The sequence below is a fragment of the Bactrocera neohumeralis genome, chromosome 3, assembly GCF_024586455.1.
Source record: "Bactrocera neohumeralis isolate Rockhampton chromosome 3, APGP_CSIRO_Bneo_wtdbg2-racon-allhic-juicebox.fasta_v2, whole genome shotgun sequence".
In the NCBI taxonomy this organism is placed as follows: domain Eukaryota; kingdom Metazoa; phylum Arthropoda; class Insecta; order Diptera; family Tephritidae; genus Bactrocera; species Bactrocera neohumeralis.
In genome coordinates this window covers 53634128-53778306 of record NC_065920.1, presented here as the reverse complement: position 1 = coordinate 53778306, position 144179 = coordinate 53634128, and the positions used below count along the sequence as shown (strand labels likewise).

Below are 144179 nucleotides of genomic sequence, written 5' to 3'. Positions count from 1 at the left end.
CTGTCGTGCGATGAATGGTTAAGCTAAAAAGCCCATTTCCCCAATTTACGCCTCTTGCAGCGCCTGCAAGCATGTTACTGTCAAAAACATGAATCGCCTATAAATTTCATACATTCAAGCAACCAAGTTAAGTTAACAGCTTGTCATGTGCCTGCCTACCAGCTGAACATATTGTCACATTTGCTACAATTTAAATGTGTGATGTGTAGGAACGTGAAAGGCGCAAGTCAACAGTTCGATACAAAATGAGGTTTCAGACAAGGCTGAACTGCTGAAAAAAATAATTCGAGCTGCAGAACTGAATCGAGAAAGCACAATCTTTTATAAGAGTGTACCGCTGCTCGTATCTAATCATTTACGTCCTGTTATATGGAGCGGAAGCATGGAGATGATATCATTCTCAATAGTCGGTCATAGAAATGTTCGAGAGAAACATTTCGCGGAGGACTTAGGGTCCTCCAGCTTTTACGGTTTTCGATTCAATGCCTGCTGGTGGAATCAGAGGAAGAGTAAGGCCTCTACTTCCTTGGAGAGATCAGAAGGAGAAGGACTTTGTATCTCGAATTGGCGCCAATAGAGAGAAAAGAAGAAACGACTGGCATGCTATTATAAACTCGGCAATAACCGCGATAAAGAAAAAGAAGAAAAACATGTTTGACTTGAGATATCCAAATTTAGTCAATTATTATGAATTTAGTGTTGATCCATCCACTAAATGTTCACTTTTATTTTCCGTCTTTAAATTTTTCGATAATTGCATTCGGGATTCACCAGGATTCTTTTTACAGTCCCCAAGAAAATTATTTGGACTTTAAATTTTCACAAACTGTTTGGTTAGTGTAATTGTTCACAGATCCAGCATATGATATTTTGCATCTTACAATAGCAGGTCGGACGTTTCAGTAAAAACGATTTGAAATTATCATTTGGGCTTAAAAAAGTGAAAGCGTTCCAAAATCGCTCAATTTTTTTCTAAACACAGCGTCGCGTCCGTGAAACAATGTTTTTCGACTACCAGGATGCCATCAAATGTATTATTACTGGCAAAGAGTCTTGAATCTTTTCTTACAATCTCGAAACAGACGATCAATCAGTCGAATATAAAATGTTGGATCTTCCATAACTTTTCAAAGGTTTGAGTTGCTGCGAAAGTCGTCGTTAATACCCATGCCCATCTCTACCTTATATCCATTAATAAATCATAGCGTTTCTTCGGTACTTTCGTCGCGTGATTAGTATTTAGATAGCGAACCTACTGCCTGTTATTGTTGTTTTAACAACCATTCAGTTTGACTGCAACGGATGATTTATTCGATTATTTGTGGTTAATGCTTCACCATATGTCAGGTTGATAATGTATCTATTTGAGCATGTAAAGCAGATTATTGAAAGCATGTTCTTCGCAGATTGTTGAGTTTTGCGCAAAACTCATCTGCCATTAATTTCAAAAAGTAGGAGGCGTTGATAGACTAAATGATGTATAGTTAAGTAGATTAGTGAATAAAAGCAGTGGCAGGTATGAGCCAGATACAAATGAATTAGTGGAAGAAAAATCATCTTAGAATAATTTCTTAGCTGTGCTTAAGCTAAATTAAAATCATAAAAGCCAAAGAAAAATTTAGTTCTTTACCAACGAATAAGTGGACTGCATAGAGGTTAATGGCAGTTTCTGTTAGTTAAAACTTTTCAGCCAAATTGTTAATTATTTAAAATTTTTTATATTCTAATCAAAAATCAAACAATATGTACTTTACTCCAGTAAAAATCCTGGTTAATTTTGAATTCAGAAGTTTCCTTTTCAAAGTCAATCAGACATTAATAGCATAATAAAATTTATTTAAGGGCTCTGTAGGGTAATTTGGCCTGTTTTTTGACATTTTTTTTCATAGCAATTTTTATCCTTCAATAGAACTTTTTTCACATATCATGAGGTATATCGTGAAGTGTATAAACAAATATTTTCGGAATTTTATGATGACATCTGTCGGAGAAATGGCTGGGTGAATGAGATGCGTTTTTTCACTGGCGGACACGATTTCTCATCTTTGGATCATCTGAAACACAAGGACCCAATTTATTCTTAAGAGTACGTGAATGGTTATTGTCCCTACTAGAATCATGAAAAAATGATGATAAGTAAGAAAGTAATTACAATTTTTTTTTTTAATTTTTCTCCATGGTGTTTTACATAAATTTTGTCATAACATTGTCAATAAATTATAAAAAATTATGAATCTAATAGGGGCGATAGCCAGGTGTTTTGTGAATATTAAAAAAAAATTAAGCAAATCGGTTATGTAGTTCGACTGAAATCATGTCCGCCACTCTAAAAAGTGTGTTTTGAGAAAAACGTGTTTAAAGTTTGAGGTGTACACTACGAGCGCTCCGAACGTCGATTGGTATTATTACTTTTGGGCTTTTTGGAAACCTTCCAATGGTAAATTGGGTTTCTACATTAATTCTAAGGGTATAAGGGAACCGAAAATGCAAAAAAAAAATTGAAAAAAGATTACTCTTTTGACCCCTTAATAGTAGTTTTACTTCAATTAATCGAACTTTACATCTTAAAGTATTTCTCTGACTTTGTTTATTGTAAGTTGTAAGAGTAAAATGTTCATTTGCACTCGCACTTAACCCTTTCTTACTTGTTATTTATGCTGTGTTTAATGAAGTGAAAAGTTTCATATAAATTTTCAATAAAGTCATTTTTTCATATTCATATTTCCAATTTCTTAACACACGCACATACATGCGCATAAACACAAATATACTCCATGTAGCGGGAGGTGATAAGGAAAGAAATCTTCAAACCTGTTTTCAATGATGGAAATCTCTTTAAGCTACCGTTGAAAGAGTGACGACATAAGAAAAGTATTTGACAAGGTTCAGTACATAAAACAAAAGACTAAAATAAAAGATGTTAATTGGGTAAAACAAAAGCGCAAGTTTGAACGAGGATCAAAGTTTTGAAATGCTCTCTATACAGACTGAAAAGTACATTGACATACACATATACATGTAGATGTGTTGGGTGAATAAGCTTTTAAACTTAAATTGGGTTGGCCAAAAAGGTTTTGCCATTGTCATTCTTTTCTTCCTCTACTTCCGTTTCCAAGCTCTATAGTTTTGATTTTTGATTATTCGTTTGGTGTGGCAGGTGTTTAGTTAAGTGATTACTTCTGGGTAGCTGGCAACTTTTTCATGAAAGGCGAACAACTTTATGAGATTATGATTTCGCCTTTAATCACAAATTTGAAGTAGCAACAGTATTTAAAATACAATTAGTGGATTGCTAAAGAACTTTCGCTGGGAAGCCCCTAAGATAGTGGCATATGCGGACGACATTACCATCTTAATAACGGTTAGGTATCTATAGACCGTTAGCAATATTATTATATTCACAAGAAAGCATAAAATTTCTCTATGAACGTTCCCTTCGATAAAAAAAGACACAACTCCCTCCCAAGCACCCCACCACGTACCTACCGAAGGCAAATGGAAAGAGTTCGGCCAGAAGTGTCTTGGGAAGCAGGGCAGCAGTGGCAAGTGTTGCCAGAAGCAAGTAACTTCACTTCTACTGGGTGTCAGGCAACAAAGGCAGCGCGAGTAATGAAATATTGGACGAGATTGCCAAGTATGGTGTACGGCTAACACCCGAAAACGTGATCAACATGGAATGAGCTACCTAGATACAAACCTGCAAAAGTCATGTGTAAAACGGTAGATCGGAAGTACACAAAATTCCTATCGATAGAAGGGACTGTAGGAAAATTATGAGAATATTAACTGGTTACCATCTGGTGGCGACACATATCCGCAGGGTTGATAAATCGAGAATACTGCAGGAAATGCCTGGAAAACAGCAATAGGGAAATGAAACAATGGAGCATATCTTGTGCACTTGTCCCGCATTGGCAAGACTACGAGGTTTGACAATTAAATAATGAGACTGATTTTATTGCCGCGCTTGTGGTAAGCCTGTGACCTTGAAATTCCCTTTCTCTTTTTTCGGCATCCCTCCCCTCTCCATTGATATATGTACCATCGCTCTAGCTTGTTTAGTTCGCCTGCTGCGTCAAGTTGAGTAGACGTGTATTTGTAGTGCTCGTCACGAAAATGAAAAAACGAAATCAAGAGCAACGCGTCGTGATAAAATTTTGCACCAGATTGGGCGAAACAGCTTCGGAAACGTACGCTAAAATTGTAAGAGTGTATGGTGATAGTGCTCTTAGTCGTGCCCAGGTGTTTCGATAGCACAATGGTTGTCTCCGCGCGCCCCCCGCCCGAAAAAAGCTCGCATGAGCAAGTCGAATGTGAAAACGATGATTATTGCCTTTTTTGATAGCCGTGGAATCGTCCACAACGAATTCGTTCCACCGGCGAAAACTGTGAATCAAGTCAACTATTGCCAAGTACTCGAAAGGTTGCGAAAACGAGTCAACAGGGTGCGCCCAGACATCGCTCGTAACTGGATCCTTCATCACGACAACGCGCCGTGCCACACCGCCCTCAGTGTGTCCCAGTATTTGGCCTCTAAAGGAATCGCCGTGTTGCAACAGCCGCCTTATTCGCTCGACATGTCACCCTGTGACTTTTTTTGTTTTCTAAAACAAAATCGGTGGTCAAAGGAACCCATTTTGAGTCGATTGCGGATAGCCAGGCGGCCGCGACGAGGGTACTCGCGGACATCCCAGTCGAAGCGTACCAGAAATGTTACGAAGCATGGAAATATACGGTTTTTATGGAATCAGTCTCATTACTTAATTTTCATACCTCGTACGCTGTAAGCATCTGGGGTCGCCACGATATGATACATATGTAGATTAACCTAACCTAAACTAATATACAATTAAACACACGCGAAAATATAGCTTAAGTTGTGATTTTTACTCATTCTATGTGAATTTTAAAGAACCTCGGAATTCGGATGGGCTTTGTTAGGTGAATTATTTGAAAAAAAGATTCAAAGCTTTAATTTTACGCTCTCTTGAACATTTAATTTAAAAAAGCATATTTTACTAGAAAAAAAACATAAAATACTTGCCCCGAAAGAAAACTCACAGCAGCTACTCAGCATTGTTCAAACAGTTCAAACACAATAGAAAAGAGGAAAAAATAATTAAAAAAAGGCGTACAGTGCAGAAGAAAAAGCAACAAACTCAACGGTTTAAGGCACTAAAATTTTACTACAGTCGGCTCTTTTAACCACGAGGCAGCATAGTCAGCCAGCCAGCCAGAAAAACTGTGAAACCTCTGGCTCATACCATGCCAAATGTATGGTTGCAAAGTCAGACGTTAGATGCTTGCTCAATTTGCCATCAACTTAAGCATGTGGCAGCCAAGCTCGAGGAAAAACAATAACTCTAGGTCAATTGAAATTTCATAACGGCGTGAAATTTTAACGAGCTTACTTTCGAAAGTGACGCGGAAATCCGCCGATTTTGCTTGTCATGCCAACGCCATTAATGACACATCCAAGTTCATTTTTATGCAATATATGCATACATACATATGTATATATACATATACTCTTTGTCATTCTGTTGGTAGTTATTTCCGTAGCCTTGGCAACAACCCATTTATTGATACTATACTTAGTAATGCTTTCTTCGCTTATGCACCGAATAGACGTTTTCTGCTTAAGGTGGAATTTTTCATGGTGGTTAGATCAGACAATACTGCTGGAAGAACGCTTCGTAAACCAAATAGAAGTTTTGTAGACAATATCATCAAAAATTGATTAGTCGGTGCTCTGATATCATGTTGCAAGTATTGTCAACGGCGCAAGTGTTCGAACTTAATATGTGGCTACCACGGGGCTAGTATCAACAACCAATTGGATGTGACTTAAAATTAACAGATTCCTACAAATTATTGGTGGATGGATTGTATTTCTTCTCTCCACCCTACTCTAATCTAATTAGTATGCACTTTTCGCTTGATGTGAAATTCGCTAACTAAAAAGTAAGAAATTACTTAAAAAAAATATAATAAAAAAAATCAAAATTTAAATATTTTTAGTTGCAAAAACTTGATCTAATGTAAACAAGCTCTTAATTTTCTATTTAAAAAAACCAACGTCTCTTGCAATACAGTTTCCATGTGCAATGCTAATATTATAACATTGAAAAAAATAAAAATGAAAAAAAAACTCTTTATATTGCCTTTTCATAAAAAAATTTCTTTAAAAATTATACGCAAGTATATTTATACATCAAATGTACTGCACTCATATAGTACACCAAGTTGTATGAGCAACACAGAAGGTATGAATGCTCAGGTCATTTGATGCGCAACTTGAATTGCATATAACTTTTTAAAGTTGTAGATTAAATTGAGTTTTTTTGTTGCTAAAGAATCACTACAACATTTTATATACTTATACAATATCGTAAAATTTCAGTCATCCACTCTCAGATACAACCAATATATGTATAACTAATTTGCATTAGAAAGTAGTGATCCATTTCTAGGGATTGAAAAGAGCTCAGAACTCGATATTATAATCTCCGCATAAAATTGTTCAGATCAGATTACTATAGCATATAGCTTCCATACAAACTGAACACATAGTTACTTAAAAAAATGCACCTGTGAAGGGTATATTAGCTTCGGTACAGCCAAAGTTGACGTTTTTCCTTGTTTTTATATAGTTAGAAATAATTTGCACATGTGTGATGTATTTTTCATAAAAATTATGTTTTTTCGAATTTGGTAAGGGAGAGAAAAATCAGAAGCAATAACTCAGAAGAATTAGTAATTTGTGTGCCGAAAGGCAGAAAGAGTGTTACTAAAAGTAGAAAAAGTATTAATTTCCGTTGCACCGAAGCTATAATAGCCTTCATAATTACTAAAGATTTCTTACAATAATTCTATAGGGTTTCTGACGATTCTTTCTCGCTGTTACAAACTTCGTGGCAAACTTAGGATGCCCTCTTTAGAATATAAAAACAGACAATTATATTTACTAAAGCTTCAGTTGCAACACCTCAATGATATTTTAATTGAAGACAACGTTTTTTTATGTATTTAATTCCTATCGTGCTTCTATTTCAAAATTTTTGGTACGGCCTTTTTGTCTTAATGAGGCATATCAAAAATTAGCGCACGAATGTGCTAACTGCAGTGATGTAATAAAAGCCCAAAAAAGGTAAGAAAAGAAATTTACAAAAAAGCAAGTTTGTTTAATCACTGCTAAAAGCAAAATTTAAATAAAATTTTATTAAGTTTGCATAGGGCTTATTAAATTTTTTATCCATTTGAAAATGATTTCAATCTAAAATGCTGATTAAAAGATTGCTTAATTTCAGTCTTCGTACCACAAATTTAAAAAAATTTCACAAGGCACCCATTCGTCCGTCCATAATCTCCTTTTAACTTAACTTTCATCTTTCGAAGATTTTAATGTGATTCTGAGGCTTGCCGTCTCAGTGAATTCTGTATGCAATCCGTTTCTGAAATCCTTTGATGATCCTTTGTTAATTCTGTTGGCTTTATTAATGGTCTCATACCACAAAGTTTAATTATATAACGCTCAGTGGCTATGAATATAAATATAAATGCTTTACAAAAGAAATAATAGAATTTGCTTTAAGTTGCGAAATAAAAAAGTAAAAAACTTTGCTTTTGTTATTTTTATATTTTAAAGCTTCACCATGAAATGCATACTTTTAGTGGTGACGATAATTAGCTCCTGAAAATGTCTAAATATTTTTATTCAAGGAAGGGAAACGCGTTGACGATGACACTTAATGTTGCAGTCGATATATAATCGACATTTATCGAATAGTCTTTTCTATATAGGCTTGACCACCGACCTCCGAGTTTGGCACAGATGAATTTTATTAGAAGTATGTGTGATATATTCAACAAATGATTGAAAAATATACTTTTTTTGATGCTAGTGATTGCTATTACTCTCATAAATGAAATGCTGTAGAAAACTAAACTCAGTCCAACAGCGCCTTCGACAGGCGTTGCAACCCGCTGTCAATTAATACTTTCATGAGAACTTTTCAAAGAGCAGGAAGGCGTTATGACGCAAACCGCTAAATTTAACTTTTTTACATTCCAAGGATGAGTACTTTTGCAAAGACTTAAAAATGCACTAATGTGTAAGAACTTGTAGTGGAGGAACTTGTACTTTTATAACTTTAAGTGTATTAAATTTAGCGCCAACAGAGTAAATGTATGGTACACGCGTTCGCACTTTTTGTTGTTATAATCTTTACACATACATATGTATGTGTCAACTAGTGTACTTTGGCTCTACTTCTTTGCATAATTTGTTTTTAAATACCAGTTTTTATTCGCATTGCCGAACAGCTGTAGCTATATTGATGCAGCAATCTATTAAAATTGCCAAGTAATAAAAAAAATTCCAAATCGGCTTAAAGGAAGACGGAGTGCGAAAAAAAATAGTTGAAAATATAAATACCTACGTTGGATGTTGGGTAAAGTTAATTTCACTATTTTATAATTTTTTTCATTTTAAATTGAGACTTATTCTTTGCTTAATATTTGGACAAACAGCGAGAATACTATGTCCACTTTTCAAACTGATTTTTAGCAGTTTGTCATAAAGCAGCAATGGAAAATTTAACGAAATATTATTATATATAGGGAAGAAAGCTTCTACTATGTCTGGTGATTGGATAACGACATCGCAGCTAGGCCCATAAACTTTATAAAATTTATTGAATATTTTTAAGGAGAATTTCAAAGAACGCTAAAGAATTTATCGTAGCGCTGAATGAAGGAAATAGTCTGTGAGACAAATGGTAATCCAGATTTGAAAAAAACTCGTGTACGCACAGGTGAGTCCAGTTAGGGAAAAATGTTGTGTGCTGCAACTATAACTTTTTACTTGAAATGCGCCAGTGGGTTAATATTATAGCGGCCTTGAATACTTAACTACTAAGGTTATTCACTTTAAGTACCTGCGATGGGCAATGACCAACAGAACTTTTCGTTGATACCTATTTCAAACACCATTTTAAACTCACGCGAAATCTGTCAAAACAAAACTATTGAAAAAAGTACGACTACTTGGATCACCCGTTAAAAGATACACATCCACATTTCATCCTTTAAGGGGGGAGCCTTCTTTAGAAACTTCAAAAAATGGATTAATTTTTTTTTTGCTTAAATCTCTTTGGAAATAATCTGAGTATATGTCTCCAAAGGGAAATAGTGACCGAGCGTCTAGCAGATATATGAGCGATTGGGCAGAAAGTGAAAATTTTGACGCGCGATTTTTCGGTTTTTCATTTATATGATTTTTCTTAATTGGCGGGCAGGATAGAAAAAAACTAAACGCCGTATGGAATTGGGGCAAAGTTCATTATCTTTGGCATTAAATTATTTTCTATTTAAAGGGGTATTCTGGTCTAGAAGCATGAATTTTAGGTAATTTTTAAAGTGTCGTAAAAAAAGGCAATTAATATTTTTACTATCCATTTTTTTATTAGTTATTTGCTAATTTTAGAAGAGTACAGAAAAAATTAAAAACTAAAAAAAGTAAAAAATTTCAAAAATTATGAGCTGACGAAGTGGGGGTCTCCAAAAATTTCCACGTGACCATACCCATGATTTCAACCCTCCTAGTTATCTGAAACCAAAAAAAAAAGATTAGTAATCTAGAATAATGTCGCAATGGCCGGAACTACGGAAAAGTGGAAAAAAAATTTTTCACAAAATGACGACTGCCTGAAAAAAAAGTTTTTTTGGATCACTTTTTCTGACTATTTCGAATTTTTTAAAAATAAAAATTTGGGGATGGGGCTAGTTCCAACCATAGACAAGCCTATAAAGAAGACTCTATAAAATTTCATGTAAATCGGTCGAGTAGAACCTGAGAAGTCGTGGGTAAAAGTCAGTTTTGAGAAAAACGCGTTTAAAGTTTCGCGTAATGTCTTTTGTTCGATTAGTTCCGGCGGAACCAGTTTGGATGCCGGGTCAGAAAAATGCCTATATCTCTGGAATAATTTGAATTTTGAAAAATCCTCTTGTACACATATTCTTGAATACTTAAACTTTGGAAATATAAAAAAAATTTCGATTTTTTTTAATTCTAGACCAGAATACCCCCTTAAGCTAAAAAAAAAATAAGAAAAGTCAAGTTTGAACATATTTTTAAACAACATAAAGTAAATTTTTTTTTGGTCAAAAACCACTTTTTTTAATTTTTAAAAAATTTATAAAATTTTACACTTTTTTTTGGAATTTTTTTAGTTTAACTAGAAGATAAATTATTAGAAAATATGAATCTCTTTGAATTTTTTGTTTCCGATAGAAATTGCGACCTGCATCCTGCCCGCCGTCCGACAAATGCACATGCGAGATGCATCTGGCAATTGCTTCCCAAAACCGGAATATCAAAGATTTCGTATCCAAAAATTTGTGCATGATGTTAAAATATATAACTATAAACCCTAGAAATTTCGCTTTAATCATTTATTTCTTGCCCTCCCGAAAAAATCCTCAAAAACATCAATTTTTTGAAGCCTCTAAAGCAGGCTCCCCCTTAAAACCCGTGACTTCTAAGTAAGCTCTCCCTCACTCGCAATGCGAAACTTTTCCACTTAAACGATTTGCATACCTTGAGTTGTTTTTCCAACTACGCTGCTGTGGAGAGGACGAGCGTTTGACATTTTAATACGGCTCGGAAGTTTTATTTTGCATGAATTAGCTTATTCGGTTTAGTGGTAGTGTTGATTGCTCTGTTGAATGTAATACATCCAACAGTTGTATGACCGCATTGTATAAAATCACTTTGTTGTCTAGGTTAAGTTTAGAGTGTTGATTTAAAAGCCAATATAAATTTGCAGCTCTTGTCTTTATGCAAGTTATTTTACTCGCAATATGTTTTTGCCACGTGAGCCTTCTTTCTTCGTGAATACTAAGATAAGTTACTTCGTTCCCTTTGGGTATTAAAATATTGTTCATTTTTCTGCTGGGAACATTTTTAGTCTTAGCGAGAATCTAACATCCTTACACTTTTTTCATTAACCTTTATACGCCAGTTGGCTAGCCATTCTTCGACAAAACTTAAGTGCTCTATAAATATTCTTCATGCTATAAGTAGCATTTGTTACGGCTCACTAATGCTGTATCGTCAGCAAAAGTTGGACGCAATATATTATTAGAAGATCTGCTGTAAGAGTTCTGCCGAGATTGGCAGCCATATGCTAAATAAAATACCATTTTCGCTCCTAAAACTTTAGCTCACTGCTATAGTTCTTTTACACGTTAGTTGGATATCGTCCTTTCCATAGAAAAAGTCAAAATCTTTTTCATTAATTTTGGGATATATTTGACTGCAAAAGTCATTAAATAAAAAAATTATTTAATTGCAAATAAAAATACGTTTAACAACTTTTATGGATTTAATATATGTTTAAATTGTTTTTTATATTTTTGCTATGTCCCTGAGGTTATGTTTGTGGCTGGCATTCGCTGTAACGTGAGACATTGCGGCAAGTCATTAAACTTTCCCTTTCTTTATTTCTATTAAAAATTTTACGAAAATAAGTGCAACACAAACCACCAACGAATTAAGAAAGGAAATTAAGGAAAGGACTTGATTTAAATTAGAAAAGTTTCTTGAACAATTGTTGCCATTGCGCAGAAAGTAGTCCTCGTTGCTTTTGCAGTTGCAGAAAATATCAAATATTGTAACAAGAATGCGTAGTAATGTGAGGCGTCGAGCAGTGAGGGAAGTGAAAGTCACCAGTTTTATCTAAAAACTTAATTTTCTATTTTTTGTTTTTTTTTGCATCTTATGTTAAACTTCCTTGAGATTTAAGCGCAATTAAATAGCACGTAGTCACAAATACTTAGGCGTACGTATACTTGAACGAAAATAACCATCCAATTCTTCTGAAATTTAAGGGGTCAGTAGGGTAATCTGGCCTGTTTTTTTTTGACATTTTTTCATAGAAATTTTTATCCTACAATAAAACTTTTTTCACATATCATGAGGTATATCGTGGAGTATATAAACACATTTTTCGGAGTTTTTTGATGACATCTATCGGAGAAATGGCTGGATGAATGAGATAGGTTTTTTCACTGGCTGACATGATTTCTCATGTTGATCATTTGAAACATAAAAACCCAATTTATTCTTAAAAAGTACGTGAATGGTTATCGTCCCTACTAGAATCATAAAAAAATGTTGATAAATAAAAAAGTAATTAATTTTTTTTTTTAATTTTTCCTCATGGTTTTTTACATGAATTTTGTCATAACATTGTCAATAAATTATAAAAAATTATGAATCTAATAGGGACGATAGGCGTTTTTTGAATATTAAAAAAAAAATTAAGCAAATCGGTTAAGGAGTTCGACTGGAATCATGTCTGCCATCCTAAAAAAGTGTGTTTTTAGAAAAACGCGTTTAAAGTTTGAAGTGTGCACTTGGAGCGCTCCGAACATCGAGCGGTATTATTACTTTTGGGCTTTTTGGAAACCTTCCAGTGATAAAGTGGGTTTCTACATTAATTCTAAGGGTATAAGGGAACAGAAAATGCAAAAAAAAAAAAAAATTTTAAACATTGCCCTACTAACCCCTTAAAATTAAGCAACACGTTTTAGCACAAAAACTGGAATTGTTGCAAACAAAGGTGGTCTAAGCACAAGAGAACTTAATAATACTATAGAGGCCAACGCAAGGCACCTACCCTTAAGATCCCTACTTGCGAAAATGGGAAAAGAGTATTCGGCAGTTTGCAGTACATGCGCGGATTATTATGAAACGCTAGAGCATTATTTATGCTGATGCCCAGCTTTCAGCCAAATGAGACAAGATATCTTCCACGGTTCTCAGTGCTCCAACTTGGGACTAATGGTTTAGTTGGGGTGGAAAGAGTTTATGTTTTTAGCACGTTTTGTGGAGGAAATTTTTAATCGTAAATATTTCGCCGTCTATCTTATCTTTTTTACATTAATACGCACCTATTTAAGGGAGGGGTTAGGGATTCAAGGTAAAAAATTAAGTGCTTACCCAAAACATAAAAAACAAGTAAGGAAGGGCTAATTTCGGGTGTCACCGAACATTTTATACTCTCGCATGATAAAGTGATAATCGAGATTTCATTATACGTCATTTACATATTTTTCAAATACCGTATTTTTGTAAAGTTTTATTCCGCTATCATCATTGGTTCCTAATGTATATACTCGTATTATACATAAAAGGCATCAGATGGAATTCAAAATAGCGTTATATTGGAAGAAGGCGTGGTTGTGAACCGATTTCACCATATTTCGTACATGTCATCAGGGTGTTAAGGCAATATTATATACCGAATTTCATTGAAATCGGTTGAGTAGTTCCTGAGATATGGTTTTTGGTCCAGAAGTGGGCGAGGCCACGCCCATTTTCAATTTTTAAAGAAAGCCTGGGTGCAGCTTTTTTTTGCCATTTCTTCCGTAAAATTTAGTGTTTCTGACGTTTTTTGTTAGTCGGTTAACGCACTTTTAGTGATTTTCAACATTGCCTTTGTATGGGAGGTGGGCGTGGTTATTATCCGATTTCTTCCATTTTTGAACTGTATATGGAAATGCCCAAACGAAACGACTCTGTAGAGTTTGGTTGACATAGCTATAGTAGTTTCCGAGATATGTACAAAAAACTTAGTAGAGGGCGGGGCCACGCCTACTTTTCCAAAAAAATTACGTCCAAATATGCCCCTCCCTAATGCGATCCTTTGTGCCAAATTTCACTTTAATATCTTTATTTATGGCTTAGTCATGACACTTTATAGGTTTTCGGTTTCCGCCATTTTGTGGGCGTGGCAGTTGGCCGATTTTGCCCATCTTCGAACTTAATCTTCTTATGGAGCCAAGAAATACGTGTACCAAGTTTCATCATGATATCTCAATTTTTACTCAAGTTACAGCTTGCACGGACGGACGGACAGACGGACAGACAGACATCTGGATTTCAACTCTACTCGTCACCCTGATCACTTTGGTATATATAACCCTATACCTAACTCTTTTAGTTTTAGGACTTACAAACAACCGTTATGAGAACAAAACTATAATTTGCAACTTTGTTGCGAGAGTATAAAAATATCAGAGAACGTTGGGAAGACTTTATTATAATTTGGCTAATTTTTTTTGTTTTTTTTTTATTTTCGGACAATTTCCAGACGAGTTATGGTCAACACCGCAAATTGTTTTTTTTTTTTAAGACGTTCTGGGGGAAGCCAGTAACAGGCTTTTGCTTCAATATTTCTGCTTGAAAAAATTACCGTATATTATCAACAGTATGCTCAACAATGTACAAAAGGTCCGAATAAAATTACTCAATCCATTTTTAAGAATTAAATTCGTAAAAAGGCTATTTTCCTTGAAACCCTAACCCCTCTCTTAAATAACTCTAAAGTCCATACAACATAAACTTGTTTATTTTCAATGTTCCCAGAAGTGAGCGTAGCGGCATCCGTGCCGTTGCCAGCGTGTGACATTTTTAATTATCTGCAATGTGGCAGCTGTTAAAATTCGCTTCTGCAACACGATAAAAAGACGAATGAATGTGCGCTTTCATTGCACTTCCTGTGTGAACCTTAGCACACCTTTGTGGAAACAAGGGCACAATGGTTAAATTATAAATATAAAAGAAAGTATAATATAATTTAATGCAAAAACGATCCACATATTAGCTCGGCTTCCATACATTACATATTATTATTTTCATTAGTCTAGACCGAAATTGGAGTTTCCCTTCCTTTGGATGATGTTTTTTTATAGACTCGTTTATGAAATTTAGACTTGAATTTAGAATTGAACTTAAGTACATACATTTTATTGGAGTTAATTCGGTTGCATTACAATCTGTAATGTAAAGTGAAATCCAAGGCCTTCAAAGCAATGAATATTTCTTGAAATTCCACATGCGCATTCACCTTTAAAGTAGCTTGCAATGTTGGTTGAATTTAAAATTTGCTGTCATTCTATCCTAATATGAATTATAAATCGCTTGTATCATTATGCTCTAATGGTTTGTAGCAAGCACCGAGGAATGGAACCAGGAATTTATATTAGCCTATTACTTGACGGTAGAATTAAACAAGGTAAAGTGAATATATGCGTATTTGCGGAGTTTTTTCGGAAAGGCCAATGCGGTCCATATAAAAAAAATGCAACGATTTTCCGAACGATAACTGTTAAATCCAAATCTGTGGTATTTTTTGCTTTGATATGATATTGGCATATGATGTGATGTCATGAGAGGTGATGAAATATGTTGAAAAGTGTTATCAAGCTATATGATGTCGTATGTTCTATCATAACATCATCATGTGCGTGTGATGTGACGTCATACATATAATGTATTGTAATTTTTGGCGTAAAAATGAAAAATTCATGTGAAATTAATTGCAGTCTGCTGATATTATGCCTACATGAAAGTAGAAGTCATGTCATTCACGTGATTCGAATATATATTTTTACGAATTGTTATTATGGGTCGTGAAATATTTGAGATTCGATCGGCTAAAATTACTAAGTTGTTTGATATTTATGTACTACATTTATATAGGTTTTCGCTTACATCACACTTATAAATATAACAGAGGAAAAGTCTTGATAGAAATATTAGTATCTCGCAGCACTAAAAGGTAAATGGAAACAGCTTTAACTGAAGAATATTGCAATCCATATTGGTAATACAAAGAAAATTGTAAAATGTTATTGCTGAAACAGCAAAGAAGAGAATGAAGAAAAACTTGCAAAGAAATCCGCCATGTAGCTTTTGCTTACTCTTAGCTTTGGTTGACTTAGTATTTCTATGAACACATGAACGTAGCCATATCTGAATAAAGGTAAACCATAATAGCCACAAAAGTGATTCAAACCACAAAATCTACCACACTGTTACCTGAAGTTGCATGAAGCTCTTTGTTTATACTACAGCAAATCGAAGAAGATGCTCTTGCCGCTCTATGGTAGCTAACCAATTCTTGTTATTCTACTTTAAACACTCGTTTGCACTCTTTTAGTTTTTCGTGAGCTTGACTACTGCAATTTTATCTAGCTATTTGCATTGTTATTCTACCAAGAAAATTCCAAACACTGTTCAGATGTATTTAACAGCTTCTACGAATCTACATACTATATAATGCATGTACTATATAATGTGTATATGGGTGAATTTTGAAAAAGGTTCCCTTTTTGCTACAGTTTATGTGAACAACAAAAGGTCAAAGAGGAGGAAAGAAAATTTGGGAAAAGGAAAAGCAAATGATAGCATTGCAATCACAATATATTGAACTATAGTTACTCGAGGGAAAACGCATTTCGTATGCGGATATTTCAGAAAAATCACGTTTACTACGCCTGAGCTTGACGCGCACGTAAAATGCTAGTGTATTGGTTGCACGGAATGCAAGAAGCTTGATATTCAGTTTAGCACATATAAAGTGCGCGAAGACTTTTGCGTGACTTCAGAGTTATGGCGAAAAATGAGAGCGGTAAAGACTGATATACTAAAATCTCTATCTCTCTGTTCTACTGATTGTTTTACGCTATTTAAAACGATATTCCATCTGACTTTAGCGTAGAAATTTACTCGTTTCTTTTAAGTTGCAATAAGTGTTCAACGGAGTTTTTGAACTTAATTATCTTTATCGTCACTTTCATTTTCGCAGAAGGCTATTTAGTAAAGAAGAGGAAGGATGTATAGAAGTTCCCGCAATTGAGGAAATACACTTGGGAGTGGCAACGATTATTTTACATATGGCTCAAGCAGCACCCGACTTTCGGTCTTAGATCAAGTATCCCCTTGGTAGCCAAAAAACATCCGTTTGAAGGCGAGCTAAAGTGAAAAGATAAATAATCTCCTTCCCAGGGTAGTGCGCTGGAAGAGAGAGATCCCTTTTGATGACGACCTTGCCAAACGTATTAAGGATTACGGATACGGGTAAAAAAGCAGAAGTAAGAAAATAATTTGAATGTAAAAGTGTAGAAAATAAGAAGTGCTGAAAATGAATTGCCAAACTGCTGCAGCGAGACTCCCACCAATATTAGAGTTTGAAGATTGGGATACAGATAGATGTAAGATTCATAATACAATGAGTAGTAGAGTTTGTGATAAGTAGGTTATTATTGTCATTAGGCACATCTAAGAAAAGTTATTTAAAATTTCAAACAAGTGAGGAAAGTTCTCTCAACGCCATTCTCTAATATATGGCTAAAGCAGCTCACAACTTTCGGCCTAAGACCAAGTATCTTTTGGATAGAACATCCGTTTGAAGGCGAGCTAAAGTAAGAAGACGAACCATTCCCTCCACAGGGTTGTGCGCTGGATTTGGAACCTGCCACGGTAAAAAACGCTCCCCATGAAAACTAAACAGCAGTCTCGGACGAGAGAACCCTCTTTTTATGACAACCACGGCAAACGCATTCAGGATTCAATATAAAGGCATGCAGGGCCTGTTCTTTTAATTGGGAAGATGCCGCTCATCAGCTGGTTGATGTAAAAGCACAGGCTGACATCACCACCGCCCAAGAACTGTGTTGGACGGGAAAAGGACTGAGACGAGTAGGTCCTTAAAAATTTACTACAGTGGCTATATAAAGGAGACAAAATTGATGAGTTGGCGCTATGAGTTTTCGAGAGAAAGATTCTGCAGAAGATTTTTGTTATTTTCCGCATTGGCATCGGGTAACAGAGGAAGAAGAAGACCTCAACTCCTTTGGAAAGACCACGTAAGATGGACATATCTAAACTTGGAATATTCGACTGGTGCCAAACAGCGAAAAAGTATAACGACGCGTTGTTGTAAACTTCGATAGCCACATTTCTAAATTAGTATTAAATAAATTTAAATGTTATCCAAACAAACATGTTATAAAAATAACCGCGTTTTATACATATAGCCACGTCTCGGTGGATTCACTACTTTCTTGCTCAACAAGCAGGCAGGCGCATTGCCGTCTGTTAAAATTTAGAGGTAATGATAATAAGAGCTGCAGTAGGAGTGAGTGCTAATACTATTGTAGAAGCTGTCAAGAGGTAGAAAACCACAAAACATCTTCTATGCGTATACAAGACTTTGAAAAAGAATACCATCGCTACTATCTGTTTCTTCACGATATCTCGGAGGATAAAATTTTCATACTGCTGAGCTTCATCCACGGGGCGGTTCACAGAAGAGACAATAGAGTGAGTGATCCTGACTCCCAGTCGATTCATAATGGGCCTCCTCAATACCTAAGTGCATCATTGGACTGGTAACTTTTACCTATCAATATACATACCCATACATTTCCTAGTAGATATCATTTAATACTTTTGGGTAAGCAATATGCATAAATATACCTTATGGGGAAAAATAAAGTTAAGTTTATTTTTACACCTTTTGACCTTTTGATTCAATTTATATTTTTACAACCCTCATTTTTTATTTCTCTCATATTGTTTTTACTTCCAACTTTTATGTCAACTATGCATATACATACATATACACATATCCTTAACAAGGTGTCCCTTGATAGTACTTCAAATAAAACGACAAGCATAAGGGAGTGGAGAAGAACATATTATGCTATATAATACAGGAAGAAACAAAAACGTATTGTTATGTATGAATACAAAAACAAGAAAAAACGTTAACGTCGGCTGCACCGAAGCTAATATACCCTTCACAGGTGCATTTCTTTTAGTAACTATGTGTTCAGTTTATATGGAAGCTATATGCTATAGTACTCCGATCTGAACAATTTTTTCGCAGATTACATTGTTGCCTTAGAAAGTAATCTATACCAAATTTTGTGAATATATCTTGTCAAATGCAAAAGTTTTCCATACAAGAACTTTTTCCGATCGTTCAGTTTGTATGGCAGCTATATGCTATAGTTAACCAATCTGAACAATTTCTTCGGAGATTACATTGTTGCCTTAGAAAATAATATATACCAAATTTCGTGAATATATCTTGTCAAATGAGAAAGTTGTCCATACAAGAAATTGATTCCGATCGTTCAGTTTGTATGGCAGCTATATGATATAGTGGTCCGATATCGGCAGTTCCGACAAATGAGCAGCTTCTTGAGAAAATGACGTCTACAAAATTTCAAAACGATATCTTAAAAACTGAGGGACTAGTTCGTATATATACAGACAGACAGACAGACGGACATGGCTAAATCGACTCAGCTCGATATAGGATCATTTATATATATACTTTATTGGATCTGTGATAGTACGATAATTCCTTGAAAACGTCTTTATATACATTAAAGTAATAGTAATAAGCAAAGTAAGCACTAAAATTTCAATTTTTAAAGAAAGAATACAAATCGTAAATTAAAGGTAAAAGTGAAACAAAAGTTTAAGGTAACAAAAAATGCCTTTAAGGGAAAAGCTTTCATACTTATATGCCAAGCAGTAAAAGCATTAAAACGTTCGATATTTTCACAGAGTACATAAGAGGAAACATAGTTGACCCTTCAGTCAAAGTATTTGAGCTCATGGATATAAAAATCTGAAAGCTGTTCAAGTTTGTTCATACATTTGTATAAAGATACTTCTAAGTATTGGTTGATCCCTAACAGCACAAACGATCCCCTTAATAGATTGAGTTTGCGTATCCTTCCTTAACCATGTAAGCTGTGAAATTCAAATTCATTTACTTATTTGAAAATACTTACGCTGGGTAAGGTCATAGTGTCAGATGCCTAAGAAAGCAATAAAATTTCAATTTTTCACAAAAGAAAGTAGGCAAAAGGTACACATGGCGGATTAAACAAAGTGTAAGTTTTAAGACAGGAAAAAGCCATCAAAACGTTTGATTTTTTACAAAAGCAAATAAAAGAGTACTCACACACAAATACAGCTAGGCAAATTTTTGAACTAAAGAAAATATATGTATGTGTATGTGTATGTGCCGAGACCGGCATAAATAGTAGTATGTGTTGAAATCGTTAAAAGCCCCACGGAAGCAAAGAGTAAAACTTATAGTCAAGCACTTGTCCTCAATCGCTGTTATTAATGCCCTCCCTTAAGTGACATATTTTTTATTTGTTCCAAGTACATCATAATCGTATGAGTGCAGCAAAATACATATTTCCGCACATTTATGTGTATGTTTCTTTGCTGTTTGCCTTTTGAATTCTTCTCCTGGGATTTTTGCTCTAAAAGCAAAAATTTATTATAATAGCATTCGATATTAAAAAGTAGATTAAGTTTCAACTGCTTTAAATTCACTTAGTAGTAAAAAGTGTTCGATTTTCTTGTAAGGTAAGTAATACGTGCAGCACTAGTTAGCTTTCATCCGGCACTCGAAGAGTAACTAACTTCTGACCGTTCGCGCAGCTCGCGCATTGGAATCAGCTTTTTATAAATTTTCTGAATACAGTTCGGAGTATTCTTCACAAGTCACAAGAACTGAAAGTCTCCGACCTCGGATGCTGCGAATATTGAAAAATGAGTTCAAGGTCAAGCCTTACAAATTCCAAAAGGCTCATGACCACACACCACACCGAAGCAGCTGAAGCTTGGCCGAAAGTGGTCAAAATTGTGTTTTCCAGGGTTTACTTGACCGACTGTTCATACGAGAATCTAAGTCATCGGTTGGCCACAAGGAGGCAGCACCCGCCACAGATAATGGTTTGGGCAGCTGTCACCGCAAATGGGCGCTCTCCAATTGTTTTCATCGAGCCTGGCGTCAAAGTAAATGCGACATATTATCGGGAAAGTGTTCTGGAGGCTGATTTGAGGCCATGGGCAAACAAACATTTCGGTGACAAACCATGGACGTTTCAACAAGACACCAAGAATGGCTGAAAAACAACGTTCCGAACTTCATTACGACCACACAATGGATGGCTCTCGAATTCTTGGCCATTTTGGAGAGCAAGGTCCGAAGTAAAAAATACACCAGTCTCGAGATGCTGAAGAAAGCCATTGTCCGTGAGTGGGCCAAAATACCGGCAAGTCACATTCGGGCTGCTTGCGATTCGTTTTTGACCGTCTCATGGCCATAGTTAAGGCAAGGTCATATCGAGCGAAAGTGAATTGGTCCTGAATTTATGATTATTTTCACACATTTTGTACTTTAAAATAAATAAAAATAATTTTTCAAACCGAATTTGTGTTTAATTGGTTACCCTTCGAGTGTCGGACCCTGTAAATACGCTCCATATACATTGCCTGAGATGTGGGGCATGGGGAAAATTATCTGTGAATTATATAATTCTTTAGGATACGGTCTTATTATATCTATATATATATGTGTATATATAAATGCTAATATATACTTATGAAAAACTCATCTTATTATTCTATCAAAGATTATGCAAATTTATTTCAGGTCTCGAATGGTGGAAGTAGAATTAATTAAATATTGATTAATTTTAAAAATTCACCAACTTTTAATTTCGTTAAAAGAAACTGCTATTATAGCAACCACGACAAAATAAATGAAAGCTATTACGATATCTAGCGATTGATGGTAGAAAATCCAACAACGTTTATGTTTACGGAAGAACTATGCTTATAAAAGGTAATCCACTTCGAGGTTCCCCTACACAGAAACTTAAAATTTAATGGAGAATGTTTATTATCTTTCGAAAGAACATTTTTTGGAACTTATTTTTTGTAGATTATCTCGTTCAAATGTTTTCAAATCTCTCTCAAATGGTTACGTCGCAAATGATTCATCCCTTGAGTTCAGTTTTCGATGACTCGATCGAGCATTTCGACTGGTAACTGGCGAATGACACAAGTAATGTTTTGCTCTAAGATCTGAATCGAGGCGGGACTATCTGCATAGACTTTAGACTTCATATATCCCCACAGGAAAACGTCCAACGGTGTGATATCACACATCTTGGTCATTAATCGACCGACCCAAAACGTGAAATAATCTGCTAACCGAAGTGTGCTCTCAGTAATTCCATTGATTGATGCGATGTGTTCAAATAGCGCTGTCTTGTTGAAACCAAATGTTGCCGAGACTACGAGCTTTCATTACAGATATCAAATAGTCGGTCGCCATTGACGGTTACGTTTTCATCGGCATCATTTTTGAAGAAATTTCCTTTCCAATGAAATTGTTTGAAATGTTAAAACTGAACTGAACAAAAACAACATGACAGCTTGACACGATTCGCGCGTGATGTGTCAGAAAAAAGCTATTGAAAAAAGTAAAGTTGCATCACCCGTTATTATAAATATGTGTTAAACCATTATAAGTTTTCCAGTAAGATGGTGTATTCGGAGTCAATCATTCATAACGATGAGCAAGAGCACTCTTAGACAAAAAATACACAGTATACCACATTGAACTTAGATTTGAGTTGTAATCAAAAGTGAATTTCTTAAACATTTTTATTCTAATATTGAAAAAAAAACGAACACACAATTTTTTATATTTTATTTAAACTGGCAATCTAAAAACCCTCTTTATGATCGTAAAGAGACAGAAGTCTTTGAAGTAAATGCAGCATTTATTTGAATGCGGGTAGGCTGAATATACATTTTCTACAAAAAAACATCAATATGGCATATCAGCCGTTATTTTCCTGTTACGGGAAAGGTTTAAGTTAGTAAATATTTTAAAGCTTCACTTTAATTAGATTGCTCTCTATCTCTACGTAAAACGTCATCTTAATAAGGTCCTCTATACATATAATGGCGGTTTCTGGCTTTCTCACATGAAAGGCTTCTTCCTTTAAGAAATTTGAAACTTTGCTGATATATACATAGATATAAGTATATAAATTAAAGAGTTAAGTATTACTAATATGCAATATTATATTATTTTATCAATTAAATCAAAAATACCTGCAAATAAAAATGTAACTAAATATGTTAATGAAAGTATAGTGATTTCATATGACGTAGATTAGTGATATGAAATTGATTTAAAAGTAATTTAAGCGAAAACTAAAAATAAGCGTGCCATGTTGTTGAAAAGGACTAATGTATAAAGGATCAGAATCGTTGGATACTAGAAAGTGAAATTAATTTTTCAACCGCAATTGAAATATAGTATTTTGTACACTTGTTCTGTAAGCTAACCCAATATATCGCTGAGCAAGCAAGCAAGCTACCATTTTCACTTGCTTAATCTACCCACTTTGTTTCATAGTATCCTACTAACTCTGAAGTTTGCCTCATAAACAATATGGTTAAACATTTATACAGTTGCTAGGACAAAAAGCGCATAATGGCTAAAAAGGTTAATCTTTTATATGGTTGTCCTATTTGTGAATGGTCCGCCAACTGCCGTTACATATTGGCGTGCTCATGCACACTAAGCTTAACCAAGTCAATCAGTATGGAGACGTTGAAGGCGCATCAAAGCAACTGGTCGACCACATGCTGCACAAAGGAATACCGGACAATTCAATGAGACGGTAATACATTTAAACCATTTCTTGCTATATAAAATATAATAGGATATTTATGCACTTAAGCTTTGTATATACGCTACAAACTGCTCTTGGAAATTTACAATTCCTACAGACAGACATACATACTATATAAATTTAAATATATTTTTAGTTCTTGCCTGTTTAACAACTTTTTGCTGTATTAAAATGCATTATAACAACACAGCAAGTCTTTACAAAGTTCAATAATTTTTAAGCATTTGCACCTTTCTACTAAATCAAGCGTTATTACTTGAAACATATAAGTTAGTCTCATTAATTTTTTATGGCCAGCCGTTATTTGCTTTTTGGCACTGGCTTTCAGTATGATAATGCAAACCTTACAAATAATTATTTTTATTATATACTATGTTCAGACCGACAACGAAAACATGTTTTCGTGGAAAAACCTGGTTTTCGCACGAAAACTTGTGTTTTCGTCCATGTAAAATCTGTCAAACGAAAACACAGTTTTCGTTGAAAACTACTTGAAAACTTACATTCCACTCATTATAATCGGTGCCTGCTCTAGTTTAATCGATGTGTTTGGTAGACATATTTTGCCGGCCCTAAATTGTCACTTGATATTTGTTTACATTCCATATACAAAAACAGCTGTCGCTTGATATTTTCATATTAGGGGGATTATCTTGCTCTTGCAAAACCTTGCACGATCCAGAAATTGCAGAATTTTCCCCTTGGTACAACGGCACAACAACAAACACACGCAGAAAATTATTTGCAATGGCTATAAATATGTCAGACCAAAACCCACGTTTATTTTCGTGCCGTCATATATCACTAGATTCTGCAATGGGAGCTCTCTTGGCCTTGCATACCATATTTCGGTATAGGATTTTTGCATTTTGTGTCATGTCACTCAACGAAAACACACATTCTCGGTCCGAACGACTTAGATTCCACAGCATACAAATGCGTTTTCAAAACGTTTTCAATGTCGGTCCGAACATAGTAATAGCTAGTACTTGGTCAGGAGTCATGTGTAGAAGTTCACGCAAGTGAGGAAAGTTCTCTGATCACTTGGGAGTGGCCAGAAACGATTCCTTACACACGGCTCAAGCAGCTCACCAATTCCGGTCTTTGACCAAGTATCCTCTGAGTAGCCTAAGAACATCCAATAGAAGGCGAGCTAAAGTGAGAGGGCGAAACATCCCCAACATAGGGTTGTGCGCTGGCTGTTTGGGACTTGGGAACAGCATCGGAAGAGCTGATACGACGAGGAGTGCCGTGTCGCAGCGGAGAGAAAACAGGCTGCCCACCTCGCAACGTTACGATCGACCACAACACGTGTAGAGGGAAGCGAAACGCATTTGCAGACAGAAAGAGGCCGAAATGCGTGAGTATGAAGAGCTTGATAAGCCGGCCGACAGGGATAATGCTCGAAAATTCAACGAAAAGATGCGGCGGCTAACTGAATGTTTCAAGACCGGAGCATACTCTTGTAGAACCCCCAAAGGTGATCTAGTGACCGATGCTCAGAGCATACTTAAATTATTAAGGGCACACTTCTCCAGCCTGCTGAATGGCAGTGAACGCACAACACCAGGAGAAGGAGAACCCGATTCCCCAATCGATGACGATGGAGCAGACGTTCCATTACCCGACCAAGAAGAAGTTCGAATAGCAATTACCCGCCTGAAGAACAACAAAGCGGCGGGGGCCGATGGATTGCCGGCCGAGCTATTCAAACACGGCGGCGAAGAACTGATAAGGATCATGCATCAGCTTCTTTGTAAAATATGGTCGGACGAAAGCATGCCCAACGAACCGTCAATAAATTGATTGGACCTTATCAGTGCGGCTTTGGACCTGGCAAATCAACAACCGACCAGATATTCACCATACGCCAAATCTTGGAAAAGACCCGTGACAGAAGAATCGACACACACCACCTCCTCTTCGATTTCAAAGCTGCTTTCGACAGCACTAAAAGGAGCTGCCTTTATGCCGCGATGTCTGAATTTGGTATCCCCGCAAAACTAATACGGCTGTGTAAACTGACGTTGAGTAACACCAAAAGCTCCGTCAGGATCGGGAAGGACCTCTCCGAGCCGTTCTATATTAAACGAGGTTTCATACAAGGCGACTCCCTGTTGTGCGACTTCTTCAACCTGCTGCTGGAGAAAATAATTCGAGCTGCAGAACTTAGTCGAGCAGGTACAATCTTTTATAAGAGTGTACAGCTGCTGGCGTTTGCCGATGATATTGATATCATCGGCCTCAACACCCGCGCCGTTAGTTCTGCTTTCTCCAGACTGAACAAGGAAGCAAAGAAAATGTCATCAAACAAACAGTCGCCGCACACGCGTCTTGGCTCTTACGTCACTGTTGACAGTCATAACTTTGAAGTCGTAGATATTTCGTCTATATTGGAACCAGCGTAAACACCACCAACAATGTCAGCCTAGAAATCCAACGCAGGATAACTCTTGCCAACAGTGCCGGAAGAGAGCAGAGGACTTTGCTCGACGAACCAAAACAAACTCTATTCAGATAACTGAGTCCTGCTATATGGTGCAGAGGCCTGGACGATGACAACAACTGAAAGTCGACTGCTGAGAGAAAAAAGTTCTGCGAAAGAACTTTGCGCGTTGGCCATGGCGAGCATTCGATGGAATATTTTATAAGACATTGATATAGTTCTGGAGAATTGCCGATGGAGGTCATGTTGTCCGGATGGACAAAACCTTCACGATGACAACAACTGATGAGTCGACGTTGGGAAGCAGAGGAAGAAAAAGTTGGAAGGACCAAGTGGAGAAAGCTTTATGGAATATTCAATTGCCGCCACGTTGGCTGTCGCGCTGAATCGGCTATAATCGCATACGCCGATGGAACGATGAGTGGCTGAAATACAAAGAGACATATACGACGACAAAATTGACATAGTTCAGCGAATTAATCTTAAACTACGCTGCTACGCTGGTTTTGTGATACGGTCATGTTGTCCGGATGGACGTAAAACACCAGATCTGAATAGTATTCGACTTCTAGTACCCGCCGGTCTTTATGGAAGCAGAGGAAGAGTGAAGACCTCCATTTTTGATTGGAAGGATCAATATTGGTTGCACAGGTCGTGGTTGAAGGACCTGGCTTTTGGCATTATATCAATTGGCGCTAAGTTTCGAAAGAAGAAAACATGGCGAGATATGTTTTCTCCACGTGAGCCTTCTATCTAGTGAATACCAAGCTGTTCGTTAACTGGCTATAATTGTTTATTTTTACTGCCGGGTTTCTTACGCCAATTAAGAGAAGAAGATAAAGGTTTCGTGATGCTGAAATGTATGTAGGTCTATCACCTGAAGTGGCACTTTATGTCCGTATAAATACAAAGACACATATAGAATCGTTATAGTAAATAATCTAGAACGAGAATTTCATTAAAAGAAATTTAACTTTTTCAAGGAAACAAATTAATTTCCTGTTTCGTATTTCGAAGGCGCCATGACAAGCAAACAAAAAGCAGACAAAGAGATGTTTAAAAGAACAAGTCACTGCATAACTTACTTGCGAACAGTTGTAGACCAAAAATTTTGCAGCCCAAGCAAAAAAATATTGCACCGGCGAAATACATACATAAAAGTTCAACCGTACGGCTACAATGGTGCTATTAATAAAGCTAAATGTTGATATTTCAATTTTTTTAATCAAATGAACTCCACTCTTCTGTAGCAATGGTGCACGCGATAGAACTGAACAAATTACTCAAAACGAAGCTTCAGAGTATAGCGAGTTGTAGCCACCAAAAGGTATGAATACAAAATTTTTTGCACTTGCAAAGTCCAGCTGTAGTGCTTTCTAAATAACATTGTAATTATAGATAGTGTGAATTCCCTTGATAATCACTTGATACAATGTATGTGTGGACGTGCAGCACTCTTCTAGGCTCTGCAACTAAACGAATGATCATCTGAATGCATTCTGGCATTGATTTATGCACGTTTAAATAAACAGAAAAGCCATCGTATGCTACGTGTGCATAGGTGAAACGGACTTGGTGGTACAAAGCCTGGAACTAGAATTGGCTGGCGTAAGTCCATGTCTAGTAGGCGTGGTGTACACATTTCACTCATATACTAGGCCACAGTGTTTACAGTAATTATACTATGTATAATTTGTTAGTGCAATGCATATGTATTTTCTGCGCAGACGTATGATGTTATCTATCTGTTTCAATTGACCCCCCTTGTTTGCGTGCTTGTGTTTCGCATTCGCGTTACTTCCGCTTCTGCGCAAATTAGAGGCGCAGATGTAGGCGATCCTATGTAAATATAATGCCAGTGTTTTTGTAAAATATATATTTTTTTAAGAGCTGAGTTTTATACTTATAAATGCATAAATATTATATATATAAATTCTGAAATATAATTTTTATACTCTTGTCCTCAACAGAAGTCCAATGACATAAAAACCGTTCAGCAAAAAATGAAAACGTTCATTACTATTATTATTGCATTGGCTTTTGCCCATAAAGCCGTGCGATAAATCAAATTTTATTAGGCGCCAACAAACTAACAATTGCACTCAATTGACGGGCACTCAGCGGCTTTGCATATTGCAAGCGCGCTTTACACATCATCAAATTTAATCCACAGTTACATATTTTTTCGGGCTCACTCGATTGTTTCTTTTTTCAGAAAAACTTTTTGTCCGCTCTTTTGCCAAATTTATACGATATAGCTTATTACTTATCACATTCGACCGCACAAGCAGCGGAAGTGCCGTTGCCTTTTGACCCCGAATCAGTATTAAATCAGTGGTCGGCATGAGAGGAACAGCAACTGTGTAGGAGAGCACAAAAATAAAGACACCCAGTGAGAACTCTGTTACCTTAAATTTTGTGGATATTTTTTTCATTTTTTGGTCACTTAAGTGTTGAACTGTTAAATCGAAGAGATCAGAAGCCATATCATCATCTTTTTCTGACTCTGAGGTCTGAGGGCTGGTCTCTTTTATACATTGTACGATAAAAATAATTATATTAGAACCTAAAAACATTAATTTTATAAGTTACGTAAAATACAAAATGTAATTCATATTATGATACATAAGGCATTCATAATGACAAAAAATTTAGTGTAGGGCACATTTTCTTTAGCGGCACAACCATACTTGATGTTGTTTACGGGTAAGCTTAAGTGTAACTGTGTACATGCATGTGTAGTGAATTAAGATGGAAAGAATTAAAAAAGGTAAAACATAAACAAACTTTCAACATTTCGTGAACAACAAGTTAATGGGCAATACATACAATAGGGCTATATCACCATATATAATTTTTATATGACAAAGTTATGGTTTTTGTTTATCAACAAAGTTTTTACCAACGTCAATATAAAGAGTAATAATATTTTTATTAAGTTTTGAATTTAGAAGAAGAAAAGTTCTTAAGTTGTTTCGGATTTGAAATAAAATAAATTGTGTTGATGACAATGCCTTTACTAATATAGAAAATGGTTTTAGTAAGAAAAGCCACCTGGCTTTTTTTATGCAATTCCACCTCCTCTGCTTCCCACTGGCAAGTCACTCCGTCGAGTACTCTTTTGACCGTTCTCATCCCAATGATATCGATGTCATTGGCGCATTTCAGCTCTTCCAGAAGATTGTTTCTTCGCTGTTCTGTTCTGCAGCTCGAACTATTTTCTCCAGCAGTGGATTAAAGAAGTCCCACAATAGGTAGTCGACTTACCCCGACCCTGACAGAACTTTTGAGACACCATATTCAGACATAGCGTCCTGCTGTTTCAACGAAGCAGTGGTACGGGTATTTTTCAAAATTTAGCATATAGTGAATATCTGGTCGGTTATTGATTTTCCAGGCCTGAAGCTATACTGATAATGTCCAATCAGTTTGTTGATGGCGGAAATGTTTCTTTCACACAATAAGCTCGATAGAACCTTATATGCGATGTTGCGGAGGCTTATACCACGGTAGTTGGCGCAAATTGAGGGGTCCCCTTTTTGTGGACTGGGCAGAGCTTACTGAAATTCGAATCGTCAGGCATGCTTTCGTCTGACAATATTCCACAAAGAAGCGGATGCATGCTTCTTATTTCAGGTCTCAGCTAAGTCATAATACGCTTCAACCCATTTGGGAATGTTTCATCATGGAGGATGCATTTACCGACCGTTGTGCCAAAGATACCTTCTTTGTCCACCCTGGCGTAAAATTCGCCATAGTTGCGATTCAGCCGCTCATAGAAGACATCTTTGATCATATCGTCCTTCTCTTTCGTCGGGGGGTGGACGCAAATCTGCGATATGTTTTACAACTTCGTTTTGATGGGGATTGTATGTAGTCGTTCATCCACTGGGGTGAATGCCAGGCCTCGACGACGGAGTCTCTATCCCACCACGAATTCCACATCGAATTTGTGGTCTTTTATATGGCCGCTGTAATAAATTCCACAAGGATCTACTTAACCCAGTCCTTGTCCCATCCATCGCACTTCTTGGTCGGCATTGATGTCAGCCTTTACTTTTACGAGAACATCAACCAACTGGGCAGCGGCATCTTCCCAATTAAAGGACCCTACATTCCAGGTGTATGCCCTTAAATCGTAAACGTTAATACGTCGTTGTCAAAAGGAGGGGTATCTTCCGAGGCTTTTGTTTTTTTTTTTCATTTGGTAGTGTTTTTTATGTGGCAGATCCCAAACCCAGCGCACAACCCTGGGGAGGGATTTCCTTCCTTCTTTCTCACTTTAGCTCGCTCTAAAACGGATATGTTTTGGCTAGACAGAGGAAGCGGAACTCGTGTGCTGCTTAAGCCATATGTGTAAAATAATCAATCCTGGCCACTTATTTGCGTGAACTTCTACAGATCTCTGTTATCCAGATAAAAAGGTAAAAGAAATATTTGATTTTAATATTTTCCAAAAATCTTTTTACTTATCCCTAATTTAGTTGTTAAAGAAATCTTAAATGAAAAACCAAAATAATGGCCTTGATTTTGTATTGTAAGACACAGAAGTGTTGATTTCTTCGCCTTCCAAACTGTGGTAGTGGAAAGAACTGAAATAACTTCTTTCCTCATTTGTTAGTAGAATAAAATGAACACCATTAGCGGATATTATTTTGCTAATGATAATAAAGTTTTCAAACTTATTATGCTATGTTAACAAAACAGGTTGTTATCAAAAACATTGATATGAACTGACATACATTTTTTGTTAATTTTTTCAGAAATCTTTAAGCCCATGTCATAAGAATTTAAGAATGAAGTAAAGTGTCACATTACGATTTGTGAAAGTAACACAACTGTTTGCCATCTTAATTAAAAGAGCTGCATGCAAAGCCTCATATGGTAAACAGTCCCAACTTAACAACTCACTTACTAAAGTACAAAACGTACATATAACCTGTGCAAGTCTTGTACATTTTCAAGTTATATACATCTTTTCTGCTATAGCTATAAGGAATGGGAAGTCTGGTGTAAATTATTCGCATAGTTCAGCAAACTAAGCAAACAATTAATATTAGTATGCTCTATTATGTATTTGCTACAACATTTCATGAGAAATAAATTTCTGTCCTAAGCCAAAAGCGAAACTGGCACTGTGAGTAGTAGGAAACTGGGTTGATATATGGTAAGCAGCTGAGCCGACATGGAAGTGAGAATTTGTATCGTCGTGCATGAATAGATTTGCTTAAGGAAATAAACTAAAATACGGGTACGTATGTAAATAGCTTGCACTTGCATGCTTATAACATAACACACACATACACATAACTGCTCCTTTAGAATCGTTTCGAAAACTATTTAAACAAAGGCAATGCGCCTGCGCATATGCTAAGTACAAAAGAGCAAGCCCACATTTGATATTAGAATTTGTATGGCAAAGCAACAAAATTTATAAATAATTTATATTTAATTAAATCCAACTCCTTACAAACAAGTTCGTCTGAATAGAAACTTTTCGGTTACATTATTTATTAATTTCAGTTGTATTGATTTTGGGGTATATTATTTCATATTACTGTGCAAATATTTCGCAATTTAATTTTTCGTAAAATGAAATTCTATTATGTGGCATACGGATGGTAAATAGAAAGAAATTTATTCCTACTTGCTTTCAGAAATTTAAAGTTTTACTTAAGGGGGAGCCTGCTTTAGAAGCTTCAGAAAATCAATTGTTTTTTGCTTAATTCTACTTAAAAATAATATGAGAATATGTCCGCAAAGTTATAGATGGGAATTCGAAATATTTTCGAAGCTAGAAGGGAAATAGTGACCGAGCGTCTAGCAAATATATTAGCGCTTGGGCAGAAAGCGAAAACTTTGACGCGCGATTTCTCGGTTTTTAATTTTTACGATTTTTCTTAAGTGGCGGGCAGGATAGAAAAAAAACTAAACGTCGCACATAGGAGCATTTGGTCTCAAAAACCGGACAAAATTATTTAAAGTGATTTTATAAATGAAAATTTAAAAAAATGCATAATTGAATATAATAATGCAATATATTAAAATAAAACAAGTAAGGAAGGGCTAATTTCGGGTGCAACCGAATATTTTATATTGAATATATTTGATTAGGAGGTAGTGCCGACCATATTTGATCTATTTTTGCTCATCCCACATACTACTAATATGCCACATACTCAAAAAAGGTAATTCGGTTTCATTTAGGCACCTTACATACAATCACCAATCATATGGAGCCAGGTCAAGTGGATGTCCGAAAATCTTGGTAATAGTTATATGTGGGGGGTTTAAGCTTTCGTGCAATTGTATCTATTTTAGGCGCGAATAAACACTGTTATGAATAAAACTTGTTCTGCAATTTTTATTGAGTTGGCCCAAATATTGATGGTTATATCCAGCATAAAGTCACCTATAAGTTCTAAAATCTTTATATTAGGTATATGGGGGCTAAGTATTGACCCGATTCGACCCATTTTCGATAGAATGAAATACTATTGCCAGAAAAGGATTCTGTGCGAATTTTAATTTCATATCTCACACATTGAACGATATTTTCAGTCAAAAGTCAACTATTGGTACAGTTTTGGTTGGATTTGGTGGCTTACTTTAAGGGAATTATTACCGCAAAATTTTATTCCGTTATATAATTTAATTCTTTATTTGTGTACTGGAAAGTAAAAGAATTAAACGGAATTTTAAATTATGTTATATGGGAAGAAGGCGTGGTTGTAGTCTGATTTCGCTCATTTTCACAGAGTAACATAGGAATATGAAAAGAATTTTATGTTCCAAATTTTGTCGAAATCGGTCAGTCCGGTCCCGAGATATGGGATTTCACCACAAAGTGGGCGGTGCCACGTTCATTGACCAATTTTCACACCGGCTCCGATAGAGCCCCCCTATACCGTCTACATACCACCCATATATAATAATTTAGCAGGATTTTAGTATTTAATTAAAAAGAAATAAATAAAGCAGTACTCATTTTATGCAAGTGACCAACCTAATTCAACGCGCTTTTTTCAAAGGTGGGGAAAGACGGGGAAAATGTATAAGCTTATAAGTTAACTAGAAACCTTGTAGTTTACTAAGAAACAAAATTCAAAGCTCAACCTCGCCCAACGCTATAACAAAAACACTAATTTCTAAAAATAAAAAAAAAAATTAGTTTTTTAATGATTCATTGTTTTCCGGAAGAAAAACAAAATAATACATTAACTAAATTAATCTTTATATCACCAATATTAAATTCATACCATGTTGTCCAGAATCCATAAAAAATATATTCCAGAATTCACTTCCGCAACACAAAAAACCACTTGCAATTTCGAGAACAATAGAGAGTTTCGCGAATAAGCACGTGCGTTCTGAACAAAATCTAGGTTCCGACTACTTGTGTGGCAAAATAGCAGGCTGAAGGTCATTCCTTTAATCGGTTCATTGTAGAACGTTTGCTTAGGTACTAAAAAAATCAATTTTGAGTAGCATAGCTGAAGTTTGTAATTTTCATTTTTGTCCAGTTTTTGAAGGAAAATGCTACTATGAGCATCGTATGGAATGAGGCAAAGTTTATTATCTTTGGCATTAAATTATCTTCTATTTTTTTTAGTTTAACTAGAAAATAAATTATTAAAAAATATAAATTTCTTTGAATTTTTTGCTTTCGACAGAAATTGCGACCTGCATCCTGCCCGCCGTCCGACAAATGCACATGCGAGATGCATCTGGCAATTGCTTCCCAAAGGCAGAATATCACAGATTTCATATCTAAAAAATTTGCGAATGATGTTTAAATATATAACTATAAACCCTAAAAATTTCGCTTTAATCAATTATTTTTTTCCTCCCAAAAAAATTCTCAAAAAAATCGATTTTTTGAAGCCTCTAAAGCAGACTCCCCCCTTAATAGTAGCACATAGTGTAGTTGAACGGGACGTATGAGTGACATCGCAGATAATACGTTCTATAGCAGATGGTAATATATAGAGCAGTCGAAAAAATCTTTTCGTGCTTCTAATCAAGCTTCAACTTATTTTTTTATAATGAACTTTAATGAGCCAAATCTGTACCATTTTGGCCAACCACTTTTTGCCATTTTTCTGCTAGAGATATTATTCCATCAGTGTAAAAGTTTTCTGGTTTCTCGTCGAAAAACTACGACAAGTAATTTTCACAGTCTTCTTTTGAAGCCAACTTTACTCCATTAAGGGAGTTCTGCATTGACCGAAACAAATGGTAGTCCGATGGGCTATATGGTGGATGCATCAAAACTTTCCTGCCAAGTTCTCCCAGTTTTTGTCGAGTCATCAAAGATGTGCGTGGTCTAGCATTGTACCTTTCTGTTGATCAGTTCTGACCGTTTTTTCGATTGCTTGCTTCAATCTCATCAGCTGTTGGCAGTAAAATGTAGAATCAATCGTTTGACCAAGCTGGAGCAGCTCTTAGTGAATGACTCCATTCCAATCCCACCAAACACTCCGCATAACTTTTCGAGGCTTCAATCGTGGCTTTAAGACCATTTTTTGAGCCTCATCATGTTTGTACCATAACCTTTTTCGCACATTATTGTCGTATTTGATCCACTTTTTACCACCATTCGCTTTAGAAATGGTTCGATTTCATTTCGTTTCAACAAAAAATCGCCGTTGTTAATTCGGTCTATTAAATTTTTCACAGACAATTCATGTGGTACCCAAACATCGATCGTTTTTTGTAGCCAGAATTTTTTAAATGGTTCAAAACCGTTTGACGATGCATGTTAAAATCCTTAGCGATATCATGGCTGCTTATGTGGCGGTTCTGATCAATATGTTCGAAAAACTCATCGACTTTTTCAACTATAGGTCGACCAGAGCGAGATGCAACGGAAGCGAGTGAACCATTTTTATGCTACACGAACTGATACAGCATCGTCTCCGTAAACTTTACAAATTTCATTGGTGCCTGCGTTGTATTCTTCTCTTTTTTATATCAAAATTTCAAAATATAGCGAATTCTTTCATTATTTTCAATAATTTTTGAACAGCTGTAACATTTTTCGCCTTCCCCGAATTTAATTTTTTGTGTAAATAAAACTTAAAATCTCATCTTTCCAACATTATATGATATGACACAATGTGATTGGTAGCACTGGAGATATGCGACTGCAACGACATCTATTGACAAAATACGAAAAAACTTTTTTGACTACCTAATATTAAATCATATTGGACATATTTACAAATCTCCTATTAGACTGACTTGATTCAGAGACAGAAACATGATGCTTTTTTAAAACAAAAAATAATATACCTTATAAAACATATGATACTTGTTAATCAAGTTTTATAAATTTTTTGAAAAATACAGCAATCCGAAATGATTGTATTTAAATGAGTAATTGTGTCTTTGTAAAGATATAAAAAATCTTACTTTGAAGTTTAGCTTTCTTGATTGTCGTATCTTTTCAAAATTGGACGTTTTCAGAGGAAGCCTTCGGCATTCTACCTGTAACTTATTTTAACATAAATTATTTGATCAAGTTACATTCCTTTTGCATTTTATTTCGAAACTTTAAATTAAAAAAGTTGTTTTACTTTCATGTCTATGTAAATACTTATGCATCACACACATATTAATATAAGGTCATAAAAAGCCCAATGCCTCCGACATTTAAGACATTTAATTCAATTCTACTGTGTTAGCAAAACTTCCAAGTTTGAAATATGCGTCCTCAATAAAACTATCGTTGAAATTCGCGCACATACAGATGCGTACGCTTGCATGGCGGATGAGCACACATATTCAGCCAAAATATCAGCCCGCAGCATTTGCTTTGTGCCACTTGATTTGCTCGTTAAAATTTGACATATTGGCGAGAGAAATGTAACGTTGGCGCTGCCGTCGATGTTATTGGTGGATGTAGTATTGGCAAAGAGGACACCGGTGGCGGTGACAATTATATGTTCGTTTAATTTTGCAAACATAATACATGTCTGTTGAATTAGATTGTGGTGCTTACATTTTGGCGTTCCACCATGCTTTATAAGCCATGGCGCACACCAACCATTATAAGTAATTAAATCTTCGCTGTTATTGTGCCGAAATAAGTGCTGAATTCTCTGGCTTGCAATTAATGAATCTATCGCAATTTTCAGGAACAACAGCGAATGGCACAATTCAAATTTTGAACATTTCAAAAATTGTTTTAATAAGGATAAATGCATAGCCATCCTGATGATTAGACCTGCAATATATGTGCGTGCACGTACGTACGATTACAGAATCAGGCACTGATTGCAATCAAACAATACTATCAATAATAAGCTGGGAATTAAGCAAGCGCGTTTTTGGTTGTATGCAAAAACTATTTACTCAAACGAGCATGAAATTATATTTGCAGCTTTGAAACATTATCGTAAGCCCAGAAAATTGTGTTAACTTTCGTCCAACATAAACACCTACATTTAGGCAACATTTCGAATATGATATTTTCTGCTTTTACTACAAGCTATATCGGCGGTCAATAATGCAAAGTGGATACAATTAAACAGTGCATATTTAGTTTCAGATCTAATCAGTGGGTATTTTGCTTACATTTATGTAAATAAGTTCATTTCCTATTTTAGCGATTTTAACGTCCTCATTTTATTTTGGGCTTAGTGGTTGAGGTCGGATAAAGTTTGCTTGAAAAATTATTGTAGTCTAAAATATGCATGAGTATGTAATGTTAAAATCGGGAAAACAATGGATATGAGGAAGCCTTCTGTTTAGCAAATATCCGAAAATCTGTAGAAAAGAGCACGAAATATTTTTATCAGGAACAATTTTTTATCGAACTAAATGACACAGCTGTCATGCGCTTTTGTTACAATTCAATTTGCTGTTAGTGTTAACATAATGGGTTTCAAACAAAAAAGATGTTAGCTTTTTTAATGAATTTTTTCAATACAATGAAATGAATTTTTGATCCCTTTCTTTTAGTTTGTATGACAGCTATGTATATTCTATAGTATACCGAAAATTTATCAACCTCTGGGTGACCGAAAAACGAGTGCGAACCATCGTTGTGCGGTGGAAATCAGAAACTGTATCGGGTCCATAAACTGCACAAATTTTATAGAGATCGTAGTAGTACTGTAAAATATGGACTGACGGGCAGACGAACGTGAAATGAGCTTTCCAAAAAAGGTATAGAAAACATGACTCGATGAAATACGAGACGACAAGAAATCGATTTAGGTCGTCATACTGACCACTTATATATATACAGCCGTTGACAGCTAATTAGAAACGCGACTTATTTTGAAGTAAATGAAATTATTTTCGAATAAATTATTTATTTTTATGTTTTTTTCACTCATTTTATTGAAACTTACATTAAACTTAAACTCTACGAGGGCTGCTATATATATTCTGGCCTAGGCAACACTAAGTGTTGCCAGGTGCAATCTGACATTTCCATTGGAAAGTTTGACATTTTTTAGCATAACATCACTCAGAACGTTTTGTCATTTAATCGTGAATTGTTTTATTTACAGGGAATTAAAAAATTCATCTCGGCCAAAAAATGGAATTAACTCGTGAACATTTTCGTGCGATCATTTTTCACAATTTTCGACGTGGATTATCACGACAAGAGTGCATCGATGAACTAAAATCTTTGTATGGCTATGAAGCACCATCCTATAGCACTGTGAAAAACTGGTACAACGAATTCAATCGTGGCCGACGCTCGCTCAAAGACGAATTCCGTGAAGGTCGTCCAAAAACAGCCGTTGTGCCAGAAAACATCGATGCCGTACGTGAACTGATAATGCAAGACCGTCATGTAACCTACCTTCAGATAGAGGCATGCCTATGCATTTCTACCACCAGCATACATTCGATATTGCATGAACACCTGGCCGTAAAAAAGGTTTGTTCTCGTTGGATCCCGCACAATTTGACAATCGCTCAAAAAAAGGCTCGTGTGGATTGGTGTAAAGAAAAAATAATGAAAAAATACGATCGCGGTGCTTCAAAAGACGTTTATAAGATCGTCACAGATGACGAATCATGGATCTATGCGTATGAGCCCGAAACAAAACAGCAATCGACAAAAAAAAAAAAAAAAAAAAAAAAAAAAAAAAAAAAAAAACATTTTCGTTGATAAATATGCCTATTTACATTATTAGGCCAGAAATATATATAGCAACCTACGTATTAGTAAAAATTTTTATTAAAAATCAGTTTTTTTTTTTTTAGATTTTAACAAAAATATGTGGAATCTACGATTTGAGTGCGACAACTAATTAGAAACGAAAACTTTTTATCAACAAAAAATACTGCTATTTAAAAATATTGCTTACTTTCAGTTAACATTTTATTGCTTAACCCTTTTACTTTAATACTGCTTCACATCCACTGCGAATTGACGTTATAAGACTCTGACAGCACACCACATGTGTTGCTTGCCATGCCGTCCTAATTTCATCAAAAAGGACATCCATATTTGTGATATTTTTGGTACCTACATCTTTTTGTACATCAACAGAGATGTGTTCTTTTCAGGCCACTTCAAAACATTCATGGAGTTTGCTACAAAAAACGTTTGTGTTAACTTTGCCATGTGATTTGGATTGTTATTTTTTTGGAATTTCCATATAACAGGCAAATTGTCCTTAGTCCATGGCAGAATGACATTTTTTTAGGATGTCGACGTATTTCTCCTTATTTAAAATTCCATCAATCATATGGAGCGGACATACACCACACCAGGAAAAAAATTCCCACACCATGATTGATCCGCCACCATGCCTCACTACGCGTGAAACATAGCGAGGATCAAATTCTTGTTAGATTGGTCGGCAAACATACCTTCGATCATCAGGATCTATGCTATTTATTTTGTTACATCGCTCCAAACAACATACTTCCATTTATTTGTTGTCCACAATCAATAAGCGTTGGAAAAGTTGATACATTCTTTCCTTTGAATCTTAGTTAGAAGTGGTTTCATGCGTGCTGTTCTGCCGTGAAATCCAAATTCGACTAAACGCCGGGCAATTGTTTTCTTGGATATTTGGGCATTATATTCGTCTTGAGTTTTATGTAGAATGTCAGTGGAACTCTTTTTTTGGGTTTCCTCGGGAGATGGTAGTAATTCTGCGGTATATTTCTATTGAAGTTTTTCGGGTTTTTTCTTCGCGTGCAACGTTGCAAATAGTTATATGCTTAAGGGCATTGAAAACAACTTCTTTTGAGCATTTGAACTGATTCGAAATTTGTTTGTACGTATCTCCAGACTGACGAAGTTCAAAAATGTAACTACGTAAGGCGGGGAGCGTTTACTCATTAAAAATCTTGAATAATACATTTTAATATATTTTAAACCACAATTTTGAATTTTTTTAATAAAAATTAATACCTTGAGGAATATTAATTCTTTAAACAACTGTTTCTAATTAGCTGTCGCACTTAATTCACCTTCTATATCGGAACGCATTTACTATTTGGGGAAAAAAATAAAAGAATTTTAACTTCAGAACTACAAAACAGAGTGAATTTAGTAGTAAATAGAAGAACACGAACAATGCAAGACTTTTAGGAATATAAATAACGGTATATTAAAATTTTTTATGATTATACTCATTAGTCACCTACAAAAAAGGGAGCGTTTTTAATTAGCTGTGAAGCGCTGTAGGACGTCATAAGGTATCTAACGTTTTCTTATACAATTGCTTTCAATATTGGATACAATAACATTAATAATAATATTATTTATTTAGCAAATAATATTGTCAAATAAATATGAATTTGTATGAACTATACATTAACTGCGCACGAAATATATTTATGAAAAAACTCAAAATACCTTACTTACATATGTATGTGCTTTTGTGCTGAAATATTTCATAGAAAGCCTACTAATATGAATTATTTTTCTTTATAGATATATATATATATATATATATATATATATATATATATATATACTGCAAACAAATTTCAGTTGAAATTTTTAAGAAAAATAATAATTATATGTAAATTTTTCGATGTTAGTAGATTATAATAATATGCCGTTTTCAACACTATATGGATAAATGTTCCAAATGCTGTAATAGTTCTGAATCCATACGTTAGAGTTAAGAATTTCTAATAGCAGAATATAAAATTTTAAAATTTCTATCAAATAACGCCAACTTTCATTGAACATTTCTCACTTCTGCGATACTACCGAAAATTTCCAACAAACTAGTATTCAATCAGCACCATTCAACCAAATATATTCAATTGGTCGTGAGGGAAAGTAAATTTGGCAGCTAGTCAACCAAGTCACAATCCTTCCGCTCAACCAAAATAACGAACAGTTTTTGCAACAAAATCGAAAAATAACAATAAGAGCATGCATAAAATAAAATTTAAACTCTATTCACGTAGCTTTACTGACAAGTTGTGCACCGAATTTTTTATTATTCGCACAAATGCCAATACATGCAAATATGTTTGTGAATCGGAGATAACAATTATTGTTGTTCGCTGCTAGTTATTGTTATTCTTTTGCAACATGTTGCTGCAGAGTATAATAGTTTTATTCACCTAACGGTTATATGTATCACCTAAAACTAAGCGCAATAGATATAATAGATATAATATAGATATATATATATATTGATATAAGGTTATATATTTATATGCATATATATATATATGTACTATATATGATCAGGATTACGAAATGGCTTGAAAAGAGAAGGTTAAGATAAAGGCCAAAGTATAAAATGTTCGGTTGCACCCGAACTTAGTCCTTGCATACTTGTTTTTAGTATAAAATTCCGCAGTCACACTCATTTTTCTACTATGAATTTAACAGCAGTTATTGTTGTATTTTCTTGGATAATTTGTACTGTCAGTTTTAATGTTAATAACAGTAAAAATATAGGGTTCAAAAAAAAGTAATAGGACTATATATATTATATATCAGGATTTATTCAAAAAGAATCAAATTTGACATAAATAAAATAAAGAAAAAAATTTAGCAAAAAAAAGCAACAATTATAAAAACCGTGTTTGGAATGAAAATTTATGCGAAATCTGTGAAGAGAAAAAGTGGGTTCGCGAAACGTTTAAAAAAATTTTACAAAATGATGGTTTGAAAAAAATTTCATCGTTTTGGTTAGAGTTTTTAAAAATAAAAAAAATGGCTCATTTGCAAATATCTCGGGATCATAAAGACTTTTTTGAAAAGTAGTTATAAGAAAAACTCAGTTTGATTACGTTATTCTCATATTTGGGGACTTTCACACAAAATGAGCTGTACCTCGGAAAATAATGATCTAACGAGTTGAAAAAAATCTTCTTAGGACATATTTTTTGAAAGTTATACCTATAAAAATATAAATCGTATATAGTTCGGTCTAAACCAGAGTTAGGAATGAATGTTTTTAAAAAAAAAAAAAAGGTGTTTTAAAGCAATCGTTACAATTTTTTAAAAACTTTCAATATAGGCTCATTCTGCGTCGATACAGCGCTGCCAGTGCGATTTCCAAACATTGAAGGCATTCTCCGGAATAGCCTTGCAAGCCGAAGTGCATGCTGTCGTCTCAAAATGCTAGGAAGATTGCCTCTTTATCTCGGGATCAACCTCCGCGCAATTAAACGAATACTTAGTTGACGGTCAAAACTTTGCGCACACAAGCCACATTGTGGGTGTTTGTCGAAATCGCAGGTCTCCCAGCACGGTCTTCATCAGCGACCTCTTCTCGGCCCTCCAAAAAGACCCGGTGTCACCGAAACACACCACTTCTTGCTAAAGCAAAAACCTGTGTAAGCCCGCTTGATCATACCAAACGTCTCTGTCACAGATTTACTGACTTTCACACAAAATTTAATCGCGTACCTCTGCTCTAACGAACGCTGCATTTTCGGCTTACACCACTCACAAAAACAGTGTCGCTCGAAAATGTTTCTCCTGACTCTCCAGGTGCGCGGAGACAACTAACCCGCCGGTCATTTTTCAGCTAGGAATGCCCTCTACCGAATCCAATCGGTTTGGCGCTCCGAAATACAATCGCGGTGGAAGAAAATCAATCCTATTACTTTCCGGACAAACCTTGTACATATTTTCTAACAGCGCACAGACACAAATAACTAAAGATTTGCGGAAAATAGAAAGGTTAGCGGAAAACTGTTAGCACCTGAACTGTTATAAAATTCAACAAAATTTTTGATTCATTGATGTTGCAGTATATGTTCGTTTTTATTTCGCTATAACGTCTATTGGTGGCTGTCAATGTTGTAAAATGCATCGCAGTATTGCGAAAGATGAGAATTGCAACAAAAACTATAGTACTATTGAAAATCATGTCAGTGGTAATGGCATGCCACTATTGCGTGAAAAATATATTATGATTTGCATTACAGAGCTTTTTACATAACTAAAACATATCTCAGCATACATTTCGACGAAATTATTCGCAATTCAACCGACAGAGAATAAGAAGGTTAGTAAACACTAGAGCGGATCGATTTTTTTATAAAATCGTGTATGCGGGAAACGTTTTACGGATAATCCTGAACCACTTTGTCGGAGAGACTATGAATACATATAACTCTTTCTCAAGCCAGCATTTGTTTTATGGAGAAGTTCAAAAAATCTGAAAAATCTACTATATGAGAGATAAATGATATAATTTTTCGATTTGACCGATTCCAACAAATGATCAATATAATATCAAAATGCAGCTATGTATTAAATTTCATTCAGATATCTTAAAAACTAAGGAAAAAATGTATTAGATCCCTAAATAACTTCGCCTTAAAAATCGCTGACTCGAAACCATTTGTACGTTTGTCTAGTCCGCTGTAAATCGATCCATTCTAGTAAGCACACATCCGTGAATGAACGTCGGCGTTCACGAAAGGAGAAAGAAAATGTCTGACGTGAAAATTGTTGTCACTAAGTGACGTCGATAAATGATTGGGATTTGAAATTCAATTTGAAAATTGTGCATGCAATGCGAATAAATATGATTATTTAAGTGAAAAACTATTCATATTACGCTTTTAGGAATTGCTAGCAATTTATTTCTTTAAATATTATTAATATTTATGGTTTGCTATAAGTTGGCTCTCTCTCAAAAGAAATTTTCAAATTGTTAACTCATTTCGTTAATAGCGTAGAGGGCGTATGAGTAACTTTTGTGAGTAAATAAAAGTATTTTGTCTAATTGTAGACAAACAATATTCATTAAATTTTTGACTCAAAATAAATTCACTTATGTTATTTGATTATGCTTACTAAAAATATTTTTTTGTGCTTAGGAATGCATTTTTGCAAAATTGGAAATTCATTGACGTGAGCTGTCGGTTATATAAAGAAAATGACATTGAATGAAAAAATTCAAAAATACTCTGTCAACATGTAGTAATACCAAAGCTCAGAACTAAAACAAACAAATTTTTAAATTTTTCTCGATCATACAAAAATTAAATTTGAAAATTATGGGAACTGCAAGTTCGGGAACTACTTAATCGACTGGGTAAGTAAAAAAAAAGTCGTTTTTATTTACAAAGTAAATTTTACTTTACATGTGATTCAAATTGTATGTCAGTAGTGTGTTTCCTTCTTCGTATTAAAAAATTAGGGAAAACTTAATATTATGCTGTTCACGGTTTAAATAAGATAAAATATGGCTGGAATAGTGTTTTCATAAAGAACAGTAGGAAATACTAAAATTAGTAGCCGATAGCCTTGAGTGTTGTGCATTCGAGCTTTAGTGATTGCGTTTACCGTTACCAATTGGATGATTGTGTTGCATATTATGAACTGCCAGAAGCTTTGCGCGCATATTCAGTGTGTGTTTTAGTTCACATTCTTGGGTTATTCCAGGAGTTTCTTTATTAACTTACATAGTTTCAATGGGTCTGTAATCCAGACATAAAAGACTATCACATTTTAAGATATTAATGATTTATCAGCTGGGTTTCTGGGTTGCTAACTTTGTCTTCACTAGGAAATATGCATAATGTTAATTATGATTTAACTATCTTTTAAAATATGCTACCTAGTTGTTACTATAATAGTATGTTTTCGTCATACTAAAGACGTTTTAATTAGATATACATATATGGCATTTTACCATAAAATACCAGAATAAAAAATTCTGAAGCGTTATCGATGTAAAGTTAGTTAAAAACAAGAAAAAACGTTAACGTCGGCGTCACCGAAGCTAATATACCCTTCACAGGTGCATTTCTTTTAGTAACTATGTGTTCAGTTTATATGGAAGCTATATGCTATAGTAATCCGATCTGAACAATTTTTTCGGAGACTACATTGTTGCCTTAGAAAATAATCTTTCCATACAAGAACTTTTTCGATCGTTCAATTTTTGGCAGCTATATGCTATAGTCAAGCCGAAATGCATTGTCAAATGCAAAGGTTTTGAATACAAGTTTTCATAAAGAATTTTTTTCGATCGTTCAATTTGTATGGCAGCTATATGCTATAGTAAGCCGATCTGAACAATTTTTTCGGAGATTACATTGTTGCCTTAGAAAATAATCTGTGCCAACTTTTGTGAAGATACATTGTCAATGTGAAAGTTTTCCATACAAGAGCTTGATTCCGATCGTTCAGTTTGTATGGCAGCTATATGTTATAGTCTTGCGATATCGGCAGTTCCGACAAATGAACAGCTTCTTGAAGATGAAATAACGTTGGCAAAATTTCAAAACGATATCTTAAAAACTGAGGGACTAGTTCGTATATATACAGACAGACGGACAGAGAGACGGACATGGCTAAATCGACTAAGCTCAACACACTGATCATTTATATATATACTTTATAGGGTCTCCCACGCTTCCTTCTGGGTGTTGCAAACTTCGTGACAAACTTAATATACCCTGCTCAGGGTATAAAAAGGGAAGAACGCCACGCAGGCCACGAATGAAATTTGTGAAGTTTATGGAGACGATGCTGTATCAGTTCGGTTCGTGTAGCACAATTTGCCCTGAGTAAAGTTCGTCCTGCCGCTTTCGCAAAAGTTCTTACTAGAAACTCTCGTCTTGCCCTCGTTCACTGCCAGACTCATTTTCTGTGCTTCCTTGTCCAGCCTGGAGAAAGCAGAACTAACGGCGCGGGTGTTGAGGCCGATGATATCAATATCATGGTACCTTCTCTATTTAGTTCTGCAGCTCGAACTATTTTCTCCTATAACATATAGCTGCCATATAAACTGAACGATCGGTTCAAGTTCTTGTATGGAAAACTTTCACATTTGACAATGTATCTTGCAGATAAAAATATTAAAACAGTGAGGGATTTGGTACTTAAAAATCGTCAGACAGGATGTTAAGAAAGCTCGCGAGTCCGTTTGAATGGTTTTAGTGGATCTTTTGGTTATGAAACACGTTCGTGCTCGACTCGTCCCGATACAGCGGAGATTTAAACAGTATACAGGTCTCTTTAAACATATTTGATCGTGCGAATTCCGATCCCACATTTATGGAGGGCACGATGAGTCATAGTTTTATGAGCTAACATGCAAACAAATCAATAATCATCAAAATTGAGGGTAAATATTCTTATTCAATTTATTCATGCTAGGAATTTGATTTTTCTAAGAATTCGATTTGTCTATTTTTTGCGACCTTGCTTTCACTTGCCGGCTCTACATATTAGCAGGTCTTGGTCGTCTGCGGCTCCATTAAGGACTCCAATCTATTTCTGTACTTGTGATGTAATCTTAAGGCTTCTTTGAATGTATCAATAATACCCAACAAACTAGTAAGCACTAAAACCTCTTAATGACAGTGCTAGTTGACATACTACGAAACCTTTGATAAAACTGAGAATTACGTTAAAATTTATATTGTATCAATAAAATATAACTCTTGATCATAGATATCTATGAAAAAAATCCAAATTATAGTAAGGGATTTAAAAATATTTAATCTCACCAACGCTTGGTTCCATTCTTACTTGCTATTTTTATAGTTTCCACAAACTAAAAGCAATTGCCGCACGCAGAGTACACCAACGGTATTTTATTTTTGCAATATTTAACTATATGAAGGTATTGAAATATCTGTAAGGTATGAGTAGTACTATGTATGAGCAGTAGTTGCAGTTGCTACATAGCTTAAATTGCCGTATCGAGAACGAGTGCTGCTTCGGTAAACTGCATGAAACGCAAGACAAGCAGCTCAAGTTACAAGTAGTTAAAACTTTAAATATTTGAGTCGAGGCAATGTCTGCAAACATTGCAATTTACAAACATACAGAGATACATATGTGCAGTAGGGTGTCTGTTTTTTTTTCAAGTTCAATTTTTCCCTAAAATTAAGAATAGCTCTTTATTTTTAATTTAAACCGTGTCTAAAACATTTTTCTCTTACCTTTTAAAACAAAAACTCTTAAAAATTGGCATTCTAATTAAAAAATTTTCGGTCTCCCAAAAAGTGTTCATGATTTTTATACCCGTATTTAATGTATTAACTTTGCCACGAAGTTTACTATATAAATAATCGATTAGCATGAACACGCGAACTAGTCCCTCAGTTTTTGAGATATCGACCAGAAATTTAGCACATGTTCTCTTCACACTAAGATGCGGCTTATTTCTCGGCACAGCTTATATAGGACTTCTATAGCATATAGCTGTCATACAAAGGCAATGAACGAAATCAAATGCTTATATAGAAAACTTTTTTATTTGATGTGATATCTTCGCGAAATTTAATATGAGTTATTGTCCAAGACAAAGGTGTAATTTTCGAAGAAATTGTTCAGATCGAACCACTATAGCATATATCTGCCATATAAACTGACCATTCAAAATCAAGAAAAAGATCTTTTTGTACTCCTTTATGCTACAAAAAATGCACCTGGGAAGACTATTATAGCTTCGGTGCAGTCTAAATTAACTTTTTTCCTTGTTTTTCATATAAACCTACCTTTAAGAGTTATATGCAATTAAAGTAACACATCAAATGTATTCAGCATGCATACATACATACCAGTGATTTATACTCACTGTGTTGCTCATACGACATGGTGTACTATGTGAGTTTAGTACATTTGATGCATACCTTTAAGTATGTTTAACTTTTAAAACAATGTTTGTATAAAAAATTATGCAGAGTTTCTCTGTAAAGCCAAAAAAAAAAATTATAACAAAAAAACACTCTCTTAAAATTGTAGCTTTAATTTTTATTTTTTTTTTTGGAGGTAAAATCTTCATTGCAAAAGATCAAAAAGTAGATATAAAAATATATGAAAATAATCGAAAATCATTGATGAAAAAATTAGAGCTTTTTACCCATGATCCATTTATTTAAGGCAAAAACTATAACTTCATAGAACATTTGCAAAAAACAATAAACTGGGAAATAACGTACACCCTAATGTGCAGCTTTACTCGAATCCAGCCAAGTGAACCCAAGTTTGAGTGCAATAGGTGTTACTGTTGAGGTGACTACTACAAAGTTGAACGGTTGGTTTTGATATTTAAACATTGGCGCCAGCAAAGAGGTTTGAGGGGGTTACAAGCACTCAGTGTTTGTGTAGTTTGAGCTAAAACTTGCAGAGGAATCGCTTGTAGACGGATAATTTTGTAGATATGTTTATATATATGTAATCAAGTTAGATGAAGCATGAAACAGTGGTACGAGCATATAACTTATATACGTATACATATATATATACATATACTTATGTACACTAAAAGTGATTCAATACAGAAATGCACGGAGCATACTTCATGGCTGTTGTGGTTTGGTAAAGGTGCTGAATGTTGTATGCCACAGAAGTTGCTCTACCGAAAAATGGTAAAAAATAGTTGAACAAACTCACTTGTTGAAACGATGAAAGCATTTCTGTGTTTTAGTAAATTGCTTGGGTAGTTACCTTTGACATCCGTCAGGCGAATAAGCTGTAGCCAGATACGAGAATTGATGGGGCGGCGCCTAGCACAATTGCCAGGTTAAGGAGTCAACGTAAAATTTGTAGTTGTTAAATAGCGACGATTGTACGACCAAGCCTTTTTCTAAATGGTGATGCCAAGGCAACGGAAAATGTAGCATTTACATTGAAATCAATCTTCACGAATTTATAGTAAGAGGAGTCTACATATGAACATATAGTATGATATTTTATCAACTAGTTAACGTAGGCAGTACAAAGTGCCTCATCATCCCCGCCCTGTTATACGGGGCAGAAACATGGACGACGGTGCATCGAGATGAGAATATTATTATATTACAGAAGATGGTACCACAAACGTAAGAGCTCTATGACTACATGGATTAGTAAGGCGCATAAAATCCAACGAATGCGCTGATGAGGCTATGTCGTCCATATGAAGATGGATCCAGCGATAAGCTTCTCCGAATCGCAAAGGAAGTAAAGCGCCAACTACAGCACAATCTCTCAGAACTTCGTACAAACATCAGGTGTGACCTAGCAAAGGATAGAGGCAACTAGCCTGAGTCGAAGCGGGGTCGTCCACGTCGACTTTAGAATTTACTCATCCCCACAGGAAAACGTCCAACGGTGTGATATCACACTATCTTGGTCGTTAATCGACCAGCCAAAAACGTGAAATTGTCTGCTCATCGAACTGTTCTCTCAATAAATCTATTGATTGATGCGATGTGTGGGAAGTGGCGCCGTCTTGTTGAAACCAAAAGTCAATGAGATCACGAGTTTCAATTTCAGACATCAAATAGTCGGTTATCATGGCGCACGATAGCGGTCGATATTGTCGGTTACGTTCTCAACGGCATCATTTTTGAAGCACTACAGACAGATAATTCCACCGGTCCACCGGTCCACACCAAACCGTTGCTTTTTCTGGATAAAATAGCAGCTCTTGAATCTCTTCAGGTTAGGCAATTTTGTTTGTCTACATACCAGCCAGCCAATGAGCCGGAAATGGGACTCATCGCTGATCAAAATTTGACTAGAAAACGGCGGATCTTCTTGGAACCTTTCAAGGACACATAGAGCAAAGCGATGTCGCTTAGGAAGGTGGAGCGCCTTTAGTTCTTGCACAAGCTGTATTTTGTATGATTTCAATTTAAGATCTCGACGTAAAATGCGCGAAGTTATTCATACGTCAGTTCGAGTTGTTGCGAATGGCGCCGAATAGACTCTCCACGATATTCGTGCTCACTCTCAGCTACGGCTGCTATATTTTCTTCCATGCGTGGAGGACGTGGTCTATTCGGTCGAGTATTATCCGATAATGAATGTTAAGTTGCTTGGCACGACTCACGTTTGATCTGTCAAACAAGTACATTGAAAAAAAATCGTCTACTTCGATTACCTGTTATTTAGTAATTACTTACAGTTTATTCCGGATATCTTTTTTTTTTTGATATTCTATCCTTCCCACAATATCTTCGTTTAATTTAAATGAATACCTTCGGATTACATCATTCAATATACTATGTTGAGTAGCGATTGGAAAGGCAAAATCTGCTAGAAATCACTTTTTCGTTAGTAACATTTTCATTATGGTGCATTGGGTACAATATTTTTCTGACCTCTTTACGGTACCTGATCTATGCTGAATGAGAAGCTGGATTAATTTTAACTCGGTATATCTAGACTCAATCACTTTGACACCCCCTCATCTGTATATGGATTAACCATGGGTGGGTGTGTACCTACAAGATGCAAATGTGATATCTGAGCAAATGAAATAGCTTGCAATGCCGTAATTGCTTAAAACACCCAAACATACACACATACACTCTATGTATAGTAGTTAAACGTGTTGGAAAGCAAGTTTGTGTGGATGTTCGGTTCGCCTGCGGCACGTTTTTGGTCATCTTCACATGTTGAAACTTTTCCCACGCTTCAAGCTTTTCAAGTTAATTAAATGCTTTGCATTTTGATTAAAATTTTACATATTCCACACAACCACTTGAAACTATCTTTTTTCGATTTAATTCAATTTTATTTCAATTGCGTAACGAGTTTTTTTAGGAGATGCCACTACTCTGCGTTTTTTGATATTACTCTCCAGTGTTGAGTAGCTTTGAAGCATTAGAAAAGTGAACTTTATTTCGCAAACATATACATACATACGTGCATACTAAGTGTGAGTGTATTTATGTAACACATGGAAATTGTTATAAATAAATAGTTTTTATTTATTAAGTTTAAGAAATTTAATGGATAATTTTTACAATTTCTGAAACCAATTAGTTTAGAATTACTACAATTTAAGTTTTGTAACAATACCTGTAAATATTGTAAAAGAAGAATTTTCCGATTATGAGAGTTGCAATTTTTTAAAACCAGACAAGAATAAACGTTAAGTTAGTTTCGACTAACGCTAAGATACCTTTAATAAATACTTAATTTTGATCGTTAAGTTTGTATGGCAGCTATGTGATATAGTTGTCTAATCTGAAAACTTTCTTCATTTGCCTCAAACAATAATTTATATTCGCTAAGATATCTTGTCAAATAAAACAGTTGTCTCTGCAAACACTTTAGTTTAAGCTTTTTTATACCCTGAACAGGGTAAATTAAGTTTGTCACGAAGTTTGTAACACCCAGAAGGAGGCGTCGGAGACCCTATAAAGTATATATATACATAAATGATCAGTATGTTGAGCTGAGTCGATTTAGCCATGTCCGTCTGTCTGTCTGACCGTCCGTCCGTCTGCCCGTCTGTCTGTATATATGCGAACTAGTCCCTCAGTTTTTAAGATATCGTTTTGAAATTTTGCAAACGTCATTTTCTCTTCAAGAAGCTGCTCATTTGTCGGAACTGCCGATATCGGATCACTATAACATATATCTGCCATACAAATGAACGATCGGAATCAAGTTCTTGTATGGAAAGCTTTCATATTTGACAATGTATCTTCACAAAAGTTGGCACAGGTTATTTTTAAGGCAACAATGTAATCTCAGAAGAAATTGTTCATATCGGTTAACTATAGCATATAGCTGCCATACAAACTAAACGATCGGAAAAAAGTTCTTGTATGGAAAACTTTTGCATTTGACAAGATATATTCACGAAATTTGGTACAGATTATTTTCTAAGGCAACAATGTAATTTCCGAAGAAATTGTTCAGATCGGTTAACTATCGCATATAGCTGCCATACAAACCGAGCGATTGAATCAAGGGCTTGTATGGAAACTTTCGCATTTGACGTGGTATCTTCACGAAATTTTACATGGCAATTGTTCAGATCGGATTACTATAGCATATAGCTTCCATATAAACTGAACACATAGTTACTAAAAGAAATGCACCTGTGAAGGGTATATTAGCTTTGGTGCAGCGGAAGTTAAGGTTTTTTTCTTGTTTTATATTGCAGCTTTCTGAGAGTAGTCCGATCTGTAAAATGTATTCGAAATTGCTTTGGATAAAAATGTGTGCCAAATTTGTGAAGATATCGTGGCAAATAAAAAGTTTCCCTTACAAGAACTCGATTTTAACCGTTCAGCTTATACTGCTACTACTACATATATATAGCATATTCTATAGTGATCTGATTTGAAAAACTTATTCGGAGATTGTGGCATCGCCTGAAGCAATTGTCCAATGCAATGCAAAAGTTCTAACTATTAAATCGTTACCAATTCCTGTAATATCGGTAGATAAAGCAGGTTTATTAAGAAAACACAAAAATACGTCAAAACAAAAGGGCAACAGGGTAAAGCAGCGGCTTTGCAAAGCAAATTTAACTGTGAATGAAAAAGTTGACTTTAGGTTATTGCTGATTATACGTATATGAGTAAATTTGAGCAGCTGCATTTAATTTTTTTATTAACTTAATAACGTTTTCTTTTATTACAAAAATGTTGTACTTCTGCTGTCCTATGCTGGGACTGCCAAAGTTCCTTCTAATCAAGTAAACGCGCAACATTTTCTGCCCTCTCAAAACATAGGAGTAACGAATTTGTATTTAACTTTTCGGGCAATTTTACCACACTCATTAATAGCAATTAGCCTTAGTATTTGTTCAATACTAAAATAATTAGCTATGGTAAAATTATCTACACAGAGTATACATATACAATATTTACATATACCATATATACTCTGCTAACTAGTTGTTAGTATACCTGTTTCTAGCATGTTATCTCAGCCCACTTTTTTCGTTAAAAAGCTCCACAATGCTAACTGTTAGTAAGTGCTTTTTAAAGCTTCTAGCCTGAGGTAGAATTAAGCTCTGTGTCTCCCAAAGAACTTATGAAACACTTTTTTGTCCACAATCTAAATTAAGCTCCTTTAAAGAACTTTTAAAAAATATGTTGAATTTTGAGCTTTTAAATTACACTAAAGCTTAGGAAAACAAAGTTTCGATGAATTTATCTTAAAGAATAATTTCTCAAAATAAATTTGTTGTTTGAATAGTTGTTCAATTAAAGAAATTACATTGATTTTCAGAAAAGAAAGTTATAAGTCGCTGGGCACAATGGAATTTGATATCAAAAATAGAATTTCAGTAGTAACTTTCGCTGCAAACGGTATACCTTTACATAAATGCAAATACCAAAAAATATTTTTTTGAGCAATATTTACTATATTCACTTGCCTGAAATCAATTTCTATATAATACTAGCGGCCCGGTACGTGCTTCACTACGTATAAAGTGAAATAATAATAAAATTTTATTTCAACATCAAATTTATTTATTTAAACAAAAGAGTATTTTATTAATTTTTAATTTTTTATTTTTTTTTTTTTAATTTTAAAACTTAATTGCAATCGCTTGAATTGAAATGGCATATCAGTTGGAAGCATAAGGATACGCGGCATCAAACATTTCTCCTTTTGATTTAGCTGTTAAGATCGTAGCTTCAATCACATTTGGCAACAATTTTTTCACTGTCAACAGCAAACAAGTTGCAAGCACCAAAAAATGTCATTTGAAATGTCGAACTGTATTGCTGAACATGACATGAACATGGCAGAAAAGCTTCGACGTTTGAGATGTCCCAAGAATTAATGAATACAATGATTCGGGTGAAGTTTTTAATGGTGACAATCTCACTTTGCCAATAGCACAACACATCCCGGGCGCATCAACTTGAAAATTAGCCGAATCACAATGTGGACAAATTGCGGACATCATTCCAATGTGTCTGTACATACTATACAGGGTCCGGCACTCGACCAATTTCAGACCGTTCGTGCAGCTGTCACACTGGAATCAGCTGTTTATACATTTGCTGAATGACAGTTCGGAGTATTGTTCACAAGTGCAAAAAAGCGTTTTGCTAAAAGTGAACGCAAAAAAAGTGCTCAGCGATGGAACTCAAACATAGTAGTGTGATTGCTTCATATTTAGCTGGAAAATCACAGCCAGCAATTGTTCGTGAGCTCAAAAACCTTAATGTGATTAAAGTTTTTGTTTATCGCACCATCACACGTTACAATGATACTGGTAGCATCGCAAAACGCCATGGAGGTGGTCTTCAAAAGACTGCAACGTCACGTGAGATGGTTCGGAAAGTGAAGAAGCGACTTGAGCGAAATCCACGACGAAGTGCCAATCAAATGGCTAAAGAACTGAAAATATCCGACCGCAGCATCCGACGCATATTGAAAAATGAGCTCATGGTCAAGCCTTACAAGTTCCAAAAGGCCCATGATCTCACACCGAAGCAGCAACAAATAAGACTTGAGAGAGCGAAGCAGTTGCTTCGCTTAGCCGAAAGCGGTCAAATTCCGAACATTGTGTTTTCTGGCGAAAAAATTTTCCAATTGAGCAATTCGTAAACTCTCAAAACGATAGGGTTTACTTGATCGACCGTTCATACGAGAATCTAAGTCATCGGTTGGCCACCAGGAGGCAGCACCCGCCACAAATAATGGTTTTGGCCGCTGTCACCGCAGATGGGCGCTCTCCAGTTGTTTTTATCGAGCCTGGCGTCAAAGTAAATGCGTCATATTTCGGGAAAGTGTTCTGGAGGCTGCTTTGAAGCCGTGGGCAAACAAACATTTCGGTCGCAAACCATGAACGTTTCAACAAGACTCAGCACCGTCTCACAAAGCGCGAGTGAACCACGAATGGCTGAAAAACAACGTTCCGAACTTCATTACGACCACACAATGGCTCTCGAATTCACCAGATGCGAATCCATTGGATTATTTTCTCAAGGCCATGTTGGAGAGCAAGGTCCGAAGTAAAAAATACACCAGTCTCGAGATGCTGAAGAAAGCCGTTGTCCGGGAGTGGGCCAAAATACTGGCAAGTCACATTCGGGCAGCTTGCGATTCGTTTTTTGACCGTCTCAAGGCCATAGTTAAGGCAAAAGGTGGTCATATCGAGCAAAAGTGAATTGATCCTGAATTTATGATTACTTTAACATATTTTGTACTTTAAATAAATAAAAAATAATTTTCCAAACCGAATTTATAGCTTTTTTAATTGCCGGACCCTGTAATCAATCTGACTGTTGTAATTAAGTAAAAGCAACACGCAGCATTTCAGAAATATATTCAAAATATGTAAAAGTAAGAACTTTGGCATTGCCTCAGACCAAATACTGGATGTTATACGCCTGAAAGAACATAGAAAGGTTTTGAAGGCATATCATGAGGCTATAAAATTTTTAAATGCCACACTACTTCAAATTTTTGTATTAAAAATTATATCTTTTAAGTAATATGACAAATAATTGCATAAACTATCAAATTTAACAACTGAAAATGTTAGACCCCAGTTAAGTTGTTAACCAAATTGTTTGTGGTTGAAGTGTTGGCCACAAAATTATCTCGACCGAAACATCAACACTGCAAACAACAACAAAAGAAACAAGTGTCGTGTAAACCACTTTCATTAGCTATAACGAGTACACAAAGTCATTAGTACAAACCTTAAAAACAATAACAAATGTTATTTTTGTACATATATGTATATATTCTAAAGTATATATATAAGTAGACACAAACCACAAGCAGCTCAAAATTTTCCTTAACTTTGCTAAGAAGAATGTCAAACAAACTCATAACACTTAACTAAAACACCTTAAACTTGCCAAGCCAAGCAAACAAGAAAAGCCAAACCAAAACAAGTTGAGCAACCAACCAACCAAACTAAACCATTAACACCACAAACATCAACAAAATACCGACTACAAGATGAAGCAATAATAATAATACTAGCGGAGGAAGTATAGAGTTCGAGAGGGCACAGCAACGGATTGCTGTAATTGAGCTGCGAGTGAGGCTGGCACAAGTTTTAGTGAAGGAAATGGATGGTGTGAAAGTGGTGCCACTAAAACCATTATAGTTTCGTGTTAAAGTTAGGTACGTATGTGTGATTATCTGTATGTGTAAATGTGGCTTTAGAGATGTAAATGACACCCAAAGCACTCTTAGCCAACATCAAAACTTATAGCATAATAATAGGCGTGAGTACTCCTGCTAAATATTTACACAATACTAAAACCATTGTGCATACACACACACACAAACACAATCTCAGACGTTGAAACTGCAAAAGTTATTAACATAAATTCTTATTCATATTTTCGCAAGCAACTCGAGGACGCCGGACCAAAAGCTTTTATCACCGCTTTGCTGAAGTCTGCCTTCACCAGCAAGCCTTAAATGCAAGTATGTTATGCTTCCACACAGATTTGTGGCACCTTATACTTTGTATTGCCTGCAAGGTAAGTTGAAAGTTTGTGGCGAAAGTTTTGCGTCTTGTTTACCTCAAGCCATCAACGGAAGTGCTACATAGTACATGATACATACATAGCTACTTCTAGGAAATGTTGTGCCTTACAGTTTATCCCACAGCTATTGACGCCTTTCGTCTGTCTGTTTATAGCTCAACACAGTTGCAATTCCAGTTTGTCTGCTTTAAGCATCATTACTCGAGCAATAAACTTAAATTGATATTTTGCTTCTTCTCAGATGTTATGGGGTGATTATTGAATTTTCTTTATGGAATTGTAGTAAACTTGAAATTCACGTCATTAAATCATCACGTACTTCATAACAGTGCTGTTTATTTAACCTGTTTAAATAAATGCAAAGTAAATACAAGTAGTTAAAGTGCGATCAATTACAAGGTTCTCTTTCAAGTGTTAATCGCGGCTCCGTCTCAGATGATCCATCCGTTAAGTCCAATTTTCGGTGACTCTTTTGAGCATTTCGACTGGTAACTAGCGAATGGAACGCGTGATGTTTTGCATGAATCGTAGCGGGATTATCCGAATAGAATTAAGACTTACATACATATCCTCACAGGCTCAAAAGTGTAACGATATGATATTACATATTCTTTGTGGCCAATCGACCGCCCCAAAACGGGAAATTATCTGCTGACCCAAGTGTCCTTTTAATGTTGAGTGGTCGAAAAAGGCTTTTCGTATTTCTAATCAAATTTTAACTTATTTTTTTTTTTATATTTATAATAATAAGTAAGTAAACAAATATATACCATTTCGGTTTACCACTTTTTGCTATTTTTCCGCTAGAAACATTATTCGATCAGTGTGAAATTTTTATCAGTGTTAATCGAAATTTCGAAATTTCCAGAACGGAAGCGAGCGAACCATTATTGTGCTACACGAACTGATACAGCAACGTCTCCGTAAACTTCACAAATTTCATTGGTGGCCTGCGATTTTTTTCATTATTTTTACTAATTTTTGAACATTATTTTGAATATTTTTTAACTTCCCGATTAACTTTTTTTGGTTAAATGAAGCTTAAAATCTCACCTTTACAATACTGTATGATATAACACAATGTGGTTGGTGCACTGGAGATATACGACTGCAACGACATCTATTGACAAAATACGAAAATAGTTTTTCGACTACCCAATAAATCCATGAATTGATGAGAGGAGTGCGAAGCAGCGCCGCACATAGGTTTCTGCTAGTGCATACTGCGGCTAAAAATATAAGGAGTTGTCGCAGGACATTGACATTTGGTACATCATTGTTTTGGATTCCAATCAAGAAAAAAATCAAAAAATCAAAATCACGCCCTCCTTTTTACGCCCACCTCCCATATAAGGTTAAACTTAATTTTTGACCTACAGCACTGATTTTTGGTACATAGCATTTTTATGACATTATATATGTTGGTGTTAAATTTCAATAATATCCGCCCACTTTTACGCCCACCTCCCATACAAACTAAATTCTCTTTTATCAAGTCTCTTTTAGCAACTTTTTTATATATTTATTTATATATATTGCATACTTTTGGGAGGTAACTTGCCATTTTAGAGTATCTCATTGTTTTTTTCAAGGGGGGCAATTTGGGGCAGCTGAATTTTTTTTTATCATTTAGCTGAGACTTCAGGCTTTAATTCGGTGTATGTATGTCGACAGCGGTAGACAGCGCTAAAAAGATGGACCACTTTGAATTTGAAGAACATTGAATTTTTGACGTCCAAATTATGTTGTTCCACAATATTTTTTATGCATTATTTTTTTTTTAATGGATTTTGATGCAAATTTTTTCTTTGATACATATTATAAATGAAAAATAATAATAAAGTTGAATTTCAATAGTTGTTTTATTGTATCAATGATTTGACTTTTGAGTAAATTTTTTGCTAATTTTGATGTTTTCCACATTCACCAACTTTGGGCAGTTCTGGACAAAAAACTAATGCAGCTAGAATCCTAATACTTTGGGGAAAATAATGTATAGATAGTTGGTAACAAACTGTGAAAATTTCATTCAAATCAGACAACATGCCATTTTTGAATTTCAGCCACGGTTGTAACCAAAAGTCATCGAGATCACGAGCTTCAATTTCAGACATCAAACAGTCGGTTATCATGGAGATATAACAGTCGCCATTGAAGGCATATTTGAAGAAATATGTATCGATGATTCCACCGACTCATAAACCACACCAAATCGTTTTTTTTTTTCTAGATAAAATGGCAGATCTTGAATCTCTATAAGTTGCTTTTCGCTCTTTACATACCCATTCAGCCAGAAATTGGCTTAATCGCTAAACAAAATTTGGCTCGAAACGTCGGAATTTCTTGGAGCTTTTCAAGAGCCCATAAAGCGGAGTGATGTCGCTTGGATAGGTCAAGCGGCTTTAGTTTTTGCACAAGCTGTATTTTGTACGCTTTTAATTTAAGATCTCGATGGCTGCGCTATGGCTGTTATATTTTCTTCACGGCATACTGGGCAAGGTTTATTCGGTCGAATATTATCCAATAATGAATGCGGGGTCTCAAAAATGGTTATGGTGTTGCGAATAGTATGCTCAGTAGGATTTTGTTGACCATATGTTAAGCGAATCGCGCGAAGCATATTCTTTACAAAACGTGAATTTACGTAACAAAGTTGAAGGATTTGTGAACGTTTTTCATGCGCAAATCTTTCCATGATGAAATCCCAAACAATACTGAACAAAACTAACATGAGAGCTTGGTACGACTAACACGTGATCTGTCAAAAAAAAAGCTATTACGAAAAGTACCTCTTGGATCATCCGTTTTAGCTTGTTGATTTATCCATATTTATCGTCACAATGGTACTTTTGAAAATGAACAGAATGCTGTTAATATCATTGTTTGAATCAAGAAGCCTAGCCACGATTTAATATTGTACGAAAACACGGACCTCTGAGCATTTTCTTACCAAACGCCGTTACGAAAGGATTTACTTAAGGATGGTCAAAACTGATTCATTACTAGCTCTAAACACTACAGTAAGATCTAACGAAGACGCTGCTGCTTTTTAAAATTGTTAATCGATAAGTTAGATAGAAAGCAAAATTAAAATCAGGTTGAAATTTTAGTACTTTAATATAGTAGATGCATAAGACTAACTCACATTAGGGATATTGTAGACACCGGCAGAACCTGTTATCAACGAGGTCGGGTCCTTATAAACGGAATGGTCAAAAACTACAACGAAGTTGCTTTTCTTATTCTTTTCTCAAGGATAATATTATCTCTAGGTCTCATATCGTTGCACTGTCTGTTATGGAGTTTGTATGACAGTAGAAGTGGCAGCCATCAAGACAGCAGCAGACGTACCGCTCCGAAATATGACTTCTTTAGGGAGATATGCATCCACTTCGACAGCAGAGTAGCTACAGAAAGCTGGCTGACAGTGAGCTCAAAACTAGTCAAGAATTGCATGACGTCAAGCTTGCAAGAAAAGGCACCTACAACCAAATTCGATCAGGATGGAAAGGAGCAGGAGTTTTTCTACCTTCGTGCACTTAGGCGCTGGATTTTTGGGCTTCGTGTGAGCTCGACAAGCGTTGGTTACCGACCAGCACTTGTGGTGTTTCGAAAGCCTTCTGGCCAGAGTGGAGCTTAGTTCATTGAACTGCTAGCTCTTAGCTTGGCTTAGACCGCCGCAATGTGAGGCGTCACAACTCGATATTCACGCGTTGAGACTAAAGAGTTTGGGAAATATCTGGACATATAATTATCCACAACCCGACTGGACAATCAATAAAAATAGCAGATTCTAACGCACCAGTCGACATATAGATGTCGCTACCAGGAGGCGCTAGATTCAAAAAGTCCTATTTACTTTGGATCGCCAGACTCTTTATATATACTTTTTACAAACCCGGCGAATTGGCTGGAATTGATATAAACCGCCTCAATAAATTTGTGACAAGCTCTGGTCTTTTTGATCTATTCTTAGAAGTTCAGGGTCAGAGCATTACAGCGAACAAGCGTCGCTTGCTGTCCAAGTGCGATTATTCGTGGCCTCAAAAGAAATCTGGCTATTACCTAACTTAACGCAACTATCTGCTCTAGTGGACCGATATCAGTTATTCCGGCCAATGATAATTTTTTTGGAACGCTCATTTCAGATCGATATCTTAAAATTTGAGCGACTAATTCACGTATATGTTTGAGTATTTTTTACTGTTCATTTACTCTGCAAGACCGGTATAAATCAAAAAACGGTTGATTTTTGAGTTAATGATGCAGTTATATATTGTTCGTTATATCAAATCCGATGTCTGTTGTCCGTCCATGTTGAGTGAACTTGAGTAAAATTGAGATATCATGATGAAACTTGGTAACGTATTCCCTCTTATGGCGGAAACCGAAAATATAAAGTGTCCGCCAATAATAAAGATATTGAGAATAGAATATGAGTTTTTTCTGTTTTCCGTGTAAGGTTCTCGAAAGTCAGTTGAAAACTTTTAACGCGTTTTCTGGCAAATCGATTTTTTTGACTTATGCCGGTCTTGAAGCAAATGAGCGATATATGACTGAGTATTTTTTACTGTTCTTCTAGGAGTTTATTTTACTATTCTACAAGCGTACGAATATATTGAAGCACCATTTACTATTGCAGATTCGGTTAATGGTTCTACCTTTTTCATAGCAACAGAACTCAGCTCATCATGTTAATCATGTATACACATATGTACTATATATAATTTACAGGGTCTCCGTCTCTTCTTTCTGAATGTTACACACTTCGTATCAGACTTATGTGTTATACCCTGGTCGGGATATATGAATGAATTTATAAAAGTCTCCATGAACAAAGGGAACTCATCGTTGGAATAAAGTATGAAACTCCCCGAATAATAACCTTCAATAAGCCTTCACTAAGCGTTTCTGAACGTGACTCCAAACTTATTTTACGGTTGATTCAATATTCAATTAATATTAATTTTATTACCAATTTCCATTTTTTCGTGGTTTAGCTTAGGCTATGTTACTCTGGCTCCTTTGTAATGCCAGACAAAGGTTCATTATAAATTCAAACTGGAGCCGAAGTCGTGCAGGACGTCAACGTTTTTTGCGAAGTTTAATAGATTCTTGATATCTAATTTTGATGCTCCATCCCAATCCCTTGAACTGCAAAGCTCCTAGTTATCTAAGCCGAGTTCTATATAAGGCCGAACATAAGCAGACGAGGTGCTCCAGCACCTCCCTCATGCCTACTTCCCTGCACTTTCAGCATGTGTCATCGTTAATGTTGCCCATACGAAATGCATGCGATGCCGTTGTGACCTGTGACCAGTCTAACAACCGTCCATTAGTCTTTTCAAGCTCGTGTGAGTATAAATCTTGTTTGCTGATTCAGCTGAGTGTCACAAGGCATTCCACCTCACCCTGATTCGTCTCTCAGCTCTTTCGAAAAATTCGTAATTTACTTTCTATACAACTCCGAAATTTTGAGACCCCGATCCTTAAAAAGAAACTGACACGCCATTATCATATTGCCAAGCAATGAACATAAAATTCAAAAAATATTTTTGTCTTGTAATACAAACTCTAAGCAAATCCTTACGAAATAGCCTGAGGATAATTATTCAAAAACATAATCAAAAATTTGTAAGTGAATTTCACCACACGTGTGACAACAAAACTTATAAGTTTGGACAAATGCAAGCAACAAATTGTACAACTTAAATATTTTACCGTTACACATATGAAAAGTGAAAAATTATTACAAGCACAGAGCACACCGCAGCTTTCATTGCTGTTACCGTAGAAGAGCACAAAAGAAGCACGAGTACGTAAAATCCTATTTGAAATTCTTAATCACCGACAAAAAACTGGAAACACGGAAAATAATAAATTTTCTACATAAACTTTGAGCATAAGCCCTGCTGTTGAAGCACCTCATGCAAATGTATACACTGCGTAGCCAAAGTATAAGCACAATTACAATGGATGCTCTTCTGAAGTAAGCGTAGCTGCAAAACAACAAGACACAAACAAAGCGCGGAAATTATTTCAAACCAACAACAACAAAAAAACAAAAACAAAATGAACGTGTGAGCAAAAATCTGAATTCACTCGCTTGCGCTGGTTGAGAAATTGCTACAAAAGCTTAGTTGGAAGGCAACCAGCGGAAAGTGGCAAGCGTACTGTGTGGTGTCAGAGTGCACATGTGCGCACAAAAGTTGCAAGTTGCATGCATATTTATGTGACTTTTATTGTTGCAACATTTAAAAATCCCTTAAACCATACAACTACGTGAGCGTGAACAAACTACGCCACGTACCACACACTTTCGGAAAAATGAAAAGTTTTTCATAAAACCACAATAAATGCTGGGGTGCTTACAGAGAGACCAGTAGGAAATTATAGTCGACGATTTAAGCATTTGAAATTTTTTTTTCGTGGTATATAATACTTTTTCAGCTAGTCTTAGCTAGTTGTACTATATTCTAAATAAACTTAGCCGACTGACTCCATTTTCACGTATTTTAATATAACTCTTTATTAACGCCTTCAAAACAGGCTTCTTTTGACCCAATATAAGCATTCCAACGCCTTACCCAATTTTAATAAATTATTTTTCAGCGAGGATGGCCCTCGGTGCCTTCAGCAATTCTTTTTTTCGGGTTCGACTCATTTTTGGTTCGGCTTTCGCTAAATTGTTGGATAGTTTCGACTTCATATTCATAAAATCATGTCTCATCACCAATTAAGACATTTGATGAATATCAGATCCTTATCTACATTGTCAAACATTTCTTTCCCGACCTCTACTCGACGTCGTTTTTGCAAAAGATAGAGGTTTTTTGGTACGAATCCAGCATTAATACACTTTATACCCATTAACCAAAATATGCTGAGCCGACTGTAGCAGCAAGTTAAGACTCTCTACTATCTTTCTGATATCAACACAATGTTGATGTTCTCGTCGTTAATAGGGTGAGATCGGCGACTTGCATGAGACAAGTTTTCAGTGACTTCAATGTGATGTAATTAAAAAAGTCACAGAGGCATATGTATGAAGATATTACAAGTCGTAGAATGACGAAAATGTACTTACGGGCTTCTGCATTCCATTATTTGCCTTTCGGGGAACAAAATAGCTGTTCAGGTTGCCAAAAGTATCATTCGCTTGACTAAAGAACCACTTCAGGAACTACCCAATCATTAAAAAGGATACTCTACAAAACTTTCGGAACGGCTGACCGACGGATCAATCTGAGATGGCATGCCTTAGGGACATGTAGAATGGCCAAAATCATGTACAATGGAGTGGAAGAAAAACACGCCAGCTTTTAACTCACATGATTTTTAAAAGACTAGAGGAGGTTGTTTGCCTAGTCACAGGTCACAACTTACTGGCATCACATGTGAATCGCGTGGACATCATTAATGATGATGACATGCCATGTAAAAAGTACAGGGAAGTAGATATGAAAGGGGCGCTGGAATACCTGCTCTGTTAATGTTCGACCTGATTTAGGAACTAAGCTGAGATATTTAGCAACTTTGCAGTTGAAGGGAGTGAATGAAGTATCAGAATTAGATATGAAATCGCAATTAAAATTCGCAAAAAGCGTTGATGTCCTGTACGACGTAGACTTAAGCTCGTATTAGTGCACATCCATCTGGCATGACAAAGAACCAGTAGATGTATGAATGGCGTGATAGCCAGCTAGTGCAGTCTATCCTAAACTTAACCTAAACTCCACTTTCATATGCATTTTGAAGGATAAAATTTACTAGACAGATAGGAAAATGGTTGTATAACCACACAGCCAGGCTTTCTAAAGGCCAATTGTGAATTAACTCGGACTAAAATTACACCACTATATTATGACCTATGTGAACAAATCCGTGCTGCTGATAAGGTTCATCAGTTTATCGAATTTTGCCTGTGCAACCGCCGAAACATCGTCGAAAAACCCTCGAGCAAACGCTGCGATTATTGTTAATGTGAAGATATACTACTGAAGGCAGTATCTTTTAGCTTCATTTCTATCTATTTACGAGTATATACTTTTGACGTCTAGGAATCTCTACAAAGAAAAGAAGAAAATAATAATTTCACTTTCCATTGGCAATTGAGAGTTTAAGGGAGTAATGCACTAAATATTTTTCACTATGACTTTGACCAATTAAAGAATATTTCTAAGGTATGGAATAAGCATAGATCGAAAATCTCATTCAGATGACATCAAATTTATTCAGAAGTCCAGAAAATAATAACTTCATATCAACACCTCTAATTATGATTGTTTTATAACAAAAGAATACTTTTCAGTATATGAGTGAACAACTAGTCTTTCAGTTCTTGAGATACACGTCTACTAATTTGTCGGAATCGATGATATCGGGCAACTTTAGTATATAGCTGTCACATAAACTGAACGAGCCTTGTATAGGAGACTTTTCTAATTGTCAAAGTATATTAACGAAATTCGGAAAGAATTTTTACCTAATCTCCGAAGAAATGGTTCAGTCCAAGCGACTATAACGTTACGTTACGTCCATACGTTTCTCGCTGGGTACCGTGAGAAAACTAGCAGATGCACCTTTATAATGCATGTATATGGGAGCAACAAACATAAATTTCAACGTACGTGAGCACTTATCCGCACGTCCAAATAAATTTGTTAACAAATTCATAACAACATACGGGACAGTTGGCCAAAACAGTGGTGTAAACAAAAACTGAAAAACGAAAGCAAAAAAGAAGTGAAGAGCGCACCTCGGCAAACACACTCCAGCATAAAATATCTATCAAATGAATTTACTTATTTAGCGGCAAAGGAGCGTAAAAAGTTCCAGTGCTTGCGGCAGTAGACAGGTGTTGATCCTGCCAAAACAAAGTAGTACGCAACAAAGAGCAGAAAGAAAAAAGTGAAAAGCGCAAAGGATTAGGATAAACACTGCCAGCAGGTGTGAAGGCAAGACAGCAAAAAGACTATGTGCCGGCAACTATGAGGCAAATACCGAGAGTGAAATGTTGTGGAAAAGATTACAATGTACAACAACTTGCAGTTTTTTTACTTTTTTGCATGCCTTGCAAGGATTCCTACTTTTTCTAGTTAGGCAAACTAGTTAGAGAGAAGTCTTGGTGAAAAAACATAATTCTGTGGGAGAAAATGAAGTAGAAACCCCATTTCCATTTGCCTTTATGTCTGAGCTTTTGTGTTTGTCAGACTTTGAAATCAAACGGCTTCTTCACTAAAAAATAATTGTCGCTTAAAAAGAAGCAAGTCACAACTCAACAATTATTTATCTCTTTCACATGGTAATCAATTTTCAAAGACAGATTTGTTTAAAAAACAAAAGCCGAAAAACTGAGATTTTAAGCAAAATTGTATAAATATCCTAAATATTTGCTCCGTTCAACAAAATTTTAATAGTTTAATCGAAGTAGCCGAACCTTAGGACATTTGCATTTGAAATACCGTTAAATACCTAAAGTCTGCTAGCGAGAAAATTATTGTTCATCAATCGTTGAACAACTTTTCTTACCTTAACTTAGCGTCTCAGCAACAAAATCAAACAATTCAAAAATCAAAACATTTTAACTTATATCAAGAAACTTGCACTAAACAAAAACACGGACAGCCCCTTTTGGAAAGCTGTTAAAAATATTAGAAAACCAATTTCATCAAATCCTACTCTTCGAAAGGCGACGGATTCTGAGCAGAAAGCGATGAAGAAAAAGCTAAAGTTTTCAAAGAAATTTGCTAAAACATTCGGTCCATTCATATTCCATTGTACCCAACCGCAGCTAGAAGCTTCGCAACGTAAAAGTAAAATTCAACCAACAACAAAAAATTAAGTAGTAAATTTCATCAAAATTAGATTCAATTTCCGACTTGATAACTGACGATGTAGTAAAAAATCTATAGCAAAGTGCGAAGCACTAACAAAGCTTACAGCGATAATAAACTTCAGATAAATCCTAATGGCATGGAAGATGTCCGAAATCGATAGAAAAACTTGGGAAAATTACAAGTGACGCCTCGTCCAATCTCATTGTTGTCTATTTTGTCTAAGCTACTTGAAGCTGTTGTTATCAGAAGTGTTGAAAACATAGAGTCTCAAACCAATTCACCAATTTGGAGTTAGATCTCAACATTCCACAATCGACAAAGTACATAGTACATCGTATAACAAGCGTGATAGAAGATGCATTGGGAAATAAGAACATCTGTACTGCAGGTTTTCTAGATGTACGTATATCACAGACGTTCAATAGAGCAAAAAAAACTCTGTGTATCAAGGCAAAGATGAAAAGTTGAAAGACAAGTACAAAGGCTTTAGTCTTAGAGAAAGAGTCGTGTTATGACTAAAGGTGAATGGAAAAAAAATAAAGTACTTTTTTGATAACTACTTCACATCAGTTTGTCTTCTTGAAATAATAAAAAAGGAAAACTTTTTCGCTTACAGTACTATCGTGCCAAGCGAAAGAGAAATCCTCAAAACTTAATTTAAGATAAAAAAAAATTAAAAGAGGAGATAATTATTTTAGATTATCCTATACTAACGTAAGTTTTAGCCAAGTAGATGGATAAAACGGCAATATGTTTAGCATCTAATTTCCATGAATTAGAATGCGACCATTCCAAGAAGAGATCAAAAAGGCATTGTAATTGATGTTAATTGAGTGAAGTGGAAATCTGGGTTGGCATTGACAATTTTTCGTTAACATACGAGAACATTGTGAATTCTGCAGTTTGAACTAAATCCAATCTAAAAGTCTTTATTTATATTGCAATGAGAAATAACTATTTTTCAAAATAAGATGGAATGAACTACTACCCACCGCTTCAATATATTAATAAATCGTCTTATCATAAAAAAATAAAATGTCGGCTTTGTTTGAAATTTTAGATTTAGAAATTTTTAGAAGTACCAGCTATTTTAAATATACTTTCAGATCTAGGAAAATATCTTAACTTGGAATTTTAGTTTCAAATACATAAAACCGCAAGATTTTATGGAGAACATCCGAATTTTGAATATCTTTCATATATCCGTCCAGAAGGTATTTTCCCGGCTTTGATTCCTGCAAGTTACAAAAGTATAAAATGTTCGGTGGTATCCGGACTTAGCCCTTATTAATTGTTTCAATTTCGATTTATTGTAAATTTTTATAAGATGTTGGTTTTTCCTCGAAAATCTGCAAAAATATTTCGCGAATGCGACATTTTGTTAAATGATAAAAAAAAATAAAAAGGACTAATTATCAGAAAACTACATTTTTCCAAAATTAAATTTTCCAAGGATTAATGTTGGTCACCGCAAGGAGTTTCGGCTGATCGTGGATCAACTCAAGCAGCCATTAATTTAATATTTTTTCAAATTTCTATCAAACCAAGTGGAAACCTTATTTAACATAAATATGACTCGTTTTATTTTCATAAAATGCAATGATATAATGCATTTTTTTTCAATTGTCATTTTTTATTATAACTTTTTATTCTAAATACTCCTAACCACTAAAGATTTAGAGGTTTCTTGAGTTTCTTAAAAATCCATCAATGGTCACCCGATATAAATAAGTGAATATTTCATCTCGTCATACTCATCTCGTTGTCTTCTCTAAGTACAACAAACTAATTTAGAATATTTTTCATAGCAGAACCGATGACATCAGCTTAAAGTAAAGAATTATTATTTTAACGAAAATATTTCTACAGTTATAAACTTTTAATATACAAAACTTCCGCCAACAAAAACACATTAACAGTTGCAAGTACCCTTGCACATAATATTCACAAAAATCATAAAACCGTTACAAATATTTATGAATATGTAAAAAATTTATTTTTGATACAAAAATCAGCCAAAAAGAACAAAAATATGTAAAGCAACAACAGCTGTACAACAAACCCGCGCCCAACTGTCGTGTTGCCAGCAGCAACCGCCGCTTTGTCTATTGTTATTACCGCACACGCGCCCCTTCGCGTGCACCCTGTCCACACCGTCGTTCGGTGAAATAAACAAACTTTTGCTTTTCTGCCGCTTAACGCGCTGCCAGGCGCCGCGCCGCGTGCAACCAAGCGCACCAACACTTGCCGCGCCAGCAGACCGTGTGCAGTGCGCATTTCCTTTCAAACGCTTTTCGCAAAGAGAAACCCTTGCGTAAACCGAATTTCCGCTCAGTTGCAAATAAAAACGCGAAAATGTGTTTAAAATAAGAAAATTAAATTTAAATTGCTAAAACATTTCCTTTTGTGAATTTTATATAAATATTTATGGTGCTTGCTGTGTTAACTGCAGTTGGCAGCAATGCATTTTGTTCGCGATTTTTTTGACATTCGTGTGTATATGTGAATGTGTGTGAGGAAATGGTGAAAGTTTAAAATGCTTGACAACAACACGGTTTGTTATTGTTACGACATGGTGTTGCCGCACAGTGTTGTGAAGTGAAGATTCTACATAAACAAATAAATATTTTAACAAACCAATAAAAATTTCATGACACGCTGTTAACACTTTTAATGCGAATTTTTCTTTATTAATTTGTAAAAACTTTTGCAACAACATTTTTTACAAACACAAATTTGGTCGCAGAGTCTATGGACAAATGGTTCGGTGAGAAGCGTCTGTGGTTGTTTGGCAATCATCTACCACTACTGCCCCGGAGGTAAGTGAATCGAAATAAATAAAAGATATAATACTCTGAATAAGATATATTAAGTTACCAAGAGTTTTTAATACTCTTACAAATATATATGTATGTATGGTACATATATTCAAATGATCAGCGTAACGAGCTGAGGCGATTTAGTCATGTCCGTTTGTTTATGTCTCTGTCTATATAGACGCGAACTATTCGAACTTTGAGTATTTGAGTTATCGACCAGAAATTTTACACACATAATTTTATCCACAAGAAGCTGCTAATTTTTCGGAGCCGGTATCGGACTATTATTACAAATAACTGCCATACAGGGTCCGGCTCTCGAAGTGTAACGCCATGGAGGTGGTCATCAAAAGACTGCAACGTCACGTGAGATGGTTCGGAAAGTGAAGAAGCGACTTGAGCGAAATCCACGATGAAGTGCCAATCAAATGGCTAAAGAACTGAAAATATCCGACCGCAGCATACGACGCATATTGAAAAATGAGCCCAAGGTCAAGCCTTACAAGTTCCAAAAGGCCCATGATCTAACACCGAAGCAGCAACAAATAAGACTTGAGAGAGCGAAGCAGTTGATTCGCTTGGCCGAAAGCGGTCAAATTCCGAACATTGTGTTTTCTGACAAAAAAAATTTTCCAATTGAACAATTCGTAAACTCTCAAAACGATAGGGTTTACTTGACCGACCGTTCATACGATAATCTAAGTCATCGGATGACCACCAGGAGGCAGCACCCGCAACAAATAATGGTTTAGGCCACAGATGGGCGCTCTGCAATTGTTTTCATCGAGCCTGGCGTCAAAGTAAATGCGACATATTATCGGGAAAGTGCTCTGGAGACTGCTTTGAAGCCGTGTGCAAACAATCATTTCAATTGCAAACCATGGACGTTTCAACAAGACTCAGCACCGTCTCACAAAGCGCGAGTGAACCAAGAATGGCTGAAAAACAACGTTCCGAACTTCATTACGACTACACAATGGCTCTCGAATTCACCAGATGCGAATACAATGGATTATTCTCTCTGAGCCATTTTGGAGAGCAAGGTCCGAAGTAAAAATACACCAGTCTCGAGATGCTGAAGAAAGCCATTGTCCGTGAGTGGGCCAAAATACCGGCAAGTCACATTCGGGCAGCTTGCTATTCGTTTTTTGACCGTCTCAAGGCCACAGTTAAGGCAAAAGGTGGTCATATCGAACAAAAGTGAATTGGTTCTGAATTTAAGAATATTTTCACACATTTGTGTACTTTGTTACTTGTCAGGACATTTTCACGAAATTGGATATACTTAGAATATTTCCCAAAGCAGAACTACAAACTGCGAAAAGATTTTATTTTGAACAACTGAAAACATGAAAATTCCTTCAAAATCCATTCATATCGCCTACTCTACTACTGTTTTGTTATTGCGATGTCATAACAGTTGCCAAAAACCTTGTTGAGAAATTAATGTTTTTTGACAGCAGATAAAAGGCCTCGGACTAGTCCTCTTCGATTAAGACCTTGCTTTGCTATTCGGTCCAGAAGAATTACAAGACCTTTGTCTTAAATTATATTTTGAGCATATGTGTATATATGTATAACTCGTACATCTAATTTTATATTTAAAACATTCACTCGATGCTCCAGAATTTACTCTCAAGTACAATTAAAAAGTATACCAAAAATAATTAGTTGAAAATAACTTTGTTTTTAAAAGAATTTTACTAACCGCTTTCAGCTGACTAATTCGTAGTTATCAAAGAAGTGTCCGATTAACTATCGAAAGGACTATATTGCTGTTAACAGAATCCCAAGACTATAAAAAACTTAGAAATGGAACTTTTATATATAAATCTTTTCATGAGGCATTTTAGGATCCTAAACTAATAATTGAGTCTGCCAGTAGGGATGACGTGTTTTTGACAGCACGTGACGAGCATGTTTGTTTACGGATCTCTATCATATTTTGTCAATTTGTTCAGTAAGATATGTCATTTCAACAACAATGCTTGCAAATTGTCTAAGATGCATCATCGGGCCTTATTTCTTTCATAGAACCTATTTTAAACAAATTTTAATGTTTTATTTCATTTTAAAATCACGTCCTTCTCGTGGGTAGTCCCTATTGGAATGAATGTTATGTGTTCCTGAAAGAACACCCTAAGAAGATAGTAGTACATTATATGGCGGTTAACTTCTTAAATTCTGATTTTTGAAAATGCTCAGCAGATGAAATTTCTAGAGATAACATCATCTGAATATCTAAAGCATCATCTTTCAAGAATAATTCTTTGCGAAATTCCAACTTTATTTTAATAAGTATCCAATTACCCGTTAACACGATTTAGCGAACAAAATGGAAAGTAATCTCTACAGAGTGTTTTATTTATACAGATTTTCTATGATGGTAGTAAAGAAGCGAGGAGATTATACTTAGCCCAATTTTTCTAAAGTTACTTATCCATGGACTTAGTTTCAACTAGTATGAATAACAGAACTGTAATGAGTAAAACATTTTTGTTCATACTCCATAACTGATCCATCACTCTGGCTGAGATCTCTGGCGGCAAAGAACTAATTTGAATCAGAGGCGATTGTCGAAGAATAGATTCTTCGGGTTACATCATATCAGTTGACGCTGGTCGGCACTTGACGCAATCAACAATGTTGTGTATGATCAGCCGACTCGTTGAAGTTCTCTGGTATGAATGAGATCCCCAGAGCCAACCAATATTGACTATATAACCATTTACAAAGTTCGCATAACTAATCTTGAGTTTACCGAGTCAAAGATTTATTTAGCTTTTCAGACAATTTTCTAAGTAATTTCGCCACTATTTTGCATTCGTTAAAGTCCACATGCTTTTGCTGAGAAACCGAACGCTAGTAGCTCAATAAATCAAGTCAATAGCATTAAGCTCCACCAATTTAACTCGAAAGTCTATACGAAAATTAAATGAAATTCCTACATTTAACTTACATACTGCGGAATTCTCAGCTTACGCTTACCAACTGACATGTAAAATTCACTTTTTGCCAATTCGCTGTTGACAGTTGATTACGGACTTTTGCTCTTTGCCAGAGTACGGAAGCTCTTTGTTGTGGTTTCAGCTGTTTGTGGCATTTTCTCGACAAACACAATGTGCCGTGAAACTCTGTGGCAAAATGAGATTTTTTCACAGACACAGAGTTGATATTTTCAGCCTTAAAATCATTGCTGTTGTTCGGCATGTTGTTAAAGTTATTAATAAAAAATAAATAACTTTTATATATGTATGTATCACAAAGTTATGCATATGACACAGTTAAAAGGACAAATTGATAAGACAGTGTACAACTAACTAGCTAGATCAATTTCGAGATCCCCTAATTTTTAAAGAAAAAACATAGAAACTTCAAATTTTGTGCAGATTGCTTAGTATCATTTGTAATAACGTTCGTTGGCATTTATTTTTTGAAGATTATCTCTTTCAAATGTTGGTAACGGCTACGCCATTCATTGAGTCCAATTATCGATGACTCGTTCGGGCATTTCCACTGATAACTAGCGAATGTCACATGTGATTTTTTGCTCTAAGTCCTGAATCGAAGCGGAGTTGTCTGCATAGACCTAAGACTTTACATATCCGCACAGGTAAAAGTCTAACGGTGTAATATCACACGAACTTGGTAGCCATCGACCGGCGCAAAACGTGAAATTATCTGCTCATTAAAGTGTTCTCTCAATAAATCCATTGATTAGTCCGATGTGTGGAATGTGGCGCCGTCTTGTTGAAACAAAATGTCGCCGATATCACAAGATCCAATTTCAAGCATCAAATAGTCGGTTATCATCGATATCTATCGATCGCTATTGATGATAAAGTTCTCAAAGGAATCACTTTTGAAGAAATATGGACCAATGATTCCTCCGGCCCACAAATCACACCAAAACATTGTTTTTTCTGGGTGGAATGGCAGCTCTTGAATTTCTTCAGGTGGCTTTTCGTTCCAAATGCGGCAAGTTTGCTTATTTACGTACCAATTGAGCCGAAAATGGGCCTAATCTCTGAACAAAATTTGGCTCGAAAACGTCGGATCTTCTTAGAACTTTTCAAGAGCCCATAGATCGAATCGATGTGGCTGGCGAACGTTTTGTACGCTTTTAATTTAAAATCTCGACCTAAAATGCGCTAAGTCGTTACATACGTCAGTCGGAGTTACTACGAACGGCGCCTAATCGACTCTCCGCGGTCTTCAGCTTCTATACATATGTTCCTCACTATCTGCAGGACGTAATCTATTCGGTCGAATTCTTTACAGAACAATTCGATGTATGATTGATGGACAAAAAACGTCTAAAGACGACCATACTCTTCCACTCTCGTTTTCTTTAGAACTTTTTCTATTTATCGCCATTCCTTACCTTCAACTTTTCTCACTCTCTCCTCATCGTTTCTATCTCTCTTCTCTCAATTTTGTGTTTTGTATTCAAGTTTACAGGTATTTAGTTATTAAGAATCCCTGCCGCATCCACTATTATGGACATAAAACAGTCATGAACCGCTAACAACACCAACGTTGCATGAAATGTCACTGCCCTTTCAAACCGTGCTCGTATTTCAAAGTTGAGTGCGAAAACCCATGGTTTCATTGGCTTGTTAAATTACAATTATGTACTTTGTTTGTACTGGTTTAACGGTTGTTGTTGTAGTTTCCGCTTCTGTTTTTCTTGTTATTTTATTTGCTGGTCGCGGTTGTTGCAGTTAATTGGCGGTTGCTGGGTGGATTGCATTCTCGTTTTACGAAAAAGGAAAGCTCATGCGGTTGTACAGATTGTGGTTATTTAATTTAACCACAAAAGCAATTTAACATTAAATAGTGTAAGAAGGCTCTTAACTGTTGATTGTTTACAGATTTTATAGGTTTTCAGGGTTACATAGTATATGTATACCAACTAGCGAAGCAAAGGCAAAGGTAAAAACTCGGCAGCTAGAGAACTGCTTTCATATACGTGGAGTACAGGCAACTGAAGCATTCTTTTTTTAAATTGATAGCCTATTAACACGGAAATCAAATTCGATAAAATACAAAAATCTGCCAAGCACTTTGCAATACTTACTAACTTAATAAAACTAAGGATTAATCTTCTGAAGATTTGATGAAGATATCTTGCCAAATAAACAAGCTTTTCATATAAGCACTTGACTCCGATAGTTCAGTTTGTATGTCAACTATATGCTATAGTTGTCAAATGCTTTTTTGGGAGAAAAGAACATGAGCAAATTTTCAGAACGGTATCTGTAAAACAAAGAGACAGCCTTGGCTAAATTGACTCAGCTCGTCATGCTGATTAGTTATATACATATTTTATAAAATCTCCGAAGTTTCCTTCTGGGTGTTACAAACTTGGTAGCAAACTAAAGAGGATATGTACGTGTTCAGGGTATAAAAAATACTAAATGGATAACATCGGTTGGCATTAAGACTTTTTGAGTTCACATGTGTTATAATATTCCTGTCAAACACAAGGTAGCAAATAACGTCTGGTAAGATTCCCAACCCTACAGCATGGACGTCAGTAGGGCCTATTAAAAACCCAACAACTAGGGAGAGGCTAGCCTTGCTGAGGCCAAAGAGATCACTAGATCTCTTCCGATCGATTTTGGGCTTTTGCGACAGCGCATGTGTCGATGAGGGCCCAGCGTTGGGCAAGCTTCCACAAAACTCAGTTACATATATAGTAGTAGAGCACAAAATGGGAGAACACCGACTCGCTGTCACTTTATTGGTAACGGTTCTAGGGTGCATTTTCTTGCTAGGTCATCAGCTTTGCAATTTCCTGCGATTCCGTTATGGCCCGGCACCTATACTAGTCTTATCACAAAGACACTCGATATCAAGGTTAGGCTCTCCTCTACCAACCTTGAACGCACTGTAAATAAGTTTAAGACTATTATCGCCGCTATCTGAGGGAATAGTCACTTCTTTGAAGAAGGTTGCACTCCGGAACAGCAGATCTACTGCTACCTTAATGGCTGCAACCTCGGCTTGGAAGACACTGCAATTTTCAGGAAGTCTGAAGCTGAAGCTGATAGAGAGGTCCTGAGAGTATAGCCCTCCACCAACCTTCCCCCCAAGTTTTTAACTCTCCGTAAATAAACTCACTGCCCCTCTCCTGTAACGGCTACTTTCCACCCAAAACTTCATCGTCGGCATATGGGGAGAAAAGGAGCCGCCAGAGTTCTGTTTGGCGACTCCATGACCTAAGTGATCCAAAGTGATGTCAAAGCGTTGGAGGATTTCCGAGTGTTCAGATACGCGTTCTTTTAAGAAGCCGGATTCTATAAATCTTATAACCCCTTTCGCAGTAATACACCTTCCAACGATGTCTACGAGTACTATGTGCAAGATGGCGTTAAATGTCGTGGTTGGAGTGGACCTTAGTGCACCACACATGCTGATGACAGCCGGCCGTTGAACCCTCCCCAGTTTCTTTGCAAGTGTGGTCTTTTCTGGAGCCCTCCACCACATAAAGGATCCATAGAACATAATGGGTTTGACTATGGTGTCATAGAGCCAGAGGACCATTTTCGGTGAGAGACCCCCATACAACAGTATAAGGCAATCGATGCCTTTTTAGATCTTTCTTCGATATTAGACTTCCATTAATGTTTCCTATTCAGGATGAATCCTAGATATTTCACTGTATCCACCGGTTGCATACAGATGTCTCCCATTTGCGGCAGCGGTGCCACCGGGATCTTACATCTTCTAGTAAATAAAACCATCTCGATTTTATTTGGGTTGATGGCGAGACCACTTCCGACCGCCCAGCTTGTTACGACGCTGAGTTACCCATACACGATATTCAGGAACTTCTCTTTCATCATATGCATGTGTGTTGCCCCATTCCGTTCCAATCTTTCCATCACACAGAAGACTGAGAATGAGGCGTTCGAGCTTTGATTCAACCCGCAGACCGTCCAGAGCAGTAAAGAGAGACTCAGACTATGACTAGGATATGGTTTTTGATTAATCCATAAACCCTATCATCAGATTTGAAATATGTAGACTATGCGTTTATGAATCAAAAATTTTAGCGGTGCTCAGGATGGAATTCAAATGTATTAGGTCCATATACTTGTTAAGCCAATGTGTCCTCCGAAAAGAATATTTTCGTTTTGGGAACTGTGAAAAGTCACAGCGAGTCTAAAAAGAAGTCTATTACTCGTATTTCATTTGCAAATTTAGGTTTTCTGACTTAACCTGGAAAAGCGCTCCTTATAATCACAGCACCAATAAAAGATCATCCATTAAAGATTTTGGGCGCTTCAGCCGCTCTAAAATATAATTATGTACATATATACCACGCCAAGTTCTACTCATACGCACCCTAGTGCCACATACACTGTTTACATTTCGATAAATCAAACAATTCATTTGTGACACCAAAATTGCAACCGTCATTATCTTTGTCCCTAATGTGGCTTATTATTTAAACACAACGGCATTATTGCCATTTTCCATCCAACATTCGCATTCCTCTTTACACACATTGCCCTAATGTCCAAAGCACAAGGCACAAATGCAATTTATCAAATGTGTGCGGAGGCGTCTCTCTGTGTATATATTTTTGTTGGTTGCCATCATTGGCTGCCACAATTTTCCATATTTTACCAATTTTGCATGTGCTCATATACATTCGTTTGTATGTCTGTCTGCTCACATGTGCATTCCTGACCATATTTGTTGACACTTTTATGGTGGCAATCGCCGTTGAACGAAAATTAAATTGCAGTCTGAAATTTTCATTCGGAAAGTGTGCGCAGATCGTCTCTTTTGTGTGTTGTTCAAATAAAATTTATATCACACTGAGTGGCTCTTGACTCCGTTGGGCAGCAATTGAATTAAAGTGCAAGGCAAGTTGTGGCAGAAGTTGTAATTAAAAGTAATTTTTTAATAAACCTAATTGCTTGATGGTGAAATATAGCATATGAGTGTTTAGAAAGTTAGAAAGTTGAGTAAATAGATATTTAAAAGGGTAAGTGCCTCAATCACATAACGTTGCGAACAAATTTTATTTTGATATTTAGTGATTACACAGTATATCAATTTTAAATAATGCGAACCACAAAAAACTTATAATAAGATTCCACAGTCCAACAAGAGGAACCTTTCTAACTTAGATCATGTTCCAGTAATCAAGTACACAGTCAAAAACTTTCAGAGCAGAGGCGTATATAGTACATATTTTAAGCAATAGCGGTTTTTATATACTAAAATAATTGTTTTATTTAATTTTTGTCAGCGTTTTCACAAACTTGCTCCATTATCTTGGTAAAATGGCAGTTTCTTTTTCTCCAAATGCACCGTTTTTCGCAGAATACGTCCTTCAAACGGTCCAATAATGCTATCTAACAGACGCTGTTGATGGTCTTTCCTTTTTCAAAGTAGTCAATAAAAATTATTTCACGCGCATCCAAAATACAAACGTCATAACCTTGCTAGCCGACTGTGGCGTTTTTCCACGCTTTGGAGTGGGTTCATCGTGTGTATTTCATTTGGATGACTGTCTATTGGACTTTGAAGTGAAATTATGGAGCCACGTTTCATCCATTGTCACACAGATATAGACATAGACATAGATAGCTGATATGTCGAAATGATCAATATCAAGACATTTCCGAATAGAGCAATTTTCACGCAAACAGATCTCTGACGCAAGTTGAGAAAAATTCGTCAATGTCAATTTTGTTGCTGGCGGTCTTTCCACTGGCTGTAGCAACCCACTCTCTGGATTGAAATACACTCTTTGGACACTCTCCAAATGAACTGCAGGACGCACAACAGTCGTAAAACGTTCATGAATTGTGAAAGTAAATATCCTACAAAGCGCTTTATTGCAGTTCACGTATCGACCCATTGGATACTTGCTGATCTCATCTCGTTCAAGGCCAATAACCGCCATGTTGCTTTCTTTGGTGACGTATTTGCAAACGTATTTGATCGATTTCACCAAACTACAATATTCAAAATTGAAATGAGTTTTGAACGTGAATTAGACAACAATGGCGAATATGGTACGATCCATGTATTGTCGACTTCGATACTCACTCCTCTAAGTTGAATGTTAAATGTTCTGCCATTGTCGTCTGGTGAGCTACGCCGATGGAATGGATATCCATCATTGCCAGTTTGTGTTTACGAAAGAAAAGCACGCGAATAATGTCTCGTGCGTTTATTGTCAGATATTCAAACCAAAGTGGGTTTGTGGTGTCCACAAGGTCCATGAACCATATTAGTTTTCATCACTTCGTATAATACTGGATGCATGAGGAATAACCGGAGAAATGATTTCATCAATTTGATTTGGCGTAACCACCATCCAAAGAAGAGTAGTGTAGGGAACAAGAAAAAGTCACAGGGGGCCAGATCTGGGGAATACGGTGGCTGCGGCATCATTAGTGTGTTGTTTTTGGCCAAAAAGTCGCGCAAAAGCAACGATGTGTGAGCAGGGGCGCTATCGTGGTGCAAAAGCCAATTTTTGTTCTTCCACTAATCCGGGCGTTTCTGGCGGATTGCTTGCCAATCGATATGTTTAGGTCCTCAGCATCTTCTCTAACGGTGATTCGACGATTGGCCAATACAATTTTCTCCACTTCATTAATTTTTTCGTCTGTTGTTGAAGTGCTCGGGCGTACGGCAATCGTCGACATGAGAACATACCGATAAACCAGCGTCAAAAATGCATCAAAATTTGAAATTCTTTGATCCGTAAAAATTATTTTTAAATGAACACACCTTGTCGTATGAGAGACAACAAAAAATTCGAAATTCGAATATATTTCAAAATTCTAGTATCGTATGTATGTATTTAATGTGTCGTCGTGTCTGGCTGGGACTTTTCAATTGACCTGTTAATTTTTCTCTTTTTTAAAGCATAAAATAAACTCATGGCTTATGAAATATTTGGAGTATCGTTGTGGTTTCAACTGCATAAAACAATGCCCAAACATTTTGAGATTTACAGTCGGTTCTGATTACCAAAACGGAAAAACATAGAAACTAACCACACAAAATTCACACTGTCAGCAGAGCGGTCATACTAGCGCTGAACTCGCTAACTGTGCTCTCAAATACATAGCCTCAAGATTCCTTAACTATTATTACACTTAACTTAAACAACTAGTCTGGTTCTAAGGGAATCCATGAAAACTGCAAAAGTAATGAGCTTAGAAGATGAAGCATTCTTGGACTGCTTACTTCGGAGTGAACTATTTGGATTTCCATTTTCTAAATTTGTATGGGGGAAGGTGAAGTAGAAACGTCCAGGCACTGTCTCCTCCATTGCCCAGCTCTTGAGAAAGTCATATTGAAACATTTCGGTAGTCATACCTTCGGCAAACCGGCAAAATATTAAATTAGTGGTCTATCAGACACTTGCCGATCTGTCCCTTTCCTCTTTCCGAAGCTCCTCTCGTAAAGTGTGGAGATCCACAGCGAAGACCGATTCCGGAACGCCAGACTAGTTGCCGCAGCATCTTTCGCCAGGAAATCAGCTAGTTTATTTTTACTAATTTCTCTATGCTCAGCAATCCACTCTAGTAAGGTATCCGGACAGTCGAATCTAATGTTGGCCACTTTGTCGCTTTATGAGGATCTTTATGATAAATACAAAAGTATTACTGACTGTTGAGCCAAATATTTACTCAGAAATTTTTCTCAAAAACAAAAAATAAAGATTATGAGTTTGCAAAACCATGTGATCATATTTGATTCTGACTGGTAAACTACGCGCGGATGAGTCGACGTTACGAGTTTTCGGGAGAAAAGTTCTGCGAAAGATTTATGGTCCTTTGCGCATTGGCCACGGCGAATACCGCATTCGATGGAACGATGAGCTGTACGAGATATACGACGACATTGACATAGTTCAGCGAATTAAAAGACAGCGGCTACGCTGGCTAGGTCATGTTGTCCGGATGGACGAAAACACTCCAGCTCTGAAAGTATTCGACGCAGTACCTGCCGGGGAAGCAGAGGAAGAGGAAGACCTCCACTCCGTTGGAAGGACCTGGCTACGCTTGGAATATCCAATTGGCGCCACGCAGCGAAAAGAAGAAACAACTGGCGCAATGTTGTTAACTCGGCTATAATCGCGTAAGCGGTGTCTACGCCAATTAAGAAGAAGCAGAAGAAGAAACTACGCGCGGAAACGGAATCGTTAAAAAAGCATTTCTAAGGTTAATGTAACTTTTTTATTATCGAGATATGGTCTCCATACTTCAATTGGGGTATGTTTGGCAGCTATTTGTTTACGACGAAAAAGGTTTGTCTGGCAGCTTTTAACTAGAAACAAAAACACTACTGAATATTTTAAAAACTTGAAGAAAATGTTCATTAGTGTTTTAGATAGTCTGCTTTACCACAATGTGAATCAATATAAAACTTTTCTCATGCGAATTATTCATTCATTACTGTTAATGACGATCGATAACATCGAAAAAATAAAGAATTATTAATTTGTCGAAAGTTAGCAGAGGATCTCAATATGTCTTATGAATTGACTGAACACATTTTCATTAATGTTTTTAGTATGAACCGCGTTAATGCAAGATGCGTACCAAAAAAACCTGTATCGTTATCAAGAACGACAAAGAATAGAGGTCGCAAAAGTTGTGTAATTATGACTCAGAGTAGAGGTAAAAGTAGTATTGTAGGACCCGATTCGCTGAGATCTCTCTATAAAGCATATAACAGTCTTACCTTTTTCACAAATTTTCTTTAGTCTTCAACATCTTAACAAAATGAGCTTATCAGCTAACTAGATTTTAGTTTTAGATGGTAGTAAATACGAAGAACAAATATAAATCCTCAGAGAAAAATGTTTTCAAGTAAGAATCCGCTTATTTATCTGATCGGAGAAGTTAAAAGATGGTATTATCGATAAATCGAAAGCCAAATATGGCCGACGGAGTCTCTCCTTCTTGCATATTCAAATTGCAAATTCTGACCCTGCAATTGATCCAAGTCGCATACTGTAAATCTTACTTATAGGTTAGATTAAGTTACTACTATTTTTAATTTATACTTCGCGTGTTTTTCGAATCGGTAAATTTTTTTCCTCTGTAAGTTGGTAGTACTGTTAGTGACATCTTTGCTAAATTTCACGTCAAAATATTCATTAGTATTTAAGATACGCGTCGTTTTGTGAGGCTCTAAAAGTGAATTCTTCGATTTTTACTATATCTGAATTTATTGAACAAAGAAGTGCGATAATGCACCATCTTGTCCATTGGTTATCAGTGATCATATCGCCACATTTTCAACTAATATCGTGCCGCAACCACCGCATTCGCCTGATTCACCTTCGTGTAACTTCTGGCCGTTTTGATCCAATTGAGGATATAAAAGCTGAATCGAAGAAGGTTCTGATGGCCATCGCGACGGTGGATTTTTCCAAATGCTATGATGACTGGAAAATTTCTTTGGAGGGATTTCTTTGAAAGAGATGAAATGGACAAAATTCATCATTCAATTTGGTCCTTTGTGAAGTCATAAAAAAGAAGAACTCTTGTGTTCACCTATAAATTAGTAAAACGCTTAGTAGCCATTCCCGCCAGTTCGAAGGGATGCTGAAGGTATGCGCCTTGACTTCCCAAACGCAGGACAGTCGAGAAGGAAGTATTGAATTGTTTTCGTCTCGTCTTCTCCCATATAGCTTCTGCAGATGGCGTCTGAAAAGATACGCAGCCTTACAGCATGCACACCAATATGCCTATTAAAAGCAACAAGACTTCTTTAGCACATATTTCTGTTAATTGCGAGAAAACAAGATCATCACATAAAGTGGTTGCATACGTATATAATTCAATAGTCATGGATGTTAATAAAAAATAACTCTGTCTACTGTTTTTATATAAAGGTCACTGACTACCTCCGCCACCCTCATGAATATCATAAACATTTGTTTACATGCCTACCACTCTACTCACTTCGCTTTCATAAAGTCACACCCATTATCATGCAAAAGAACACGTGCGACATTATTTGCTTGACCAAGGCGGTCCAACCTAAATAAATAACTTAAATATTCAACTTTTGGGACAGCAATGAATATTTGATTAAGTGCATTTGAACTTTCTGAAGAGAAAATGAACTGTCGAGAACTTGGTGATACATTCAATTACTAAAATATTTATATCATGCAAATACACGAAGGCGCCGGAGCCGATTGTGCGAAGTGCGCAACTACCACTCGTACTCGATGATGGATACAAATTAAGCGGGCGAAAAATGGAAAACTATAAGATATTCACTGACCACTCTCATTCTTTTGATGAGAAAGTGAAATAATACTCAGTGTTTGCGTTTGAAGAGTATGAACAATCTCTGAAATATTTATTGGCACCGCGAACTCAAGAATCTAGAATTAAAATCGTAGAATAGTAGTAACCAAAGTCTTACAAGAAAATGTTGCAGAAATCAAGTAGCAAAGAACAGTAAGCCTTAATAATATCAATTAGTTTTACAAAAATAAAATAATTGATATTGATATTGATATTGATATTGATATTGATATTGATATTGATATTGATATTGATATTGATATTGATATTGATATTGATATTGATGATATTGATATTGATATTGATATTGATGATATTGATATTGATATTGATATTGATATTGATATTGATATTGATATTGATATTGATATTGATATTGATATTGATATTGATATTGATATTGATATTGATATTGATATTGATATTGATATTGATATTGATATTGATATTGATATTGATATTGATATTGATATTGATATTGATATTGATATTGATATTGATATTGATATTGATATTGATATTGATATCGATATCGATATTGATATTGATATCGATATTAATATTGAAATTGATATTGATATTGATATTGATATTAATATTGATATTGATATTGATATTGATATTGATATTGATATTGATATTGATATTGATATTGATATTGATATTGATATCGATATTGATATTGATATTGATATCGATATTGATATTGATATTGATATTGATATTGATATCGATATTGATATTGATATTCGGACTAAGCAAACAATTCAGAAGTACGAGAAGGACGAGCAAAGACCAAATTCTACAAGTCACTTATCATCCCCGTCCAGCTATATGATACAGAGGCATGAGTGATAAAAACATCTGACAGAAAGGTTCTGGGGAAGATTTATGGACCCTTGCGCATTAGAAACGGTGAATATCGCATTCGATGGAACGATGAGCTGTACGAGTTATACGACGACATTTACATAGTTCAGCGAATTAAGACACAGCGGCTACGATGGCTAGGTCATGTTGTCCGAATAGACGGAAACACTCCAGCTCTGAAAGTATTCGGTGGAAGCAGAGGAAAACATCCACCCTGTTGAAAAGATTAAGTGGAAAAGAACTTTTCTGCACTTGGTATATCGAATTGGCCTCAAACAGCGAAAAGAAGAAACAACTTTTGTACTGTTGTAAACTCGGTTATAATTGCGCTGTTTTCCAAAGCAAAACATGCACTGAAACCTAAGCTCAGAGAACACGATACCACAGCTTTTGTTGCAAAAAAAAAGGGGTCACTAATTTAGATCTAGCGGGGTTAAAATTCCATACCTAAATTAGGTTCTACTCCAATTATCGAGATGTACAGAAACTGCAGACAGAAGTATTTCATTTCAAGGCACGTTTGTTGGTGAAGTTACAATGAACCGATTGAGGTCAAATATGAACCATTTGGTTCAATAATGTGTTGTTATTTTGAAGATAAATTCATAGTGCTATATTCTCAGAAACCCTCGCCAATATTGGTAAAGAACTGAGACAGTTAATTTTCACAAACTTGTCTCGAGATGAACTTTTCAGCAACAACTACATTCACCATAGACAATAACGTGTTGTAATTGGCGTTGTCCTGGACTGTTCCTCTCCTATTGGTCAAACGTGGCCGCTTGTAAGCATTTACTTCCTTTAGCCGATCCAATTGTAGACAACATAAGTTCGAAGTAAGAGCTTGGCCGTGAATCCGTGCCAATGCCATCAAACTCATAACAAAACCTTTCTGACCGTCAATCTTAACTTTTCCACCGTTTGCGCCCGCTCGGCGCTATCCGATCATGCCATTTTCGCTTGACGTAATCGTAAGTGATTCACGTTCCATCAATAGTAACTATCCGCTTCGATTCTCTTATGATTCGGCGACGATTCTGAAATGAAATTTGGTTCAAGAGTGTTTTTTTGGATTGACCCATGTGGCATATTGAGTTTCATTTCAAGCACAGTGTTAATTAAATTGTTCTAAACGTTTTTTGTATAGTGCCTAGTTCTTGGAAAATCTAAAAAGTTACGGTTGGACTAGCCAGTTTTCATTATTTTATCTACTTTTTCGACAATTTATCTTCTAACTAACAAACACTTAACTTAAAACAAACTTAGTTAACTTAACTTTCAATTTTAAATTTTCAATAAAAACTACTATTCTAACTAAAGATCTTCCGAGCTCCACGGTTCATTATCTCGTAGTCTATGATTACATGATCAGCACCATTACTATATAGACTATATTTCGACCATTCCAATGATATTCAGGTCTTCGTCAACCGAACGGATACTCACTTTTATGCGACCAAGCACCACGGTAACATTATTCAAAAATTTTCGAGACCTCCTTTTACCGCTACAACAACAACAGAAAGCATATATCTGCAAAAAAATTAAGTTTAAAGAACACCCTGTAAATATATATATATTTACATGTGTATATTTACCATTCTATCATTGCCTTAAGCCTACCTTGCCTTCTGAATTTCGTTTGAAAAAACAATAAAAATACAATGTTGAAATGTTGTTGAGACAAAAGCAAACAAACCAATGTTTATTGAGCAATCCCTGCAGCAATAAATTAACAATTTCGCATCTAAATATATTACATATTGATATGTATGTATGTGTACGTCTATAATCTACACTGCAATTCGTATTTCTTTAATAGCACTCTCCTTTAATGGCCGCTCATATAAAACCTTCAAGCCAAACACAGTAAAAATCAATGGTAGCTTTGCTATTGTTGCTCTTCTTCAATCGACTTGCTGTTAATTTTCTTGCAAAGCACTTGCAATGGTATGTATGTGTTCTGCTAAGTATGTGTGTGTTTGCAACTGTGTGCGTGTTATGTTAACTAACCGCTTACACAGCTATAAAGGTAACAGCGGGCAGCTAAGTGGTGCGAGAAATGGAAAGTTGATGTCATGTATTGACAGCTGCGGCTAACAATGCATTGCCAATGACACACAAAACCAACAACAACAACAATGACAACAAACAAGCACAAAGCCATATGCCGATTGTCTGTGGTCGCCACTGGCCGCACAACACCTTGTGGCTTGCAGGCTTAGTGCGGCCAGTCTGCCAGCTAGTGCCAAGGTGAATTGCGCCAAAATAAAGGCAACGCTCAAGACATTTGCCGATCTACTTCAAATCACTGGCACAAAAATAAAAGTTATAGTTCATTTATTGTATTTCTAATGACAAATTAGCGGAAAGAAAGTCGTGTAATCAACGTGAAATTATCGTGAAATGATTTCGTTATAAACGATTGTGTTTTGCATGGGTTGCGCCCACGTCCTTGTGCGCGTCAAAGTCATACTGCCGGATGTGAGGATGTGGCCACAACAATCGTTGCTATCGCGTTTCCTGCAGAAAGTGCATTTTCGCAGCGCCCGCAGGTATGCCATGGAACATATTTGTTTATTAACAGAAATTATACATTTTCATGTCTGTCGGTATGTAAAAAATACAAAAAAAAAAAACAAAAAGTAAATAACAGCAAGGAAACTAGTTAGCAAGAGCCATAAATATTTATGCGTTGCAGACACGCAAATTTTTAAGTTTCCGTAAAGGTCAAAGGTTGCGCAAAACTGTGCTGCAAAAGTAGGAAGTAAAACAAACGCGCAAAAACTGCAAAGAAATATTAAGTGGTTTCAGGCACACACTCACACATGCATACATATGCTTATAAAGTGGAATAGCAAGGCACATACTTTAATTACACAAATGATACTATTTTAAACTTTTGCCAACGCAAATTAAACTTTCAAGGTCGCCTATATTTGCATTGCGAAAAAGTTCGCAGAGTTTGTTTGAGCCTAGAAACGGCACAGTTATAAGCCTGACCGACATGCATTTCCTATGGCACACATTGCGAATAATTGCATGCGAGAGCGGTAATATTGTACTTATACATACATAACTAAAACTCCAGTTTTGTTGGTGTGAAAGCAAATATTGCGCCACATTTGATGGGCTTTCAGTTTTTTGAAGGAAGAGTTTGATGTCGCAAAAGAACTCCGAGTATAGTCTTTGCTAGCGAGAATATACGGAATTTTGCAAAAACTGTATGTATATACTTCGAGCATCTACGGATCCGCGGCCATAACACCGTTCACAAATAAAGGCTGATCCATTTCCAGGATTCCTACTTTTTTTTTTAAAGAACAATGAAACTTCAAATTTAATGGGAAATGTTTATTATCATTCGAAAGAACATTCATAGGCATTTATTTTTTGAAGATTATCTCTTTCAAATATTGTTATTAATTAATTATTTTCGGTGACTAGGTCGAGCATTTCGACTTGCTCCAAAGCCTGAACCGAAGTGAGATTGTCCGCATAGATTTTCGACTTTGCACGTCCCCACAGGAAAAAGTCTAACGGTGTGATATTACGATCTTAGTGGTCAATCAACCGGCCCAAAATGTGAAATTACCTGCGCAACGAAATGTTCTCTTAAAAATCCATTGATTGATGCGCTTCTTCTCAAATGCAGCAATTATGCTTGCTTACATTGACAATGAGCCAAATGGGCTTCATCAAAACAACAAAATTTGACTCAAAAACGTCTGATCTTCTTGGAACTTTCCAATAGCTCATAGAACAAAGCAATGTTGCTTGGGAGTCGAGTCGAGTGGCTTCAATTCTTTCATAAGCTGTATTTTTTTGCTCTTTTAATTTAAGTTCTCGACGTAATATATGACAAGTCGTTTCTTACGTCAGTCCGACTTGCTGTAAAGGGCACCGATCTTCGCGTATACTTTCAGCTACGGCTGCTATATTCTTTTCACTGCGTACTGGACGTGATCTATTGTTCAAATATTATCCAGTAATGAATGCTTGGTCTCAAGATGGGTGATGGTATCGAATAGTACGCTCAGTAGGCCGATTATTTTGACCATTAGTTGAGCGAAGCTCACTAAATAAAGTGGAACGATTTGCATACGTTGTTCAGGCGTTAGTCTTTCCATGTTGAAATGCCAAACTGAACAATACGGAACAAAAATAACATGACAGCTTGTCACGTGATCTGTCAAAAAAATAATGAAAACAGGTTGAATAGGATTAATAATTTCTTTAGCATGTGTATTTAATAAAATATTTAATAAAAATTACTTCAAACCTCCAGTTTTGACTTTATATATGGTACATACCATATATCAACAAAGATCGGGTGAAAACTTGTCATAGATCTTATTTAACTTTGCACTGAAAGTATTTCCCTGTCTTTAATTCTGACAAGTTGGAAGCGTTCACTTCTGCAACCTGATAAATGGCAGTGAAAGCTTGACACCAGAATATGGTGTACCCGATTCCCCTATCGATGACGTTGAAGCGGACTTTCTATTGCCCAACTAAGAAGAAGTTCGAATAGCAACTACTCGTCTAAAAGACGGAGGAGGCCGACGGATTGCCGGCTGAACTATTCAAACACGGCGGCGATGAACTGATAAGAAGCATGCATCATCTTCTTTCAAGAATATAATCAGACAAAAGCATGCCGGTCGATTGGAATTTAAATGTGGTCTGCCACAAATCCACAAAACCGAAGACCCCCAACTACCGTGGGATAAGCCACCTCAACATCGCATATGAGATGATATCGAGCTTAATATGTGAATTCAGGCCTGGAAAACCAACAACTGATGAGATATTCACCATGCGCCAAATGTTGGAAAAGATCCATGAAAAGGGAATCGACCACATATTCGTCGCTTTCAGAGCTGATTTTGGCAGCAAGAAAAGGAGCTGCCTTTTTGCCGTTATGTCTGAATTTGGTAACCACACAAAACTAATACGCCTTTGTAAACTGACATGGAGCAATACCAAAAGGTATTGAAACCAGTATTAACACCAACAACAACGTCAGCTTCGAAATCCAACGCAGAATAACTCTTGGCAACAGGTGCTACTTCGGACTGAGTAGGTAATTGAGAAGTAAAGTCCTCTCTCGACGAACAAAGGTCAAATTCTACAAATCCCTCATCATTCCCGTACAACTATTTGGCATCGACGATGACCGACGTTAAGAGTTTTCGAGAGAAAGTTTGCGCATTGCCAATGGCGAATACCGCAGCCGATGGAGCGTTGAGATGCACGACATATATGTACATAGTTGACATAGTTCAACAAATTGGAACGAAGTCGTTGTCTACATTGTTATCCGAGTGGATGAGAACACTCCAGCTCTGAGGGTATTCGACGCAGTACCCGCAGGAAAAGCAAAGAAAGAGGAAGACATTCACTCCGTTGGAAAAACTAGGTGGAGAAAGACCCGGCTGTACTTGGAATCTAAAATTGGCGCCAAACAGCGAAAATTAATAACAACGGAAACGCTGTTGTAAACTCGGCCATAACCGCGTAAGCGCTGTCTGCGCCAATATATAAGAAAAGAATTTATATCTCACCACCCGCAAACGCCATCAGGGGCAAGTTTTTTTATCGGTCCGTGGTTTACCATTCCGGAAACTTTTATGTCGACTATACACCGCGCTCTAGAAAGCCAATTATCGTAGATATCGATAACAGAATGAAAATATTTCAGTCCAACCTTTAGTTAAAGCCCAAATCTAGGCCTTAAATAAAAAACTCATAGACCATATTTCATCTTTGTATAGCTCCTTAATCACAATTAATTCGTTCAGTTTCTGAAGCGGCTGATTATTGATAACTTGGTCACTTGGCGATTAAAAGCGAAAACGGCGTGTTCGAATGGATGTTAACCGGCAAAAACGGTAATCAAGTCTGGTTTGACGGTCAGAAAGATTTTAGTTTGTTTATTCGAAGCTGTACTATCAACATTTTGACCGTTTAAAAGAGGCGATCGCCCAGAAGCGGCCAACTTTAGCCAAGAAAAAAGGAATTTTTGTCCATCAAGACAACGTCACCCATTAATGGTGGCAATGGCCAGAAGATGGGGGAACTTGTTTTGCATCCACTATATAGTTCGGACCTGGCATCAAGTAATTAATACCTGTTACTGGCTATCACAATTGTTATCGTTGGTGAAAAATTGAAAAATTATCTTCAAGAAAAACTTATGAAAATCGTCAGCTCCTGTTTTTTTGCTAATAGGAGCGACTGCTTCTGTGAGAGTGGCGCAACTAATGAATTTCTTCTTACAAGACCGAAAGTAGATCCGGATTACACACCATAGGGTGCAATCTCAGATGAGTTGGTTCCAAAAGAAATATATTTAGGAAAATTTCTGGACTCATTAGCTTTAAGTTGCCTGCTGTAGTTCTTTATGTATATAAAAACTGATTAGTCCGCCTTCCCAAAAGAGAATAAAATAGGACTATTACATAAGAGCTTGAAAACGATTGGACTCCTTTTGTAGCCTTCTCTTCATATGGCTTGCTCGAATGAAAGATAATTATTTATCTTATATCAAAAGACCAAAGGTGCCATACGTTGCCGCTTATTTTGCGACTTATGGAGTTATAGCCACTTGCAAATTCGAAAAATGTGTTTTTTTGTTAATTTTTTCTGGAGAGGCTTTTTATTGAATATTTACATAAAATATTTGAACATTTAGCGAATTTAACGCATTCTAAGAATTCATATTTTATTAATAAAAATATTAGATTCCGTCGTTCCTGTAGAAGATCTCCTGAAAGTCCTCCACAAAAAGATGCTTGACGGTGAGGAAGATATCTCTGGTCCAAACTATATATATGAAAAAAAACTAAAAGGATTACTTTTATAAATACAAGTCATGATCGAAGAAATAGTCAAAAAAATATTTTTTTGCACGAAAATTTACACTTTAAAGTGACTTAAAAAATCAAAATTTTTATCAAAAACTTTATTCCTTCGATAATTACCTGGCAAAAATATCTAAGAAGGTCCTGTGAAAATTTCCAGTCAATCGGCAAGCCATTTCGAAGAAATATTCCTTACCGAATTTGAGGACACCGTTTCGAGAAAAACGCATTTAAAGCGGAGCTGCTACTCCGGGTTACGGTTCCGCCTACTTTTAAACGCTCGGAGACGTCTTTACAAATACGCTCATTACTCCGAAACTATTTACCAGATTACTTTGAAATTTACAGACAATATTCTCGAATATACAAGTATATACATTCAAAATATGCAAACAAAATTTCGATTTTTTCAAAATTACTAGTTGATATAACCCCTTATCCCGGCCTGATCACAAGATATTCGCATTGTTTGCAGGGTTGTTAATTAATCTGTCGGAAGCTTGCCAGTTAACTTCGGTTTCAGGCTCCGCTTCATCAAACACTGCAATATTTTTCAAGCAGAGATAACTGTAATCACCAGTATTGCTCCGGAGATTTCATCAGAAAGTGCACAGAAAGCAACACAATTTCTGACACAGAGTAGAATGTAAGGGACCATTTAAAAGACTTGCACTCAGCGTATTTTTCTTGCTCTAGAAATTAGGAGTTTAACAAGTATTCGGTGAAATATACCTACATATATCTCGAGAGGTTAAACTTTTTAGCGACGTCAAATATTTCGTTTAAGTGATAGAAATCACGGCAGAAATATGTCGATATTTTCTTTTAAGTGTCCAGATTTCGCTAGACCGCGGTTAAAAGCCTTTCCTTCAGCCAAACGATCAAATTGAAATTGATTGAATTCCTTAATCCATCATTTGAAAGTAAACAAAACACAATAGAACCACATACTCAACCCATCTTGAATACGCTACTCCTTTGCGGCCGCGACCTTGTCACTCCCACTCTCATTACGCTGCTTCATTTGGCCTCTAAAATACTGCACTTGAAAACGCACACAAATCATCAAATATCTGTTATTGTGTGAAGTTTATTGCCTTAACCTTCAACGCTTGCAAACGGCAGCTACATAACAACGAAACATGCGAAACAACGGGCGAATGCGCCTTAAAATATGCAACAGCTTTTTGACTTATACGCATATGTGCTATTACCACTTATATTTATATACATATGCACTTATGTACCTATATGATTACACGAAATGAGCTCGTATTGCATGTGCAAGGCTATTAAAAATGACTAACCACTCGCCTGTCATTTTACCTTCCTCCAATCCCAGGTAACTTAAAGCGTTGAAAGGAGCTAAACACATACGAGTATAAGCAGTCACATGTCAACACATGTCGTGTTGTATGTGCGTATATATTTATTTATTTGTCTATACATATTTTAAATATGCAGTACGCCAAACGGCCTTGCTGAATAAATGATATGCTGATGAGTGTTTCAATTGTTTAATAGAGTTTGGCTTGTCTGCTCGTGCGACTATGGTTTATAGAACTTGTGAAATATATTAGTGAGAGTTGTTATTTACTTGTATTATTCTTGTTTTTACCTTTTCTTTTTCATTGTTATTAGTATATGCCTTCGCTTTGCGGCTATGTTGATGAAACCTTCGAGGTTCTTTTTTCATACAAAACTCTGTCAGTGTTGAAGGCTGTTTTGAGTTTATAGATTTATTTGAGTGGTACTCTAGAAATACAACTTTATTTACTGTTTTTAGTACCCTATTTTCAGATTATACTAGTATACTCTTGGGTCAAAAAAGTGTTTAAACGGAGCAACATATTCTCTAGCCCACAAATACCTAATATAAGGATTTTCAAAAAGGCAGACAGGACTTAAGAAGCTTATTCTGAAATCACCTAGACGAAAATTTCCTTATTTTATTACGTCCACCTCGGTCTTATGAAACTCAATCAATACAAAAATTTTCTGACCCTGAGACTGATAATTGCAATTATTTTCCTATACAAAGTTTTGCATCGTTATTGAAGATTTTTTATTATATTCTCTGATTCCATTCTATTAATTAGACGGTGACCTATTTGCACTCGTACTGAAGGTTGTTGTTGTTGTATCGGGTATCTAATCCCCGTTAGGATGGTAAGGATTAGATAAGTTGTCATCGACGTCATCCAACAGTTGACCCAGCAAACGTGCTTTTTTGACGGGATCGAACCAAAGGGAGAAAGGCGTCAGATCAGTAGGGTTAGTAGGACATGCAAAGAGGCGGCTAATGTCATGCGGAGACTCATTGCATACTGGACATATAATGTCTAATATGCCAGCATCTACTCTGAATAAGTAGGAATTTAACCTGCTTCAGTATCCAGAACAAAGCTACGCAAGGGTCACTATCGTTTCTCGCGTCAACTTGAGCTCTTCGTCTGCAATGGGTGGTGGTTTGAATCAAGAGATACGTCATTCATTGAGAGTGTTCTCGGTTTGCAGTTGTTAATGGCTCCACTGCATCTAGGCGACCATATTGGCTGCTCGGCATATTTTAATGAACTTTTGATGTAGCTAACAACGTTTGTTCCTTTTCCCATTATGCTCGGCTAACTGGGAGCATGCTGGCCTCATTAAGCAGGTGTTCGACGAGAAACATCAAGAGATATCCTATCGTAGTGCGTAGTGCAGTGTTCTGACAGGTTTGCAGCTTCCTCGTCTGCGTTTCGCATCCATGAATTTATTGGTGTTCGGTTCCGTAGCGAGGAAGCGAGAACCGGCCGGAGAGATATCCGCTTGTACTTACTACTAATACTGAACGATCTTTTTCCTCTGTGTTTTAATAGTCGGTATGTACGACCCATATTCCATTCATGACACGTTTACCTGCTTGTTGAACACCGAAACTCTGCTAAATTTATAACATTTTTGTACATTAAATATCTACAAATAATCCTTAATATATCAATGCTCACTTTTTCGGGGTCTAATTGAAGGATGGTTCCTACTCTGCCTAATTCATTTACTTCACAGTTATCAGGAGTTTCACTATGGAACCTATTGCAAGTGATATAGGCTACTAAATCTATTGAAAGATCAACGAATTAATTGACGAAACCCTCAGACTTTAGTAATCTCAAAGCCGCCTGGCTTTCCGTATATAAAAATATATTTCTTGTTGTGAGCACAAGGATAAGGAGATCTGAACAAGAAGGCTTTATTTAATTGCTGTAACCCCCACTTGGAAGGCTGCACTGGTCTGATAAACGAAAGAAGAATGTGGTGCCTCATTTTGCTGAAGAGACACCACCTATCACTCGATTAGCCAGTTTGGACCCATTCATATAGATGCTTATCTCTGCGTCTCCGTCCACCCCGCCCATTTCCCAATCTTATCTGAAAAGGAATTTTTTTTATTACGAAAATTAGTGAAATTTAGTAGAAAAAGGAACTTATTAGTGTCTTAAAATGCACCGAATTACAGGCGATTAATTGAGGTCCCTTAAAGAATAAACTTTTATATGCACTATCCAACAATTAGTTCAAATGCATTCAACATCCAGTGAGCACAAGAAAATATTATTGCGTTATTTAAATGGGAAATCAAAATTAGTAATGCGCCGCCTATTAATACGTACTTGTATATTAAATGATATAACTCAATTTTTACTAGAATTTCTTTTTTTGTCATTGGGGACGACATTTTTACGGTATCTAAGGAATTATTTTATATTATTTTTTTTTTTTTTTGCACACCCTAATGCATATACAAAATAATGTTGATACGGCACGTTATGAGCTATTAATTATTACGTGAAAGGTTTCAATAGACGATGTAGAAAATATTCATTACATCCTATGGAAGTGTCATAATTATTTCACAAACCGCAGAAATTTCACTCAAACTTTATTACGAAACTTTTTAATTACTGCTTACTTACTAATACGATAATTACTGTCTCTTACCACACAAATTTTCTTACTTCTTGCATTCCATTGCTAAAATATTTCAAGCCTCATAATGTTTGCTAATTATTTCTTGGTATACTATACAGTATAATTGTGCAAGTATATCTCACCACTTTAGTTTATGGCACGTCGCCAGCAGTAACTACGAATTAATTTCCCCCAAACCAAGAAATGCTAATTAGGCAGACCACTTACCACACCATTAGTAGCTAGAACACTACGAGAATAGACTCGAATTTATGTTTAAACATACGTACATACACTTAGTTCAACGATTCCGAATAAATGAAACAGCGAAGTTTGAGTGAAATTGAATGAGTAAGGAAAAAATAATGAGTAAATAAATATGTAGAGAAAATTATATAAGGAAGGAAGTACATAATTCACACGAAACCGAAGAGTAACTTATGACCAGAGTATATTAGTGGAAATAGAGAAATCAATAAAATATGCGCCTAAACTATGTAGTAAAATTAAAAATACAAAAATGCATTTAACGCCACGCCCACTAAAGAAATTTCTAAACATTGTGTTAATATCTCTTGACTAAAAGAAAAAAATCCTGCTCAAAAAGTGACAATAGTTGAACTTATACGAAAAATAGAATGATTTAGATGGATATTAAACCAGATTTTTTGTTAAGAAATACAAAATTTTCTTTGTCTGTAATTTTCGAAATAAGAACGAATTGTCTGGAGCCAATTTGAAATAGAAAACTGGTGTTTTTAGAAACAAATATGGGATGAGGAGCTGTTGTCTTCCGTATTGTTTAAGCCTCTATTACTTACTTTCTATTATCTTGTGTGGAGTAATAAGTCCTTAAAAGGTTATATTCACTTGCAAGTCAGAAAAAACTCAATTTTTTTGTGAATTTTTTGTGAAGAGATATTTTATTTAGTAAATCAATAAAATAGCGTAAATTTACACAATTTAATCAAGTTAAAAAATAAATTATAAAAATTATAATTATTAATAAATTATAAAACCAGTTAACAAGCGAGGACTAGTCGAACTTTTGATTTTTGATAATTTTTTTTTTCCTTAAGCCTTAGGGGTGGCTTGAAGAGGTTCAATTTTTATTAAAAATGTTTTTTCCTTCGGTTTTTACTTAACATATATATTTAAGAAGGTCATGTGAAAATTTCAATATTATCAAATATAAGAACATTCGATATACAAGCGAAAAATTCGGTTTTTTGGAAATGCTGAAGTGAATAAAGCCCTACAACAACATTAGCCACACTACAGAAACTACTACAATGTTGCCAAACTTCTGTAAGATAATATTTGTTGTGGTCAATTCACTGTTGACTTGCTTTAAACTAAATGGCTCTACTCATACTATAGGAACTATTTATATACTGCTGCTAATTAATATGCCGTAGCAACTGAGGATCCTATACAACGTTGCCAAATTTCTCTAAGACAATATTTGAGAGGATCAGTTGCAATGCAATAAACTGAATGCATCTAACCTACTGTAGAAACTCTTTACACACTGCTGCTAAGTCCTGCACAATGTTGCCTGTCTAAAAAACTTCTTTAATACAAGTATTTGTGAGGTTCAATGCGCTCTTGACATTCTTTTAATTAAATAGCTCTAACCACACTGTAGAAACTCTTTATAAACTGCTACTAATTAATACGCCGTAGTGACTGAAGATCCTACACAATGTTGCCAAATTTCTCTAAAATTGTATTTGTAAGCTAATTTGCTTACCGTGACTGGAGATCCTGTGCAATGTTGCCAAACTTCTCTAAGATAATATTTGTGAGAGTCAATGCACTATTGACATGCTTTAAATCAGATGTGCAGGGCAAAAGGTCTAATAATTCCTAAGCAATGAACAAATACAACTGTCTTCCTGAAAAAAGGGACTTTCAGAATATCTTGTATATATATAGTGTGAAGTCTTCAGTAGGTAGGTATTTGTCTCAGTCGATGCTTAGTTTGAATAGAGTTTCATAAATGCGCTTTGCTTTTTAAAGAATATGTAGAATATTATTTATCTCCTAAGAAGTTCTATAAAACTAACTATGTGAACATTACTCAAAACATACATTAAGTAATGGAACTAAGTTATTATACCTTTCCAAAATATTTTTCACTAAAAAATATACCTAAAACACTCGAAACAAGGCTAAATTCATGTGGCTGACTGTAGTAATTATGCAAATCAAATTTCTTTAATAGCTCTAAAATATAGCAACGAAATGTGGAATGTGAGTAAAACACTTAACGGAAAAGTAACACTAAGCAACAATACGAGTAATACAATAAAATGTAGCACAAAGCTCCACAGGGGCGCCACAGCGATTCAGCGCCTAAAAGCAGGCAATTTAAAGGAGTGAGAAATATATTTTCTAAATAATACACAAGTGGGTATTATACAGAGCTTGAACATTAATAGATAAAATGGAAAAAAAATACTTCAGCAACTAACAGTCAGCAAAGCAACAACAACGATTTGTTTGTACAACAATATATTTACATGTAAACAATGCCCACAATTTTCAATTTTCACACAAAGGTCAAAAGCCGACCACGAACCACACGATACGCCGCTGCTGATATGGATATTACAATGATTTTTTGTTTATTTCATTTATATATGTTGTTGTTTATTATATATATATACGTACTTGTATATATATTTGTGGCTAAGTGTGAAACAGAAGGCAACCGACCGCATGCTAAAGTGTTATAAATGTGAAACGGTGACCGCGAGGCAAATGATTACAAACTGATTTGCGGTGCAGAGCTCATTAAATATACGGAAATATACATACATATATATATATATATGTATATACATCTATACTACAAACACTTTCCTTTGTTTACCATTACTACCATACACTTTGGTTAGTTGTGTTTGTGCGCCTAAATTCGTGCTCGGCTGCATGCCAATTTTGAAATCGTGGCGTTTGCCTTCTTGCCCTCTCGCTCGACAATGTCCAGCAAGTTTCTACGCCACTTAAATATTTCCTGATTATAAGCCAACTGGTGTAGCGTTGTTCTAATTCCAAATTTGAAAACTTGAGAGTCATTTATATTTATGAGTTATAATTTACTAAGTCAATTACTATTGAAAAATTATTTGATTTATATTTTGGTTTATTAAATAATTCTGAGGTTGGTGTCATAAGTCATGTCACAGTTTGAATGGATATATTACAAGTATATTGGTGAAATCAGTTGATTATTGCTTCGACATTATTCATATACATTACACAAAATATTAAGTTCTGGCACGAAATAAAAAAGTCCGGAAAGAGTTTTGAGATTGTTAATGCAATTAAAGTACCGAACTTGTAAAAAAATTTATTCGAAAAAGCCGTTACTATTCTTCTTCTTTACAAGCATAGACACTACTCACGCAGTTATTGCTTTTTCAATTCAGTTGTGTTGAAGCTGATTCCAAGATAGGCGAAATTATCTACCACTTCTAAGTTATGACTGCCAACAGTGACGTGCATTCCAAGTCGCGAATGCGATGACTGTTTGTTTGATGACAGGAGATATTTCGTCTTGGTCTTTGCTTTCTTAATCAGTTTGGCGAAAGCGGAACTAACAGCGAGGTTGTTGAGGCTAATTATATCAAAATCATCGGCGTTTGTACCAGCTGTAGACTCTTATAGAAGGTTGTACCTTCTATTTAGCTCTGCAGCTCGTATTATTTTCTCCAGCAATAGGTTGAAGAAGTTCACGATGGTGAGTCTTCTTGTCTGAAACCTCGCTTGGTATCGAACGGCTCGCAGAGGTTCTTCCCGGATATAGTGGCATAGAGGCAGTCGTCCTGTCGAAGACGGCTTTAAAGTCGACTAAAAGGTGATATGTGTCGTTATTCAGCTATTTTTTATATCCTGAACAGGGTTTACTAAGTTTGCCACGAAGGTTGTAACAACCAGAATTAAGCGTCGGAGACCCTATAAAGTATATATATAAATGATCAGTATGTTGAGCTGAGTCGATTTAGCCGTGACAGTCTGTCTGTCTGTCCATCTATCCGTCTGTGTATATACGAAGTCCCTCAGTTTTTAAGATATTGTTTTGAAATTTTGCAAACGTCATTTTCTCTTCAAGAAGCTACTCATTTGTCGGAACTGCCGATATCGGACCATTATATACATATATAGCTGCCATAAAAGCTGAATCGGAATCAAGTTCTTGTACGGAAAACTTTCACATTTGACAATGTATCTTCACAAAAGTTGGCACAGGTTATTTTTATTATAATGTAATATACGTAGAATTTGTTCAGATCGGCTAACCATAGCATATAGCTGCTATACAAACTGAACGATCGGAATCTAGTGTTGGTATGGAAAACTTTTTCATTTGACAAGATAGAATCACGAAATTTGGTATAGATTATTTTCTAAGGCAACAATGTAATCTCCGAAGAAATTCTTCAGATCGGAGCACTATAGCATATAGCTGCCATACAAATTGATCACCCGGAAATTCCATCGAAACTGTGCGTAAATTCATCAAAGATCAGCCGAAATCATTATTGAAATATATGGAAATAGAATTGAACATCTCCAAAACATCAATTTAACGCATTTTGGACGAACATTTTGCTTACGAGAGACATGTGCACGGTTTGTTCCGCACAAATTGACTGACGACCAAAAACTGCTCAGAATCCAACATTCGCTTGTGATTATTATTTGACCAAAACTCACATTTTCACCATTGACCACTCCCCGTATTCAACTGATATGGCACCGTGCGACTTCTTCCTTTTCGGAAAAATGCATTTGCCCATGAAAGGAAAGCGTTATGCAGACGTAGAGACCATTCAAAAGGCTTGCACCGGCATACTGGCGGCCATACCGGCCAACGAGCTAAAACACTCGTTCGACATGCTTTTGGACCATGCAAAAAGCTGTATTGAAGCAAAAGGAGACTATTTTGAATAAAATAAATTGATTTTGCCGAAAGAACCATTTGTTCTGACTTTTTTAACTCCTCTTTACTTTGGAACGTTCTTTATATATCGTGTCAGAACTTTGCATGAATAGTGCCGTTATGGTATGCTCAATCAAGTTTAAAAATTGTAACAAATCAGACCATAATAGTCAATCCTAAGGAAGTATGTTATAGTTTAATGCAGAAAATTGATAAAAATTGTCTACGAATTACTTCATCTAGCATGCATTATACAATAATTTTAGTTATTTTAGCAGACTTTATGCCACATACGTCAGTCAGGGTGTCTTCTTCATAAAATTTCGTCCACGGCGTGATACATAAATAGATGATAGATGGCAATACTGGAATTAAATCCATATGAATTTTATCTAGCTCTAACCTTCAAAAGGCGCGTATATGAATTCGACAGTTGTCGAATTATTAGCTTGTAAATTATATAATTTTGGGATAAAAATACTATTGAAGCCAAGTTTCGAATAGATCAACTTTGGACTCTCCACCAGGGAAATCATCCATGGAAAAGTGATTTTATAAAGTTTGGCGAGGAGAAATGAGCACCGAGAACGATGAAGACAGTGGACGTCTTAAAGAGGCTGTTACTAACAAAATCATCAAAAAAGTCTGCAAAATAATTTCGGGCGTCCATAAAGTGAAGTCGTTCGCGATAGCAGGTACCCTAAAGATATCAACTGAACGTGTAGATGAGTTGATGATTCGGAGCAGTGTTTGGTGATGTTCAAGCGTAATAAACTCGAGTTTTTGCATCGATAATGGTCATGGATGAAACATGACTCCATCATGTCACTTTATATTCATCCGAGTGGACTGCGCACGAGGAATCCGCTCCAAAGCGTGGAAAGCAAAGTTATGGCATTTTTATTTTGGGATGCACATCAAATAAGATTTATGGACTACCTTGAAAAAGGAAAGACCATCAACAGCGACTATTACCTAGTGTTATGTATGTGGAACCGTATGAAGGACGAAAACGCCGAAAGGCGACCGCATTTGAAGAAAAAAGGGCTGTTTCATCAAGGCAGAGCACCGAGTCACAAGTCAGTGAAAACGATGGCGGAGGAGACTTTTCAATTGGCCTGTTAGTCCTTTCTTGATTTCCTAAAAAATTAATCTTGAATTCTTTCACAACATTCCTTTCTATATATTTTTATTTATATACATACATTGATTTCCACCTCAAGGTACATACTTGACCAGTTTTAATTCATGATAGGGTATGCAAAGTTCGGTTACAAACGAACTTATCCCTGCAATACTTGCTTTTACATGTTTTATTATAACAGCAAAGCAGTTCATCGCATCTGTAGAAAAGATGAAATTGACGTTTATTGCACTCAGCTTGGGAATTGAGTGACTGAGCCTGTAATTTGTTTCTGTTGGAGATAATAATCTGTAAACCATTTTCACAACAATCGATAAGATACTATATTTTTCGCCTTTCTCTACAAGGTGATCTAGCACAATATTTATTAGAAGGAAAATAATATGGATTTCAGCGAATCAGGTGTTTCAAACTTTTAAGCAGCGGCCTTTAGACAATCCGCTACTGCACAGCTCACGTTTCTGCTTTAGCTGCATACTAACTCTCCTGGGTCTATATGAATTGTCCATGCGTGCAAGCGTATAATTACTTCGCGCATTTTCTCACGCATGCAACTTGTTATTAAACAAAACTTCAAGTTAATTAACTGAAAAAATATTTCACGAAAAAACAGAACGCTAAAAGCAAAGTAAACACGCATTCTCAACTGCAGCGCGCAGACTTTAATGCCTGGTACGCACGTGCGACGACGGCGCCTGCGACCCAAACTGCAATGCCAAGTATTGCAAGAGCAGCGAGGTTAAACCGACCGAAAAGTCTTCTTAGCAATAAGCAAACTGCAGAAATGGTTATATATATTTGCATGCATGTATGTATGTATATGTGTGGAATTCGCAACAAATGTCAACACGCAGCTGGAGATGTGTACAGCACATGGTGCTACATGGCGTATGAGTAACTTGTACTAATTGAAATTCAACAACTGCATGTATGCGGCCAACCAAACATTACAAGGGGGAAAACACATACAAACATACATTTCGATATTCACACACATACACTTACTTATGGATACACACACACACTTACATTAATTAACGCTGGAATACAGTACACAAGCAGTTGGCCCCATATGACTAGCGTCACTTACCACTCGCCACACACACATACTCACACACATACACCTTTTGCCCACCACAAACACCCCTTGGACTTGGTAAATACAATAATTTTTGTTTGCACAATGGCTTGTTGTTGTATTTATATATACTTCCTCAGCACGCTTCAATAGCGTATAACGTCAGCACTCTTGGACTTTGGCGAAAGGACATTCCGTGTAGTCGTCTTGAGTTGATCGGTCGTTTGGTCGCATTGTCGGACGGTCGATAAAAACATAACAAAAAACGCAATTGTTGTACATTTTTAGATTTTTACATGTGCCAGCAAGCGTTTTCGTTCGCTTTGACGTCACAAGACTTATACAAAAATTTTCGGCAACAGCAAGTTTAGCGACTATTTTTAGTGCAATTTACGTGTGACGTGCCTTAATAACATATCTTGTTCATTTTGTTACCGAAAAAAAAACAGTGGAAAAGAAACATGTTTGAGCTCTCGAAATTATTTTCGCTGCGACGGTAAGCAGATAGCTATTTTTAAACCATATAACTTTACCAAATGCGTAAGCGCCTAAATGCCTGCTTACATATGTATATATTTATATGTATATTCGTACAATTTTCCATGCGTGCAAATATGACCTATTGAGTTTTTAATTCTATGCCGTAATATAATGAGGTAATAAAGCAGCTGACTGCTCCAGTTGCCGTTTAACACGCGGAAGAGTTAGCAGCTTATCGCTCCGATCTTGATCGGGCTAATCGGTTTTGTGCATACTTAATCAACGATTTTGTGTTCAAAAAAGTGCTCAACTCATTGTCAATTAATTTTATTTACTAAACGCATCTAAATATTGCCCACGAATGACACAAGCTCGCCAATTTAGAAAGAAAAGGTTGTGTAAATGAAAACAAAAATTTACTATGAGTATTAAATTTCTTGAAAATGAGTTAGAACTTGCCTAGATTAGTTAATGCTTACGTTATTTAGATTATTTAAAAACACTTATTTAAAAACTGTTGAAACGAACTTACAATTTTCACTTTCTAAAATCATTTTAGCACTTCAAATTCATTTGCATGGTTATCAATTAACCCATCAGCACTAAAGAAACATGAAATGAGTGCATTGCAATATGTGTAAATATTCTACGCTTGCAAACATAATTTTTACAGTGGGCTATCATCGGATTTATCTAGCAAAAAATCGAAAAAATAAAACAAAAAATTTAATAGGCAAAATTCGGAGAGAATCCTGCGGTCTTAAAAGGCCGGCATATATTTTCCAAATTAACCCTTTGACTATTCTCTAGTCATTTTGACAATTCTGTTATACATATTTGAAAAGAAATAATTTTTTCTTTTTGATTAAAATCAAAAAAATATATTAAATTGCACTTTAAAAACTCATCTAAAATAGGTATTGGACCAAACAAGTTTTTGCCGGTAGACTGAGTGCTAAGTGAAAATTTAATTTTTCTGTCTTTCGAACTTAGCATCTATAGCACGAAATGTTTGTCTTCGAATTTCGAAATTTAGTTTATGATGTTTTCATTACTAATTTTAATAAACAAAACCCTAAAAATGAATCATCTGTGTATTGAACCAAAATTGCTTCTATCGATAGACTTAGTCCTAAGTGAAAATTTAATTTCTCTGGTTTACGAACTTAACCTCTGAAACCCAAATTATCTGTTTTCGAATTTCGAATTTCGAAATTGAATTTATGCTAATTTCATTGCTAATTTCAGTAAGTAAGACCCTAGAAATGTAATAGCAATGGCACTTTCAATGCTTTCTTTTCACTTCAATGCTTTATAACATTTATCACTTGAGCTTATGTGGCAGATGCTTTAAGGATCAGAGTCGCATATTCGAAAAAAAACATAAATTTTATATTTCGAAAATACTTCCACAAGCTTGCACGTTATAACATCTGTCATAGGAGTATAAGATTCAACGGAAAATATTAGAAGAAAACTTAGATAATGCCCATTTTTTAATCTTTTAGTACAATATTTAGAAAAGCTGAATTCAATATGTTATATTTCGAAATTCGAGGTCAATTATTTCGACTTTGGAAGCTAACTCCAAAAACGGATAAATTCATTATTTTACTTATGACTCAATCGCTCGACCAAACAGGGGTGTGGTCTCAAGCCCAGAATAATAGTCGACTTTTCCGATAAGTGTTATTGCCCCTTATCTTTATACTTGTATATAAAAATTACGTGTCACGTTGCTTGTCTGCGATGGACTCCTAAACTACTGGACCGATTTTAGTAAAATCTCTTATATAAACGGAGATAAACGGAACATTTCAGAAATGTTCCAGGTATAAATTTTAAAGAAAGTGACTGATAGTGTTTAATCAACCGCTTTTAATAAGTTATTCGCCGCTGTATACAGTCTTTTTTTCCTTGATTGGGTTTCAGCATGGATTTTGTAACTTTCTCCGAGCCACTGTAAATAATTACGTGGTTGGCAAGGACTTTTCTCTTACTGCAGGTGTACTTTTTATTACTATTCGACGAATTAAACGCTGAATGGCTTCCAAGAGGCTAAAAAAACTTTCAAGCACTTTTTTTTGAAAAATCATTTCGATATAATTTGTGTCTGCTGAGAACAAATACATTTTTTTTGTAATACTGTGTAACAAATTGTTGCTTATTGTAACGTTCTCCGAGCCACTGTAAATAATTACGTGGATGGCAAGGACTTTTCTCTTACTGCAGGTGTACTTTCTATTATTATTCGACGAATTAAGCGCGGAATAGCTTTCAAGTGGCCAAACAAATTATCAAGAACTTTTTTTTTTGAAAAATCATTTCGATATAATTTGTGTCTGCTGAGATCAAATACATGTTTTTTGTAGCACTGTGTAACAAATTGTTGTTTATCGTGTTGGATTTCAACTAAATATGTGTTCATGCAACTGGCTAGTTATTATATTATATGAAAATTGTTGATTTTAATAGTTGACTGAATTCAAAATTAAATTATATAAAATTAATTATATATATAGAGAGTGTCGATTTACAGAGAGTCCAAAAAACGAAAAAATAGCGTATGCAGGAAATATTCTACAGATCAATATGTACAACTTTGCCTAGGAGACTATGGACCTATTACCAGTTTCGAACCAGTGATTTTTAAGTCGAAGTTTTTCGTCAGTTTTTGAGTTACCCTTATGAAATTTAATGCCTAGATGCAATTTGATATTCATCAGATCAGACAACTATATCACATACAAGTATTTCCCATTCCACCGATTTTTTTAGATTGTTTAAACTTCACTTAAAAATCGTTGGTCGACATCTAGTCTCTTAGGCAAAGTATTTCTGAATGATCCGCAGAACATTTATCGTATACGCGATTTCATGGAACATATTATTCACATAACAAACTATTCAATACAGTGAAAATTTCATTTACGGATAAAGGCGAAAACGTTTTTGTCGATATAAGAATCACAAGGATTGTACTTGAGGTTTAATTTTGAACATGTTCATGCAAAAAATTTTCTAAATGCCTGGTTACCAGCCTTTCTGTTCAGTTAATTTCGATTTAACAGAGCTTTCACTGTACTTTTTATTTATGAATTGCTTTAGTTGTCCTATCTTCCGAGTCTGTTCAAATTGGACACAATGTGCTCCGCACTGATATTACCTAAAGATCCAACCATAAGAATGCAGTTTCTAATCCAATTCTTTAATATCCAATATCGAAATTAATGTTTTCTCATATTGAAATGATCCAGCTGCTCTTGACTACGTATGTTCATAGTTTCGCCATAGGTCAAGTAAAGTATGTTTCAAAGAAATCAGTTTCTAGAAAAACAAAAAACTTCTAGCTCAAAAAGCCCTCATCTAAAGGCGAAGAGCTTTAAGCTTATCACAAATTTGTTGTCAATTCCAAAGTCAATCCCAGTCAATTTGCTCGGCTTTTACTTTTTAACAACATTGTATCAAAAGCTGGGCAGTCAAAAAGATAGTCTCAAGATGTTTCCATTTTGCCATCATTCAAAAAATGTTGACAATTTCTTCCATCAACACTTTTAGTCTCACCGTCTCTACGCCTAATGGAGAGCGTTTATTTAAAACCCCTCCAAACACGGCAAGCTGAACTTTGAAAGTTCTACTGAGCTTGCCTTAAGCCAACCGTCTGATGCTAGACTGCAAGGGAACAGCGAAACCTAAAGCTATCAGAAGAAGATTTCCGTTTTTACAAACTCAGTAACATTGCATCTTCCAGAGATTTCGCTTAGGTCTAGTAACCTTACAATTCTTATCACGAAATAGCTTGATGCAACAGAAAGCATAGTAAAAGAGATCAAAGCTTTAAAGGTATAGCGTGCGTAGTTACATAATTTCACGAAAGTTAATTTTTATATTTATATTTATGCTGCTACCCTTAAAGACAGCTAATCATAATTTACAGCATGCTGTGTGAAAGTCTGAAAATAAGGCTGCTCATTTGCGGAAGATATCGGACCACTATAACATATAGCTGCCATACAAACTGAACGATCGAAATCAAGTTCCTGTATGGACAACTTTCACATTTGACAAAATATATTCACGAAATTTGATATTGTTATTTTTAAGGCAACAATAATCTCTAAAAAACTTGTTTAGAAGACGAAATAGTTTGTTCACATCACATCAAACATTTAGTAGAAATCAATAAGTTCATAAAGAAAAACGTTTTTTCTGTTTTATCCCATCTTATGTAAGACGAAATAATTTGTTTACGTCACATCAAACATTTAGAAGAAATCAATAAGTTCATAAAGGAAAGTCTGCCTTAGCGGTATCTTTAATCTTAAAGACAAAAGAAAACCTTTGAAAGTAAATAATAAAACTTTGTATTTCAGTAATAAATGTTTTTTACAGTACTTCTTCTACTCTCTTGTTACTCCAAGCCGGTGACTATATGGCGACTATACTATATCTATGTTGTCATCAATTAAAAGTTAAAATTTGGAACAGACTAAAAGGTTCACATCTTTAGAAAACAAAATTTTGTATGAAATACAATTTCTTTATTCAAGACAGTTGTCTTCGATAACAAAATATCGATACTTTCCTTTATGAACTTATTGTCCAAGTCCATATCTACGTCTGTGGTAAATTAGGTCTCACTTCTACTGCTGTAAACCATACACATCTTTCTTTCTTCTCGGTAATTACCTCGTTCTTCGTCGCTATATTCGTATACATATGCGGACTGCCACCTGAAATCTACATTCTTACTCGAACTACGTCAAGAAAAAACTTCAACCTATACCTACCTTCAGACCCTGTTTGTCAGAAGGAGAAGATGGGATCCACATGAAGGACTTCGATTTGAACCATTATCACACAGTTCTGCATTTATAATTATGTAACTGCAAACTTTAGGTCTAGTATCTAGAAATCCATTACTAAAAATAAATAATTTCACTATTTTTTCAGTAAATATAGTAGAAGGTTTTATTTAGCATAGTTTTACCACAGATGACTGACAAAGCATGACCAGATTTAGGTCTAATATGCAGTATTTTATCCGATAACTTTTTGCCATAGCGAAGGTAAATTTACAAAGCCACTCTCCTAGAAACCCTAGTCCCAATTGGCAAAAGGAGAGTCGATTTTCATAAGCTTCTCTTGAAGCAAATTTTCAACAAGAAAATTATTCCCCATAGACATGAACAGGTAGGAATTACTCGGTGTCAGGTCCGGACTATAAAGTTTATAAGAATCTAAAACGAATCTCCTGTAGATTTTAGCGTGTCACTATCGATAAAATTATCGACTGGCGTTGCCCTGATGGAGCACAATTTCTCTGCTATTGTCTAAGGCTGGCAGTTCCTAGGTTATTACTTCTTTCAACGGTTCAATTGTTGATAGTACAGGTCAGAATAAAGGCTTTAAGCGTAGAGGAGGCACTCGTATGCCTTCCCACCGTACCTTCCTGACCATCAACACTGGCTTGGTCACCGTTTTCGTCGGCTCATTGTGATTCGCTTGACGTTAACGCTTTCATCACCATAAGGGTTCCAGAAATAGATGGATTTTGTTGCTGCTGATGCTGCCTTTGCTCCATGCACTGGTGCTGGCGCTGCTGTCGAAACGAAATAAGAAGTCAAAAAGGAGGAGTCGGAGTCAGAGGAAGACGGCGATATGGGTTTTGGCCTCTTCGACTCAACAGCCCAACTCTAAAGCTTGTTTCTATATCTATCTCTAAATGGTTCCAAATGGATTTTTGCATAATGTTGGGCCCCTGAACTATCAAAATGGTCTAACGGATAGTTCAGGAGCACAACATTACGGAAAAATCTGTTTGGAACCATTTCAATAAGGATGTATATAGAAATTTGTGTATTGTGCTCCTGAACTATCCGTTAGACCGTTTTGATAGTCCAGGAGCTCAACATAACGCAAAAATCCGTTTTTATTTTTGACAATTGACCTTTCAGAGCTGGTGCACCTTTTTAATTTATCGGAGCGAAATCGACAACACCAAAATTCATTTTAACTTTGTCGTATAACAACAATAAAATGCAACTATAGATAACTAAAATTTGATTGGAAAACAAATGGATTTATTTTTACAAGACCTTATATACATACATTCCTAAATTTTAAAGGATTAAAATCGCGTCGGTTCTGCAATGTCTGCTTGCGTTCCGGTTTGGGACCTTTAGACCTCCAGTAAGCTCAGCAAGCGCTGGTCAACAACCGAACGAAAGATATCATTCGAACTACTGGCGCGTAGTAAAGTCAATCTTCCCACAGATATAGGTATTTTAACTGGGCACTGTCCGATTGGTTCACACGCGGTGTGGCTAAATATTCTGACGTACACTCTTTGCCAAAGCTGAATGAAGGATATTAAGGAAAATAAGGGGAATCATCTTGTCACTTTCTTCTCTATTGCCCAGCTTTTGCCAGAATGAGACTAAAACACCTCGGTAGGCACACCTATCGTGAACCTGGCGAAGTTAACCGCCTTAATAGATTTATGTTAAGCAACGATTCATCAATCGCTGAAGATTTGGTTTAAGAGTTTATGTTTAACAGGTCCGTCCAAGTGAAATTCATTGATTTTACAACAACCCCTGCACCTAAGCTTACATATATACACAGATACATATATACTCGTTATGGATGAAATTCCATTTTCAATTTTCGCCTTCAATGCGTTCCAAATCTCACAAAGCGAGCCAGTACTAATATATTCGTCTCTCTTCCGTGTTCTTATTGAACTTTAAGTGGCATAAATGTCTATTACCAATTCACCGTTAATTAGCATGTTCAATTTATGGAAAATAACTCGATTGAAACCAATTACCCCAAAAAATTTCAAATACAGCGAATTGTGCCATAAATGCTGCGCAATTCAAGCTAAAGCTTGGCATATTCATGAATAAAAAACAAGAACAAACGTGCACGCCTTCATAAAGTAAAGCAAAAGCACAACACAAAGCAGCTGAATGCGCTCTACCGCACTACCACCGCACCGCCACCGCATAGCTTAACGATTTGTTGTGGTTGAAGCTATCACAGCAACGATTGCTACGATACGCGGCGCTGTCGAAAGCAGCAAACAAAACAAAGCAAAAACAACAACAACCCTATTTAATATATAACTAAAGGACACAAGTAATAACGGCATCACCACACTTACACATACATACGCGCGCAAAATGGGTTGAATAATATAGCAACAGCGGCAGCTGGCCAAGCAAAGCAGTAGGTGTAGCATACCTGCAGGCGCAAAAGTAGCAACAGTATAAATCACAAACAACAGCTGTGTGGTTTGTTGTACGCCACTAAACCGCTAGTTTAACGTCTGCAAAGGAAGGCGAAAATATTTTACGGTCACATAACAAACGCCAAGTGAAGTGCGATATTCGTTTGTGTGTGTGTATGTGTTGCGGTCGTGTTTGTGTGACAGAAGTAGTGTGCAATTAAAACAGCATTATTTTATTACTAACCCATGCGGTTGGTGGACAACCCACACCACTACTAAGTGGCGCAACCAAAGCAGTTCAATCACCTTTCGCTAAAACGCTGACATTAACGACATTGAAATGCCGAAAAGCCATATGTGATTCAGGAATTTTCCGATTTTCTTTGTGCTAATAAAAAAAAATAAGTGAATTATTGATTTTTCCGGTGCGCAGCTGTTTGTGTTAACTAACTGTTACCTGCAATATATGCATTTATCCATAAAATACCGTTGTGTTATATATGTGTGAGCGCATATTTGCTTATATATATGTGTGTGTAAGCTAAAGTATTAAATAACAATCAATACGTGCAAGCAGCTTACAACTTCAACTGCTGTAAATAAATAATTTAGGTCTTTAGTGCATGGAAAAATAATTTTAAATTTTTTCTCAACACTTTTTGCCCGCAAAACAGCAATTCATATAATTCTCTTCGCTCTTTTTCATATGCATAGATATATACCCTGCACAGCGTGTATTAAGTTTGACACGAAAACTACAAGCACCTAAAAATAAATTTTTTTTTCTTTAAGAGTCTACTTATTTTTCGAAACCAACTATATCGGATCATTATAGCATACGGGAGATCGGCTCGTATAGCTATCATACACACTGAACGATAAAAATCGAGTTCTTGTATGGGAAACTTTGATATTCGACGAGGTATCTTCCCAAAAATTTTTGAGAATTATTGCCGAAAACAACAGTACTACCTCTGAAGAAATTGTTCAGATCGGAAAACTATAGCATATAGCTGTCATACAAACTGAAAGATCAAAATCGACTTTTTGTATGGAAAACTTTTTTATTTTACAAGATATCTTTACGAAATTTGGCATAAGTTATTATTCACTCCAATTGTACAATTTCTAAAGAAATGGTGCAGATCGGCTTACTATAGCATATAGCTGCCATACAAAATGAACGATCGAAATTATGTCTTTATATGGAAAACTTTGACATTTTAAAAGATATATTCATGAAATTTGGCACAAATTATTTTCCAAGACATGGCTACAATCTCCCAAGAAATTGTTCAATTCGAACTATTAAAGCATATAGCTTCCATACAAACTGATCGATTGAAATTGAGTTCTTATATGGAAAACTTTGACATTTTAAAAGATATCTTCATGAAATTTGCACAAAACGATCAAGAAATCTAAGTGCTTATATGAACGGAAAAGTCGTTATTGATATTTGAAAAGATATCTTCACGAAATTTGATATAGATTATAACGCTATACAACGCTACAATATTTCAAGAAATTGTTCAGATCAGACCGCTGTAACATATAGCTACCATACAAACTAGCCTATCAAAATCGAGTTCTTGCATGGAAAATTTGGTTATTTGATAATTAATCTTCATGAAATTTGGCATGAGTTATTATTCAAGATAACAGTACAATCTCCAAACATATGTATAGTTCTGATCGCATGACCATAACATGCGGCTGCTCTACAAACTGGCCAAATAAAATAAAAAAAAAATATTTTTTTAACCTCCTTTTTTATAAGAAATTCACCTGTGAAGGGTACTATAACTTCGGTGCTCTCGAAGTTTATATTTTTTCTTATTTTAATAATATTTTTTGCAACTTGTTTCTATAACTTTTTGCTTAAATCATAAGCTTTGCTGCTGCGCTCATCGATTTCATCATTTCAATCGCCATTAAATTTGCATTCCATAACGGATTACTCAACAAAAAACGCTGTACATACACAAGAACGCTTGCAGTTTTTACGCTTTACACGCTCTTTATTGATATCAATCACCATTTAATTGATTGTTGCACACATACAATTCCACAAATTGCTTACACAAAAACATATAAATCATTTAATGTGTCCTTATAAAATGCTGCCACGCAAAGAAGTTCCAACGCGCCGCTCCAATTTGCTGCGTGGCCCAAGTTTGAGCTTAAGGTAATTAATAATTTTTCAGATTTAATGTTATACTTGCAATTCAGTGATGATATACATACGTAAAACTGAATAAGAACGAGTGCAATATATAGTCGATTAATATTACGAATTTGTGAACCACCATGACTTTTTTATGGTAATAGAAACAATGGACTACTTTGTTGATTAAAACAAAGGTTTGCAAGAATATTGAACGTTAATTTAACGCCTACGATTATTCTTAATTTCAATAAAAAGCTTCTTCTTACTCCGCTTTATTAATGTAAACACCGCTTGCGCGGTTACAGCCGGGCTTACAACAGCGCGCCAGTCGTTCTTTCTTTTCGCTGTTTGGCGACAGTTCGACATTCCAAGTGTAGCCAGATCTACTCTACTTGGTCTTTCCAACGAAGTAGAGGTCTTCCTCCTCCGCTTCTTCACCCGGTGGGTACTGCCGGAGTAGCCGCTGTCTCTTACTTCGCTGAACTATGTTAATGTCGTCGTACAGAGTTTGTCCGGAAAGAAATAGGACTGAGTCGATTTAAAAAAATCTATTAAACCAATCGTTACAATTCTTTAAAAACCTTCACAATAGACTCCTTCTGCGTCGATGCAGCGCTGCTAGCGCGATTTCCAAGCATTGAAGGCGTCACGGAAGTCTTGAAAGCCGAGGTCTGTCGTCTGTTGGGGGCCACATATGGCAGTAGGCCGGCTGCGGAAGCGTTATAATTCCGACCTTGGTTAGGTAGCTGTTCACAAGGAAGGCGGTGTGACCCGGGACATTGGGACCATCTTCGAGCACGGTCAGAACCTTTTTCTCGAACACTCAGAAAGGATTTTACTTCTCAATTGCCTACTCAGTTCAAAGTAGCACCTGTTAACAAGAGTTATTCTGCGCTAGATTTCGAGGCTGGCGTTGTTGTTGGTGTTAATACGGGTTCAAATTATCTACGACTTCGAAGTTATAACTGTCAACGACGCTGTTATAGCCAAGTCTAGAAAATACTCTCCATTTAGCTCTGCAGCTCTCATTATTTTCCTCCGCCATATAATGAAGAAACCTCGGAAACGGCCTTCTCGAATCTGTCAGAACTTTTGGTGTTGCTCAACGCCAGCTTACACACCCGTACTACCTTTGTGAGGATGGCAAGTTCAAACTTAGCGGCATAGAAACAGTTCCTTTTCCTGCTGTCGAGGGAGGCTTTAAAAGGTGTATCTTTTTTCACGGTCTTCTCCAAGATGTGACGCATGGTGAAAATCTGGTCGATAGTATATTTTGCAGTTCTAAAGCTACACCGATAAAGTCCAATCAGCTTGAAGACGGTGAACTCTAGTTTTTCACACACTACTCTCTATAGACCTTATATACGATATTAAGAGGGCTTATCCCACACTAATTGGCACAGATTGTGGGATCCTCCATTTTGGGGATTGGGCGGAGCACACTTAGGTTCCAATTGTGGAGCATGCTTTCATCTGACTATATCTTGCAAAGAAGCTAATGCATACACCTTATCAGTTTCTCGTCCCCATCGTTGTCAGGCAATGGAATATTTATTCCATCTGAAGAAGTGTTTCCTCTAAAAATTTAATATGCTCTCAACATCAGGTTCCGAATCAGCACTATGGGTCATACAAGATTTTTCAAGGATTACCCCTGTCGGTCAGTTTCTTCATACGCACGCATCTCGGTCTCTTTCTGTTTTTGTCTGCATATGCGTCTCGCTTCCCTCTTCAGCTCTCGGTAGATTCCCATCCCGCTCGTGTAGTGGTCGATCGCAACATTGCGAGGTAGACTGTTTGATTTCTCTCCTCTGCGACACGACAGTCCTCATCGAAGTAGCCGTTCTTTCGACTTTTCTGGAAAACAATGGTTTTGTTTGCAGCTTGAAATACTGTTCCACAGTTTCCTTATACCGAGTTGCTGATGCGTACTCTTAGAGAGCAGGAGTGCAAGTCGTGCAGAATAAAATCGTTAATAATAGCACAATCGAATTTTCGATGTTTTTTCTCTTAAAGGATTGGCTCAATCCACATGCCAAGAAGAAAAGAAATTAGTATAAATATTATAAAAACTTTCGATGAAAAAAGTATTTTCAAATAACTCATACCAATTTCAAACTAGTTAATGGCACTTTATTAAATCATTTCCTTTATATTAAAATTATATAAGTTCATACATATTCTCATTCATACTAATCAACTAGTTATTTCAACAAAACATTAGACTAATAACAAAATGTTTATATTTTTCTAGGCCTCAGGGTAGCAGTAAAATGGATCGCTACGAGAAATTGAGTCGACTTGGCGAAGGTATCATTTTATATTGAAGAGAAATATTCTGAAATACAAATAAATATTGCTTTGGCTTTTAGGTTCATATGGCGTCGTCTACAAATGTCGTGATCGTGAAACGGGCGCCTTAGTGGCTGTCAAAAGGTTTGTGGAATCGGAAGATGATCCGGCTATAAGAAAAATTGCGTTGCGCGAAATTCGACTGTTAAAGGTTAGTATATGCACAATTTTTCAATTAATTTATATCGGCAATAATTCAATATTACTTTTATGAAACTATGGCAGACAATCTTATTGGTCATACGTACCTATGTATGTTCTTTATGATTCGGTTAGGTTAGGTTAATCAGGTAAGCTTATGAGCCACGCATAGAGCAGTTTTAGTTCTTTGCGGTACCAGAGGCAGTTCAATTACGAGGTCCATAAGAAGTAGTCATCTTTTAGGAAACCTGCACTAAATGCGAATTTCAATAGATTATGCGTTAAGTGGGAACTAAGAAACAATCAAAACTTGGTAAAGTCTGGCAGAACACAGAGCATCCTGCTCGTTTCACAAACCAATCAAATCTAGTACGAAATCATTTATTTATAACTCATCACTGTAGGAATTATAACAGAATTATACTCTTAAGTCTTTTGTCTGTTAAAGTTCAGATGTCTCTAAATAATTTCTACATAAAAGATATAGAATTCTTAAAACACGAAAAAATACACAAAGACTTACAATCTCTGATACGATGTGGGGAGTATCTGAGCAACATTCAAACCTCCAGCATTTCACTTAATTTGCTCACGCTACCATAGACTGAAGGAAATGTGGAAGTGATTTTAGTTGACATCTGGAACACATCTCTTGATAGATAAGACACGACTTCTCTTTTACCATCTACAAAGACAAGATAATAATTCCCATTGTGAAATTCATTGAAGAATTTTACAATTTAAAGTGTTATATAGACCCGATCTACATAATTTTTAAACCTTAGGCTTTCTATACAAAATATTGGGTGTAACCTTTTAATGGTCTATTTTTCTTTAATTACGGACATAATAATTGCTAAAGTACTGTAGGTGCAACTAAAATCTAGTCGCCAAAAATAAGGAAAACTTGTTGGCAACGTAACATAAGATAATCCTACAGGTTATATGGTTTCAAAATCTAGCAGATTGCAGATGAAAAAATCCGAAAGTTGATAAAAACCAGCTTTCAAACAAAAAGCAAAATACCCTGTAATAAATACTGAGCAAAATGCATACCTGCTAGTCGAATAATTGCTGTAGTAGCATCAGAAAAACACACTGCCTACCCCGCAATGTTACAATCGACTACAACACGTGCGGGATGGGATAGATACCGAGAGTTGAGAGAAAAACCAGACGCATTTGCCGATAAAAAAAGAAAGAGGTCGAAATGAATGAATACAAAGAGTTTGACAAGCTGGCAAAGAAGGAAAATGCTCGAAAATTCTACGAAAAAATGCGGCGACTTACAAAATTTTTCAGGACGTACTCCTGTAGAACCCCTAGAAGTGATTTATTGACTGATGCCAAGGGCTTACTGAAGTTATACATAGAGTGAAAACTTCTCCAGCCTTCCGAATGGCGATGAAAGCATAACACCATGATATGTTGTCCCGATTCCACAATCGATAACGAAAGGGTAGAAGTTCGATTGCCGATTGTTTGAAAAGGAGCTGCCTTTATGCCGCGAAGTCTGAATTTGGCATCTTCGAAAAACTAACACGACTGTGTAAACTGACGTTGAGCAATACCAAAAGCTCCCTCAGGATCGGGAACGTCCCCTCAGAGCCGTTCGATACCAAACGAGGTTTCAAACAAGGTGACTTCTCATCGTGTGACTTCTTCAATCTGCTCTTGGAGAAAATAATTCGAGCTGCAGATCTGAATAAAGAAGGTACAATCTTCTAAAAGAGTGTACAAGCGAAGCAAATGGGTCGGGTAGTGAACGATGGCAAACAAACAGTTGTCGCACTCGCGACTTGGCGCCCACGTTACTGTTGACAGTCATAACTTTGAAGTCGAAGATAATTTCGTCTATCTTGGATCATCATCACCAACAATATCAGCCTCGAAATACATCGCAGAATAACTCTTGCCACTAGGTGCTACTTCGGACTGACTAGTAGTAGACTTCTCTCTCGAATCGAACAAGGACCAAATTCTACAAGTCACTCATCATTCTTGTCCTGTTATATGCTTTTGAAGCGTTCAAGAGAAAGATTATGTGGAAGATTTGTGATCCTTTGCGCATTGGCAACGGTGAGTACCGCAGTCAATGAAACGATGAACTGTACGAGATGGCGCCGTTGGCCAGTTCATGTCCTCCGAAGGGATGAAAACACTCCAACTGTGAAAGTATTCAACACAGTACCCGCCGGGGGAAGCAGAGGAAGATGAAGATCTCCACTCCGTTGGAGAGACCTGGTGGTGAAAAATCCGACTGCACTTAGAATCTCCAATTGGTGCCAAAAAGCGAAAAGGAAGAACGACTGACGCGCTTTTTTAAATTCGGCTACAATCGCGTATCTACGCCACCAAAGAAAAAGAAGTGCGGTCTGAACAATTTGTTCGGAGATAGTCCTTGCATTGGAAAGTATCCTATGACGAATTTCGTAAATATATCTAGTCAAATAAAACAGAGTTCCATACAAAATTTTTTTTTAAATTTTGTTAAAATGGAGAGACTGCTTCGTGCATGTACAGGCGAGCGAACGGATATGGCTAAATCGACTCGAATCGTCACGCTGATCTTTTACACATACATATAGCTTGTAGGGTCTCCGACGTTTTCTTCTGAGTGTTACAAACTTTGTGGCTAATCTGATATACCCTGCCTAAGGTATAAAACCCAATTTTTATTTTCTACAATACGAGTTTGGTCAACATATTGTCAAAAACTGAAAAAACCGCCTTGCATACAAATCTCCTAAAAATCTTTGATGACAAATTTACACTGAAAAACTAGAGTCAACTGGTGAAAGCGACACACAGGTATTGTTGTTGCGTAGTGAAATAGAAGCATGCATACCTTCCCATATATTATATCGTATGTTTCCCTCTCAATCGCTTGGGCACATTCCTCTTCGAATGTCAGGCGATGTTTGTCTTCGCCAATGTTGAAATTTCCTTATTTCAATTTGAATTTATTTCAATTTCACAACTAATGCACGTTTCCTGTTATCTCCATGTCTTTTTCTTCTTTTTCTCACATAGAATCTGAAGCATCCCAATCTGGTCTCACTACTGGAGGTATTCCGGCGTAAGCGACGTTTGCATTTGGTATTTGAATTTTGCGAGTTGACAGTGTTGCACGAATTGGAGCGACATCCGCAAGGCTGTCCGGAGCATTTAACCAAACAGATCGTCTACCAAACATTGCTGGGTGTGGCATATTGCCACAAGCAGAACTGCCTGCATCGCGACATTAAACCGGAGAATATACTGTTGACAGCGCAGGGACAAGTGAAGCTGTGCGATTTCGGTTTTGCGCGCATGCTGAGTAAGTACAAAGGGGAAGGAAAAGATATTTTGCACCTTCATACTAACAGCTGCAAGCAGAAAAAAGTTGCCTACATTTGTGCTACAACGCACAACTCACACCATTGTGTTGTTTCCCGCTGCTGTGTGGCAACATCTTTTTTCCAAAGCATTTATTTCGTTAATTTTTATTTTATTTATATTTATTTTATCTCACTATTTTCTCCTTCTTTCTTTTGACACCTGCAGGTCCTGGCGAGAATTACACAGACTATGTTGCCACCCGCTGGTATCGCGCGCCGGAGCTGCTTGTCGGCGATACACAGTATGGCACCGCTGTGGATGTGTGGGCCATCGGTTGTCTCTTTGCGGAGCTGGTGCGCGGCGAGGCGCTGTGGCCCGGTCGGAGCGACGTGGACCAGCTGTATTTGATACGCAAAACTTTAGGTGACCTGCTGCCGCGGCATATACAGATTTTCTCACAAAATGAATATTTTAAGGTGAGCAAAGTGTAAAGTGTTATTTATTTCCGTACGAGCGATGGACGATATATCCTTAAGAAATTTTAATATTTATTGTTCTAATAAGAAAACTTATTATTTTTCTGACTATGATCAAGTATCGTAAATGTAGATTAGAGAGTTTATTTTGGGGTTCATTAGTGTATTTTGACTGAATAATAGATAAGTGAGATATTCTCCTCCTATTTGGCCATGAAATTCTTGGTCCTTAATCCTCTTAATATTAAAATCATTAAACCTCTATTCTAAAAACCTCGGATTTTCGTCATTGCGTCATATTACGATCTACATTCTCATCAAATATATCAATGACACTGACAGTATTTTGCAAATCTCCAGACAAGGTAAGGTAATCAAGCCGATATTCGTGAAGACAGGAATGATCCCTCATGGACTACTCTAAACATTAGTTCGTTTTGTGGTCCAGAACTTCTAAATATGGGTCAGAAACACCGTCTCAAATCGACAAAAACTCTTGATTCATAGCAGTTCGTAGAAGGTATGACTACTAAAGTGCTTAAACCCTAACCTAGTGTAAACTGTTTAGTGGATGATGTTTCCACATCACCTTTCGCCATGCAGACAATTTGCGTTCTCTAAAATCTTTGACCTCACCATATGAATACAAATATTATGTTCTACTCCGGCCAGAATGATCTTGTTACCGCACAGATGCTGATAATTAATCAACGCTTACTAAACTAACATGAGGCTCACATATCGAATTTTAGAATGCAGGGGGTCAGCGTACCAACAACTCGCTTCCAGTCTTATAAGATTTTTATTCTTTCGATTTAGTCAGTGGATCATCTAACTAATTTATATAAAGCCTACAGTTCAAGGCAAAAATAATAGCTTTCCTTTTACACGGCCGTGAGTACCTACTCTTAACAGAGTACAATAAAGAATGACTTGGATTTCCTTTTACTAGTCCCTTTAACACAGCTTCACAATTCAATCTTTATTGACTTAACTAACATAAAGGACAAGATTATATATTCTGACCACAAAATTTAAATCTAAGCCCTTTGACCAACAGTTTTTACTCCGCTTTAATGCTTCTCTTAAAAATTCTAAGCCTGGTTTCGTACTACAAAATCTTATAGCATTACTAAGGAAAATATACAATTTTTTCAGCGTACCCTTCTCGATACTTGACTGCAGTTCATTCAACTGATTCAGTCAGCTTTCCATAATCTAAATCATTTTTTTATATATTAGATTGTGAAATATCTCCCTTCCGCCTTTTTGTCTTTTGAATTTCGTGGCTATGTATAAAGCGCTACAGAGCTCGTATCTGGCAATATTATACATCTTTGAAAGGTCTTGACATAACCAACAAAACGACGCTATGCATGATTAGTTTGGATATTGCATGGAGTTCAATAACGCCGAAATTCGCGCTATTTTAAGTTCGTTGCCTACGTTAAAGGCAAATCCGCCAGAGAAACGTTCCGTGAGATTAATGGTATTTTGGGGGATGGTACTCTATCACTTCGAACTGCAGAGGAATGGTTTCGACGATTCAAAACGGGTGAAAACGATACCATGGATAAGCCAGCCAGCGTAAGACCTCTGTCGACGAATACCGATCAAATTATGGAAAACATCAAGTTAGACGAGCATGTGGCATCTTGTGACAACGCCCAGAAGATGAGAGTTCGTCACTAAAACTAAACCATTTTAAACCATCTGCAGAAGGCTGGATACACAAAAAAGCTTGATGTTTGGACGCCGCATTATTTGACGCAAAAAAGCCTTCTGGACCGAATCAACGCCTGCAATATGCTGCTGAAACGGAACGAACTCGAACCATTTTTGAAATGGATGGTGACTGGCGACGAAAAATTATCACATACGACAATATCAAGCGAAAACGGTTGTGGTCAAATGCCGGTGAATCGTCTTAAACAGTAACCAAGCCGGGATTGACGGCCAGGAAGGTTTTGCTGTGTGTTTGGTGGGATTGGAAGGGAATCATCTAACATGAGCTGCTCCCATATGGCCAGACACTTAATTCTACCATTCGTTGATGACTCATCAGAAGCTACGGGAGCTCGGATGGGAGGTTTTATCGCATCCACCATATAGCCCGGACATAGCGCCAAGTGATTACCACCTGTTCCTGTCCGTGGCGAAAGCCCTTGTTGGTGTAAAGTTGAACTCAAATGAGGCTTGTGAAAAGTGGCTCTCCGAGTTCTTCGCAAATAAGAAAGGGAGCTTCTACGAGGGGGGTATTATGAAGTTGCCATCTAAATGGAAACAAATTATCGAACGTAACGGCGCATATTTGAACTAAATCTGATCACTGTAACACTTTTTATAAAGCATTGAAAAAAGAGCAAAATAGCGGAAGGGAAATATTTGACAACCAATATTAGGTTCTTTCTCATACGATCGGTGTTCAAATATTTGCTAGATTTTTTAGGTTATGGGAAACTAACGGTTAGTAAACAGTTAGTGAACGGTTAGTGAACAGTTAGTGAACGGTAAGTCAATGGTTAGCGAACCAAGTAGTTGGCTGAATAGACTATAGTCAGAGGCACAAATTGTCTTGATAAAAGTTCACTGTACATATTGAGCTTTTCTTTTACAAACTTTGGCCACAGAAAGCTTTTAAGCATGGTCATATTTATCAAAATACTTACTTTTAAGGCTAAACAGATAATTTTGTTTCTTTTTCTGCAAAATTCGTTTACATTGCATTAAGCAGAATAAGAAAACCATTTCGCTCGCGACTATTAAAAAAGAGCGGGTATCCGAATCCATAATTCAATTGTTCATGCGAATTTTTCTTTGTCTTTAGGGCATTACATTGCCGGTGCCGCCAACGCTGGAGCCGCTCGAAGACAAAATGCCAGCAAAATCACTACAAAATCCGCTCACCATAGACTTTCTCAAAGTAAGTACACACATAGCGATTCTTTCAAAGAATTAGAAAATCATAGCAGAAGAAGAAATAGAAACTGTAGATAGTAGAAGAAATGCGAAACTCTATTAAACCCACAAATTGCTTACGTTTGCTTTACAGAAATGCCTCGACAAGGATCCGGCCAAGCGTTGGTCCTGCGAAAAGCTCATCAAACACTCATACTTCGATGATTACGTGGCCAAACAGCGTGAACTGGAGCATGTTAATAGCCTCGAAGCGGCCGCACTGCAACGACAACAACAATTGCTGCAGCAACAACAACAGTTGCAACAACATTTGATGCTACAGCCACATAGTCAACAATTGCAGCCACAATCTCAGCAACACACACCACTGCAGGCGCAACATCACCAGCAACAGCAACAACAACAACAGCAAACGCCATTGCTACTGGCAGCGCAGGCGGCGCGTGACAAATCTAAGGTAATGGCCAAATGAAAAACTGCCAAAAAACAACAACAAAGCTAAGAAGTGGCAGCAATTTCGCAGCAATCTAACAGTAACTGGCAATTTTGCGCACTTTTACGAAAATTGGCGCACATTTCTGCCACTTCTCTTTGTGTCATTTTCAGTTTGTTCATCGTTTTCAACGTTTTTTCACCTCCTCTCTCTCTCTCTCTCTCTCTCTCTATTTCTCGTTTTTATTGTGTAGACTTCAAATACATCGCTTCCATTGCTGACCAACACCCAGCTGTCGCATCATCATGCGGACTATGTGAAGCTGCAACCGATTAATAAGAATGCCACATTGCTCCATCGCACCGAACATCATTTGCCAACGATATAGTGTGTTGCGCAAGCATGTGTCCAGCAAAACACAACAACATCAACAACAACACAAAGACATCAACGAGGCTGCCGCTGGCCTGCTAGTAGCGGGCAGTTGTGGCAACATTGGCTGCTGACAATGCTTGCGTCGGTTGGTTGGCCACCAACGTTGGCTTGTTGCAACTACATTCTGCTTTGTGTCCACCATCCGGTGTGTAGTTGCAGCAACACTTAATTGGCGCTTTTCGGCGTATTGGCGCGGCATGTGGAGAGCATTTCGTAACTGTTTTGATTTTCATCTTTAATTGAGATCTAAATTTAATTTGACTTAGATGCATATGTGTATTTTTTTATCAAACAAAAGCTGTATATGTCCAATATAAAATATAAATTCAATAATAAATAATTAGTAATAATCAATGTAATCCGTGCCGTTTCCTTAATTTAATGCTAGCATTTCGGAGTACATATTTTAAAGCACTCCGGAGAGAATGTGTTCGAATCCAACACAGTAAAAGTCTTTTGTTGAGCCATCGGCTTTATTTCTTTGAGAAAGTACACCAAAATCACGTGAAGAAGAGTATGTAGCATCGCTTAGAATACTTAAAAATTTATATTTTATATTGTATTTGTGCTATCAACCCCAATACCAAGCAGGAATATTTAAAATAATATCCTTTAAATTTAATCCATAATTTTTGCGAATAATTGATGATTTTATTTAGCATAGATAGAATGATTCGATTAGATAATATATGCACTGTTTTATTCGATCACTTTTTAGCATTTTGAAAGTGATTTCGTAATGCCTTTCTCAAAGAAATAAGCGCTCCCATTGGCAAATAAACAAAGACCGTCGACTTTCACAAGCTTCTTTTAAGGCGACCAGCAAAATCATACGCCATAGCCAGGCACAGGTAATAATAAATAATTCCAGTTCCTAAATAAAAGGTGGTTCATAAAAACATCCTAGCCTAGCTCCCAAAAGCTTCTGGCCTGTCACAATGGCTTGTGGCTTGGCGTTGTCCTGATGGAACACAATTCCTTTCCTATTGGCCAAAGCTGACAACTTCAGGGCGCTTACTTGTTTTAGACGCTCAAATTGTTGTCAGTACGATTCCAAATTAGGAGTTTGAAAGCGCTTCATATTAGATGATTCCCTGTCAATGCCACCAAACACATAAGAAAACCTTCCTGACCGTCAATCCTGCCTTGGCGCGATTCGATCACGACCGTTTTCGCTTGACATAAATGACCTACTTTACACCACCAGTAACCAGTACCGCGCTTCAGAAATTGATTGGTTTTATCGCACTTAATCAAGCAGAGATTTGCAGGTGGAAATGTAGTCCATGCGTTTTTATGCCCAGGACAGTGCTTATTAAGTTTGCCACGATAGTTGTGACACCCAAAAGGAAACGTCGAAGAATTTAAAAAGCATACTTATATACTTATAATTAACATGGTGAGCTGCGCCGATTTTGCTATGTCTGCCTGTCCATATGTCTGATATATATATCGGTCAATGTCAAATCAAAAATGGATTCAATCGGGTCAATATTTCCCTGAGCCCCATATACCTAATGTAAAGATTTTGGAACTGCCAGGTTTCGGCCAATATTTGAGTTATCTCAATCACAAAGCATGTTTTACGCAAAACAGTATATCTTTTTGCCTAAAATAGTTAAAATTGGGTGAAAATTGTGGTACTACTACATTCTATTCATTCATCAGAAATCTCGGTGTACGGCAAGGACCTCTATTTTCAACTCAAAGATTTGAACTTTTTAATTGACGCACAAACTCTCTGACATGCAAGAAAAATCAAACAACGGAAAACAGAGGCCAGGAGCGTCACTCACACTCACAAAAGTCTTAGAATATTATCGGCAAACGTGAAGCAGCAACTGTTGTATGGAAGCAAAATATGGCTGGTCTCAAACTCCATCACTCAAAGAATCTAATGCAGAATTTTGTAGACTAAACCAATAAACAATCCAGGCAATATGGGGCTTAACGAAAGAGTGACCCGTACTGAAACAAATAAAGTGCAGAAAATGACGCTAAGTAAGCCATACTTTGAGAAAGTCTCTTGACAATATTTCGAAGACGTCCTTCGACTGGAATTTACAGATTTTTACAATAAAAGTGAAATTATTTCATCATTCGTCATTAATAGCACGTTTAATATTGACCTCTAAACACTGGTTTATTACTAAAGATCAATGACTTCAAATACCCCCGCAAGAAGTAGTCTAATTGTGTCAAACCACACTTCATGAACCTAACACCGTCTTGTTGTAAACAGATGTTGTCAAGATCAACTTCCTCTCATTGTTGATCATCATCTATTTATGAAGACAGTGACGGCGTCATCACTTCATTTCGAAAGAAGTATGGGCCGCTGATTCCACCAGACCAAAAGATCACACCATACTGCCAATTTAGGTGAATGTAATGGTTGTTCTTCAATAAATTCAATTGCATCAGCAGCGACAGTTTTGTTTATTTACCCCACCACTCAGATGAAAGTGCAGCTCATTCTTAAGAATGGGCTTCAGTCGTTTATTTGCGGTCTTTAGCAAAATTTACGTGAACGGCGGCAATATTTGCATTACATGGAGCGTTTCTTAATCTTATTGCCACTTGAACATTATGTAAAGAATATGTACGCTCGACGTTTTCAACAATTCGGCGAATAGCGGGCACAGATGAGCGATTAATAAGCCCATAAAATGGCAAATGCGCACCAAAATTTGCAATTGGAGAAGGATGATTTTAGTAATAAAATTGAATAGTTTGTAAACGTTGTTCCATGATATTGTAAACATTACTGAATGTAATGAAAACAAGTAAGGAAGGGCTAAGTTCGGGTGTCACCGAACATTTTATACTCTTGCATGATAAAGTGATAATCGAGATTTCATTATACGTCATTTACATATTTTTCAAATACCGTATTTTTTGTAAAGTTTTATTCCGCTATCATCATTGGTTCCTAATATACTATATATTATACAGAGAAGGCATCAGATGGAATTCAAAATACCGAAGGCGTGGTTGTGAACCGATTTCACCTATATTTCGTACATGTCATCAGGGTGTTAAGAAAATATTATATACCGAATTTCATTGAAATCGGTCTAGTAGTTCCTGAGATATGGTTTTTGTCCATAAGTGGGCGAGGCCACGCCCATTTTCAATTTTTAGAAAAGCCTGGGTGCAGCTTCCTTTTGCAATTTCTTCCGAAAAATTTAGTGTTTCTGACGTTTTTTGTTAGTCCGTTAACGCACTTTTAGTGATTTTCAACATAACCTTTGTATGGGAGGTGGGCGTGGTTATTATCCGATTTCTTCCATTTTTGAACTGTATATGGAAATGCCTGAAGAAAACGACTCTGTAGAGTTTGGTTGGCATAGCTATAGTAGTTTCCGAGATACGTACAAAAAACTTAGTAGGGGGCGGGGCCACGCCCACTTTTCCAAAAAAATTACGTCCAAATATGCCCCTCCCTAATGCGATCCTTTGTGCCAAATTTCACTTTAATATCTTTATTTATGGCTTAGTTATGACACTTTATAGGTTTTCGGTTTCCGCCATTTTGTGGGCGTGGCAGTGAGCCGATTTTGCCCATCTTCGAACTTAACCTTCTTATGGAGCCAAGGAATACAAGGCGGACGGACAGACAGACATCCGGATTTCGACTCTACTCGTCACCCTGATCACTTTGGTATATATAACCCTATATCTGACTCTTTTAGTTTTAGGACTTACAAACAACCGTTATGTGAACAAAACTATAATACTCTCCTTAGCAACATTGTTGCGAGAGTATAAAAATTGCGTATCACGACAAATTAAAAGTGGCCGAAACGAATCTTAAAAATCCTATCTGTCGATATTAACAAGAATCAGGTTGATGCTATAAAGGATCAAAACGTTCAACAATTTGTAAGGTACTCTATTTAGTCTGTTATAAAAACACTATTAACTCTTTGCAATGAATCTGTGCGACTCAAAATTACTCCACCTTTCTCTGTTAATTCAATAAAAAGTTGAAGAGCTCAATGATGCATCATAATCCTCATCGATTTAGGTTATATAGGCAGCTCATAAAGTCTAGGTAAAGTCAAGTCATAAATGTATTATGATATTACAGGAAAATATGATATTTGTAGGCGTCCAATTATTCCAACTCATTCCTTAATCATCACATGCCAACATTAATATGCGGAGATGTGGGGCGTATGAGTAACATTATGTGAAATTCTGAAACACTACATAATCTATAAGAATATGAAGTGGAATTTGCTTATTTATAGTACATATATTTTTTTTTTAATTAAGTGCATTCTTTTTATAAGCTCAACAAGTAATATTTTGCTGTTTAATTTTAAAAGAGGCACAGGTCGTATGAGTAACATTTGCTGCAATAAATGCACCATAAATTTTAAAATGTACAGCATAAGGCCTGAAAAAATAATATCAACCAGTAAATAGATTATATAAATTTTTATAAAAGTGTATAATGTTTCCAAAGAAAAAATTATTAAATATTGCGAATATAAAAATTGTTGACAACAATTATTACCACTTATTGAAATGATTATAAATAAATGCAAAATAAATCACATCTAAGACTACCAACTCAGTACAATCAGTTCTACCAATTCAAAAATAACTCCTCGCCATAACACGTAAGGTAACTATTTTTCTCATATTCAATTTCTGCTCATTACTAACACGTCTTTCATATCATTTCAACATTAAGCTGAAATGCTCTACCACAAATGCCTGCAATATGCATATATGAAAAAGTGCTATCAAGCAAATCCTTGTAAGCCAACCACACCGCTCAGCCAACAGCCATTTATATCCACTTTTTGTACTTAAGTACTTAGCATAAATGCCGACACGTACGACATGCGCCAAGCCGCAGGCAACAGCGACAGATCAGCAAGTGAAAAAATGCCTGTATCAAGAGCGTTGACAGCGCCAAAAAGCATGTTGGCAGACCAAAGTGTCGAGTGTGTGTGTCTGATAATCACTAGCACGTAAAATGTGAGTGGTTCAGTTTTTGTAATAAACGATGTCTCGTACCGCAGCAGGAAAGGGCAGAGCTTATTATTATTAAGTACTAAGTAGTAGTGCTTATATACTTAAGTGCATTACTAATATGAAGTATGGAAAAATGTGGAATGGGGAAATATGCAAAAAGTTTAAAAAACTTTGAAAGTTCGCTGTGATGAGGTAAAAACTTTTCAAACCACACATAGTGTGAGCATCTCCTGCTTATTGGTGGTATATGTAAGGGGTATGTGTGTGTGGGCTAAAAAATTCGCTGGTCTAACAATGATGCCATGTTTTTTAATGAAAGTGTGGCTTCATTTTTCGGTATAATTTCACATATGGAGACTGCTGCATTAGTTATTACGGTCCTCCAAAATTTCGATAAAGATTTGATAGTGTGAAGCTTCGGTGCCTTCAAAATTAACTTTTTTTTGACAGTTTTGCCTTCCAATTTGTGAGCCATCATTTACAAGTAGGAACTTTTTGTTTTTAAGTATATATATTAGGGTGTGTTATTCTGAGGCAACCTTTTTTTTCAACTGAAAAACAGGCTAAAAACTTTCGAAAATGTGAAAAAGAAAGTCACTCAAAAGATGAGCTCTTAATATTAATATTAAAGGTGCCTTTTTCAAGTTTTCTGTTTTTCATATAAATGACATGGAAAAAAATCATTTTTTTGTGGTGGTTATTGTGCGGAGGTTATTATATGTGCACGCGATGGCTGCCAGTAGGGATGGTAAACTCGATTCCGATTCTACTCGAGAATCGAGTTTTCTCGTAAAATAATCGATTTTTCGAATGTCAAGAATCGATTCTTAATCGACTTCGACTACTGAAGATCAGAATGACACACCCTAATATACATATATATAAGTTCGCTAAGGCCAAAAGAATTGTCAGTCCAGTAAAGAATCCTGATGTCTCTTTCTGTAATGAAAATTATTCCGACAACGTCATACATATCCGTACACTCCGTTATATTTTAAATATTTCAAGACGATCAGTGCTTTGTGTTGGCTGAAAGTGTATTCAAGAACAAATAAATGGAGTAGTTTAATACGTATGTCGTTCCTTCAGAAAATATTTTTCATTATCCACCGATACTCATTACTCTCGAGAGCTTTATGGTGATTAAATGGTTAAGAAAGTATTCTGCTCTAGAATTTTGAAAAATTCGATCATATATTTAAAGTTTAAACTCTTAGGAACATATCCTTCAAAGGATTTTTAAAAATTAAAATTATTTTAAGAGCTACAGTTACTTTAATGACGCAGTACCTAGCCCGGTTCGGCCGTATCGAATTTTTTAAACGCGTTTTTCTCGAAACTACTTTTTTCCACACGGTACCGGCATTATCTCAAGCTCTATACAACCGATTATATTGAAATTTTGTGTGAACCTTCTTTATATAATCCTTTATCGTTCCTACCAACATCGTGTCAAAATTTTTGTTTTTAATATTTAAAAAAAATTCAGGAATTTCAAAAAAAAAGCGTAAAAAATGATTTTTATTTTCAGGCAGTCGCCATTTTTCAAAAAATTTTTTTTTCGTGTTCCCTGAGGTAGGGACTATAACAGCATCCTTACTGATTAAGAATTTCTTTTGATTTTTTTTTTCAGACCACCAGGAGAGTCAAGATCAATGTCACCAGGATGCGCCATTTTTTTACACCTGTCTCTCCCTTTCCTCTAATTATTTTATTTTTTAATATTTTTTTGTAAAATTTTTTTTTCTGTATTCTTAAAATATCAATAAAAATACCATAAAAAATGGTTGGTAAAAATATTTTTTGATTTTTTTTTTTTAAATTCAAAAAACTGCCCAAAATTTGATTTCTAGACTAGAATACCCCCTTAATGTAAATTACAGCATACAAAGCTCGCTAAAACTACTTAACTAACGTCGAAATAAGATCTTCGTAATCGATAGTTCCAGTAAATTAGAGATATCGAATATTCCAGTGCACATGGAAAAGGGAAAACAAAGAAAGTCAGTCTTTGAAAGAAAAAAATCTTTGTTTTTGGTAATTTCGTCGGGATGTCTGAAATGTTTCAATCTTCCTCAATCATATTGGTTTTAAATCATTGAAAACTTACTTTGATAGCATACTAAAAGAGCTACAACTCAAATATTTGCTCCCTTATTTCTAACAGGGCGTTTATGTGCACATCATTCAAGCGCCATGTCGCAGAACAAGAAGCTCGGTCTATGTTATATAAGTGCTTCATGAGCTTGCAATGGCCAGTGTAGAAAGCGATAAATAGCCGGTGTTTGTCCTTTGGCAGGTTGATTCCATATTTAAACCTGCTAAGGTTGTCGTCACGCATTAGCAACTTGGCATGGCGCATGCCATGGAGTTGTTGCCAATACCTCTCCCTGCCCTCTTTTATCCTTGCCGTGCAGCTTCTTTATGGTATGGGAACCAATCGCAATAAAAGATTCAGATCAACATGGTGGTGGATGCGGCAGAGCAGGCGAGCTTATCAGTCAGTTCATTGCCGGCTATACCTTTATGACCGGGCAACTAGATAAGGTGCACTTGTTTACGATCTGATAAACTGTTCAGCCGTGCTATACACTCCTGCACCAATAGCTTTTTGATATCGTTCATAGAGATCGCTTTAAGTGCCGCCTTATGCCGCTGTGTATGACTATACGTTCGTTGAGATAGTTACATTGGAGGTTTACCTCTATGCACCTACCTAAAGCAAAGATCTTTACTTGTAATATGAGAAGGAAACTTCCCTTAGTTATGAAGAGTACGTGGTCCTGCGACTACGACGTTTTGGAGCCGTCGGTGTACCACTTGATTGTACCATCCCCAAAATCTCTGAGAGATGAGCCAACATTAGTCCTTCATGCTGATGATATTACCTTATATCTGCCAAACTCTTCTGCTGTCATTTGTAGCATTGTGTGTTTTGTCTACCTGACCGATTGCTAGGTGAGCGGTGTGATTCTATCGTGGCTTCAAGTGCCGTCGGGCATGTGCGCATGGCACCCGTAACGCAGATGCAAGTGAGACGTTGAAGCTTCGATAGTTGAAGTTTGCGGTGTTTTCGTGGCCGAAGCCACAAGGTCGCAAGATCATAGTCTACAACGACCTAACAATATTTGACTTGCAGCCCCAGCATTTATCAGCTATTCTATTGTACATCATTAGTGCTGTAGTAACTTCGACCAGGTCAACATGCTGCTTCCACAGCTGAGTGGAATCCAGCATGAGATCAAGATACTTTACCATATTAGTCATCTTTATCCTCTGCCCTCAAGGGTTAGGTTCCTGAGGTCGGGCAATGTCATTCGAATATCCTTGACAGCAGATACCATTGTTAGTTAACAAAACGAGTAGTTTGTTCACGACAAGGCTCCATAACAGAGACAATAGCACTCCTCTAAGCAGCCGCTTGTACTTCCCAGACGAATTCTGGTACCCTCTAATGTAATTTCGGTTATTCTGGTGTGCAGTACAGCCTCTATCTATCTGCGCACCTGTGCCGTCACATTCCTTTTCTCCAGTGCCCTTGCAACGCTCACGTAAGACGTGTTATCAAAAGAAACTTCGATGTCTAGGAAGGCGCAAGATATTACTTCCCCTCCTTTCAAAGATCTCCGAGGTTAGCTGGTAAGCAATGTTAGTTGATCTCCCCGTTCTGTAAGGATGCTGGTTCGCATGCAGGGATGCAGTTTTCAGCGCCTTCGACCTTATTTCATAATCCACGACCTTTTCCATACTTTGTAGTAAGAAGGAAGTTAGTCTAATTAGCCTAAAGGAATAAGGATTAAGGAGTAGGGCAATAGAACCTGCTCTCCCTGAAGCAAAAGCACATCTTTTCATGGCTAGCACTGTATCAGTCTTACCTTTAGCGAGATCCCTGTGTTGCTTTGATACCTCTGGTATTGAGAGACACTGAAATTTCTGAAATAAGCAGATCAATTCTCCTTGTTGTAAGTAGTCAGGCTGCCTCTATACTCCTCCCAGTTTCCAGAACGTTTGGTCTTGTTATAGAGTTTACGTACTTTTGTCCTGAGTTCTGATAGCTTACTTGACAGCAAAAAACAATTGCGTCCTTTGTTAATCGTCTTTAGAGAGAGCTGCAGTGATATGCGCTTATAAAGGTTTGGTTGAGAGCATACAGCCTGCTCTCCAGTGCAAGAGCCGTTGCGCCTCTGTCTAGCTGCCCGTCCCCACTAACACTTATCTCTAAGATATCGATAAGTGCCCCAATAGGTGTTCTTTGGAATTCGTTTGGGTGAGGGGAGTTGCGTGACCTCTACCCTGATGCGAATTGAAGGTTATGATGACACCCTTTATTGTGAGCCCAGCCAACAATGAGTTCGTTGCTCAAGGTGAAGTCCAGCCCTTTCCTCTATTACCAATAATAAATTCTAAAAATACACGCCGTGTGTTGCAGCCCGAGCTGCCCCATTCCATGTGATGCTCGTTTGCATCGCAACCCAGAATCAGGAGCAGTCTATTTTTCCTGCAACAGTCTTCCAGACCCTGCACAGCCTTTCGTATGAAGTTTGATCTTCATATATCAATTACTCGGTGTTTGGTTGGTTTACGATGCGAAAAGCTTCTCTTGACATCTGTTAATGACGATAATTTTGAAAATATTTAAGAACTAGTGCTTGAAACCCGTCATGTCATCGGAGAGATGACAGAGGATCTCAACATATCTTATAAATCGACTTAACCATTTTCATTAGTACTAACTAGGCGCGGGTTTATGGACTTGTCGTCGAGACTGTCTAATAATCTAGCGATTGTTGCGTCTCTTAAAGAGACCATTTTCTGTACACTTGTTAACAGCCTCTTAAAGGGGACCATTACCTAGATTGTTGGACAGTTTCGACGACCGAAAATTTCCGAGGCTTATAACAAGTGTACAGAAAATTGGATTGGCATATTTGTATTTGCTCAGGAGCCTATTTTGAGAACCATAATAAAGATTTCAATTCAAAAACTGTGTTTTTTTGGAGGTCCGTGTCAAGTTTGATTATTTGATATGAAAGAGATACTTAGAATATTGCTCTAATACGAATTCAAGCATAATAATTAGTCACCAAGTTATCGAGTGGAGTCTCAATTTTAACCAAAAATGCTGCGCCTAAGGTCTTTTAAAACGAAAATACTGACTATTTCTACTAAGAAAACATCAACTCTACATTCTACAACTGTAACTACCCTGAAATCATAGTATTTTCTAATGTTAACATATAAAGTGTTGTATAGTTGACCTCTTTTAGAGAAGCCTAAGACATGAGCATCTTTTAAAATATCTTGCGATACAAAATCTGCCAAAATCTGATCTTAATGAACCTTTATTCAATACTTTTCGCATAAGTTTCACTTTCCTATTATCATACTCAAAGCTCTTAGGTTATAACTTTTCATCGCCGACCCGCCCTTATTGAATTAGTGTAGAGCAAAGCAGCAAATTTACTGCAATCACGTTTCACACAAGCCATGGGAATTTGTTTAAAATATGCTTACTGCTCCCCTCACATGCATTATGCAAATGTGCATGACTATTTCACCGCATACAAACGCTGCTTGACCGGTCACATAAGGTGCCTGTAAGCATGCAATACGATACTGCCCTCTTCACATTGCTGTAATTCAGCACCCATTGACCATTTGAGGATCCTTCGACACAAGTAGTGGTTACTGCTGCTTTTTGCATATATGTAAATAGTATAATGGCTTTTCAATGGTAGTCAAGTGCGTGCATGAATGACCGACGCCAATAAGCTTCCCTCAATCGATGCCTTCCTCAATAGTTGTTTGCTTCAGTGCATAAACTCAATTGATGGTCAATTCAGGCGCAATTCAACGACTGTTCGCAGACATTTGCTTCTCCTTAGTGTAACGAACTGTTATTAAATAATCCGTTATGAATTTATGGCTTGTAATGATTTATATTTATTTGTGAATGAGTAGTTTTTGAGTAGTTTACGGAGTGAGCGCCTTAATGCAGGCAATAACTTTTTTGTATTTGATGAGCTGATTGACTGTATGGCTTGTGTGTGTTTCTTTGGATAAGTAAAATAAATAAGGATGAAGTGAAGAAATTAAAGTGCATGGTTCTCCATTTGGCTTTTTGTACTCAGATAATCAGTTTTAAATCTTCTTATAACTGTTTTTTTTTTTTAATATCGTCTTAAATCAGTATTTAATTTGATTCGGATTAGAAACATTAGTTCTGAAGGAGGTGGTGCTTAATATTCCCCTGAAGTCTACTAAAGCCCTTCTGTACTTGGTTTTCTTATTCATATAAAAAAACCCTAAATTTTTGTCGAAACCTCTACAGAATTTTTCGTTAAAAAAATATTTAGGAAAATTTTCATTAGCCCTAAAAAATCCCCTTCGTTGTCTGTCAGTAGTAAAAATCTAAAAAAAATTCCATCAAAATAGTTCTTAAACATTTAAAAGAGAGATCTTTAACGTACCCTACTAATAAACGAAAATTATAATAATATTTCCTTCAGTGAACTAAAAACCATTGCCAAAATAAGTGTGCGTATTCAAAGAAGCTTTTAAACTCCACTGACAGTAAAACTGTTACTACACTTGAATAACATTTTAAGCTTTACGACGTCACGCTTTATTAGGCAGATAAGTGCATGAAACTGGAGAGATACATAAGCTTTTCCACCGTTACAAACGCTTAAAAATAAGCTTTAGTACAAAAGCATTTCAAGCTTTTGTGCTTTCATATTTTTATAGCATATTTAATAGACTGAAACTGCTATAATAATACTACACAGAAAAAATTATTACTATACGATACTATATAAGTATAAACAATACACTGTTAGGGAAAATATTGGAATTCAAAAATATGAAATTGTATTCAGAAAGTATGTCGAATCCTAAAAAATAAAATCTAAATGCGTATGGCATATTTATAGTGTAACCAGACAAACAATGGGTTAACGGATATGAGCCAGAAATATTCCAATGCCTAAATCTTTCATAATAATCTAGACTTATTGTAAAATTTTATTTCAAGATTTTTTCGGAGAGCATTAATTTTGTGTTACCATTTGAAGGAAAGTCCGCAAAGTCGCATCGAATGCTTGTCGAGGCTTATGATGATCATGCACTATCAGAAGCAGTAGGCAAAAGATGGTTTCAACGGTTCAGAGATAATGATTTTGATGTGAGAAATGAACCAAATGAAAGACCATCAAACATGTTTGAAGACGCCGAATTGAAAGCAATATTGGATGGAAATGTTACTTTGAGACAAAAGCAAAAGGCAGCTATATTAAACAACAAATCATATCAGACCTTTAAAAAACTATGGGAAAGAACCAAAAGTGTGGAAAATGGGTGTCACATGAATTGAATGAAAAACAAATGAAAAACCAAAAAATCATTTGTGAAATTTTTGCTTCAAAGAAAATTAGTTTTGCATCGAATTGTCACTGGCGATGAAAAATGCATTAATTTTAAGAATCTTCAACAGAAAAAATCATGAGTTAATCCGGGACAAACATTAACATCGACTATAAAGGCAGATCGATTCGGCAAGAACGCAATATCTGTGTTTGGTGGGATCAGAAGGGTGTGGTATATTATGAGCTTCTATAACCTGGTGAAGCTATTATTACTAGTCGCTACAGAAAACAAATGATCAATGAAGAAACGGCGAAGTAATTTTGTTACACGGCAATAAACCTGCACAAAGCAAAATCGGTTTAGGATACAATCAAAGTACTTGGGAGCTGTATTCACCAGACAGGGACCAAGTCTGACTACCATTTGTTGTCATCGATGGGACGCCTGAGTAGTTCTTCGATTCCTACGCAGAAGTCGAAAATGGGGGTCTGATTGATTAATTCATTTAATTATTTTCAAGAACTAGAAACAACGAAAATAGAAATTAATAATTCCTTTCAAAGTAATAATTCAAAGGAAAGATAAAAAACACCGCAGCAGCTAATGAAAAGCTTGTAACATGATGGCAAATACCTGAATACATTTCTGAGGCTTTTATTTTCAATAACTATTAATTTTAATGGAAGTCCGTTGCTTCACTCATGCATTATCTTGGTGCAAAAACCAAGAGTCGGCCCATAATTCCGCCCTCTCTCAAGCAATATGCCTTGTTGACAGTTTGGCCGGTCGAAAGGAATTCGGAAAGCAACACACATCGATAATCGAAGAAAACTGTCATCATGATCTTGATTTTTGACTTGCTTTGACGTGGTTTTTTCGGCTTCGGCTCACCTTTGCCACGATATTCGGCCGATTGATCGTCTGTTTTCGCGAGCATCAATTCCTTTATTTTATTGACGTGTTGATCATAATTTGATGTTGTTGTTCCGGACGTGGTTCGTCGTCGACGCGTTCTCGACCCTCTTTGTACTAATTTGTACTAATCAAAAACACTTTCATGCGACAAAAAACTATCACCAAAGGCCTGCTCCAACATTCTGAATATTTCGGCAACAGAAATTTGATTCCGCACATGCAAATTTAATGGAACTACTTCACTGAAGCTTGATCAGCGCTGGGACACTACTGGTACATGCGCTGTCAAAAGCCTTTTGACCCAAAATCGATGGCAAAAGATCAAGTTATCTCTTTGTCCTAAAAGGCTATCCTCTGCTTAGTAGTGGGGCTTTTAAGGGGTTAGGTGGGTTTCCGACGTGCAAAAAAAGGTATTTTTAGGATTTTTTTTTATGTAAACAATCTATATTTCACAAATATAATAAAGCATATCAAAGCTACATATTTGAACAATGTCTCGGGAAATTTTGATATAAAAATATCCTTGGCTGTCTCACAAAAAAAATGCTCTCGCTGTGGACAGCATAACTTATTATTGGTTCATTTAATATTAAAAAACCAAAAGTATTCCGTTAGTATATATATATTAATCTCGTTTTTAAATGAAGGACATAAAAAAATAAAATTTCAATTTTTTCTCAGACTTTGAACAAAAAATTTAATTTTTTGGTCAAATTTTCGCCATTTATTGGCTTAAAAAAATAAGTTGTAATGAAAAAAGTCCTTCGTTTAATAGCTAGATAATTTAAATTATAAATAAATTAAGATAATGAAGAATTCAAAGTAAATCGGTCCATAACTTTTCGAGAAATCGTGTCCACCGACTTCAAAAATGGAGTTTTGAAAAAGAGTCGATGCGCTACACGGTCGTGCCCTGATGGCTTATCTCTTAGAATTTTAGAATATTTGAAACATATTGTACTATTTCATAAGACAAAAAAAAATCTATTTTTCGAAACCCACCTAACCCCTTAACGTGCCGAGCCATTGCTCTATTTTGCGTCCACGCTGTAAGGCTGGGAATCCTACCAGACACGATCTACAGAAACTGCATGGAAGAAGATGAGGTGAAAACGACTCAACACTTCCTGCTTGACTGTCTCCCGTTTGGGAGATCAAGACTTAAGGGGGTATTCTTGTCTAGGATTTTGAAAAAATCGATTTCTTGTTCTTGCATATCTTGAAAGTTTAGACTTTCAAAAATATGACCTTGGAAGGATTTTTCAAAATTCGGCTTACTTTCGGAGATACAGCCGATTTTGTGACGTGGCGTCCGTGTTCACTAGGATTGTCTCTTAAACTTTAAACGCGTTTTTCTCAAAACTGACTTTTTCGGAATTTCTGGTTCTACTGGACCGATTTACTTGAAATTTTTATAGAGTCTTCTTTATAGGCTTGTCTATGGTTGGAACTAGCCCCATCTCCAAATTTTTATTTTTATTATGTTTAAAAAATTCGAAATAGTCAGAAAAAGTAATCCAAAACAAGTAAGGAAGGGCTAAGTTCGGGTGTAACCGAACATTTTATACTCTCGCATGATAAAGTGATAATCGAGATTTCATTATACGTCATTTACATATTTTTCAAATAACGTATTTGTGTAAAGTTTTATTCCGCTATCATCATTGGTTCCTAATGTACTATATATTATACAGAGAAGGCATCAGATGGAAATCAAAATAGCGTTATATTGGAAGAAGGCGTGGTTGTGAACCGATTTCACCCATATCTCGTACATGTCATCAGGGTGTTAAGAAAATATTATATAACGAATTTCATTGAAATCGGTGCAGTAGTTCCTGAGATATGGTTTTTGGTCCATAAGTGGGCGACGCCACGCCCATTTTCAATTTAAAAAAAAAGCCTGGGTGCAGCTTCCTTCTGCAATTTCTTCCGTAAAATTTAGTGTTTCTGACTTTTTTGTTAGTCGGTTAACGCACTTTTAGTGATTTTGAACATAACCTTTGTATGGGAGGTGGGCGTGGTTATTATCCGATTTCTTCCATTTTTGAACTGTATATAGAAATGCCTGAAGAAAACGACTCTATAGAGTTTGGTTGACATAGCTATAGTAGTTTCCGAGATATGTACAAAAAATTTAGTAGGGGGCGGGGCCACGCCCATTTTTCCAAAAAAATTACGTCCAAATATGCCCCTTCCTAATGCGATCCTTTGTGTCAAATTTCACTTTAATATCTTTATTTATGGCTTAGTTATGACATTTTATTGGTTTTCGGTTTCCGCCATTTCGTGGGCGTGGCAGTGGGCCGATTTTGCCCATCTTCGAACTTAAACTTCTTATGGAGCCAAGGAATACGTGTACTAAGTTTCATCATGATATCTCAATTTTTACTCAAGTTACAGCTTGCACGGACAGACGGACGGACAGACGGACGGACGGACAGACGACGGACGGACAGACGGACTTTGGTATATAGACGGACGGACTTTTAGACGGACGGACAACGGACGGACAAGACGGACGGACAGACGGACGGACGGACGGACGGACGGACAGACAGACATCCGGATTTCAACTCTACTCGTCACCCTGATCACTTTGGTATATATAACCCTATATCTGACTCTTTTAGTTTTAGAACTTACAAACAACCGTTATGTGAACAAAACTATAATTTTTGACTCTCTTTTTTTTAGTTTTTAATTTTTTTCTGTACTCCTCTAAACTGTATAACAAATAAGTAATAAAAAAAATGGATAGTAAAAATATTAATTGCCTTTTTTTACGGCTCTTTAAAAATTACCTGAAATTCATGCTTCTAGACCAGAATACCCCCTTAAACACTTGGGTGCACATACCTTCGAACATCCCCCCGAATTGGCGGGGGTGAAAATTAAATGCCTGCGCATGTTTGTATTGGCTACTAAGCGTTTTGCTAATTTATAGTTCGAACACAGGAGTTCTACTTTTATAAGACATCACAAAAGACTACATATAGTAGTCCATGTGCGATCTTTTGATCAGCCACCTAACCTAACTTTGTTGAATAATTTCACTCATCGTACAAATCGCCGAATGCACTTTATGTCCTTCAGAAAAATAAGCGTATTCTTAACAGAAATTATTATTCTGATGTAACATTTCGCACAGATGTCACTGACAGTCATAGCAACCTAGAAAAAAAATATTTCGACGAATGAGTTTTCGCGCGAAATTTCAATTAAAAGGTCTTACTATTTTTGTCCAAAGAAATTCTTATTGTTATATATTTTTTATAGCGAACGGAACTTTGATGCAAAAAACTGAACACTTACCACTGCCAGAATATTTTTCTTACTTGTTTGAATAGATAAACACTATACATACAAGCACCGTAATGGTAAGAAGCTCATTTACATATCTACTTACTTGTATGTACATTACTTACGTACTATATATGTATATAATATCGGGTGATTTTTTATATACTTTTTTAAAAAAAAACGTATATTTAACGTTAGATTAGTTCATGACATTTACTTTTTGAAGATAATTTCATTTAAATGTTGACTCATGTGGTTTCAACAAGATGGCGCTACATGCCACACAGCTCGCGATTCTATGGTCATTTTGAGGGAAAAAATCGGAGAACAATTCATCTCAAGAAATGGACCCGTAAGTTGGCCACCAAGATCATGCGATTTAACGCCTTTAGACTATTTTTTGTGGGGCTACGTCAAGTCTAAAGTCTACAGAAATAAGCCAGCAACTATTCCAGCTTTGGAAACAACATTTGCATTCGAAAAATTTTACTTTCCGAATGGACCAGCCGCGGTCAACATTTAAATGAAATTATCTTCAAAAATAAATGTCATGAACCAATCTTACGTTTCAAATAAAGAACCGATGAGATTTTGCAAATTTTAAAATCACCCGATATATCCAACTACAAATACAATTCAACCGAAAGCAAGAGTGGTGACGTCTACTATTGTTATTGTAATAATATTATACGTAATATGTGCATAATCAACAACGATTTTCCAATAGCACACAAACACACACACATTCAAACGAATTATGACCAAATGAGTTTTCCATGTCTTTCTCAATGACCAACCGCACAAAAAGGCAAAATGAGATCGTTATCCCGCCTAGGCGACATTTATTATGAATTTACCGTTATTCATTCACTCATTTAAACAATCAATAAACCAAATAATGCAATCTTCATGCACGAAATGTTGGCTATGAGCAAGAGTAATGTTTTATAGACTTTTAGTTCATCGAAGCAAAGCGAGCGTGCGAAAACGAAGTTAAGAAGAATAACGGTTATACGAATAAATAAAATAAACGAAAAAAATTAAGAAACGGCGCAAAATGCATAAAATGTGCAGAAAAAAAATTACTTAAACCTGTGCATAATATATTTTATTTTTAATACCAAAAAAATACAATAACAACAACAATATACGAATGGCTATGTTATGGATGGAAACATATCTCTTCTATTGTTCGGTGCGCCTGGGTGTGCTTGTGGTGGTAGTACTCGGCTTTGTGAGTAAATTTCCAACAAATCGAAGGACATGTGTTTACATTATATAAATTAACGCATGTAATATAACTAAATTTGTTTTTCGTAGATGCAAGTATTTATACCAACAGTTTTGCTGCTTTCTATGGGCATGGAGATAGTGAATCCAATCATGAAGCTTTTCAGAGACGATGAGCAATTTGGCAAAAATATTTACATATTGAAAATTTTAAACTGGATAGATAACCGTAAGTGAGAAAGGATAAAAAGCAATGTTTATAAAATCACAGTTAGTTTCAAGCTCAGCTGAAATTTTGACTCCTTCGGAGGTCTGCTCTACGGTTTCATCGCTTTCAATGCAACTCCTGAAAGAAGAGACATCCGATAGACTTTCAACTGACAAACCCAGAATCACCACACTGTAATTTCTGGGTTTTTAAAGGGTGATCCATTTCGTGGTTCCCTACCCGAAAATCACAGAAACTTCAAATTTAATGCAGAAAGTTTATTATCATTCGATAGAACATACATTGGCATTTATTTTTTAAATATTTTCTCTTTCAAACGTTGGCCGCGACTATGTCTCAGATGATTCATGCGTTGTGTCCAATTGTTGTCGACTCGTTGAAGCATTTCGAAGGGTTACAGGCGAATGACATGCGCTTCAAGGCCAGAATGAAAGCGCGATTGTCCGCATAGGCTTTAAACATTACATATCCCAACAAGAAGAAGTCTAACGCTGTGATATTACACGGTCTTGGTGGCCAATCGACCAGCTCAAAACGTGAACTTATCTTCTCAACGAAGTTCTTTCTTAATAAATTGTCTTGTTGAAACCAATTGTCACCGAGATCACGACCTTCAGTTTCAGACATGAAATAGTTGGTTAACATGACGCGATAATGGTCACCATTGACGGTGAGGTTCTCACCGGCATCATTTGTTATGTGGACCGATGGTACGACCGGCCCATAAACCACACCAAACCGTTGTTTTTTCTGAATGAAATGGCAGCTCTTGAATCTCTTCAGGTTGCTCTTCGTTCCAAATGCGGTATTTTTGCTTTCGCTGGAAAAAATTTGACTCGACAAATCGTTCTATATGTCAGTCCGTGTTGCTTCGAACGACACCTATTCGACCCTCACTCTCAACTACGACGTTGTATATTCCATGGAGTGCTGGGTCTCAAGATGGGAAAGTTTTTTTTTTATTTAATGTAAAGCACAATCGATACAATTAAGTTCTAAATATAACATCATTCAAATGGCCTCCACGACTTCTTTTGCAGGAACGAATTTAATGAACAAAATTTTCGAGAACTTTTTCCACTAAATCAGGTCATATGTCATGAATAGCAAGTTCAATATAGCCTTTTAAAGCCTGAAGAGAGTCTGGTTTACTGCTCAAGGCCAATGACTTCAAATTACCCCTAAAAAGTGGTCCAATGGTGTCAAATCCCAACTTCTTGAAGGCCATTGAATGTCACAATTTCTGGAAATAATCGAATCTTCAAACCTTTCTCGCAATAATTCGGTTGTTGTACGTGCTGTGTGGCACGTAGTTTCGTCTTATTGAAACCAGATTTTGTCAACATCAAGTTCTTCTAATTGCAATCATAAAAAGTTGGATGTCAGCAATCATAAACTGTTTATTATCATCGATTTTTATGATTCTCCATTGACAAACCAATTTAGGTGAATGTAATAGTTTTTCTTGAATAATTTGTGAATTTTGTCCGTACCAAAAGTGACAGTTTTTTTATTTACAGCATCACTCAGATTAAAGTGACTCCCACTTTTCTTAAGAAAATCGTTATCGTTTTCAAATTGTTCCAAAAACAAAAATTAACGTCGTTTACGGTGGTCCAATTGCTTCAGTTCTTGAGTAAAAACAATTGTATACGGATGCAAGCCCAAATCCTTTCGCAGAACCCGCATATGACATTTAGAAATCATATCATCTTTGTTGAGAAACCCGGTAGTAAAGACTGAGTAACATTGCTATATGTCAATTTGGGTTTAAGGTGATCAAACCATCTCAATCCTTCAGCTATTCAAGTTAACTAATCGTAATTCAAATAAAACGTCTAAAGAGATTTGCGATGAGTTTATAGCTCTTTGTTCACTTATAGTTTCCATTAGTTGGCTGATTTTCCAAGATAGCCGAGAATTACACTTAGAATGCCATATCAAAGCTTTTTTGAAGCCAGAAAAAATTTCTGTGGTAGGATGTTAACTCTCTTTAAAGTACGTTGAACGTATACAAAATCTGTTAAGCTCCTTGAATGCTATTTCCGCTATTTCACCTCGATATCGAAAAGGAGCGGAGGTATCTAACGCTTGCTCTAAAAAAAGTGAGACTTTCGAAAAGAAAGTTTTAAGATAACTATATCTCTTCTCCTTCCAAGCAGCTTATGAAATTGAAAAATTAACACAAGAGTCTAGTAGCTTCTACTTAGAACTCCTACAACTATTGAAATATCAACTTTGCGAAAGACGGGGAGCCCACTCGATAACTCAATGATAGAGATAAGGAATATTGACATCCCTTCGTTAGTTCCGAGCGTACAGTTAATGAGCTTGATCAATATCGCCTCCATACCATCAGAGTGGATAGTCAGCATTCTGCAGAAGACTGCGCACTGGAGCCATAGATCTTCTGCCATCTTAGCGGCAGCCACTTTTATTAAGACGCTGCACCACCAACAAGAGTTTTCTGACTTACAGGGCAGGAGTTGTTGGAAACTTCAAACATATTGAAGATTTCTTCGAAGTATTTTTCTACTTGATTAAGGAGGATCTCGCATTTCTCTGCTAATGGCTCATTACATACTTTCAGAGGTTGGTACCGACTCGGAAGAGTCCATTCCTGCTCGGGCTTTGTGTTTTAATCCAAGAAACCTGCAAGTTCCAAGTTTTATCTTCCTCTTCCTCTGCTTCACCAGATGAGTACTGCGGAGTGTTTTCATCCATTCGGACGACATGACCTAGCCAGCGTAGCCACTGTCTCTTAAATTGCTGAACTATGTCAACGTCCTCATATAACTCATACAGCTCATGTTGGTGTTAATGACGTTGTTGTTGGTGTTAATGATGATAGTTAAAATTACGTAATTATCTACGACTTCGAAGTTATGACTGTCACTATAAAATACAGAGACATAGGAGCCAAGCCGCGAGTGCGACGACTGTTAGTTTGAGGAGAGGAGTTATTCGTCTTTCGCTCGTTCACTACCAAACCCATTTGCTTCGCTTCCTTATCCAGTCTGAAGAAAGCAAAACTAACAGTGCGATTGATGAGACCAATGATCGATTCAGTTCAATATTTTCTGGAGTAGATTGAAGTCGCCTTGTCTGAACAATGTAGACATTTTTTTAACGATATTGGTTTCATCGGTCAATAACGATAAGCTCTTATTTGTAAATTATCCTTTTATATTTAATCAATAACTTAGCAACAATTTAAATTTACTTTTCACTCAGATGTTCAAGGTTTCATTGCTTTCTTTGTGACCCTGATGGTCTTATACTTGACTGGTTGCGGCTTGGCGATATTCGGAGCGTTGAAGGTATTTAATATAAGACTCGATATCATATAATATATATAATACTAATCTTTTCCTCACATGACAGCTTAAAAAATGGTTTCTGCTTCCTTTTATTATTGCTGACTTTTTACGTGTGATCACCGGCTTTGCCTCACATATTATATTCATGATAATTTTGAAAAAGAAACTCAATTTGGGATTTCTGATAGTTGTCACTTTAGCTGGTGGCTTTATAATCTGTAAGTAAAGTAACGGCAACTTTATGTGTTTAAGTATTCTCAGATTTCTTTACTTTTACAGTATACCTCGGCTACAATTGGGCCACGAGTGTTGCGCTCTTTCAAATCATCGAACTCATACACACTGAACGCTATCGCAAGCTCTACGGGGATGATCCCTTCCATCCACAATTACCACCAAACTATACTTACGCCTCACTACTACCGGCACCGCAGGGTTACGGTACAGTGGAGAATGTACGTGTGCTGGTCACACCACGTAGCGGCGATGTTGACGAGCAGAAACTGCGTCAAAGTCAACGTGAACCGGTGAACGCCGCCGAAATGCCAGTGATTGCTGTTTTGCCAGCGAATTATAATAATAGTAATGCACGAGTTGTACAAAATAAGCAGCTAAGGAAGCTACAACAACAACCATATAGTTCCTACGAAGAGCAACAGAATGATTACAATGCCGACTTCGGCAATTGGCAATGGTCCGAGTTGATGGTTGGCAGGCAACGCAAGGCGATGATTAGGCGCAACTGGTGAAATGAGAAATAGGGACTATGAGTGAGATAGAGAGAGAGAGGTAAGGAAAGTTCAAGAGAGAAACCCACAAGAGAGAATAAAAAAGAAAAAGAGAAACTGGAGTACAAACATCACTGGCAAATACAGTGTTTATTCCTTTGACTCTTGAATAACTGTAGAGCGGTTAAAGCTTAAAGAAAATATAATAATAATTAATATCAGAAATAAGTTTGTTGTTCATTATTTAAAAGGAATTAACATTCCATGGTATTATTTCTAAGCAAAAATGCATACAAAAAGAACAACCTGAAGTACATAGATTAGTGATCAGCGCTATTTTTATAATTGTAATTTCATAAAATTGTTCCTATAAGGACCATATTGACAAACATAGTTATACCACCTAATTTCCAATTGAAAAGCTCGCTCTTGAGAGAACGTTTTTTCACAGGAGGACAACGAAATGTTATTATTTGGTTATTAATTTAATTTTCATTGCTATCATAATTCAACAACAAAGAAATAGTTCTCTTCAAAGATGTATTTTTGACATAAGACAGCACTTTCCATTCTTTCCCTATCAGGCCCCCAGCCAGACAACTCCAAAAGCCGCCACTTTTTCCGTAAATCAAACTTGTTCAGTTCAGAAGGCGTCATGAGTATGTTACATAATGGATTTTTTATGAAAAGATCCCAATAGTACATCAACACTGTTAAACTCACTGCTCTCCAGCAAGCTTTATTGTCTATTTAGTTGCGTAACTCTATATAAGTTCCCTTACCTTCGGTGTTTTTTAAACACGTTGTTTTCAAGAAATAAAATGTTATGACCAAGAATTCAGCTTTATTATAAAAATAAGAGTTGCTTTTATGTTTTACTGATAATTTCAGGACCGTCGCGGCTGACTCTAAATAGTTCCAGGCGATAGACCCAAATTTCCACCACTTTCTGCAGCATTTGGGGCTAGTATGTGTCAGCAATTATGCGACGAATATTCCATCAGGTGACTGTATACCATGATCGTAAGGCCTATTGTAATATAATAATTACGTCTCAACAAATGAAGGTCTTGAGGGAAGATACATCACTGGCCCTTCTTCCAAGTGGCGGAGCTACGAAGAGGCTAAACTTCACAAAAAAGTTTAAAGTTACTCTCGCCGGTAAAGGAGACTACACTCTACACTTCTACACTCGACCTACAACTGAGGGGCAACAGTATACAAACGGCTCGAAAACACAAGAAGGCATTGGAGCAGGCATTGCGGAACCGGACACCAAGCTATCCATGCCAATTGGATGTTTTCCGAGCATCTGTCAAGCAGAAGTCTTTTCTCCAAGTCGGTGTGTGGCATTAAAAGTGATCTCAGCTTATGAAATTAAATCGCTATTAGTGGAGAAGTGTAAAGGAAGGCTGAACCGCCTATTAGTTTGTAACCGTATACACCTGATCTGGGTACCGGGGCATAAAGGGGTAGCCGGAAATGAGCTGATCGACGAACTAGACCGCTTTGCGGCGGCTTCAAGGATGATGGAACCAAAACCATGCATTGCGGTGGGGTCTTACATCATAAAGGGGCTACTCCGAACGGAGAGAGAGTTGGGAGAGAACGGCACTGGCAGCAGGCAGCAGGAGCGCGCCCGACAAGTAGTTAGTGGGAGATTACAACCTCACAAGGATAAGAGAAATAATTAACATCCCCCGAGATAAATTCCGTTTCTTTGTCGCTCTCTGCAGGGCCAAGAAACACTTGCCCAACATGGGAATAGCCTGTTGTGCAAATTGCGGGTTTTGCGACATGGAACCGGAAACTCCAGAACACCTGATTCTATATTGCCCAGCAATTT

At 36.3% G+C, this 144179-nt stretch overlaps 2 protein-coding genes across 8 annotated transcripts; both read left to right on the top strand.

Annotated features, from left to right (window-relative positions):
• The first annotated feature begins 67977 nt into the window (after nucleotides 1-67977).
• LOC126753772 (cyclin-dependent kinase-like 1) lies at nucleotides 67978-120610 on the top strand. Of its 7 annotated transcripts, none has more exons than XM_050465476.1 (8): nucleotides 67978-68120; nucleotides 112429-112484; nucleotides 112547-112677; nucleotides 115701-115986; nucleotides 116214-116464; nucleotides 119292-119387; nucleotides 119517-119840; nucleotides 120070-120610. In XM_050465476.1, exons 1-8 carry the CDS (start codon nucleotides 68053-68055, stop codon nucleotides 120202-120204), a joined length of 1347 nt encoding a protein of 448 aa, XP_050321433.1. In that variant the 5' UTR covers nucleotides 67978-68052; the 3' UTR covers nucleotides 120205-120610. The 7 variants fall into 7 exon arrangements, with proteins under 7 accessions (XP_050321433.1, XP_050321431.1, XP_050321435.1 ...); XM_050465474.1 differs by lacking the exon at nucleotides 67978-68120 and adding an exon at nucleotides 84537-84855; XM_050465478.1 differs by lacking the exon at nucleotides 67978-68120 and adding an exon at nucleotides 100482-100786.
• Nucleotides 120611-137813: 17203 nt separating this feature from the next.
• On the top strand, nucleotides 137814-142549 carry LOC126753777 (uncharacterized). The gene is made up of 5 exons (XM_050465485.1): nucleotides 137814-138060; nucleotides 138147-138285; nucleotides 141520-141605; nucleotides 141670-141823; nucleotides 141885-142549. The coding sequence occupies exons 1-5, from the start codon at nucleotides 137980-137982 to the stop codon at nucleotides 142352-142354; spliced, it is 930 nt and encodes a 309-aa protein (XP_050321442.1). The 5' UTR covers nucleotides 137814-137979; the 3' UTR covers nucleotides 142355-142549.
• Nucleotides 142550-144179: the final 1630 nt, after the last annotated feature.

Bases quoted from the DNA above. Each gene is read 5' to 3' on its own strand.
- LOC126753772 (XM_050465474.1), top strand. From the start codon at position 84,737: ATGGGTTGCGCCCACGTCCTTGTGCGCGTCAAAGTCATACTGCCGGAT. The intron at 84,856-112,428 runs GTATGCCATGGA...ATATTTTTCTAG, and splicing joins CATTTTCGCAGCGCCCGCAG to GCCTCAGGGTAGCAGTAAAA. The intron at 115,987-116,213 runs GTAAGTACAAAG...TGACACCTGCAG, and splicing joins CGGTTTTGCGCGCATGCTGA to GTCCTGGCGAGAATTACACA.
- LOC126753777 (XM_050465485.1), top strand. From the start codon at position 137,980: ATGGCTATGTTATGGATGGAAACATATCTCTTCTATTGTTCGGTGCGC. The intron at 138,286-141,519 runs GTAAGTGAGAAA...CTTTTCACTCAG, and splicing joins TTTAAACTGGATAGATAACC to ATGTTCAAGGTTTCATTGCT. The intron at 141,824-141,884 runs GTAAGTAAAGTA...TTACTTTTACAG, and splicing joins AGCTGGTGGCTTTATAATCT to TATACCTCGGCTACAATTGG.